General features: G+C 41.2%; 1 protein-coding gene and 1 long non-coding RNA gene across 2 annotated transcripts; both read right to left on the bottom strand.

Annotated features, from left to right (window-relative positions):
• Nucleotides 1–31597: 31597 nt before the first annotated feature.
• On the bottom strand, nucleotides 31598–119991 carry LOC145398803 (adhesion molecule nephrin-like; the record flags this gene model as incomplete). The annotated part of the gene is made up of 11 exons (XM_080271611.1): nucleotides 31598–31894; nucleotides 45097–45197; nucleotides 47428–47664; nucleotides 67747–68358; nucleotides 70532–70685; nucleotides 85912–86042; nucleotides 104991–105135; nucleotides 106142–106296; nucleotides 112454–112654; nucleotides 115568–115678; nucleotides 119883–119991. Coding segments are annotated over 11 exons (2253 nt in total), but the record flags the coding sequence as incomplete, so codon positions are not given.
• Nucleotides 119992–119995: 4 nt separating this feature from the next.
• Nucleotides 119996–142233, bottom strand: LOC145398622 (uncharacterized). The gene is made up of 3 exons (XR_013897164.1): nucleotides 142158–142233; nucleotides 125157–125274; nucleotides 119996–120073 (listed from the first exon to the last, which is right to left on the bottom strand). It is a non-coding gene; the product is annotated as an uncharacterized LOC145398622 (long non-coding RNA).
• Nucleotides 142234–144179: the final 1946 nt, after the last annotated feature.

The raw sequence follows: 144179 nt of genomic DNA, 5'->3' as shown, positions 1-144179 counted from the left end.
TGTAGTCTCCAGTCTTTCAAAGCAATGTAGAAAAGAGCAGATCTTTGACTTGGCTTTCTCTTTGTTCAGTTTTCTTGGGAAATGACAGAATTTTGTAGGTCCTAAGCCTGGTGATTCTCTTATTTTTTTTTTCATAAAATCCATATAACTTGGTGGTAGGTGAATGCACCTACAATCCACTCTCTCGGTGTAGTGGTGCCTTCAGATGATTCTGCAGTGAGCGACAAGCCAAATGGTTTTCTGTAACCCAGGACACGACTTTTATACTGTTGGTGGTAAACATGAATCCAAATAACGCCAAATGTCTTAGTGGGCTGAGGCTCTTCAGTCAGAAAGGACTCGTAACGATTATAAGATGTGCTTCGGATTTATTGTTCATATAATACCACTCAGAGACGAGTGAAACCGATCACCCTCGTCTTGAATGTAGGATTGAGTAGCCTAGCCTCGGGCCCATACTCTCCTGAAGAGGTAAAGAAGGGACTGAGTGATAGATTGTTCTCTAAAAGCCACAAAAGTACCATCTTTCTATTTATTTCGTCAAGGGAACAGTAACAGCGTCTATATTTATCCACAAATCCATGGACGGAAAAAAGAGCATAAACTGCGTGATGTGAAAGTCGCTGCCAAGTGTTTCCGCCCCGCCTCTCCTTTCCAATAATGCCATCTCGGCTCCTCTTAAGCATTCAAATGTGACGGAATGCTGAATTTTGTATTAGCAACGTTTCACTCAGAATAAAGCCGGTCTAGCGTCCCGAATTGCTCGGTGTGTGGATTGCGTAAAATAAATAGAGTTTGGCGGGCAGGAACAACATGGAGAGTCGGGCCTCAAACGCTGCACTATACCAAACATTGTTGCAACTTTATTTTGTCTTTTCTTGGGTCATGAAACATAGCCTGTATTTGCCATTTTTATACATTATTCAGCTTTAGTCACATCAGTACATGACTTCCATTGGGGTGTATTCTTGCTGCCTCCAGACGATTTTATTAAGCTTAGGGGAGCTCCTTGTTACTGAAAGGAGGTTAATGAATGTTACTGTATATTTTAACCCTCATGCTGAAAACAACAAAAATAAAATTTATAAAATGCATCATGGCAGTGAAGGTTTAAATATGTTCTTCCAATTTATATATGAATATTTCTCAACCTGGGTATATACAATATGACAGTCAGGAGTCAAAAGCTTCTAAATGTCAAACCTTTTTTTAAAAAGTTTGATTTTTCATTTTTCACATCCGGTAATGTGTACATGTGCATTTTAATCCCTTCGGTCCAATAATGTATTATTTATCATATGCGTCCTAACTTAGGCAGTAAATTCAGTTTTACTATTGTGAAAAATTTTATGTGATTAGGCTAGATATACGAGTAATCTCACATAATCCGTACATGAAGTGCCTTTCCCAGGCTGAATAACATCGCTTTCAAGTAACTAGAATAAACTTTAAAATATGTCACTGTACTGAAATATCAAAATACATTTTCCTCAGTCTCCTTGTATGCCTCAAGCGCTGCAACAAGCCAAACAGTGTTCTTATTTTGTATTTTCTTTAATGTTATTGTGTGTGTGTGTGTGTGTGTGTGTGTGTGTGTGTGTGTGTGTGTGTGTGTGTGTGTGTGTGTGTGTGTGAAACGTGCATCAGCACTTGTCGTTCAGTCATCAAACGATTAATAAAAAAAAAGAAAAATCAATCGAAGTGTTTTCAGCAACCTCAAGGCATCCATACGAACCAAAGAGATTAATGGTTTTTCTTCAAAAGTGCCGTTATCACCTTGTGTAAACAATTACTTTCCACACGAGCCTTCGAACCTAAACTTGGTGTGTCCTGCACAACCGTTACGATGCGGATAAATTTAATTAATGGTGACCTTAATGGCTTAAGTAAGCCTAATTATCTGTCACTGAGAATGACTATGCGTGACACGATGTAAAATGCGTCGTGACGGGCGGCATTTACTCTTTGTATTTCTGCTCCTGTGTGATGTGTACCGTACTCGATCAGCTTTATTTAAGGACGTCCCTCATGTGTTAGTGTCAGGAAGGGGTTTGTAATACAGTGCTCTGTTGGTGGTGTTCTGTTGCTCTGCTTGTGAAATGAGTATGTAGGTGTTTCTTCATTGTTAGAGTTGGGGTCTCTGGAGATGGGATGTTGTTGAAGAAGACCTGGAAATATCAGTGTGGTTTTTCGTGCCCAGTTGTGTTGTGAGGCTGTATAATGACAGGTGTTCTGTGTTACAACATGCTATCCCGGCGGATTCGATGCCTCTCAAACGAAAATATGCTCTAACATGACTTTTGTTTCAAAGCGTATGTGAGCCGTGAAAGTGGTTCTGGTGCAGCCAGAGATGATGTGTATAGTTTGCTATGTACTGTGGTGTGTATTAGATAGGATAGGGCCTATGGTGGGGAGGCATTGGACATCACTGATCAAATATATTACACGTAAAGTAGGGAAAGTGCGTCTTTTTGTTGCCAAAATCTGTCCCTTTGTGTGTCCTGTAGGCGTTGAGTCTCGTGGTGCAAGGTCTTTTGCTGCATTGTGTGTGATCCTTGAAGTTGAGAGCAGTGTCATAAATCACTCCAGGGATCATAGTGGACTTCGTGTGTGTTGGGGGGTGGGGTGCAGGTACATTGTTAAGTGTGTTGTTAGGGGAATAAGTATCAGTGTTCCCATTTGCTGGTAGTGACGATTGTGATGATGGATTTAGCATGAGCATTTGTCAACTGTTGTCTTTGATCTAATCCTGAAGTGTGTTGAAGTGTCTTGATGCAGCGTGCAGGTTGTCTGCGATGTGGTGTGTGGCTGCTGTGGTAATGTCATCTGCATATGAGGCAATGATTGTGGGAGGTTGGGGTGTGGGAATTTCATGCATGTGCAGCATGAAGTGTGTGGGTGAAGGAACTGTGCCATGTGGAATTAGGCTACCGGTACTTTAGAAAAGTTTCATGTTCATGATGACTTGTCCTGGAATGTACCATGTATTTTTCTACTAGATAAACTGTTGGCATGCAAGAATAGGTGTTGTTCCGCTTGTTTCTTATGCAGAGTTTGGTGACTGGTTTTTGCTGGGAGTTGGCATCAAAAGCTTCATTCATGTCTGTTCTCGTACGAGTAAGAAGCGTACACTGTCCGGGTCTTGCGGAGTCGACATCGTCAGATGCATGTTGTATGAGGTTGGTTAGTAAGGTGTTTGTGGAGTGGTGTTCTAAAGCCGTATTTTAAGAGGGCAAGGAGGACGTGAGGTTTGAATTTGTTAAGAATGTGCGTTCCATTACTTTTGTTGGTATGCTGAGTAGCCTACTATTGTGAGTCTTTACGAGGAAGGGTTCTTGTTCGGCTTAGGTAAAGTAATGATTTTTCAATGTTTCCAGATGTTGGGAATGCTATCATGCGCGTATGAGTTTAGAGTTGCTGATGCCTGTGAGTGCCTGAATGTCGTGTGGTCCTAGGTGTGTCAGATGAAAGTTGCTGACGCCACCTAGCCCTGTGCCTAGAGTTCAGTGTTTTCCTAAGGGCGCGTCCACTCGTGTACTCGAACATGTGTTGATAGAACAGCTGGCAAAATGTTTGGATACATGTAAGCAGCAGTATTTGGACAGATGTATGCAAAGATGTTACAGTGCAGCTTCAAACCTGCTGCCAGCAGAGGTGATGGGATAAATGTGTCCATACGAGGCACCTGAGGCTTCATCATGATGTTACCAACATGATATGGACGCTGCTGTTCCCAGCATGCTTGCATCTTGTTCGTCACTGTGTTGTCTACATGTTGCCAGCACTTGTTCCAGCACCCGTGTGGACGCGCACTAATAATATGTGTCTGTTCTGTATATTAGGGAGTTATGCTGTGGTCGAGTGGGAAGGACTTCTCATGAATATTTTTTTCTGACTCAGTGCGCGTTGGTGTAAGGTGACATGTTTGCTTAGTGGTCCACGAGTATGCTTGCTTTGTGTTAGGATATGCTGGGTTTTGGTAATGACGGAGCCATTGCTCCTGGAAGTGCTTGTTTGTGATTTAGTAATGCTGTTAAGTAGGTTAAGTGCTTTGTAGAGTCGAGAGGGGCCTGTGGGATGGTTGAGTGTTGTTATAAAAGCTTTCCAACTTTCTGTTTCCTTTGTGTTAAGTTTATTGTCAGTTTTTTCTTAATATCTGGAACCACCTGATGACGATGATGATGATGATGATGATGATGATGATGATGTGTGTGTGTGTGTGTGTAGGAGAGGGATGTTGTGTTTGAGTGTCACGTTGTTTGATGAGTCAAGTAATAATTGAAGTATAGCTGGGATTTCAGTGTCTTGTGTTGCCTCAGTGAATATGGTGTTTATCTGCATTAGGTATGAAGTTAAAATTCAGATTGCACCTGTTGATAATGACTATGGGTGTGTTGTTTATTGTGGTGAAATGATGTTCTGTTTCTTTAGCAAATATTTCCAGTCCCTGTTTTTGTAGTTTGGGTAAGTGATGTGTGATCGCTTTAGTCTGGAATTTGTTTCTGTTGTAATGATGATAGGGAGGTGATCTGAAGTGAGCTGGGGTTTCATCCACCAGAAAGAAGTGTATAAAGTGTGAGCGAACAGAATGTGATATCTTGGGAGAGCGGGGTGCTTGGCCTGGGATGTCAGTGCATTTTGAAGCGCCACTGAGAATGAACGTGATGTTGAACTGTGTTGGAGTGTCGAAGCGTCGGTGGTTGTCTTGTTTGTGTTTGTACAGAGCAATGTTTTCATCCTTGAATTTCTCAGCAGTGGCAGAATTCAGTTTTTGTGTCAGTGAGAAGAGCTGAGGGTTGCATTGCACTGGTACAGCATAGGAGGTGTCGGGAGGAATGCAGATGTTAAAAATGTAGATTTCTTATTTGTTGCCAGAATTCCCACTTTAGCTGTATTTCTAATGTGGTGTCATTCTGGTAGAGTGATTGTGTTGTCTATGTTGTCTTTGTAAAGTATGGATTTGTAAATGTAAGTGGTACTGTCTGTGTGGCTATGTGAATAGTGTCTGATTTCTGTAGCTTTGCATTTGTGTGTGAGCATTGTTTCTTGTAGGAGTGCAGTGTGTATGTTGTGCTTGTGAAGGAAGCCTTCAGTCTGTGGTGTTTTGGACCTGAGGCCGTCGACAACGAGTTGTAGTATTTTTGTACTGTGTTCGGGTCTGTGCACGTGTAGTGAGGGAGTCTGTTTAGTAAATGTTGTGTGTATGCGACAGGCCTCGTTCTAAGAGATGTTTAATCGACGTTTTGGTATAATACAAATCGACGTTCTATGTAATTACATCTGAAAATTATTTTGGCTGCCCTTACCAGACCTAAGCTATTAAACGTGTTAATTGACCTGATGGTATATTGCATACTGTCATTCTACATATATCTGAAAATCACTCACTGGCGTTCCCATTGCAATTGGTCGGGGTGCGGGAATCCGAAAGGAAACTTCACATTATGTGGCAACCTCACAGCTTTCAGACCCACCGTGACAAGGTGGCTACGAGGCCTCACTAGTATCCTATTAGAAATTTGTGTTGTCAGTGTTCAGTTTTTATTAATGCTATATCAGGTGCGCATTTTGGAGGTTAGTAACATGCTCTCATGATTCACCCTCCACAGTATAATGGTCTCATTCTCATACATATATATATATATATATATATATATATATATATATTGTTACATAGCCTATGATTTCATCATCCTTTGTGTAATTTTAACGCACAGTTGCTGCATGTTTGATCACGAGCGTGTTCTGCCTCAGTCCCCCCCTTCTACCGTTATAGTAGAGTAAGTCGACATTTCTGTTATTCAGTGCGGGATTGTCATCTCTTTGTCCCCATGGCTTCATTTGCGCGTCCTTATTACAAGTTTTATCAGGCTCTCCTGGCCCCTATATAATGAGCTCAGTCTCTGCATCATGGCCACTTAGATCTGCTCCTCATTTTGTTCACATCTCTGTCCTCCCCTGTACAGATATTATTATTATTGTGAGTGCTCAAGAAATCTCCAAACATCTAGCAGCTGTGTGTAATTTGAGTATAACTGTTGTATTTTTTCTTGTACTTTGTGGCGTAAGGTTAATTCTTAGGCCTGGTGAGGTTTTTGATTGATGTTGGGTTTTATGTCAGTCATTTTTGATAATAGTTTGTATCTGTAATAATTTATCTGGCATTCACTGAGTATTATCTGGTATCTCATTTTATCAGGGCTGACTTAGATAAATTTACTCTTGCTGATTTTGTGTTAATAGAGGCTATTGCAGTTAACCATATATTTAACCTGTTTATTTGCCATTACATTATCCTTATGAGTCCTGAATGTTTTGTTGTTAGTTTGTGCATTAAACTTTAACTTGTAATTTTACCTAACTCTTTTGTTTGAACCTGGAACTTTACGGGACAGTAGTGACTCTTAGCATTCTCACTTAAAGTGTACGTTATCTTTCTCTGTTCCGTAACATAAATTTGGCGACCTCGCCAGGATATTCAGGATATTATCATAAGGATATTGCTTGATATTTTGTGACTGTTACTTATTCATGATGTCTACTATTACTACACTTGATGAAGCCAGAGATTTTTTGTCAAATGTGCAAACAGTGTGTGATATAGAAAACAGAACAAAGAATGAACTTAAGATTGTTGCTCAACAATTGGGATTTGTTGTTCGCTCTCATCAGTCTAAAGATCAAATTGTTGCCATGATTAATGAAAGCTTGTTTAATGTAACTCCTCCAAATGAGCAAACGCAGATTGAATTAGCTAAGTTACAGCTAGCCCTGCAGGAGTCTCGTGTTAAGGAGGCTGAATTTCAAGCACGTGCTAAGGAGGCTGAGTCTCAGGCTAAGGAGGCGGAATCTCAGGTTCGGATTCAGGAGGCACAGATACAGGCTCAGGCACAAGTTGAACTTGCCAGGATTCAGGCAGACCATGAGTATCGCATGAAACAAGGTGGAACTGGATCATCTAGCTCTGATGATTTTGATGTGGCTAAAAATGTTAAACTTGTCCCTCCTTTTAATGAATCTGATTTAACAAAGTATTTTCAGTTGTTTGAGAGGGTAGCTACAGGTTTTAATTGGCCTAAGGAGTATTGGCCAGTACTCCTTCAAACTGTTCTCACCGGTAAAGCTCAAGTAACTTATGCATCTTTGCCTCAGGATCAATCTGATAATTATGATGTAGTTAAGAGCTTGATTCTTAAGGCCTATGAGCTTGTTCCTGAAGCCTATAGAGTAAAATTTAGGACAACTTACAAGCAAGATAAGCAATCCCATGTTGAGTATGCAAAAATCAAAGAAGATTTGTTAGAGCAGTGGTTAAATTCTAAGAATGTGGATTCTGATTTTGACAAATTTAAGCAGATGATTTTGCTGGAGGACTTCAAAAGGTGTATTAGTAAAGATGTAAGCCTATATCTTGATGAGAAAAGAATAGATAATTTGTCTGATGCTGCAGTTTTAGCTGATGAGTATGTTCTCACTCACAAGAGATATTCTAGAGAAAAAGGGAAAGCTGAGAGTAAGTACGTTGCCTCTACTCAGAGTACAGGTAACAGGAAAGAGAATAAGGATGATGTTTCTCAGGAAGTAAATACCAGCTTCACCTCTAGATTTCAGAAAAGTAAATGTACTTATTGTAGTAAGCTTGGTCATACTACGGAGAGATGTTTCAGGAGACAGCGTGATGTGAACAAAAAGGAGTCTTTAAATATTCAGTCAATTGGTCTAGTGTCCACTCTTGAGAGTTCCCAGAATTCTTTAACTGAGTTAACTGAACCTGCTTTGAGGGGTAACTTAAATTCTCATGATGGAGCTCCTCTTTTGAGCAGTAACGTGGGTGACACTCTCAAGAGTTCATGTGCTAATTTCCTGTCTGATGGTTTTGTCAGTCCTCTGGACAGTAATGACAGGAAATCAGTTAAAATATATCGTGATACAGGTGCTTGCCAATCCCTTATGCTGACCAGTGTTCTAGGCTCTAATGTTAATTCCTCTGATGAAACTGTTATCTTACAAGGTGTAGGGAATAATTACTTCTCTGTCCCTCTGTGCAGAGTGAATTTAGAGTCTGGATTTGTTAATGGTTCTGTTATGGTTGGGTTGGTTGAGACACTCCCAATGTTAGGTGTAACTTTCTTACTTGGAAATGATATTGGTGGAAGTCAAGTGTGTCCAGCTCCTCAGTTGTCTAGTGAGCCAGTGGCTGCGTCCCAGGATTGTGATGTCCCTGATGTGTTCCCTGCATGTGCTGTCACTAGGGCTAAGTCTAAAGTTACTGGTGATTTAGAGGATAATGATGATGATGATGTTATCCTAGCTGACACTTTTCTTGCTAATTTGGACCACTCACCAGATGAGGCAGTACCCCGTAGTGTTGATAATTTGTCTCGTCAAGAGTTGGTTGAGTTGCAGGTTGCTGACCCTGAGTTGAAAGGTCTAGCTAACTCTGCTTACAGTGAAGAAGAGTCAGCCGGTGCTTCTACTTGTTATCATGTAAAGTCAGGAGTACTTATGAGGAAGTGGAGACCCCCAACAGCATCAGCCGACTGTGAATGGGAGGTTGTACATCAAGTTGTCATCCCTCGTGTTTGTAGGCAGGATATCATTCGAGTGGCTCATGATTCCAGTTTGGCAGGACACCTTGGAGTGAGGAAGACTGTGGCACGCATTTTGAAACACTTCTACTGGCCAGGTATCTTCAGGGATGTTTCCTGGTATTGTAAGTCTTGTCACACCTGTCAAGTTGTGGGGAAGTGTAATCAGACCGAAAAGGTTGCACCTCTAGTTCCCATTCCTCCTTTTGAGGCGCCTTTCACCCGTGTGTTGGTGGATATTGTGGGCCCTCTTCCTAAGACTTCTTCAGGATTTTCTTATGTGTTGACCATGATTGATATGGCTACTCGTTATCCTGAAGCCATTCCACTTAGAAACATCTCAGCAAAGAACGTGGTTAAGGAAATGCTGGGGTTCTTCACAAAGATTGGTCTGCCCAAGGAGGTACAGTCAGACCGGGGAAGTAATTTCATGTCGAATGTTTTCAAGCAGTCTCTGAAAGAGTTGGGCATCACCCAGATCACGTCTTCAGCTTACCATCCCCAAACCCAAGGAGCGTTGGAGAGATATCATCAAACACTCAAATCGATGCTCAAGAAATACTGTTTGGAACATCAGAAAGACTGGGATAAAGGTCTTCCATTCGTTGTGTTTGCCGCAAGAGAATCTCCAAATGAATCACTGGGCTTCTCACCTTTTGAACTACTGTTTGGCCATGAAGTAAGAGGACCCCTTAAGTTACTGAAGGAATGCTGGCTGTCGGAGGAAGATGACGTCAACCTGCTGGAGTATGTGATGAAGTTCAAAGAACGGCTGTCCACTGCTTTACAGCTGGCGAGAGAGAATTTAGGAGCTGCTCAGGAGAAGATGAAGACTTGGTATGACAAGGAGTCCAGGTTACGCCACTTTCAGCCAGGAGATCAGGTTTTGATTCTGCTACCAGTTCATGGGCAACCTCTTCAAGCCAAGTTTAGTGGTCCATATTTCGTGGAGAAGAAACTCAGTGATGTCAACTATGTCATCGCCACACCAGATCGTAGAAAGAGCAAGCAACTATGTCACATCAACATGCCAAAGTTATATCACAGGCGGGACGAAAATAATCCAGTCTGCACTGTAGCTGTTCCACCCGAGTCTACAAGTGAAGTTCTCCCATGCAGCATGAGCCTGAGTGATAGTTTGGGGAAGAATCCTGATATCATGAATGATCTCCAGACTAAGCTTTCTCATCTACCTCCCAAGGAAATGCAGGAGTTTTCGGCATTACTGCAGGAGTACCCGCAAGTGTTCCGTGCCACTCCAGGAAGAACTACTGTGTTGATGCATGATGTCGAGGTTGGAGACGCAAAGCCAATTAAATTGCCTCCTTACCGTGTGAACCCAGTGAAAGTTCCTCTCATCCAGAAGGAGCTTGGCTACCTGTTGGACCACAAGATGATTGAGCCCTGTCAGAGCGAGTGGAGTTCTCCTGTCACTCTAGTCCCTAAGCCAGGTGGGTCACAGCGGCTTTGCATTGACTACAGACGTGTTAATCAGATAACTAAAACAGACACTTACCCTCTCCCTCGTGTGGAAGATTGCATAGACAAGATCGGAAAGGCTAGGTACATAAGTAAGTTTGATTTGTTAAAGGGATACTGGCAAGTACCTATGACTGAACGTGCTAGGGAGATCTCATTTTTTGTAACATTAGGAAAGACCTTTGCATGGTCTGTAATGCCATATACAGATTGTTTTAGAGTAATAAGAAATTTCCTTTGTAAATTTCTTTTTTCTTTGTGAGGAGGTGTTACATAGCCTATGATTTCATCATCCTTTGTGTAATTTTAACGCACAGTTGCTGCATGTTTGATCACGAGCGTGTTCTGCCTCAGTCCCCCCCTTCTACCGTTATAGTAGAGTAAGTCGACATTTCTGTTATTCAGTGCGGGATTGTCATCTCTTTGTCCCCATGGCTTCATTTGCGCGTCCTTATTACAAGTTTTATCAAGCTCTCCTGGCCCCTATATAATGAGCTCAGTCTCTGCATCATGGCCACTTAGATCTGCTCCTCATTTTGTTCACATCTCTGTCCTCCCCTGTACAGATATTATTATTATTGTGAGTGCTCAAGAAATCTCCAAACATCTAGCAGCTGTGTGTAATTTGAGTATAACTGTTGTATTTTTTCTTGTACTTTGTGGCGTAAGGTTAATTCTTAGGCCTGGTGAGGTTTTTGATTGATGTTGGGTTTTATGTCAGTCATTTTTGATAATAGTTTGTATCTGTAATAATTTATCTGGCATTCACTGAGTATTATCTGGTATCTCATTTTATCAGGGCTGACTTAGATAAATTTACTCTTGCTGATTTTGTGTTAATAGAGGCTATTGCAGTTAACCATATATTTAACCTGTTTATTTGCCATTACATTATCCTTATGAGTCCTGAATGTTTTGTTGTTAGTTTGTGCATTAAACTTTAACTTGTAATTTTACCTAACTCTTTTGTTTGAACCTGGAACTTTACGGGACAGTAGTGACTCTTAGCATTCTCACTTAAAGTGTACGTTATCTTTCTCTGTTCCGTAACAATATACACACACACACGTGTGTATGTGTGTGTGTGTGTGTGTGTGTGTGTGTGTGTGGTGAAGCGATCGTGAGGGGCTAATTGTAGCTACCCTAATTCTACAAGTACGTGCATGTACTGCCCTCTTTCCCATTCAGTCCTCTCCATAACTTTCCTCCTCTTCCATAACTCCCCTCCTCTTCCTCCTTCTCCTCTCCAAACTTCATCCTGAGTTTTGCCTTTGATGTTCCTCGATATGAACTCGACTTGTCATGTGTCTTGGATCGTATTTATCAAAGTTCTTAACACTGAAGGTCCTATAACTCAATCTACTGAATCGTATCATCTGGCATTAGCTGGAAGAAAATGCAAGTGTACTTGCAACCCTTAGAGTGTTAATGGCAACAATACTAATACGTTTAGGCTCCAATATTCAATCAGTAAAAAAAATAATAATAATGATAATATAAGCCAAAGTGGTAAACACGTCCTGGCCACAAAGAATAATTAGTACGACTTATCACTCAGTCTCTTTTGACTCACCGTACTGAGTTAAATAAAAACTGGTGCTTGTTATAAAAAAAAAATAGAGCTGTCCTGACCTTACAGTATATCTTTAAAATATTCAGAATAATCAAATCTTCATAGGAGTAAGCTGTAATATGGAATAGTTTTATCATTACTGAACTGTTATCGCATCACTACCACGACTTATTTGTAAATTCGATTAAGTTTACAATCAGACGATTTTATTTTACTTAGAAAACCTCTCTACTGGTTGTGGAGTCTAAGGTTTCATATAAACATTCCAGATGGAAAAGTCGTTCCTGTTCTGAATATCATTGTCATAGGATAACGAGGATAATATGAAAATATGTCCTTTTCCCTGACTGTAAAATGCGCGGTAACTCTGTGAGCAAAGATCAAACTATATCACGCGTTATTCAGTATTCACTCCTCCTTGCCTGTGTAGACGTGGTAGTTGTGTGATTAAAGAAAAGCAGAGCATGCATTTTTTACTTTGATGTTTGTACTCGTCTGGTTCTAAAGTGCATGGCAGCAGTATAAGTGAAGACAAAATAATAAGCCAACAATCTTATCCTCATCTCAGGAAAGTCTGTAAATATGGAACCAGCTGTTTACACCAGCGAAAGTTTTTCCATAAACGCGGGTGCATCAACTTGCCAGACAAAGAAAACTTTAGTAATTTGGTGACGAGTCTAACTTTCTCATCATAAAGTTGTCGTTCCCTTCTCAGATACCCTAAATATTATATGAGGTTTCGTGGTTCTTCCTGTCAAACGTACATAGACATTAATAACAGTATGTACTGCAGGTCTCTTTAATCATAGCTACAGTATAATCCACTAGCTTGCCTCCCTCTCCTCACGTTAGGGGAATCACAACACCCGTCTAGCAAATACATTCTCAATGCATTTCTTTCCAGCTTTCTAATGAATGAGTTGATGGGTACTCACAGTCCTTGTGTGCATCTGGTCAACTCTGGAACTCTCATCCTTAACCCGTTAGTGGCCAGAGTTCCTGTGTGAGGGATTCTGCTGGACGGATACTAAGCGTACCGCCCCCAGCCTATCAGCTCATAGTCGCGAAGCTCATATGTCCCCACCCAGGGGTTACCTTCTTTATTAAATTTTCAAAATGCCTCATTGTGTCCATTATAGGGGACACTGAGTGCCAATGGGTTAAAGAAGCTGATAGATTTGCCAGCGTTTAACCCATTAGTGGCCAGACTTCCTGTGCGAGGGATTCTGCTGGATGGGTACTAAGCATACCGCCCTCAGCCTATCGGCTTATAGTCGCGAAGCTCATAGTTCCCTACCGCTTGTTTCCCTTCTTTATAAATTTTGAAAATGCCTTGTTGTGTTCATTTCAGGGGACACTGGGAGCCATTGGGTTAATCTGCTGTACTTCTATCACTGCATATGACTTCCAGTCTGTATATATAACACAATTTGCCCAGGATCCTGAAATGAACTAATCCTGATTCTGACTCCCCTTTGTTATCTTTTCCTGGAAGGAGCAATTCTTTTTTCCATTAAGCTTACAACCTTTGGTTCTTTTTCCTCTTGTTTAAATGGAAACGTTATTAACATATCTTAAACATCGTTGCAACTTCATGATTCTTGCCTTTTCAACCAATTAGTTATCTAGTAAAGTATTAAGTTTATTAATTATGACTGTCTTTTTTACAGTCAGCAATATGACAGTTGATTTTCATTCGTCTCTCAGATACCCTAACCGTAAATATCAGGTTTATGGTTCTTCCTTTTCCAGACATTATGAACACATTCCCTTGCCAGACATTATGAACACATCAAACAATGCATTCTGCGTATACAGTATTTAAAAATATGCTCATTTCTGACATTCCCTGGGGTACCCTATACGATCTGTAGGCTATATATACTGTACTTGTATAATCTTTTTCAATTTAAGCCAATTAAAAGAAATATTGCGACCTCAGAGAGAGGGAGCTGTGTTAGGTAGTTATCTATGAATGTATCTTTGTATGTATGTATGTATTTATCTATCAATGTATGTATGTATGTATGTATGCATGTATGTGTGTATGTATGCATGTATCTATCTATCTGTCTAGATACCTATCGACAGTATTTATCTATCTGTCTATATCTATCTCTATCTATCTCTGTCTGTCTGTCTATCTATCTGTCTATCTATATCTGTCTGTCTGTCTGTCTATCTATCTATCTATCTATCTATCTATAAGATATTATTGTTATTATAATTACTTAAGCTTTAGTGTCAGCTTTCCTTAATCTCATTTGTGACACTCTCTGAATTTAAAAACGTTAATAAGTAATGGAATTTAACACCTGTCCCCAAAATTATCACTTTCAATAAAGTATGCCACGCACACTGTAGAACACGTCGCTTATTATCATTTCTGATTTTTATGTGATATCTGAATGCAGTTAACATGCCAGAATAATTTGATATCTACCACACCAACAGAGACGAGCAAATATAGTGCCTGTCCTCAACTGTGTAACATATTCACTCAGTACTCACTCAAGCACTTACAGAGTTAATTTACTTCCTTGATGAATGGAGTCCAGGCCTTATGTGGGTGAAGTTAGGAATATGAAATTTTGCTCAGTGGTAGACCTCCCTCCAGTGAAAGTTCCAGGCAAGGTGGGATCCCCGAGAGAAGCCTTCCCCTCCGGAGGTGGCGGCCCTGGGTGTCTCATCCCAAACTACTGAGCACAGCCAGTTTTTCTTATAAATACGAAATTTATCATACGGTAATGATAGAACTTCACTCGTACCAGGTTATAATCATAGTGGGACCAATGAGGGCCGCCCACCACCGGGGGGGGGGGGCCCTTGTGGTCTCGGCCAATGTTGTTATATGCAGCCAAAGATTTTAACTGAAGAACATGAAAATTGCCATTCTGCACGGCCATAGTTTTGAATTCAAGAACACGAAATTTTGCACATTGATAGGTATATAACCCAGCCACGCTTTAGGTGGGATGGGTCCCTGATGATCAACCTCGTCCCCCCACGGGAGGAGGGGGCGGCCGCGGGGGAGAGGGGGGCAGTGTTATAGTTTTTTACCTAAGAACATGACCTTTTGCAAGTATGGTATATCTTTACTGGGGTCACATTTTTGGCAGCATGAAACCCCCAAAGATCACCTCCTAGGTGGAGGTGTGGGAGACGGCCGTAGGGAGCCCCCAACATTTTCGTGCCCCCATTACCTGGGGACCCCGTTACTTAGGGGGCTCCGGTTACCTGGGGGTCCCCCAGTTACCTGGGAGGCCCACAGTTACCTGGGGAGCCCCAAGATACCTGGGGGTCCCCGTTACCTAAGGAAGGCCCCCATTTACCTGCTATGGGCCCCAGTTACCTGGTGGGGTCCCAGTTACCTGATTGGTGCCCAGTTACCTGGGAGGCCGGCAGTTTACCTGGGGGGATCCCACTTACCAGGGGGGTCCCCAGTTATCTGGGAGGCCCTCATTTTCCTGGGGGGGACCCCAGTTTACCCATGGAGCCCCCAGTTACCTGGGAGGCCCCCAGTTACCTTGGTGGTTCCCCGTTACTTGGGGCCCCCCGTTACCCGGGGAGTCTCCAGCAACCTGGGGGCCCCCGTAACCTGGGGGGTCCCCAGTTACCTGGTTGACCCTGGGTTACCTGAGTGGCCCCCAGTTACCTTGGGGGCCCTAGTTCTTGGGGGGCCCCCCATTTACCTGGGGGACACAGTTACCTCGGGAGGGGCCCAAGTTACCCGGGGATCGGATCCCCCAGTTACCTGGGGGGCCTCCAGTTTTCTGCAAGGGTCCTAAGTTATTTGATGGGGCCTCGTTTAGCTGATTGGCCCCCAGTTACGTGGGAAACCGCCTGTTGCCTAGGGAGTACCCTGTTACCTGGGGTGTCCCCATTTACCTTGGAGGCCCCAATTACGTAGGGGGCCCACAGTTACCTGGGATGCCCCCCTTTGGTAGCCAATAGTTTCCTGGGGGGACCCCCAGTTTACTTGGGCCCCTAGTTACCTGGGGGACCCAAGTTACCTGGGGGCCTCCCAGTTACCTGGGGGCCCTCCAGTTTCCTGGGGGCCTCACAGTTACCTGGTGGGTCCCTAGTTTCCTGCAGGTCTCCCAGTTACCTGGGGCCCCAGTTACGTTACGTCATTTACCCTCAGATACCAGGAGTGTCTCCAGTTATCTTTTGTGCCTCCAGCTACCTGGAGGTCCCCCAGTTACTGAGGAAGCCCCCAGTTACCTGGGGGGCCCCCAATTATCCGGGCGGTCTCCAGTTACCTGGGGGTCCACAGTTATCTTGGAGACCCCCTGATACCATGGAGGTCCCCAGTTCCCTTATGGGCCCCTTGTTACCAGGGGGGCCTCTGGTTCCCTGAGGGGCCCTAAGTTACCTGAGAGACCTCCAGTTACCATGGGTCCTCCAGTTATTTGCGGGGTTTCCACTTACCCAGAAGACCCTCGGTTGCAAAGGGATCCCCCAGTTATCTTGAAGGCCTCTGGTTACCAAGGGAGCCTCGGTTTCCCTGGGGCCTCCAGTTACCTGGAAGTCCCCCAGTTACAAGGGAGGGCCTTGGTTACCATGAGACTTCCTGGGTTTCCAGAGGGCTCCTTGGTTTTTCCGATTCCCCCCCGGTTTCCCGGGGGTGTCTGGTTATCCAGTTGTCCCTGGGTTTTACAAGGTTCCCTAGCTTACCTGGGAGGTCCCTTGTCACCCAAGGGACCCCTAGTTATCAAGGTGACCCCGGGTTAGTGCGCCAGCTCCCGGGTACCTGGATGGCCGTCACTTACCCTTGGGCCCCTGATTACCCTTAAGGGCCACTGGTTACCCTGGATCCCCTAAGTCATCTGGAGGGCTTCTATTTACCATTGTTGCCCCAGCTACTTGGGGGGACCCCAGTTTCCTGGAAGGCCTTTGGTTACTCGGGAGGCCCCAGGTGTCTTGGGGGGCCTAAAGTTATTAGGCTGGCACCCGGTTACCCACTGGGCTCCTTGGTTCGTAGGTAACTGGGGGCCAATCAGGTAACTGGGCCCCCCCAGGCAACTGAGGGGCCTCCCATGTAACTGGGGGCCACCCCAGGTAACTGTGGGCCCCCACGTAACTCGGGGCCACCCAGGTAACTGGGGGGCCCTCCCAGGTAACTGGGAGACTGAGTATCCAGGAGCCCCTTCGGTAACCCGGCAACCCCTGGGAAACCGGTAGTCCTGTCGGTGACCAGGGACCATCTGGGTAACCGGGGGTCCCCCAGGAAACAGGGGGCTCCCAGACTCTCCCGGGTCCCCAGGGTAAGTAGGGGCCTTCTGGGTATATTGTCATCATTCTTATCGTCATTCTTTAATTTGAATTCAATATCTCTTCTTGATTTCATTATTATCATTCCGATATTATAATGCAATGGCTAATATTCTTTTTGTTTAATATAATCGTTCTTCTGTTTGAGTATAATATATGATGTTCTTTTTTGTATCAACCTTTTTTTGTTTGTTTGTTTGTTTGTTTGTTTGAATAAAATATCGACTGTTCTTCTTGTTATTAGATTATTCATTTGAATACACATGATGCAGTTCTTGTTAATATTATCACCGTGAAAATGATATCTGCTGTTCATGCTGATGTTATCCACATTCTTAAATCGAAATACAACATCTGCAACACCAACACACCAAAAATTCCTTGATACATTGTTTTTCACACTACTAGAGACTCCGATCCGGACCAAAGAAGCACAGTGCATTTTCCTGCTCCTGTGGTCCCCTGGGAAATTCAGGGATGGGTTAACGACGAGCTTTTGTTTGCGCGGGTGAGAGGCTGCATGGTGATTACGCCAATGGACTGAACTGGGAACTACTCTAGGTTAAGATTTTTTTCTTTCTAGCGTAACGCAACTTCCTTTTAACGCTTTTATGGTCTGGACAACTTCAGTTCTCTTTTGGATCTACTGCCAGACGATTTCATACAGCTGCCAGAGTCGTAGGGGCTTGACTCAACACTATGGCCAAAAATCCTTTCATAGTCAGAACAGCTCTAGTAATCTGTTCCAGCTATCGATAGATGATTTATTCAACTGAGAGAATCATTACATATACAGTAATCACTCTAATATCCGGACGCCCAATAACCGAACATCCCCACTAACCGAACCTTATCGTCCTGGGATCAAACATTCCCAAAATGGTCCGAAAATCCAAAAAAATTGGAAAAAAAACCGATTTTTTGCCGTCCGTAATTTGAACTTGCCGCGCGCGCCGCGTGAGAGCATTGTTTTGGTTCGTCATTCCTCCGACGTCCGATAGAGCGCCGCTGCATCATCCCCACTTCCCGCCTGTCTCTCACCGCGACTGGACCTGCGCTGTTCGTCATGGCTGCCCACGTGCTCGCTTTTGTGGTGGTGCCGTACTTGCTGCAAGGCCTCCTGCTGCTCTCTGCCCTACTCTTAGTGTGTGTGATGATGGCCCCGCCTCCTGAGAAAAGGAAGAGAGTGGTGTTGACTCTGGAGAAGAAACGGGAGATATTGGAGAAGGTTGATGCGGGTTGGTCTTCCTCTGCGCATTCTCCGCGAGTTCAACATGGCCCGGTCGACTTTGATTGATATCAAGCGTTCCCGAGACAAGCTCATGCAGTACACGGCTGACTTCTCGTGAGAAGCAAACGCAACGTGGAGAGGAAGGTTATGTTTACTCCCAAGTATGCAGAGATCGACCGCTCCACGTTGATTTGATATCGACAGCAACGTGCAGCTTGTGTGATGGTACGTGGAACGGAGCTGAAGGCTGCTGCTGAGAAGTTTGCAAGGCTTCACGACGCCCTAGACTTCAAGGCATCCGAGGGTTGGCTCTTCGCGTTCAAGTTGCGACATGGCCTTACTAACCGTAAAGCACATGGCGAAGCATTGGACGCTAACGAAGATGGAGTGGACGAGTTTCGGCACAAGGTGAAAGGCTTGATCGACAGGGAGGGCCTCACTCTCGGTCAAGTCTATAACGCTGACGAAACTGGCCTATTCTATCGCTCGGTGCCAACGAACACTCTCGCCGATGAGACGGAGAAGCGTGTACCTGGCCGCAAGCTTTCTAAGGAACGGATATCTGCTTTGTGTTGTGCCAATGCTAACGGCATGCACCGGCTTAAGCCCGTTATTGTTGGCCGTGCAAAGCAGCCTCGGTGCCTTCGTGGGGTGATGGATGTCCTTCCTGTCGTATGGTACCATTCTTTGAAAGCATGGTTCACAGCTGTGATTTTCAAAGACTGGTTTCACCATCACTTCGTCAGGAGGTCATACATTACCAGACGAAGACACTGGGAATTCCTCGCGACCAGGTAAAGGCTCTCCTTCTCCTCGACAATGCACCTGCCCACCCGTGCGACAAGGACTTGGTTGCTGAGAATGGCCGTATTAGGTGCATGTTTCTGCCACCTAATACGACTGCTCTCATTCAACCAATGGACCAAGGAGTGATCGTGGCAACAAAGCGCCTGTACCGTCGGAAGTTCCTGGACGAGGTGATGGTGGTTCTCGAGGACGGAGGACGAGCGCAGGGAAGGACGTGACACTCGGGAGCAAGCGGACTTTGGAAAACCTTCGCCGCTACAACATCAAGTCTGCGCTGTACAACTGGGCTAGTGCATGGAAGGAAGTCCCTGTGAAAACTCTTGAAAATGGTTGGTCTCGTCTGCTTCTCGGAACAGATGTGGAGTACGATTTCCTAGGGTTTGACGTGGATGACTTCCATGCACGGCTACATGCGCACGGCGACGATGTTGATGTGGACGATGTTCGTGAGTGGTTGGACGACGACGAGGGCGATCCTGGGTATCAGACGTTGTCTGATATCGAGATCGCGTCTTCGGTTGCTGGTGTCAGTCCCGAACTTGAAGATTCCGACGACGAAGGCGATGATGATGCAGACTCCGCCCAGCAGGACACTACTCCAGCCATCCCCAAGCTGAGCGCACTCCGGGAACATCTAGAGTTCGTCCTAGACTACCTGGAACACCCGGACTGCGACAGGGAGATGGGGCCCTTGGGACTCGTGGAGGAAGTGCGTGCTTTAGCGCATCATCAATCGCCAGAATCGTCGGTCCTTGCGTCAGTCAACGATTGACAGTTTTTTCAGGCCCGTGACCCCCGCTGTGCCAAGCCCTGGTTCCACTCCGTTGCCTCCCCAAGACAGGCCCTCATGCTCCGAGCCACAGCCCAGCACATCAGCTACAGTGGAGTCACCGCTCGACGTGAGTTTGCGGCTGTCTTCAGAGTCTTCTGTAGTCGGTACGCCATCACCACTACCCACCGATGCACCCCTTGGACGCCTGCCAGTGATACTCTCGGGCTCTGACAGTGAATAAACAGCAAGAACTTCTCCACTAGACCACACGGGAATTTTGAGTGTTGTGCAGTGAAAAAAACGGTGTGTTGTGTTAAGGTTTTCAAGTTGGGAGAAAAGACTAAGTAGAAAAGAAATTTAACGTAACTAACCTTCTTTGTTTTGGCTTTGGAAACTTAAAAAAACTTGGGAAAAGTTAATGTGCAACACTTAAATTTAATGGAACATTATTTGGACTAAAGTGAACACTGTGAAAAGAACGGACTTCTGTGTGTTAGTGACTAAGTTCAGTGCAAGACTTCAGGAAGAGTGTAGTGCAAGTGCTTCAGGAAATCGTTCTTACTGTCAGAGTCCGAGAGGAGGCGGTTATTCATCGAGGTGGCCAGGGACTTGCTGTAAGTAGCCAAAATGTTTCATGTTGTACTATTTTCCATACTATATTTACCAGAATGTTTCATATTGTATTTTTTCCCATACTATACTTACCAGAAAGTGTCATACTGTACTTCTTTCCATACTAAACTTACCTCATGCATGTGCAGTAGGAATGGGTTTTTCAGAGTTCGGTTAGGTTCGGTTAGGTTAGGTTCGGTTAGAGTCCATAAGTACCAGAATGTTTATTAATGTATGAACATACTTCTAAACCCACATTTTATGTGTCTATTGCATTTATTTCAGTCATTTATGTGCCTTATTGGTGTGATTTGGGTGTTAAATAGGTGCTATGCATGTCCGGAGGGAGTTGTATAGGTGTTTCTCTGTGTTAGGGTCCGTAAGTACAAGTCCATAAGCTGGGGCCCAATATCCGGACAAAACCAATATCCGAACCTACCGATGGCTCTATTGATCCGGATATTGGAGTGATTACTGTATATATATATATATATATATATATATATATATATATATATATATATAATTATATAGTATGTAAGAGCTGCATTGTTTGTTTGTCCTTCAGTCACGCCCAAACCAAGGGCCAGAGACCCCCAGACCCATATACTGTGTATTCAGACACCAGATATATATAGAAGGAGATGACGATCCCAAGACTAAAATACATGCCTCCTCCTGTTCCTACGCCAGGCTTTTCCTCTTTCAGCGTCAGCTGACATCTTCGTCTTATTTTTGCAGCGCCAACACTTCCCCCCCCCTTCCCTTTTTGCCAATATCAAACCCCTCCACGTCCACCGTACGCCTCAACTTGTAATAGTATCTCTCTCAGCCTCCGATGCTGAAATGTACACGGTGGACCACCTCACAGGACCAATGAACGTGTCGTCTTTACATGTGTATGTATGTTACAGGGAATTTGCGTAACCAGCAGTTTCATGAAATCCCTAGGGAATTCGTGAAATGAATTTAAATTAGGATGTGTTAATTAAGGTTAGGTTAATTTAGGCTGCAGTTAGGCTAGGCTAGGTTAGTTACGTTAGGTTAGGTAAATGCTAAGTTATGTTAAACATTCATATAAATTAACTTAACCTAACTGACCTAGCCCAATCTAACCTATACTTAACCTAGATTATCCCAGCCTAAGCCTAAATTAACCTAATGTCTATTAACCCATCCTAATTTAAACTCATTTCACGAATTCCCCAGGAGATATCATGAAATCACTGGTTACACAAATTCCCAGTAACATATACACGGCAATGTATGTGTATTAATTATGACTGTGGTAGTAGCATACTTATATGTGTAATGTGTGTGTGTGTGTGTGTGTGTGTGTGTGTGTGTGTGTGTGTGTGTGTGTGTGTGTGTGTGTGTCTGCAGTGTGCATATCTGTTGTATTTATGTGCATGCTAAAACTGTAATACATACCGGAGCACCTCCCCCTTGTGCTAATGTGCATTAACTTTTTATGTGTGTGATTGTATGGATATGAGGTACATAAAAGCGATAGAGAGAGAGAGAGAGAGAGAGAGAGACTCCGTTCTCTGTATTCAGCATTAGGTTCCATAAATTGACCGACAAGGTTAGGGAGAGGATCCTTTAATGGAAGGAGTGGAAAGATACCCCCATAATAAACAATCAGTTGTCACCCGTATCCTACCGAGTCCACGCCCAGATTGTAACTTGGTTGGCACTGATAAAGGATATTTAGGTTTTCTTGAGATATCACATAGAGACATATGCTCCTTTGTTTCCTTCGAAAAATCACGTTTTCCGTTGACTGTCGTCTTACCGATTCGCTTTAAATGGTATGCACATTTTCCCAGATTTTCCATTTATATTTTACATAAAGCTCCAGGATAAGTGAAGTGAGACGGATGATAACGCATAAAAAGATGTCTGAAACTTCCTCAGAATTATTTGATGAACTATTTATCTCCTACTCTACTTTTTCTGTCCCATCGATTTTTTGTTGAATCTTGACTTTTTCAGTATAAACCAGGAAATATTTATTGTTTCACTAAGGGGTTTGTATCTCCTTTGTTTTGAGAAACAATGACAGCTTTCAAGGATAGAGACCCTTTTTACCCACTTCCATATGCAAGTATCCTGATGAGGCGTGGTCCATAGGTAGAGGACACATTGCTATGGAAATTGTTCTATCGGGATGTTCGCGCTGCTCAGTTTTGCTGTAAAATGTACGTTTTCGAGCTGATCGTGGTTTTATGCTTTTCTAGCTAGATTTTTGCCTGATGCGGTCTCACAACAATTTACAAAAAAAAAAAAAAAATGACTAAACCAAGACTTCACACAAATAAAAACATCTTCCTGTTCCAGTACCACATTCTTTCTTTTTCAGTGACTGCGTCTTCCTATGCCGTCCCACCCAATTGCTCCTCTAGTGCTGTTCTCCTCTTCCAGTACCAGCCTCTTCTTCTTCCAGCGCCAACTTCTTAATTTTCCAGCGCCAGCCACTTATTTTTCCAGTGTCAGGCTCTTCCATGTCCAGTACCAGCCTCGTTTTCTTCCAGTGCTAACGCCTTTCACCTCCGCTGCTGAAATATACACAATGGACCACCAAACCTGTGCAATGAATGACGGGTTGTTTTTGCATGTATGTGTGAAAGGTTCAAGTGTGTCTCTAAGTTGTGTATGTGGCTATAGTGTGTGTGTATGTGTGTGTGTAGTATATACCTTTGTAGTATCTGTATGGATTGTTTATATGTGCTTAGTATTTATGAGTGTGCAGTGTGTGCATCAGTGCGTAGTGCGAATGTGTAATTAGATGATGTGTACATATGTAGGCTACAGTTGGTCAAGTTTCCAGCTCTAACACTTATAATCCGCCGATGCTCGCTGTGCATGAGGTCTGAGCTTAGGTGTGTCAGAGGATGGATTCGACTGATTCATAACATATCAGCGGTTGCTGAAGACTGTTTTTACCTCTCCAATCTGATGTCTCTCGCAAGGTGAATAATAATCGTCTGAAAGTACCATGAATATGATATGTTACTGGGGAGGTCATGGAACTGACTTAAAATCCACAAAGTACAAAACGTATATTAATGATGATGAACATCAACACACTTTGTACATGCTATTTTAATTTACGGTTTCCAATGCGCAGTTGGAATTATGGGTAAACCAGAAGAAAAGAGTATGTAAATGTAGAGAGAACACTGACATACAAGTCACATCATAATCAATGAGGACCTGCGCGGTTTACCTGGGCTGTATGAGAAAAAAATAGTATATCAATTATATATTTATTTGGGAAAAAAGAGGAAACTGGAATAAATCATATTTTATTAACTTGGCTGTCAGAGGAAAGTATTACAGTATAAACCTTAAGATATAATTCATTTACTGCCTAGTTCAACTTAAATGCATCCTTTAGCAATCGCTTCATCCTGCAACATCTGTACATCCTCATAAAAACTAGAACTTGTTTACAAATACAATTAGCTTATCATATTTGCATTCCTAATTACAATGTGGTACTACAACCGGTATGTACACTATTATTAGCGTCATGCAAAATTAATATCATTTCTCACCTCTAAGATAACATATCTAATGTTAAAAATGCATAAACACAAATTAACATTCGTGAATCACTAGATATTCTAATCAGAATTTTTTGTAATATATAGATTATCCACACAGAGATAATGCTTTCTTTTTATTACCTTTAGAGAACTAATTTCAGACAGAAATGTTCGTTTTTATTAAGTTTTCAATCCCTTTGCATCAGTGAGAATATGGATTAGTAGATTTCACTTATTACAGTTACCTTTTCATACTGAAGAGAATTACACATGCAAAAATAAAAACTGACTATAACAATAATATTGTTTTCATTAATTTTGCATCGGAGAGATTACAATAATGATAACTTATTGTTATCAGTTTCCCTACTACCTTCGAATGAAATGCAAATGCCATAAGAAGCATGATGTTTGATTATTCATAACCTTTATCATCAGCAATATATACTGGTACATTTTTAGATTACTTTTATCAGACACTTTCCTTTCTATTAATAACCACTACTTTGGCATTACACATGACATTCTGTGTGAGGTATATTTCGCCATCCTCACCTGAACTTCAGTGCATGACTAGACATAATACAGAAAAGCAAAAATAAAATCTATGCTTTTAGTCGACATCACTTTCAGTGCTAATTTATTTTTTGTTTAGAGCAAGAGAAAGCAGCTAAAAATGAAATTGTGCAGCAGGTTAGCGCATGCGTGAAGAACAGGACTACCTGTGCATAGAATATCATTGGACACGAAGAAAGTAAAACCGTTTTTAGTTAGCCATGATTCCATACTTCTACCGTGACCACCCAGTATGAATTTCATAAAATGTAACTGTTCTTCAAAGAGAATAATAATAAAGTAGGTGACTATCGTATGACTCTTATGCCAGGATACAGGCTGCTTTGCCTACAGTCTTAGTAACAAAGTGACATTGTTTCAGTTATAAAAGAGACTTAACTATGATTTAGTGACATACATGAACATCATCGCATTTCTTCCCTTCAAATATTATACAGCTCTAAATAAGGATAAGGCACAGGTATGACACACAGCCATAATCATGTTACATCGAACCCATTCAGTGTTTCTTTCTTCAAACCCTGCAAAGTAAATAAAGAGGCCTCATGAGTGTTGGGCCTCAAGGAAAAGACTGTCAAGTGTCGTAGAAAAAGAGTTTACAGTACAAAGCTCATCATTTTAACCCTACTTAAATACACCAAATATTTAGAGCAAGTAAGTATAGGTCTCAGTATAGCTAAGGAACGGCTGGATAATTTCTTTACACATGGAAACATACAGCATAAATAGTTAATGCATAAAGGGAAGATGTTTGTAACGTTAATTCCAAGGTTCATTCGTCATAAAGAGATCACGATACAAAACACATTTCCTCCTTCCTGAACACAGCTTCTCATCGAGCAATTACACAGCTGAATAATTCTCCTGGCATGCGGAACCAGAAAGGAAGAAGTAGAAAAAAAAATTACTGTAAAAATGGAGGATGGGAGTAACGTTACTTCCAAGCCATGCTTCATTCGCTGTGTGTGTGTGTGTGTGTGTGTGTGCGTCCTCTGAACTGGTCCACTTTCATCCTCGGGTATTCTGCTAGTAAGGCAAAGTCGGGCTAATTACCATATATATTAACCACACGCTTGTAGGACGAATCATCAGGGCACTAGCGAAACGAGGTGAAGTGGGGGAGTGGAGCCATTTAAAACGAGGGTTGAAGTACTTTAAAGCGAGAGCCGAAATGGTCTGAAATAAGTCGAGGCAATTTGAAACGTACGGTCTGAAAAAGTCGTGGCAATTTGAAACGTACTGTCTGAAATAAGTCGAGGCAATTTGAAACGTGAGTCGAGGCAAATTTGAAACGAAGTGAAACGGATAGTTCAAGCACCTTGGAACAAACTGGAATGTACAGAAGAGGCAATTTAAGGCTCAGTAAATTTAAGAGTGGAAACAATATGAAACAGAGTGACATGGTGATAATATAAAACAACTGAAATGGTGAGTCGAAGTAGTATGAAACGAAGTGAATGGAAAATACAAGCAATATGTAGAGGAGTGAAATGGGGAGTAGAAGCAAAGACAGAAGAACAGTTCGATAGGCTGTACGACAATGAGTCAATGCAATCTTAAACGAAGTAAAATGGAAAGTCATTTGAAAGGACGAGTGGAAACAATACGAGACGAAATGAACTGGAGAATCGAGACAATATTACACGAGTCGAAAGAACATGAAGATATAAAATGTCGAGTCGAAACACTAGAGAGTCGAGGTAATTTCAGATAAAGAGACGTGGGGAATGGAAGCAATACGAAACAAGAGCCGAAGTCATTTGAGACGATGTAAAACTGGATTGAAACGACTGGAGACCAGAATATGAACACTCGCAATGGAGAGGTAACACAGTATGAAGAAGTAAAATGGAGAGTTTGAAAAATTTAAAATGAAGCAAGAAACAGTCTCGAAACAATATATAATATGACGAATGGGAAATGGGAAGCAATTTTTTACAAGCACTCCTGTGTTTCAGTGTGCCGTGGTGTAGCTCTAAGGACTTAGGCAGTCCGGCATTAGCCAATATTAATATCTCCATCTAGTTACCTATCTGTCAACCCACCTATCTATCTGTCTATATGTATGTATTTCTCTGTTTATATATATCATAATCATCATCCGGACCTCCTTTCCCACCCCAGGGCAGGGTGAGGAGTAGCAACGTCCAGACATCCCAAGCCCGCCCAATCAGACTGGCCACACTTCCACTCACTCATCACCCAAGCCCCCAGAATCCTTGCTCCATCTGATACGGCAAAAACTTTCACAACATTCTGCAGCCCCAGACAAACATATATATATATATATATATATATATATAATACCGTATTAATCTGAAAATTATTCATCGATAATACCGGTAGTGTAGCATTATTTCTGAATAAGACTAGTAAGAGAATAATTAATTATTTCCGGACCAGTTGGTTACTGGTAAAATGCATGACTATACAATCCTGGGATCTAATGCAAAAACACAATGAGTTGGTACATACACACAGAACGTGGTTATTAATATCATCATCAATCTTTGGAACAGCGCACCCTCCATGTGCAACCTTACCAGTTTTTGTTGTCTTAATCATTCTTCACTTATTTAACATAGCACCATATACACGATTATTTTCAAGTATTTTGATTCTACTTATTAACGACCATTTTCCCTCATCAAACTACTGTATGCTCACTCCTTTACTCACTTCACCTTATTACTGTCATACTTATTACCTGTAGCTTTTTCTGTCACAAGTAAATTACATCCATTTTTTTATGATACTAAAATTCCTGATAGTTTTGGTAACAAGTTAACATTACATGAAAATAGTTGGGTAAACTTTTACCTTGGCAGCATCACAAAAAGCGCTTTTCGAGGGAAGCAATTTTATTAACTGATCAGTTTTTAAAATTTCCATTTCTATTTTGATTACGATAATCGGTTTGCTATACTTAATCCGTAAATGTTTCGCCTAAATTCTTTCCACTTGACTTTGTTATGACCAAGTCCTGCTAATAGCCACTCGAGTCTAACCTAACGGAACCTAAGTTAACCTAACCAACACCCAAACTAGGGAGACTTGGACCTATGCTGGGTACACTTCAAACTACGTCAGGTTAAATTAGAATGGTCAGGTTAATTGAAAATAAGACTTCTTCGTCACCACGCACGAAAAAAGGGCGATCACTAAGGCAGTGGAACCCTTTGATAACCACGGCAACATCTGCAATATTGTAAGGGGAAAGAAATATCCGTTCAAGAGGGAGGCGAAGAGGCGAACCGGAGTCCCCACCCTCTATTATGCCTGGTCGAGATGAAGACCTACTGCTGTAAAAAAAATTAAAAAAAAAATCGTGTTCCTGCGTAAAATTATGACGCTGTCCCTTCTCGGGCTAGTCCCCACCCCGTGAAGGGCGACCATCGGATGTCTGACCCTGTGCGCAACGTGGCCATGGTGAATGTCGACCAGTATGCAAAATTTCGTGTTTCTGGGTTAAAAGTCATGATTGTGCATGAGAGTTTTGGCTAGAAAAACTAGGGGCCCCACTCCCTTCCCTGCGGGTGGCCTTTTGGGTACTCAGACTGCCCCCAAGAGCTACCAAAGTGAAAATTTTCACGTTTTTAGGTTTAAAAAATTATACTGTATATTTATTCACTGTCACACCTGGCCACCCCCCCCCCTTCCCATGCCAGTGGGTATAGTCATCAGGGCTCTCACCTTGCCTAAAAGGTGGCATGGGTAATTATTTACCTTTGTGCAAAATTACGTGTTCCTGGGCTAAAAATTATGGTCATGCATAATGGCTTGCCAGGAGCTCCAGAGGCCTTCCCTCCCCGTGATGGATGATCCTCAGTGGTTTCACAGTTCCAAAAATGTGGTCGAGGTGAACACATATCAATAAGTAAGAGTCATATTCTTCGGTTAAAAACTTTTTGCTTACTGACTTTTGCCGAGACCACTGGTAGCCACAGGATGGCTGCCCTCTGTGGTCCAACGATACTTATCACTTTGGTCAAGTGAAACTCTATCCATGTGCAAAAATTACTGTGTCAAGGTTAAAGCTGGCCGCGCCTAATGGTTTCTGGAAGGACATCCAGGGACCACTGTCGCCCGCTTGGAAGGTCTCGCGTGCATGAAACCTGGTCTTGGGCGAGGTCTACCATTGTGCAAAATTTCGTATTTATATCATTCTGTCCATAAGTAATGGAACGCTTTCTTGAAGAAAGTACACTAGCTCAGTGAGTGAGTAATATAGTTATAGACAAATATTATAATTGACCGCCACGGTAGGTGCGGCAAAAAGTAACGGGGAAATTAATTGGGGAAAACAGCAGCAGTAGGAAGTATTCTTGATAATGAAAGACATAATTAAAAGAATATGAAAAAATATATGAAGAAGATATTCTATAGAATAGCTTCTGGTTATGCCTCTAAATTAAAAATCTACCGCAACCAGAGCTCCTTCTGAAATCAGGTAGTTCTTCTCAGCATTATAAGATACAGGCAGTCCTCATTATGAGTCAGGGGTGTGTACAAGAATATAGAAACGTTTCATACATTTAGCACTGTGAACTGGAGGAAACTGGCATATCAGCTTCACAAGTTTCAGTGAAACTTTAATAGGCAAACTTTCTTTCCTGTATTGTAAAAAAGGCGACAAATAACGAGGACTTGTTGTATATGGTAGATTGATACGTTAATAATACAGCTGTGCTCGCTAATGCTACAAAGTCCATTGCCAGCTTCCACACAAAACATGACAGTATTTTCCTTACAGCTATTCAGATATATATAGATAACGTACATAACTATATACAAGACTAACATCACGAAGGAATATGAAAAATAAAAACGCGAGGAGATCTATCCACTAGACTTTCGGAGATTTCTAAAAACTTGTCCGTCCTTGCAAACAAGAAAATTTTAAAACATAGGTAATAATAAAATAATAATAATAATAATAATGATAATAATAATTTATTATTATTATTATTATTATTATTATTATGTGGGGGCACTCACCATCCACTCACTCAATGAAGTGCTGCTCTCGGGTGTCTGCCCTTTCCTCTCCTCCAGCCTTCTTTCCTTCCATCCTCTTCTGTCTTTCCTTCATTCTTTCCTCTTCCTTCTGCCTACGGGTGACTTTACACTCCCTCTTCTGTCTTTCTTTCCTTCATTCTTGCCTCTTCCTTCTGCCTGTGGGTGACTACAATGAATGACAAGCCAAATGGTTTCCTGTACACCAGGAAACCATTTGCTACGCTGGATGGTAACCATATAACCAAATTTTGGTGCCCAGTGGTTTAGTGGGTAATTACGGCGCTCCAGTCGGATTGAGCCGGTGAAGGTTTATATCCAAGGAGTGGTTGGGGTTTACTGCACACATAGGATAATGCCACTCAGGGATGAGTGAGGCTGGTCACTTTCATCTTAAGTGTCAGGGCCAAATTTGCCTAGCCCCGGGCTCCTACGCTCCTCATGGGGCAAAGTAGTACCGGATGATGGATGGATTATTATTGTCATTTGTTATTATTATTATTATTATTATTATTATTATTATTATTATTATATCATTATTATAGCAGTCCTTTTAAATTACTGAGTATACAGATGCCCAAGAATATCAGTATCACTTAATGAACTATTGGAAGAAAAAAAACTTTGATAAGGCTTCATGTTAATATACTAAGTATTTGCATATTTGCAAAACTCCTGCGTCTTATAATTAGTTGTCTTTAGTTGGTAACTTCCTCAAGGATTATATAAAATATCACTGCTATCCACAGACCAAAATCTTTATCTACACGAACATCTGAGTAAGACAAGAAGAGTGAGATATTACAAGTAATAAGGCTACGGTGTGTAATTCAATGGCTTTTCAGTTTCTCCATAGTTTACTCAGTACAGTACTAATGAACCTTAACCTAGAGAAACATAATTATAAATAATGTACAAAACTTAGCCAAATAATAGTCCTGCACTGCCACCATCAATTAACCACAAAGTGAATCCTAGCTGTTTGGTGAAATAATAACTGGAGATGGTAAGTATTGCTCTTTAATGTTTTTTCAACTTACGAAAATGGAGAATTATGATAGGTCATTGGTACTCAAATTCCCTGCCTACTGCCCCCCTTCCCCCCCCAAAAAAAAAAAGTACCCTTGGCCTTTTTCCAGTCTAAAGATTACTAACTCCTTTGACTTTCCGGTCTACAAGCAGTGACTCTTTATTGACTTCACCCTAACACACACGTTAAGAATCTGACATTCTTGCACTGAGGGCATGTCTGTCTTTGGCAGGTTTAAGCATCTTTGTGGTTACTTACTCTCCTTTATCGGACTTTCATTACTTTTCAGTGTGCTATACTTATCTATTTACCTATTCGTTTATCGCTGTTTACTTACTGATTTATCAAATTGCTTATTTTCAATTTCGTACACACTAACAATTTTCTGTTCTCCATTTTCATCGATTCTTTTTGCTTGCTGTTTCTACATAATGTTACAGTTTTTGTACATTTATCTTCACCTTTACTTGCATTCTTATTTCATCTGTGCAAAACTAATTTTTTCGTTTCATTAATTCCTGCACAGCCGATGCTGGAATTTTGTATTCCTCGTTTCTGTACATACTACATTTGCATGTTTGTGTACATACTATATTTGCTAACACATTAACTTCAAAACTAATTAATGAACATTAATTTGCCATTTGTATGCACTGACACTACACAAACTGACTTGTTCTTTTCCAATGTCCTGTTTACTACTCTTTGCATTTCTCTTTATACACATATCTCAGAATTATAGACCTACTTGCACTAATAATTCCGAGTGAGACTAAGACCCACATTTTCGTCAGCTTAGGAAGCTCTCTCGCACCTCCTGCGTCCTAATGTTTTTCTTTTATTGAAAATTTTATTCTTTCCTGTAATAGCTATGCAAACTATGCCTATCTTAAAATGGCGTATTTAATATGCAAGGGAAAAATATTATGTACTAAGCAAAACAGTGGCTATGGAGGCGTTAATAAACATCCTTTTCCGACAAGAATGCGGACCTTAGCGTGCCTTCCAAAGCGGCTGCATGCAAGAACCCGTCTTCACAACACTCTTAGACTTGGCTGGCTGGCTCCAGGCGTTGACAGAGAAGCTTCTCAGACACTGCTTTCTAGGGCGGCGTCCATAAGAGGTATTTCGTCAGGCTCCCTTTGCCCGGCTGAGTCTGCATCCGGCGCAATAGTTACATGTTTGCCCGCTTTGTTGGCTTGCTGTGCTTGTCTCTGCTGTGCGGCCGTGCGCGAGTGGTCGATGGTGGCGTAGATGGTGGCATCGTCTGGGGATCGGATGGTTCCATTGGCTCCGCTGCCCCCCGATTTCTTGTTGCCTTTCGGCCTGCTTTTGCCGTTGCTGAAGGTGAGTTCGGCGTATTCCACTTCGTCCTCGTTGGAACCCTAGAGTGTCAGTCAAGAGGTTAGTTGATCAAAGGAAATGGTGTGGAGAATGTACTTGTACTGTATGTGAGCTCAAAGGAAGGATGGAATATATATATATATATATATATATATATATATATATATATATATATATATATATATATACCGTATAGATAGATATAGATAGATTGATAGATAGATGGATAGATAGATAGATATATGGACTGTGTGTGTGTGTGTGTGTGTGTGTGTGTGTGTGTGTGTGTGTGTGTGTGTGTGTGTGTGTGTGTGTGTGCGCGCGCGCGCGCGACAAAATTTCGAAAAAATTCTTTCATCATTACTGTGAATGTTTAATACAAAAAAATGGAAAATTCCAAGGTGCAAGTAATTCATGTTTGTCTGAGTCATGAGTACTGTCTTTTCTTTGATATTTCCATTATATAAAATACTGAATATCAGTTATCATTAAACTCTAAAAATATACACAAAGCGACAGGGCACTGTTTGCTTGTTAGTTTTCTCCACATTTGGGTAATAAGACAAAGTTCATCTCTTATTTAATCTCTTATTTGCTAAATGTCTAATATGAACTAGTGTAATCTGAATGATGAACAACCGCAAATATATCCGAAAGAATATGCTCCATGTTCAGATCACATCACGAAGTGGTACCGTACATAAGATATTCTTAGATACTTGAAATATAATCTGGTTATTAAGAATAACGGATTTAAAGAAGAGCAGCAAACCTGGTAGTCATACGTTTGTGGGGAGACTTTTATATCATGGCTTTCTGTTATTATTGGAACTGATTTTCATTTTACCACTTTTTGTATATACAGCACATTCCATAAACTAGTATATATATAAATATATATATATATATATATATATATATATATATATATATATATATATATATATATATATATATATATATATATACACCTGTATACTAAAAAGTTATATAAAAGTGATTGCGGTAATTCATGCTTCCTTATTGTTAAGGATATACGCATATTCATGGATTATATGCTTCTTATTTAATCGCCTTATAGTGTACACAGTTTGACAACTCAGTGTTGCATTACTTAGCTTATACTATCACATTACGTAGCTTTATTTGGTTGTCAAATATTTCCTTGATAATATACATCGAAGGAAATAGTACTTTCACCATTATAAACTGTGGCAGAGATAGTCTACTAATGAGAACTGGTGCTAGGTGGGCGCACCCCTTTTCCCATCACTTAATGTTGTGCTGCCGTCATTTTCCTTCACGTCTGTCATTGTCGTTTTCTGTTTGTCCTCCTGTCTTCCTATTTCTCTCACGTTCTCTGTCACTATTTATTACTCTTTTTTTCCCACTTCAGGTAGCAGTACACTGAGTGACAAGCCAAATGGTTTCCTGTAATTCAGGAAACAATTTTACAACGCTGGGTGATAACCGTATAGCCAAATAACGGGGTGACGTGGAACATAATACGGTACCCCTATTAACTAGATGGAAAGGCGAAAGTGCAGCGTCCACCATGGAACCATACCTCCACACTAGTCCCGGCGCCTTGGTGGGGTAAGGAGCTGTCAGCTGCATGGGAACATTGGTCCACTGCACGGGACAGCCCTGCAGTGGAGGGTGCTTGCCTATGGTTGATGGGTCTGTTCGATCAGACAGACTGGGGCAGCACAAAAACAACAACAAGAACTTACGAAAACTCTGGATAAGGGGCATCTGTTGTTCAAGAAGGAGCTTAGTGATTGCAGTGAACATGTTAAATAAGTACACTCTTGAAATAGTTATTTGAATCCTTAAGATAAAGTGACCTGGAATTTGACTAAAAAAGGGCGGTGTAACAGTAATGGCGGTTATCTTCATTGTAGGGACAAACTTCCTGACATTCTTTGCTAAGGCCAGTCCGTCCTTAATAACCCTTTTAGGGACGCTGAAAATGATTTTACTTAGATTACCAGAAAACTGCTTTATTAAATTAAGTGATACTTCAATATGCGAAAGGGGAAAACTGTTTCCATTAACCTCCGAATGAACTAATATTTCTCGTGTAAATAAAATAACGTGAACTTCGTAGGAACAAATGCAGTGCTTTCACGGCAGCGAAAGGTCTAAGAAATTTTTATTTGTATTTATCAGTGGTTCCCAAACTGTTTCATTTTGTGACTCCCCCGGAATACATACGATAACATCCGAACCCCTCCCCCCCCCGCCCTCACTTAAAACGTCAACACCCGTGTCCCCCTCCCCATTCGGTATAGTGGCATATGTTGCTTCCACCTGCATCTTCATTTTGTAGGAGCAAACAACGCAACAATACTCAACTAAGTATGGTGATCATAGAATTACAATTAGAGTGAATTTGAAATAAAATGACCTGAAAACTTAGTGGTGCAACTGAAAAATGCAATTTTCATACCAATAAGGGTACTTAAGACGCAGGAAATGTACGTAGATCATCGTCCATGCAGAACCAATTATGTTTGTTTGTTTTTTTCAGTGTGATGCTTAACAGGCTTGAAAAGACTGTTTTGCAGAGAAAGGTACACAAGACTGTAAGAAACACTTAGACAGCCAATTTGCTGACATTGTGGTTGTGTCCCATTTTTACATTAAACCCCATCTAGCTCATCTTCACGAAAGTGTTTATGGCAAACGAATTGCTTCATCGTTTGAGGAACTGATTTTGTGTTGTCTCTAGGTATTCTCAGCACAAGATGGTTGACAGAGATTCCTCACAAATATTGCCTCTGGAAATTGATTACAAAATTTTATCACCACTGACTTCAGATACTTAAGATTATCCCCTCCCCCTCCCCCCCCCTTAAAAATGCACCATGGTCCCCGTATGGGAACCATTCGCCCACACCACATCATGGGAACGTTTGTGCTGCTGAGAATAATAAGACATGTACAAAAATACTAAATATGGAAGCTTCAGAGCCCTTTGGCTAATGCCCATGATGTGTTGTGGTGTGGGAAAGTGATTTGGTGTCGTGTGGTGTGGGAAAGTGATATGGTGTGGTGTGGTGTGGGAAGTTAGTGGCATGTTGTAGCTTTTCGTTAGGCAGCTAAAGTCTACGGGAGTGAAGTACATCACGTCCAAGAACTGCCAGTGAGAGACAGATGGACAGGCGCCTCCTAGAAATGCTGCTGCCTCTAAAGTTGTAATGTATCACTCTATCACACTAATCAAGCACCTGTTGCATTATGGCCTATGTTAGGCATGTAAGAGCTAATAACACTATCACACGGGATCTCTGACGACTACGGTATCTTCAACTAAGCAGTTGTAAATTGCACACTGCAGTGAACGTAATTATTAAGCTGTGTCAAGCCAATCGTCACTGATATATACCGGGCAACTTCCCGCTAAAATTCACAGTCATGCGTATAATTCATATTATATATATATATATATATATATATATATATATATATATATATATATATATATATATATATATATATATATATATATATGTATATATATATATTAGTAGTCATGAATATTCATTGATTTATTCAATCACGAAGGTTGCAATCGCTCATGTTGTAAACAGTGGTGTAAACAGCTGTAACTGATGAATTTATGAAATGTTCACAGCAACTAACAAGCAATTCATTGTTATTACTCGTCTCTGCAAATATGCAACACTGGTGCAAAAAGAATCTAATGGTACAGCTGATACGAGCAAATATTTACGTCTAATCCCAGGTGTACTTCCATTCTACTCTGCAAGTAAACAGTGTCAGTTGCCCTCATCTCTTGCACCCCGACAGTCTCGCCACGCACTCCACACCCCCTCACCCAGACTTATGCAGGGCCAGGATTTACAAACACACTTGTGATCAGATCCCTCACATACAGTTGCGGACATTAACATCGCTCCACAGTTTAGTCTGTTAGTTCTGAAAATCTTGCACAATACTGTAGGGAACAAAAACTGGTTTCCGAAGATTAGTGGTGTGATTAAAAAGTTTTAACAAAGGTCTCATCAGCTTGTGGCCAGTGATTTGTACCGTTTCTTGTCCTGCACCAGCCATTATTCTGATTTCCCCCATATATCACAAGATAACACGAAATAACACACAAGTGCAAGGGCAAGATTATGGCTAAGTGAAATACCTACCCCCCCCCCCTTCTTTTTTACAGCTCAAGAAGATGCCACATTCTCACAGATGACCAAAGGGGCATGATGTCATTTCTCCCTCCAGCTATCTGATCGTTGTCCACTAGATTCAATGTTCTTATTCTAATTCATAAACTGTCCATTAGATTCAACGTTTGCTTTCTAGTTCTTATCTTTCCATTAGATTCAACATTCTCTTTCTAGTTCATAGGAACCCATTAGATTCAATGTCCCTATACTACGGTAGTTCATAACAGCCCATTAGATTCAATGTTCTTTTTCCAGTTCATAATAACCCTTTAGATTCAAAGTTCTTTTTCTAGCCCATAACAGGCGATGGATCTTACAACCCAGAGACTAAAAGACAGAACTTGCAATGGAAGAGACCAATGTTAAGAAGACACAAAAGGCTCATCAATCAACAGTACAATCAAAGGTCACGTTGCTGATATTGCTTGACGTTGAAGGAACTGTACACATAGAATTTCTCCGGAGCAGCATTAGTGCAAGTGGAACTTTTTGTCTAAGAGTTTAGACATTGTTACATGAGGCAATGGGATGCAAATGGAACGAGAAATGGAACTGTGGGTAGCTGCTTCACTATGACCCTAAGCCCAACCACCTAGAGCTCGTTACCCAATAGTTTGGAAAAAATAAATAATAAATAATAATAATTCCAATTGTCCAACATCCACGTTATTCATCTGACTTACTTCCATAAAACTTCCGGATGTTCCTCGAACTGAATTTTGTGATGATCATTTTAACACAAAAGAATGTTTCCAACAATACTTTCATCAATGGCAGGAACGTTGGAACAAGCATGTGGGGATACCTTAAGTATGTGTCTAATGTTAGGAAAACTGAGTTTGCTAACCATTGTCATTTTTTTAATCACACCACACAGAATCACCAGGATCTGAAAGTCATTGCGCACTGGTTATTTTTGGGAATAAAGTGAATCAGCATTTATGTCTGCAACTGTACCTCTGATTTTTATTTGCAAGAGGAACAAGAGACTTTTGACGTTTCTGCACTCTTCTTCTTTGTACTTCCTGCAAAAACAAAAAACAGATCATGATAACACGCTACCCCGAACATTTTTGTCAGAATGAACAAGAGACGTGGGAGAATTCTGCACTCTCATTGTTTGTCCTGCAAAGGCAAATTACTGTATAGTTAACAGGGAGGTGATCGTATGTGTGTAAATCTCAATCCAGTCTGAGAGAAGGGTAAAAACAAGGGTAATGAAAAACTGAAAAAACATTTGAGGGATAAAGAGAACCGGGCAGTAGTCTTTTAGGCAGAGGACAGTGGGGAAGGAATGGGGGGTTGGGGGAGGGCAGAAGAGTGTTGCGTGCATTTTCGACAGTGGGTCGTATACTCATTCTTGGGAATACATAACACCACCACTTCTCCGCGAGCTATTTTTAACCCTCCAAATCTCTCCTCAGCTGAACGAAATATTCGTACTCTGGAGAAGGCTAGAATGAACGACAAAATACACCATATCGGGAGTTAAAGTGTATTACAGTTAAAGTACTGCTGGGGAAGAGACATTATGAAATCATCTAAGCCAGCGCTTGAAATAATTATCACCACCCACCCACTTCGCTATCTTGCTATGGGAGAGATTTTGAAGTAGAAGGGTTAAATAATTAAGTGCATTATATAACCATTTCCATATGAGAGGTCTTTCCTAGGAAGAATGAAGTTGTCTGGAGGTGGCAAGAATAAACTAACTTACACTCAGTTTTTATTTATTTATTTATTTATTTTATTTTAATTTATTTATTTATTTATTTATTTTTAGGCGAAGATGCGCCTGACAGGTTGGTGATGATTGGCTGAAAATAACATGTCCGAATAACATAGTTGTATTTCAGATAATTACCGGTAATTACTGGTAATTATCTGAAATACAACGATGTTATTCAGACTTGTTGCATTCAGCCAATCATCACCAACCTGTCAGGTGCATCTTCGCCTCGATTTATAAAAAAAAAAAAAAAACTTCGTAGTGCCTCATTGCAATGATGGCGTTTATGAATATAAAATTAACATAGCAGAGAATTTATATGTATAGTAAGTAAAATAAACCTACAACTAGGAAGTCGTATGAAGCCTCCCATTTCATCAAGAATACGACCCTGTTTCCTGCGGGCGTGAAAGAGTGGGCGGGGGAGGGGAGATGGGGCTTCAGGTAAAGAGGGAGGGAGGGGAGGGGCTTCAGGCAAAGTGGGTGGGATGAGAGGGGCATCAGGCTAAGAGGGAGGGATGAGGGGGGGCTCCAGGCAAAGAGGGAGGGATGAGGGGGCTTCAAACATGGAGGGGGGGTGGGAAGAGGCAGGAAGAACTTCAGGCACGGGAGGAATGGCATGCCAGTTAACAGTATGCGTGTTGCAACTTACGTGAGATTAGAGAGAATGCTGGAGGACGAGCGGAAATTAAGATACATTTTTGTTTTGTGGAAGGCAGGGAGCAGGTGGACAGTGGCTAGCAGGCATAGGAGCAACAAGACTGAAAGATAAATTGGGTGAATAAAGGAGGAATCCGAGGGAAAAGAAGCTCTGTATATATTTAGGAGAGTTGTGAATGCTGCAGATGTTTTAAGAGTTCACCACCACAAACAGGTACCTTTTTACACAATGTTAAATCACTAACAGCAAGCGCAGGAAACAGAAAAAATCAGAGAAAAATAAAATTTCGAACTTTGATGAAGCTGCAAGTGAGAAGAAGACAAATTTGATAAATACAGGAGAAACCTAAGAAAAACAATCCCAGAGAAATGAAGGTGCATATATATATGATTATATATAACTGTAGGAAGTAAATGCCTGGAAGAAAAATCTGGCGAATACAAGAGATGAGAAATCCAAGAGAAGTTAAGCTTTGTATTTAAGAGAATAGGTTGTTAATGCTGCAGAGTACACCAACCCAGGCAATTCAGTTTTTACAGAAAACTACATTAATTACAGTAAATTTTTGCATTCAGAAATACTGAAAATTCCTAAAACTAACACACAATAATATTAGCATACCACAAAATAAGAGACTGTACACAAGCCAAAAGGAAAATATCAAAAGAGAGTATTATATATATATATATATATATATATATATATATATATATATATATATATTATAAAACAGCATGTGAGGTGGTGTGTGGGGTGAAGAGAAGACGAAAGGGGGTGGAAGGAAGAGGCGAGACAAGCTGTGGCGCAAAAGAAGAAAGCATATAGTGAGTAGATGGGAAGTAGGGGTGTGGAGGAAGTTGAGAAGCGGAAGAGAGAGTTACATGCAGAGAGGAAGAGAGAGGTGAAATGATTTGTAAGAGAAAGTAAGAGGAGAGTGGATGAGAAATTTGGAAGGCATTTCAGTGCAAAGTGGAGGGAATGGAAGAAAATGTTCTGGAAGGATGTAAAGATAGTTAGACAGGGTGATAAAGTAGTTAGTCGAGGAGTGAATGATAAAATGGTAGATAGCTAGTGGAGAAGGGAGAAAAAGTGAGCAGATGGAGAGAACACTTTCAGGAACTGTTAAGCGTAGAGAACAAAAGTGATGAGAGGATAAGTGGCTATGGAATGTCTGAGAGAAGGTGGGAGGTGAGAAGAGAGGAAGAAATAGGAAAAATAGAAGTAATGGAAACAATGAAGTAAGTCAGAGTGAGGAAAGCCTCAGGAGTGATGGAGTATTTGGTGAAATGCTGAAGCATGAGGGAAAGATAATAGTAGAAAGGGTTTGGAAAATTTGCAGATTTCCCTGGGAGGAAGGTAGAGTCCCGGAGGATTGGTAGTCAGGTATAATTAATTATTCCACTGTACAAAGGAAAGGGGGAAAAAGAAGTGTGTGGTAATCATAGGGGCATTTGTCATCTTAGTAATAGGAAAAGTGTATGGTAGGATACTTATTGTCAGAGTTAGGGAAATAACAGAGGAATCTGTTCGTGAAGAACCGGGAGGTTTCAGGAAGGGAAGAGGTTGCGTAGATCAAATATTCATTCTTAGGTCTTTGGAGGAAAAGTTTCTAGAGAAGGGAAAGAAGTATGCGACCTTTATTGATTTGGAGAAAGCATATGACAGAGTGGATACTCAAGTAATGTGGAAAATATTAAGAATATATAGAGTTAATGGGAAGTTGTTGAATGTCATGAAGAGTATGCATGAGGGGGCTAAGATTGCATTGCGTGTGGATAGTGAAGTGAGTGAATATTTCTGTTTGAATGTTGGATTAAAACAGGGATGTGTCACGTCTCCATGGTTGTTTAATCTGTATATGGATGGGGTTATAAAAGGTAGAGCAGTGGATGTTGGAGCGGCTTTAATGAGAGAGGGCGACGTTTGGAAACTTCCTGTACTACTGTTTGCAGATGATACTGTATTGTTAAGTGAAGAGGAAGGGAAACATCATGACTTGGTGAATGAGTTTAGAAGTGTGTGTAAGAAACGGAATCTGAAGGAGAATGAAGGGAAAGTTAAGGTCTTCACTGGATGTACAGTGAAGTTGAATGATGAGTATATCGAAAATGTGAGTTCATTTAAGTACTTTGTGTGATGACTAAGGATGGAAGTTTGGATGGTAAAGTGCTTGAAAGGGTACAGCAAGGAAGAAACGTTGCTGGTTCTTTGAAAGCAGTGATAAGAAACATGGAACTGAGCATGTAAGTAAAAAAAAGTCGCTTCATGACAGTATTGTGGTACCAACTCTAACGTATGGAAATGAAGCTTGGAGCCTGTTGGAAGGACACAGGTCAATACACAATCATAAACTATCTGAATCCTGTTGACGACCATTCCAGCATACTCTTGATACTAACAGATGGTTTCATTAAAATTAGGGAATGCCTCTAGTACTGAAGTGGTTTAATGAGGGTATATCTACAGTAATTTCTGGAGTCGGAAAACCTAAGTTTGGCAAAATCGTCAGCAAATGAGAAAAATAGACGTGTACGAACACAACTGGTTATTAGCACCAGAGAACGGGCAAATATCTTCTCTAGTTGTATGCGTTGTGCCTGAAGTTGGAGGTGATTATAGGTAAGACTGCAATGCTGAGGCACTAAGCGAGGACCCATTAAACTGACGAGGCAGTAACGAGAACACCGAGGCTGCTAACGCTCCAATAAAACCAGGACATGCTAGGAGCGTTGCCAGTACATGCAGACGATTAGATACAAGGCAAAACCTATGTTGTGCAACCTTAACACTCACCTGGCGCAATTTTGTGTATTACGGGGACGGCTTAGTCTGCTAATGTGGAAGCTGTTTCCCGAAATTATCAACCATGCAATAAATGGACATAAAACGCAAACCCTCAAACATGAAAAGGGTTACTGCATGTAAAAATTTATGCAGGGTAGTCAACTAGACATCGGTAAACTTTTCTGAGCCGTTCTGGTAACACATGAAATTATTCCAGCTAAGATGAAAGAGGACACAAATTATGAACCACGCTGTATGCACAGACACGCATTTTTTTTTTTTTTAACTCTTTCGCTGCGGATTTTCTCTTAGGTATTTTGTTCAGGCTGACATCATAAGATTTATTTTTTTAACAAAAAGATCCCGCTAGTCAAAGAGTGCGTCTGGTACATATACGAGTACAGTAGGATTTAAAGTGCATATTTAGGCTAACACTAAATTAGTTTTTATTCATGAGAAATCCTACCAAACACAGGGGTAAATCTGGGTCGCGAAAGAGAAGGGAAGCCTCATTTTTTCTCCTTACTTACTGAAACATATGACATTAAATAAATGAAGTTAGAGTTCTCTGCCTCAGTTGCTAACTGCGCTATGTAATATAGAACGCGGGCTGTTTCCTATCCTCATACGTGTCTTAGAATAAGCTCTCATAAATTAAGAACTTTCCTGAATTGAAAAAAAATCGTCTGGCAGTACCAAGATTAGGGAATTAAAAATCTTTACCAGATTAAAGGTTAATATTTTTTCTACGGGTGCGACAAAGGTGAAACTTCCAGCCTTCTTATACAAACAGAAAGCGTTGGTGTATGATAGTCTGAGCATGACTAAGGAAACGGTTGTGAATATCAGACTGTGGATGGTCTGTACGCACATTACAGAGCACAATTCGCAGTGAGTTAGGGAAATAATAAACTTTTTACCTTCATGATGGGTTATACAAAATTAATGACTCAAAAATTGGGTCTTACCACCACCTCCGTTCTCTAAATTATAATAATACGGCGCTCATTTCCTTCAACCCGACCCTGAAGGTTGTGTTAAATGAAGTTTTACTTGCGCAAGTTTTAGCATAATCAATGAAGTGTTGATGAATATGAACTGCTCAGGAAGTTGGCCCAACAAGTTTGTAAAAGTTTAATTGGAAGATTAAAAATGAACTAAGTTGGGGGAAGAGTCGATGGAGCTTGGGGGACGGGGAGAATGAGGAGGGGGAGATGGAAAATCGGGGTGGATGGGGGATGGATTGAATGTGGAGCCGGGAGGGGGGAAATAGGAAAGTGGGGTGGATGAGAAGGGGAAGGGGAAGTGGGGTGGATGAGAAGGGTAAGGGGAAGTGGGGTGGATGAGAAGGGGGGGGAATGGGGGCTGGAAGAGTGGGGGAATGGGAGCGTGGGTGAAGAGGAGAGTGAGGAGTCAGTAGAAATAGGGTAATGGGAGGAGAGAAAGGGAAGTGAATATGGGAAAATGGGGAAAGAGTAAGATAAGGGAGTGTGAATACTGAGAGGAATGGGGAGAGATGGAGCTGAGGGAGATGGAGGGTAGATGGGCTGGAAGGAAAGCGAATGTAACGGGATAGGGAATGTGGAAGAGAGGTGGAAGTGAAGGTTGATGTGGGTGTTAGGAGATGAGGAGTGAGGCTTCGGGCAGAGAGACGAGGAAAGAGGAAGATGGGGAAAAAGGGAAACAAGAAGAGATGGGGGAATGGGAGGATGGGAAGTGAGGGAATGTGGGTCATGAAGAGTTCACAGAGGAGGAGAGATGGGAAGTAATGGGGGAGTCGGGAGAGAGATAAGGCAGTGATGGCGAAGTGAGGGCTGGGGAGAGGTGAAAAGCGTTGTGAGGAGGGGAACTGAGGGGAGAAAGGAGTGAATGGGGATGTGGGAAATTTGGTAATGAAGGGTGCTAAAGGAAAGGGGGAGATAGGATGCTAGGTTGTGTTGGGGGGAAATGGGGGAGGAGGATAGAGGATGGGAGGGAGGGGAGTTTGGGGGAGGGGGACAGAGAGTACGAGGGGGGGGGGAGATCGGGGTGTTGGTGAATGGGGGATGGGGCAGTGAGAAAAGATGGGAGTAGGGGGAATGTTGTAACCCAAGTAATGTGCCACCTACTGTACCACACAGATTTACCTTCAACTGTATGTGATATTTTAAAAAGGTTATATTCAGAAAGTAATGATTAATCCAGCATGCGATACAGAGAGTGTGATTTAACATGCTAAAGTAGATCATACACCAAACCTCAGCATACAAGAGAAAGGAGAAGTCACCTAAGAAACAGTAAAGAATTTAAGAGGAATCTTGGATAAAACAGTAGTAAGACAACAGTATACCCTGCAAAAAAGTCAGAGATAATAGTTAGCGAACGTGCTTAATGATGCAAAAGAGGACATGGTGCAGGCAAACTATATGATACACAGCAGTCGCTAAAGGAGGGGAATGAGATGGAAAGGAAAGATCGATAGACAATAAAGGAAAGATCTATAGGAAATAAAGGAAAATACTTATATGGTGTTAAGATTATCAGCTTGCCCTGACTCGCCTGTTTCAGAATAAAATCATCTTATGCCACTCAGAATACCAGAGTTTGCGAACATGAAAGACCTAAATTAGGCAGAATGCTTTCATCTCTAGTGACTCGCCCTGAACTGAGTAAGATTATCTAGTGTAGTCAAAATGAAACAGTGGAATTAATGTGAACATGAGAGAGAGAGAAAGAGAGAGAGAGAGAGTGTGTGTGTGTGTGTGTGTGTGTGTGTGTGTGTGTGTGTGTGTGTGTGTGTGTGTGTGTGTGTGTGCGTGCGTGCGTGCGGGCGGGCGGGCGCGCGGGCGCCAAGTACAGGTATATGAAGACCTAACCCTTGACAATGACTGGAACGCTTGTAGGACAATATTCCGGCTAATTTTAGATGATTTTATTCCACCGACAGAGTGTGGGTAAGGGAAAGGGGGAACAAATGAGGGAGAGGGAGGTGCGAGTGAGGGGTAGTGAGAGAGTGAGGGGGAGTCAGTGCTAGTGACGAAGAGGGGTTGTGAGTTGGGTGCGAGTTAGGGAGAGTGTGAGGGAGAGTGAGCTAGAGTGTATTACATGTGGTGCATAAGAATGGTGAGTATAGAGAGATACAGGCAACCTTTGATTTCTTTCCATAGCCAGGGCAGAGATAAGAAAGCAAGGCAAAGGAAATTCTTACGACCTGGATTGAAAGTAAACATTTGACAGAGGGACAAGAACGGGGGTAAGAGATACTGGTTCATTAACCCATCATTACAGCCATCCTTCAACCATATCATTAATTCATCCACGAGCTAATTCAACTACCCATCAACTTAGTAATCCAAGTATATGCCTGTCCATCCATCCATCCATCCTCCAACTCACAGATACACTCATCTCGTAACCTAATGATGTGCTAACCTTTTCACTCTTCCACCAACCAGTTTACTGAATTATCCACCAAGCACGCTTTTAAACCAAAAATTCATTCACCCAGCGACTCACCTACATATCTATCCATCCACTCACCCACAAAGACATCTGCCTTCACATCAACTCACCCATCTACCGATCCATCAAATCACAGATCCAACCATCCACCGATACATTCACGAAACTACCATCTACATACCCCCCAACACCGCCTCCGGTAAGCCACCAAGCCATCCATTCATCCAACCGCACCCTAAAGCATAAATCAATCCATCCACCCACTCATTCCCAAATCCACCCAATCATATATCCACCCACACATCCACCAAACCAGAGACCCATCCATCTATCCAGCTACTCACCACACCCGAAACCCATCCTTCCTTCCGTCAACACATCTGGTCCCCTACCCACCTTCACATTCCTCCAAATCCCTACACAGCCACTCACCTCTGACTTCTTAGCAGCCACCTCGCTATCGTAAGGCACCTCGTAGATGTTGACATGCTTCAGCTTCTGCGGGATGCCGTCCACGTCCTCGTAGGCAGAGTCTGGTGCACATGAGAAACGTGAGTCTTCATCTTTTAAACGGAAAAGTTAATGGTGCTGAAAGGTCTCCTCACACTGGGGTCAGAATCGGAGTCGTTTTTTCTTTGGCTTGGTACATTTCGTAAAATTTCTCCAGCGGTTATTGTGCATGTTACACCTGCAAATTCTTTTCTGTTCTATTATCTATTTAAAGGAGATTGGAAAAACGGGTTGATGATAAATTTTGTATCGGCATTGTTTCCATTAGTAAAGTAAATCGCTGAAGAAAAGGTGCTATAACATTTTTTTCCCCAGCCAACGAGAATATGGTCCATATTGTGAAGTGAACTGTTCGGTCGTGTAGCTCGGGGCAATGGTGGAGCAACGCGGCGTTTCACTGGGCTACGTTCTGGACATTCCGTGTCTCTCAGCCGCATCACTTGGCATCGAGAAACGGAATGCTAGGAATGTGATCCAGTGAAATAGCGTATTCTGTTTTTTTCCCAGCCGGATATTTTGAGTCAGGATATGGACAGTCATGTTGCTGGCATGAAACTTCGTAACACCTCTACCGTCGCGTATAATTTTTTGCATAATACTCCATAATATTTTCTTATATGAAATTTCTGTGTTGTTAATATCGGCATAATTTTTATCAGTAATATATATGACGAATATTAAGGTGTAAAATGCAGGGCAAAACGCTAAGAGGCGGTTTGAAATTTCCACATTAAAAAAATATATATATACGACTCGTTTCCCGTTCCGATCTCAGTGTCCAGAGACCCGAGCTCCCTTCAATGCTGGGACTTCTTTTATTTATTGTACTCTTGCTAGAACCATACTATATCATGCAGGCTACGGTTCACCATCCGAACTGGATGGACTAGGTATAGCCTTCAGAACTCCTTCAGTACCATCACAGCATAAGGTTAGTAACTTAGGGAGTGACTTACAATAGGGAGAGATGGATATAACTATCATTAACTCCATAAACTGGAGAAATTTCTTCCAGAGCTGAATCAAATCGACTGGTGTAAACAAGAATACAGTAAAACAAAACATCATCATACTGAATGAGTTGATATAATTAAGCGACGTAATCAAGGTAGCATATGAGAGTTCTGAACACGTCTTTTGTAATGTATTTAACATATTACTGTATACTCTGTTTATCCTCTTGTATGTTAATCAGGCAATCTATACTGTTACTAGGAATACACAGGTAACATAAAAGGGGATATCAAAGTGTACTATGGAATATAAACCAGTAAGAAAACGGTGTTACGAAATCAATGCCACGGAGAATATTGCACTAAGTACTCCAATTTTTGTTTTCTGGACATACTTATGTATTAACCTTCTCAGTAAGATTACTTGACTTTATTTATTTATTTATTTATTTTTGTTGCTACCTCCTTCTAATTCTATGAAGCTTAGAAAAGGACTATCAAAGTGAAACGGCTGAAAAATGCTCCCTCTAATCACTTCCTCAAACCAGAAGTTCAAGAAAATAGCCTAGTGAGAGAAATGATAATAATGATAATAATAATAGTAATTATTATTATTAATATTATATATTTTTATTATTATTATTATTATTATTATTATTATTATTGTAATAGATGTCCTCCGTACTGGTTTAATCTACTAAACAGAGCTGAAAATTGTGAATTCCAATGCTGAACACAGGAGCATTTGGATTTTCTACATTAAACATAGCTGAGTATTATAATTGTCTACCTTAAACACAGATTACCATAACAACCTTCTACACAGAACATTGATGAGTACAAGGATATTCTACTCTGAACACAGCAAAGTATTAGGATCTTAGGTACCAAACTGAGTATTAGAATGTTTTACACCGAACACAACTATGAATTAGGAATATCGACAATGGACATGGCTTTGAATTAGGATATTCTACACTGAACAGCGACGAGTATTAGGCTCTACACTAAACTCAGCTGAACATAATGATCGCCTGTGCTGTACTGTACAGTATATAGTTTTTTCCTTTGTGATGTCCGGTCGTGGCTTCAGCATCACTTACAGCACCATTACCAGAGACACACACCAACTCACGACCTCCAGACACAATTACACCAGCCCACAACCACTAAACACATGCCACACCAGCTCACGACCCCTAAACACACACACACACACACACACACACACACACACACACACACACACACACAAATCCTGGATCCCTATGGTGTGTGCGTGGTGACAAGAGCAACTCACCAGCGCGACAGAGAATAACATCAGGGCCGTCCTCACCGTCCTTGGCTGTGTTCAGGGGCGTGTGCGGGGGCTTCTTGGAGTCGTGTCCCTGTCCCTGTTGCATCCTCTCCCTCCTGGCATCCCCTCGCAGCTTCATGACCACCACCACCACGATCGCCACCAGAACCAGGGCTCCTATCACGCCGATCAGGACGCCAAGGATAGGGGTGATGGGGAAGAGAATGTGGTTGTCTGGTGGGGATGTGAAGAGCCAAATTAGGGTAGATTAGTCTAGGATAGGTGTGAATCATCATCCTCATTATCATCTCATCATCATCATCCTGGCTATAACTCCAACCTGAGAGTAATGTGAAAGTAGACATAAAAGGGGAAGCAAGAGACATCAGAAACTCGCCTTGTCCTCTGGCTGTGTGAATGCACTTCATTGCAGGTGCACATATGAGTAGCAAATATGTATATATCTATTCATTAAGCAATTTCGTTCGGCCCATTTTCGCCTGAACAAATAATATGCCAAAATGTTGCTGGAAATATGTCAGTTTAATAATTATACAGAAGTGCATATCCAAAATATTTTCGCCTAGACAACTTTACTTAATGGTGCTCATGTCGTCAGTGATTCTACTTAAATGCAGTGCTGGCGATAAAGTGCACACTAGGTAAAGTTTATGTGATCTTTTTACATATATATGCACTGGAAATAGGGATGTTATAAAATACACAACTGATGCACATCGATATACTCGAAATACTAGTTAGCGCCACCAAAAACTCAACAGCAATAGACACAAAGACCACAACATGCAGCAACAACGACAAATCGTCAGGAGAGAGCAAGAATAATACAGAGCGTCCTCGGTCTGAAGAGGTGAACACCAAGACAATAAAAAACTGAAAGCGACATCGTAACGCTAACTCTCGAGGAAATGCTGATTAACCACCTTCAAACACAAACTTTCCAACCCTGCCTGTTAGCAATCTCTGGACTGATCAAAACTTCGTCAGATGTTGGCCTAAATAAAAGAGTGAAGTGCATTAACCCCAGAGATTTAGACTAACCATCTTCCTCTTTACAACGAATGCATTTCACTCCAAGGAAAACAAAAACAGCAAAAAACGAAACATACTTCATGAGACATTCAGTTCTTCAGCTGTATTTTACAGGAGTTTATTTGTACTGTACATTCCCCTCACGTAAGTAATATAAAATGTATACTGATGCGGGTTGCTCAGTATTATATTTCTTCACAAAGGTTAAATATTATGATAATATACCTAGGCAATGAAACAAAAAATGCCGACCGGGAAAACGCTCTCTCTCTCTCTCTCTCTCTCTCTCTCTCTCTCTCTCTCTCTCTCTCTCTCTCTCTCTCTCTCTCTCTCTTTAGGTAATCAGGTTGACGTCAAAATACTTGCTTTACAGAGGCTAACATTATTCAAAGGGACGAATGACACATGCATACTAAAATTATATAAAATCACAACTTACCAAATCAGAATGACTGCCCGTCTATCAGTAATGTAAGCAGTGGTTTGATGTTTTTAATAATAATAATAATAATAATAATAATAAGTAAAAAAATTGTCGAGCAGCTGTTGGTGTGCTTCGGCCCAATGGAATGCGCTGTGAAATTATACTGTGTCTTCTTCACAACACATTTCCAATTGGTTGAAGGCTGTCTCCTAAGGAAAAATATCGTAGGAATACTCTACCCTTTTTACACTAACTTGGCCTAAAACTGCCGTCTCTAAATCTTGAATGTTTAACTGTAGTAATTGATAAACTCTAGAATATGATGCTAGCCACAGAGAAAAATTATGGGCAGGATTTAAAGCTGTAGATTAATATTTTTCTGTCATTGGGCTACGTGGAATAAGCTGTAAAAGAACGAAATCTGGGCCAAGTTGAAATAAAAATCGTAGGGTATACTAATAGGAATAGCTCTTTTACGTCGGTTACCAAATGTTCTCAGTAACATGAATTTCACTAAAAAAATATTTGTAATAAGAGTAAGCAAATGTGTAAATATTCTAGATTTGGAACTCAAGGAAGCAAAAGAATCGTAAGAGGACAGTAATGGACAATTGAAATGCTGACTGAGATACGGTACACACTACAAAGGTGGCACCCCTCTTTATACATGGCAGTCTGCGGAACAGCTCTACCCCACAGGTATTAAGAAGGGTGGTTTTGTGTTGATCGCTTTGCAGGTTAGGTGACGTAAAAAGTTTCTTAGACTACTCGTCATAAAATGAATGACTGATTTTTACTTGGCATCTATTCATAATTCTCCTGCTTTTATACTTTTGTGTTCCTTTTGCTGGATCTTCCTCACCCGATGCAGACGTTAAGAGGGTTAAAATAATGATGATGATGATGATGATGGTGATGATGGAATGCCTGTCTGTTGATCGGGTTGAGATGATGATCATGATAATGATGATGATAATGATGATGATGTACTGTAGATGATGATGAGGCTTGGAATGCTTGTCAGCTGATTGGGTTTAGATGATGATGGTGATGTTGCTAAGAATGCCTGTCTGTTTGTCGAGCTAAGGTGATGATGATGATGATTAGGATGACGATCATAATGATGATAATGGTACCAGCAATGTATTGTCTGTTGAACTTCTGCAAGTGTCAGTCGAGAAATGAATAAACCCCTCTGCTCAATCCATCCCCCTCACCACCCAGCCCATCGCCCTCCCTCATATGACAATTGCCTTAAGCGAGTATTGCAGGCTTTTACCAGAATTGTATCAGCCTGACGCACGGTGTAATTGATTGACTGCTGATGGTCTTTGATGAACTGTGTCTGTTTCTATCAGATACGAGCACGTAAGAGTCAAAATACGATGAACTGAGATTATATACTCGCTAATGTGATGACTTTTTTATCAGCTGATGCTCGGAATTTCTAGACGATTTCATTCAAGTTTAGAATGCCTTTCTTAATGAAGGGATGAATGAAGGCCATATCTATCTATCTCTGCTTCGAAAGGTCTCTAGAATGCGTGAACGACAGTCTTTAAAAGCAGCAAGAATACAGTAAGAGAAACATCCCTGGGTATCGGATTTTTCGTTGGTACACATAGACTTGGCTTAGAATTAAATTAAAGGCAACAGTATTAAAACAGAGTGGCATCCCTCATCGCAGAGTGGAGTAAGCAACGGTACAGAAAATTTGGAAGTCCTGTGTTTATCATCACATAATAAATGCAGGTGATAGGCGGTGGCGATCATCATCCACTCACTTTATATAGTGCTACCTACTTCATCCTTCGCCTTTATTACTTTTTCTGTGTTTTCCCTCTCTCTATCTATTTCATCCATCATTCCTGCCACTTTTTATTACTCCTTTCTCCTTTTCATGTGGTTCTACATTGAATGACAAGCTATAAAGTTTCGTTTAAGCCGGGAACCATTTACAACGCAGGGTGGTAACCATAATACCAACCTATACGTGTTCCCTACGTGTCAGCAAGTGGGTTGGCGGAGGGTTAATGCCCTCTTCCCGTAGAACAACTAACTCAAAGACAAATGACCACCCCTAACTGGATTATGAAGTCTGGCAATAGATAGATAGACTTCCAGAATCATTGTCAAATCTTGGGGCCTGTACACATTTTCGCCCTCTATTTTAACAATACAAACCTGAAAATTAAGAGCGAGGGCAGTGGAAATGGATTTTTTTGGGCCCAATCAATACTACGATGTTTTTATATTTATCCCTGCTAATCCCAGACGATCTATAATTCAGCTTAGGTTCGCCATCGATTAGTGTATGATTTGTTTAAAGCTACATCAAACCCACTCCAGTCCGAGAAATGTCTGCAAGCGTGAATAAAATCGGTCACAGATAACAGGAATTAAATAAAACCATATCCTCTTTCTGAAATACCTAAGGAATGTGTCTGAGTTGAGAAAAGTGGATACGACAGGAAACAAATCAATGGCCGATACTGAGTAAAGAATTCTATTAATTAAAAGAACCACAAACAGTATTACAGATGGCTTAGTTTTATCGAGAGACTGAATATAAACAGGGTGATAAAAAGAGTATGTGGAAGTGAGCTTGACAGTGAGCGGAGACGTGGTAGGCCAAAAAGAAAGTGGATGGCTGTGATAGATGAGTGCTTGAGATAGCGAGGACCGGAAGCTGAGTAAACGAAAGAACTGTAAAGCGATCGAAATGGATGAATGATGACTGTATGGTGAAGCTCATACGGGCTGGAACCCAATTGATTAAATTTGTAGCTGACGAAAAAATTCCTTTCTATAAGTGCATGTGAAACATATATATGAAAAACAATATATGGTCAGATGGATTTGCCACGATATCGAAGGCATGAATGATATGTGAATGTGTGGCCCATTTCGCCGGGCATGCCGTTTCATAGTTCTCTGCTGTGATATGTCTCATTTCGTGTCTCAAACCCATCTCATCCCATCTCCTGCAGGTCCTGCCAGGTGTACAAAACTGTTTACCTGATACCTAGAAATTATATATGGCGTCCGGAGTTCGAGGGGCAACCTCGCCAAACATTGAAATTTCTGTTCTCACTTGCCGGGGTAAATTTGACCCATTTTCTATGAATTGGTGTGTAAAGGCAGGCGAAACTCACCCTTATCACATGCATTCTGAGGGTCTGAAGTCCCGGGGTTGTCTATTAGGTTGTGCTTGTGGAAGGTAAAGGGACGATAGTTTTGGTCAGGCCACTAGCAAATAGGACGCTGCAACTGAAACTCCCGTGTTAACACCCTGCCGCTCAGCCAATCATCACCCGCGTAGCAGCACCTGTAGTCAGTGTCCCTGCCACTGTCACGTGTGTTTGAAGGATTACTGACGTTGTGCTGTATTTTGCCATATTATACGATTTATACGCATCAACATGTCTTCTAATGACACTCAAAGTGAAGTACAGTTACGAAAGTTAACTAGGAAGAGGCAGAGGAACCCTGAGAACTGGAAACAAGCTGTAGCTAAGAAGAAAAGTAACAGTGGTGAGGCTTACTTCAGTCGCCATAGGAATCAACAGGTTCGTGCAAGACGCTTTGGTTCTCCCTGCCAGTGTCACGATAAGTGTTTCACTAGTATTGGTGGTGATAATGTGCAGGAAATTTTGGATAATTTCTGGGCATTAGGTGACCATTATGCTCAGACAGCATACACTATTGGCCGTGTGTCTGTTGGTGCTGTGAAATGGTCCCGTGTGGCTGGTGATGACCAGAAAAGCAGAATAAAAGGGAGCATGACTTACACAGTGATCGTGAAGGATGAGGATTTAGAAGTGTGTCGTGTGGCATTCATTGAAATGCATGATATTTCAGAAAAACATGTTCGTAATGCTTTGAAAAAGGTATCAGATACTGGTACAATTGACTCTGACATGCGAGGTAAACATGCGCCCCCGAATAAAGTGTCTGATGAGAGGAAGGAGAGAGTGCGGGAGTACATCAGAGGTCTGCTGACTGTGACGAGCCATTACTCACGAGCGAAAAGTCCGTACCGCCAATATCTTCCTCCTGGGTCGTCGAAAAAGGAAACTGTAGTGCTGATGTTGTCTCACAAGATTGTTTTGAACGTGTGTTCCGTAATGATTTCAATATCGGATTTGAACCCCCAACTTCAGATACTTGCAACTAAATCATGCACACACACCCGCTTGCACTGGCGCCTTACTCTGCACTCTGAAGACGTAAGTGTTCCTAATAATTAAATTTATATATTTTTTGTGTATGAACTACTTCCATTTTATACTGGGAATACAGTACCAATACATGCATTTTGTATCCATTAAATAATAGCACAGTTTTTGCATAATAAATAATTTCAAAAATTCATTAAAAATTAGTTTTTTAGCTTTGATGGAAATAGTTCATACCATAGTTTTAGTTGACACTGAAATTTAGAAAAATTACCAAACTTTGATTTTTCCTTTATTTGTGTGCCATTTGAAAATGGAGGGTAGATTTTTATGCAACAAAAAATCGTTTATCAACAAAACTTGATTATTTTTATATATTTTTTTGAAATATACAAGGAAAGACGAGTACATTGAGTATAAACATGTACACAATACCACAAAAAAAAAAAAAAAATGCGGAACCATTAGATAAGCTTTGAATTGAAATTTCTCGAAACTATACAGTAGTTTGGTGATGTCGCCCCTCTGCTTCCGGACACCTCATATATATACAGTACAATATATATATATATATATATATATCGCATCCTTTCGTTTCTCATCCCATGTACGTACTATCGCGCTTTCTGTACAGTATGTGGATGGTATCTTATCCAACCTGTCGTATGTGCTCTCAACTGCATCACATTGTGTGGTTGGTAGCCTCTCATCATTCATCATCATCCCGACTCTCCAACATAAGAAGGGGTGTGGTTATATTTGGAAGCGAGTTAAGAATAGAGAGTGGGAGCATTATCAACAATATTCTAACTGTTTAAATCCAACAGCAAATGCCTCAGGGTAAGATCGGGATAAAAAATGCCACATACTGTAATATTTCACCTCTCTTACTTTTTACTTTCTTCTACGGCCTAATATTCATAAGCTGAACGAGGCTTACTTTTTTTTTTCTCTGCTAACATGATTCTCTCTCTCTCTCTCTCTCTCTCTCTCTCTCTCTCTCTATCTCTCTCTGTCATGGTGCTTTAAAAGAGGAAAATGACTGACATATCGTACATTAAAAGTGCACACAGTGTAGACTAATTTATGTCCGGGGCTGTATTCTAATACGATGCGTCAGAGGGTAAATCGACGGACATCCCCTGTCTAAGAAATGGACTTGGTATAGACGAATTTTTGCCCCTGACTGTACTCTTATATTGTGTATCAGAGAGGAAAACGACTGACATGCCCTACGTGAGAAATGGACGCAATATACGAGAATTTTTGTACATGACTGATGCACCAAAGAGGGAAACGAAGAACGTGTCCCAAGTTGGAAATAGAAGCAGCGTCGACGAATTCTTATCCCTGACTGTATAGTTTCCCTCGCCGACACACACCGAATCGCTGGACTGTTCTGTGCGAGGCAATCTGGCGCCGCGAGTAAAGCCTCTGGGTGAAGAATGACCAATTTGTTCGAGCTTCATGTATGCAAATCTGATCAAAGTTTGAAGAACGACTTTACTTTTCATGAATAGTGAAGGAGCGGGAGTGTAAGCGGCCCGGTCCGTGGACTTAACTCATTCTCTACGATGACATATTTTTATATTTTATTCTTACCGTTACCAGATGACATTATTCACTTAAGGAAAGGACGTTTATTATGAATTAGTTAATAATTGCTTTATATAAACCAATCCAGTTGAGAAGCCTATAAAAATATGCATACAATAGTTTAGTGACAGCAGGAACACAAAAACACGTTATGGCACTAAAGGAAATAAATTGTTCTCTATGAAAACGCATATTTTTACCACAATTACTTTCAGAAGATTTAATTCAGCTTAGGGGGGAAAATCAGCTTGTAAAGAGGTAAAGGAGCTTTCAGACCACACAACTACAAACGGTTTCTCAAGCCATTAGTAAAATCTTCGACGGGTAGCAAAAATATGAAACAAAATGCATCGTTTAAGTGAAATGGCTAAATACTTCCCCACGATGAATTATTCTGGCATTTTATTAATCCTATCTAACAGGTGTCCGTAAAACCCATCTGGAAATAATAAACAGTGCACAGATGCTGACGCCTGTGAAATGGAGCCAGGAATCCGGGGGCTTGAAGGATATGTGGATGGTTGTGTGGCCCATTTTTCGCGGTAAAATATTCTTGATAGTTCTCCAGTTGTTTTACGTTTCCGTTTCTTGTGTTTGGATCCTGCCTTACCCCATCCTTAGTTGGGTGAGAGGGTCGGGATGATGATGATGATGATGATGATGATGATGATGATGATGGTAGTGGTGGTGATTTTTGCTAACTCCTGACGACTTTATGTAATTTCGGACAAACCCCTAGTACATGATGGGTTAACGTACGTTATCTCAAACCACTTATAATCGAAAAGACTCTCCTAAGCTGACTTAAATCGAAATAGTACGAAAGAAAGAAATTACGTCATCTTGTTGGAGGAAACATTAATTCTCCGGAGTGCTCCGAAGGTGGGTTCTTTATCACGTACACACACGCAAACACACCCGCATACACACGCGCACACACACACACACACACACACACACACACACACACACACACACACACACACACACACACACACACACACACACACACATTTTTCTCTCTCTCTCTCTCTCTCTCTCTCTCTCTCTCTCTCTCTCTCTCTCTCTCTCTCTCTCTCTCTCACACACACACGCACACACACACACACACACACACACACACACACACACACACACACACACACACACACACACACACACACACACACACACACAAAACCAACCAGATGTCGGATTCCCTAGAGCACTGTCTTCACTTTCAAACGCATCTGAATCAAAAGTATGCATAAACCTAGTACCGTATCATCATTAATCACCATCATGAACACTTCCGCTGCTGAAATTCACGTTTTTATCGTTCTATATTTTCATGCTTTGTGCAGTCGTTCTTTATTCTGTTTCAACCTTTAAATACGACGATGTATCTTTTTGTTATTCGATTTTATTGGTTTGGGGGGAAGATTTTCATGCTGCAAGAATTATACATAGACTTCATTTTTCCTTTCACATAAATGACGTAGCTTTGATTTAATTCTCGGTTTCATTCAGATCTGACAGACTTTTAACGCCGGAGAACTTAAACGTAGCTCTGAATAAGCCAATAAGTATGAAGCGTATTTCGTATGTAAAAATAAAAATCTCCCTTAAATACAACCTGCTGGATATATGATGACCAACCAAAATAACTAATTAAAAGAAATCTATTATCATCACCTATATCATTTCCTCACCAAAGAATGGGGTGAGGTCGGGTCCAGAAAGAAAGAAAAACATGAAAGAATGAGAACTATCAACAGTATACCCAATGAAATGGATCAGACACGCATTCACACATCATTCTAGCCCTGGAATCCTGACTTCACCTCATAGACATAATCCTTTGCAAATATAGTATCTGGTATTTTTCTTTACAAATTAACTTCATATGCACCGACCAAATAAAGTAAATCGGTCGACTATCAGTAATAATAATTTTTTGCAAACACATGGTATGTGTTTTTTCGAATTAAACTCATACAACTAAATAAATTCTCTGTAGATTTTATAGCCTCATCATCTTCCATATCTCACTTCCATACACACTCCATTTGCTAGATCTATCCACTTTTTTTTCTTTTGCTTATCACGCCTCTTGCCACCTTCAGGCTCACTCACGAATGCTCTTTTCGCAATACTGTCTGTATCCATTCCATATGATCATGCTGACAAAGCCCACTTGCATTTACCCTGTCATGAGCAGACTACTTTCTTCCAAAACTTTCGCGATTCGCAGTGTTAAAAATCCTATCGCAATACCAACTCCTCACCCTTTCCTAAACAGATCCACTTTTGTTTTTCCCATTCTTGACTTTTCACACTCATGCCATACCATTTTCACAATTGGAACTAACACACTGAGCAGTCCTCAAGACTTCACACTTGAACCTCTATTTTAGTATCAAGACAATAACATCAGTCACCTTCATTCCCAGAGCCACTCTGCTTTCCACTTCCTTTGCCCATTTGTCTCTGTGCTAAAAAAAAATACACCCAAGCCTCCCTGTCCGTAACTCTTCTGTCGGTCCCCATTTTTTCATTTTTATTTTTCGGGACCCCATAATTTGGACCCCTGTGTCTGACGTGAATCTGATTATGCCGGAAGGTTTGCTAATGGAATTCCGAGTTGATCTGAATATCTTCCCTTCCCCCCGCACCAAATCACTCTGTGATTGCGTCATCCCTAAGCCTCTTAAAGCATGATCTCGTCCATTACCCAACCAACGGGATCTGGATGAGTGTGGGAACGAGGGACTATAACCTCCTTTGTCCTAATATTTCCAATGAGAAAGAAGAGGACGAAGAATGTAGATCTGTTCTTCACTATGAGATATAAATAATGTTGTATGCTGCCTTCATGGAGCTGGGGAATGCATGCGATACGGTAAACGTACAAGTAATGTTGATGGTGGCGAGAAGAGAGTACATGTGAAAGTTTTGAAAACTCTTAAGAATATGTCCGAGGGTGCAAGGGTGGCAATGTGTGCGGAATTTGAACTTGGCCGGTCTTCTGTATTTTAACAATTAAAGCATGACCGTGTTATGGCTCCATGGTCAATCAGTTAATCATTCAGTTAATTAATCAGGTAATACATTTATATCTATCTATCTATCTGTCTGTCTATCTGCCTATCTATCTATCTATCTTTGCGACAACTTTCTCTAAGTTAAATGTATCACTCTGAAAGTTGCAGGAAGAAATTAAAATATACGGTACGTTCTCACAGGAAATAGACAAATAACAGAGACGATTAATATATGCACTACTTCTTTGACATAATCAAAATCTATAGTGTGGCTATATCTATGCAATGGCTGCGCTCAGAATTATAGTCCGGTTACCGCCAGACAAGTAATTCAGATAGGCTAAGCGATTCGCCAGGAAACGACGGAGTCAATAATTTTAATGTTTTTCTTTGTTTCTATCAAACGTGTACCTCATTCATTTGCGTTATCTCTCTCTCTCTCTCTCTCTCTCTCTCTCTCTCTCTCTCTCTCTCTCTCTCTCTCTCTCTCTCTCTCTCTCATTTAAAATCAAAATTTACAAGTAGAAATAAACATACTGGTAGAAGGTATGGATTGCAATATGTATATATATATATATATATATATATATATATGTTTAGTAGCTTGTGGCCAGCTTTAAATATTATGATCATTAATGTGTTCTTTCTTAACTGTGTACTGCTGCAAAGAAATTATAGAATGTAAATTTACTGATACGACTTTTTTTGCGAAGAAGAGAAAGATGAGAATAATATGTAGATACCTAGAGAGAGAGAGAGAGGATGAGTGAGAAAAAAAGAAAAGAAAGTGAGCCAGTGAGTCAGAAGTGTGCAGGTATATCAGTGTTTCGCAGGCCCGGCTCCAGGAGGGGCTCCCAAGATCAACAATCAAGATTGAGTTTCCCGAGAAAAATTATGTACCTTCCTGGGGCGGTGCGAGAGAGGGGCGGCAGGGAGCGTCTGATTAAAGTTGCAGATGGAAAGATGAAAAGACGAGTGGCGGAGAGGACAAGCGGGAAGAGGGAAAATGAGGAGAAAGAGGTAAATATGAAGAAGAAAGTGTGAAAATCGGAGAAAAAAAGGAAGGAGTGATGGAAAGAAGACTGACATTGTGTTAGGGAGTTGAAGATGGAAAGATGAAAAAATGAGTGGCGGGGAGGGCGTGAGGGAGGAGGAAAGATGAGGAGAAAGTGGTGAAGTATGGAGAAGAAAGTGTGAGACATGAGAAAAAAACGAGGATCGGCGGGAAAAATTGTGTCAGAATGCTAAAGAAAGTCGCGATTAAAGTGGCAGATGGAAAGATGGGTGATGGGGAGGGTGTGAGGAAAGAGAGGATGAGGAAAATGATAGTAATGAAGGACAAATTGTGGAAAACGTAAAATTGTCAAAGCACGGCAGGGAAGAAGGTGAGAGTGAAGCAAATGAGGAAGGGAGAGTGGAAACTATGAAAGGAAGCTGAGGGAGAGATAGTGTTACGGAGATTGTAAGAGACAGTGAAAAGATAAAAAATGGGAAAGGAATGGAAGGAAGAGAAGGGGAGGGTGAAAGAAAGATGAAGAGAGAGGTGGCAGGGAGTGACGTAATTAAAGTGGCAAATTGAAAGACGAAAAGATGGGTGGTAGGGAGGGTGAGGAAGAGAGGAAAATGAATGAAAGGGGAAGGAAAGAGTTAGGAGGACGAATAATGGACCTTGGTGGATGGAATGAGAAGGACGGCAGGGTGCGTCGTGATTAGAGATTGAAAAATGAGAAAATGAGTGGCGGGGAGGATACAAGAGAGGAGTGGAAGATGATAGGAAAGGGGTGAAAATGGAGAATAGTGAGTGAGATATGAGAGAAAAACGAGGAAAAGATGGAGGAAAATTTGTCAGAATTTTAGAAAGAGTTGCGATTAAAGTTGCAGGTGGAAAGATGAAAAATGAGTGGCAGGGAGGGTGTGAGATACGAGGGAAAGATGGCGGGAAAATGAGGAAAGTGTATGAGTGAAGTGAAGGAGGACCGAGAAGTGAAAGGAAGTGAATTAAAGATGGAGATTGGTGGCAGGCAGGGTTGAGGGAAGGCGGAAAAATGAAAGGAAAGTGGGCAGTGATGAAGAAGCGGAGGAGAAAAATATGGAGGGATGTAGAAGAGGGTTGCAGGAGGAGAGGGAAAGAGTGTATGGAGGGATGTGGAGGAAAGATGAAGGAAAAGGAGGTGGCAGGGAGGATCGTGATTAAAACTGCAGATGGAAAGATGAGTTACGGGTAGGGCGTGAGGAAAAAGGGAAGATGATCCGAAAGAAATAAGAATGGAGAAGAAAGCGCGAGAAATGAGGGAAAAATCGAATGATGGAAAGGAGGCTGACACAGTACTAGGAGGTTGAAGATGGAAAGATGAAAAGATGAGTGGCGAGGAGGGTATGAAGGAAGAGTGAAAGATGAAGGGAAAAAGAGAAAATTGTAGTAATGAAGGGAAGAAAAAAGGGAGAGTGTAAGGTACAAAGGAAAGGAAAGATGAAGAGAAAAAGAGGCGGCATGTAGAACCGTGATTAAAGTTGTATATTTTAAGATGGAAAGATGAAAGAAAAAGAGGGTGTGAGAGAAGAGGGAAAGATGAAACGAAAATGGCGAGAAAAGATTGTGAAAAACGCAAAGACGAATAATGGTTGGGTAGAGGGTAAATAAAGAAAAGTGAGGAAGAGAGAGCGCAAGGTACGAATTGAAAGAGAAGGAAAAATGAAAACAAGTAGAAAGAGAGAGTGAAAGAAGATGCCAAGATGAATGATAGAAAGAGAATTGGAAGGAGGAGAAGACGAGGGAATGATTGGGCGAGGGACGACAGGAAGACTGTTGTAAGTTGCTCATGGAAAAATGAAAAGATGAGTGATAGACAGGGCGTGAAGGAGGAAATGAGAGATGAAAAGAAGATGGAAAGGGGGTAAGAACGAAGGGAAGGAGGAAGGGACAATGTAAAGAAGGGTACGAAGGAACGATGAAGAGAAAATGAGCAGGAGGGAGAGTCGAGATTATAGTCGAAGATGGGCAGATGAATAGTTGTGCAACGGAAATATTGTGAAGGGAGAGGGAAGGATGACGGGAAGAATGAAGGATGAGGAAATTTGAGTGTAAGGGAACTAGCGAAACAGTAAGAGGTGGAAAATAAAATAAAACCAGGAAGGATGGCAGAATTTGGGCAATTAGCGAATGGAGAAGGAAAGGCAGAAAGAGGTATGGCAAGAAGGGTGTAAGGGAAGAAGGAGACATGATGGGGAAAGAGAAAGAAAGAGTCGGGGGAAGGAATGAGAGACGAAGAGAGAGAGAGAGAGAGAGAGAGAGAGAGGACACTTGAAAATAAGGCGATAAGCTCCATTCAGACAGATGAAAAGGCAAGTGGCGGGGTGGGTGTGAACGACGAGGTAAAGATAAAAAGGAGAAGGAAATAATAAGGAGAGTGAATAAAGGACAGTGAAAGATGAAGAGAGCGAAAGAGAGCCTTTGGAACCGACGTGATTAAAATTGCAAATGGAAAGATGAAAAGATGAGTGGCAGGGTGTGTGTGAGGGAAGAGGGAAGAATGACGAGAAGAATGTAGGGGAGGAGGTGAGAGTGTAGAGGAACGGGAGAAAATGTGAAAATATGGGAATAATAATAATAATAACTGCGGGAAAGGAGGAAGGGTGTTGATAATTGATGATGGGAGAAGGAAAGTTGCTTAACAGGGAGAGTATGAGAGAAGTGGGAAGGATGAAGGAAATGAGAAGGAAGGGAGGTAAGAAGGCATGGTAACAGAAGATGAAAGATGTAAAACAGGATGGTATCAGGGAAATGACGTAATTAAAGCTACTGATAATAAAAACGTAAAGACGAGTAGTTGGGAGGGTGTTAGCAAAGCGGGAAAGATGAAGGGAAAACAGGAGCAGACGAAAGAGAAAGACTATGAAACGATGGGAAGAAGGTAGACATGGAGAACAGAGCATAGGAAATGAAAAACGAAAAAAAGTTAAAAAAGAAAAAAAAACTAAGTTGCAGGGATTAAATGAAAGACAAGGGAAAGATGAGAAAAGGATACAGTTGGAGAAAGGGATGAAGAGAGGGTATTAAAGTACAAGGAATGACAAATGATGAGAAAATGCAGCGAAGGTAGAAAGGACGGTAGATTAAGGAAAACCGAGTGAAAAATGGGAGGATGGGAGGTGACAAAGACGAAGGAAAAATGAAGAAGGAAAGGAAGCTAGAGGGGGAGTCGTGATGAAAGCTGCAGGTGGAAAAATGAAAAGATGATTGGCGAGGAGGGTGTGAGGAAGGACGGAAAGGTGAAGGGAAGAATAAAGCAAATGGAGAGGAGAAGTGTACTGTATATGAAAGTGAGTAAATTGGAAAGATGAGAATGTTAATGGCAGAAAGGCTTGGAGATTTTAACAAAGAACGAAATATAAATGAAAGATGGAAAGAGGCTCGGTAGAGAGGGTGTGAGGGAAGAGGAAAATGAAGAGAAAATGGAATGAGAAGTAGATGGAAAAGAGTGAATAACGATTGATGGAAAGGTAAAACGTGTGCGATTCCAAAGAAGGGCGAAAGAAAAACTAAAGACAATTAAGAAGGAAGGAAGGGTGTGATGAAAGACGGGAAGACGGAGAGAAAATGGGAAGAGAGTAAGAATGGCAGCGTATGAGAGGTGAGATAAAGCTGAAGGAAAGATGAAGAAAAAACGCTGGAAAAGGTGATGGAAAGGTGAAAAGAAGAGGGGCAGACAGGGTGCAACTAAAAAGGAAAATATAATGATGAATGAACGAAAAAAAAAAATGTGATGATAGAGAGACGGAGAGACAGGAAAAGACGAACGGGCGGTAGGGAGTGACAGGAGTGAAGCTGAAGATAGCAAGATGAAGAGATGATGGGCAGAATGGGAGAGGGATATAATGAAGAAGAGTGGGAAAAGGAGAAAGAGAGAGTATAAAGAGCTAAGAGAAGGGAAAATGATGATACAGAGAGCGCCAGAGAGAGTCGTGATTACAGTTGGAGATGGAAAGATGAAATATGGGTGACAGAGAGGGAGTAATAGAAAAGAGGAGGATGGAGAGAAGATGGCTAGATGAAAAGAGAGGAAATGAGGGAAGGCAGGGCTGTGAAACATAAGGAATGAGAAGGTTGCCAGATGGAAACAGTGAGGAGAGATGTGATAGAAGAGACAACGATGCAATTAAGATACGAGAGAAGAATGAACGATGCAGGAAAGATGTGAGGGAGAAGAGAACGATGCAGGGAATAATGTAACGAGGTTAGGAAGAGAAAACAAGGTGTAAATAATGAGAGAAAGATGAAGGGAAGATGAAAAAATTGGTGTCAGGAAAAGACGTGAAAGGGGCGCCAGGAAAAGACATGCATAAGGTTTCAAATGAAGAGATGGAAAGATATGTAAGAGGGAGGATGTGCGGGAAAAGAGAAAACTGTGGCGAAAAAAAAAAAAAGAAGAAGAAGAAGGGGGGAGATTATATGAAACTTTGGAGGAAAATGGAAAGTCAGTAAAAGAAGTGAGTGTGTGACGGAAGAAGGAAAGATGAAGAGAACGTGGGACGAGAAGGAGTTTTAAAAGGAAGGGGGGAACATATAAAAAGATGAAGCAAAAAAAAAAAGAATCGAGGATGAAGGGCGCTAGAGAGAATCTTGATCAAAGGTGGAGATGGAAAGACGAGTGGCAAGGAGGGTGTGAGGGAAAAAGGAAGACGAAGAGAAGATGAGATGAAGGAAGAAGGACAAATAGCCTAATGGACAGAGAATGATGAAGAGATGAGAGGTTGGGTGTAAAGAACGAGTGAGATGTAAATGAAAAGTTGAGAAGATGGGTGCCTAGGAGGGTAAGAGGGAAGAAAGGAAGATAAAGATAAGATGGGATGGAGGGAGAGAGACGAATACTGGAGAGTGTAAAACAAAGTGATGACAGCGGGAGAATAAGGAACAAGTTTAAAAGCCATGGAAAGAGGAAAAAATGAGTTAGAAACGAAATGGATATGGAAGGATGAAAAGATGAGTGATAAGAGGGAGTTAAGGTAGCAAGGAAGATGAAGGGGACGAGAGGGAAAGATGGATGGAAGAAGTGAGGAAAGGACGGTTGAATGAGAGAAAGAATGGAGAAAGGAAAAGTAGTGAGGAAAAGAAGGCGTGTGGGAAGAGACTAAGGAGTGGGAAAGATGTGAAGAAGGCAAGAAGAGAGAAGAAGAGGATATGAGGAGGAGAAAAGGTGAGGATGGAAAGAGGATTTGGAAGGGAGAACGTGAGAATCGAGAGTAAGAAGAAGGAATGACGGAAGCTGGACTTGACAAACAAGAAGGTCCAAAGATGAAATGGCAGGAATAAAGAAACGACGAAATGGAGAAGGAAGGAAAAAAAGGAAGGAAGGAAGGAAGGAAGGAAGGTCATGGAAAAGATGTGAATGACTGAAGGAAGCACGGAAACATGGAAGGAAGGAAGGTTATGGATAAGGAAGGAGGGAAGGAGAAAATGATGCAGGGTAATGAAAAAGAAGGAAGGAGGGAAGGAATGTCATGAAAATGAAAGAAAGGAAGGAAGGAAGGAAAGAAAATCGTTGGAAGATACGAAATGAAGAGAGCTCATGCGGAAGAAAATAAGGGAGGCAGGTTACTGAGAACGAGAGCGGGAAGGGAGGTTATGGAGAAGGAAGGACGGAAGGTTGTGGAGAAGCAGGGAATGAAGATCATGGAGAAGGATGGAAGGAAAGTCATTGAAAGATACGAAGTGAAGAGAGCTCATGCGGAAGAAAAGATGGATGGCAGGTTACTGAGAACGAGGGAGGGAAGGGAAGTCATGGAGAAGGAAGAAAGGAGGGTCACAGAGACGCAAGGAAGGAAGATCATGCAGAAGGAAGGATGGAAGGTCATGGAGAAGGGAGGAAGGAAAGAAGGTCATGGAGAAGGGAGGAAGGAAAGAAGGTCATGGAGAAGGAAGGAAATAAAACATGCAGGAAGGAAGGAATCCGGCAAAAGCCGAAAGTCGAGGGGTAGATAGAAAACGAATATGTAGGCAGGCAAAAAGGAAGGGAGAGAGTGATGGACAAATAACAGACGAAGAAGAAACACGGAGGGAGAAAGGGAAGCACGTGGGAGTGAGAAATGAATAAAAGGAAGGAACGGGGACAGGCTTATATGAAGGGAAGGTCAGAGAGAACGGAAAAATAAAAAAAAAATAAAAAAGGAAAGACGGAGGACGAGGAGGTCAACAGGGAAGGAAAAAGAAAACTAGGAAAAAAGATAAACTGATTGGCAGACTGGATGGATGGAAGTGACAACATGAAACAGGAATAACAGACGATGGGAGACGAAAACAAAACAATTCGCTGGACGGTAGTAAGGGCATGAGGAACGAATGGAGTTAAGGTGAAAATTGTAAAGAAAGCTGGTAAGAATGAAGAAGAGGCGTGAAAGAAGTAAGGTAACTAAGGAAGAAAGGAAATGGTATAAAACTGACGAGAAGACTGACTAGCATGAAAGGAAAGGCGTGAAAAAAGGAAGCCAGTAGAGGTAGATAGGTATAAAAACGAGGAAGGAATAGAACGGAAGAAGAAACGAGGAGGAAGAAAAGAAGAAATTGGACGTAAGAGATTGCAGGAAGTCAGTGAGTATGAAGTAAAGGTGAAATCGAATAAAATGGCGGTGTGAAAAGGGTGTATAGGTATAAAAACATGCAAGCAGGAGGGAGGTGTATGAAAGAAAGGAAACCAAGGAAGAGAAGGACAATGGCTATTAAAAGATGACAAAGAAAATGAAAATTAAGAAGGAGGGAGTGGATGAAGAAAATGCGAAAATTAAAGAGGAAGTTAGACAATGAAAGACGACACGAAAAACTAAGAATTACTAATATAATGGGCATAAGAGATGAAAGAAGAAGAGTTACAAAAATATCAGCGACTAATTAGCAAACACATGAGAGAAAAATGGACAGGGAGGAAGAGATAGAAAGTTCCTATAAAGAGATGATAAATACTTACATATACGAAGGAAACATGTGACGGAGGAGAGGAAGGATGATTATGAGAGGGGGGATTGGTACAGAAAGTTGGGGATGAAACCAAGAAATACAGGGAAAATGAGCAGGAGATGAAACAAAGACGAAAAATTGAAGAATAAGTGTAAAGGATGCAAGGAGAAAGAAGACACCATGGGGAGGAGAAGTTAAATAGGTTAAAGAATTGAGAGAGTACATTCCGGGGGAAACTTTTGCGGGCAGGTACAGTGGTGGCATTCCTGGAGACGAGAAATGAGTTTGTGGATAGCGTGGAGAGACAGACACGCGAAATGAACGGGAGGCAGCATGGGAAATTAAACTACTGAGACATCCTTGTACGAACAGGAGACGGCACGAGACTCCAGGGAAGGTACACTGAGCCACTTCAGCCGCGGACGTGGTTTTTATTTCATTCTTACCAGTACTGATTTTATTCACTTCTCCAAGAAATAATGAGACTGATGATGGTTGTACAGTATCTAACCTTCCAGATCGACAAGTTACTCCTGTGGCAAAGAAGATAGTTTGGAGATAGCAAGAAAAAATAAAAAGACATTCTCTAATTAAAACACCCCACAGCCACTCACAACTTTGAGACGGCATCACACAGCTTAAAACACTGACAACCCTTTTCTTATTTGTTGCTGCCAAGATGGTAATATTCATAGCCAGGGCCAACTTACAGTACCTCGACTCTCAAAAAATACACAGACGTTTTTATATATAGCCAACAACACAAATGAAAGAGCAAAAATCATAGTACAAAAAAGTAACAAAGCAAACATCTTAGTCAGTGCCCACTGGAAATGCCTCGAGCGCTGAGAAAATACACAAACATGTTGGGATGTGACCATATTCTTCAGTCATAAAGTAAGTGCTCGATAAAATTCGCAACTATAACACATCTGACCACTCGAAATGCCTCGCAAGCTGATAAAATTCATATATACTTCGAGATCTGGCCACTAACACATGCTAGCGACATAGCTGTATTCTAATAACAAAAAAGTAGGTACCACAGTAACCTCATAAACGGGAAGCAAACGCCCGATAAAAATTCACAGCCAAAACAATAAACACCCACTCGAAATGCCTCGCAACACTGAGAAAACACCCAGACGTCTTGAAAGTGGCCAGCAACACAAATGTTCCTGTCGAAATACTGCCGACCATCGTTGTTTGGGAACTTGAGGAGGAAGAGAGAGAGAAGAGAGTGGACTTCCTTCATTCGTTTTCGGGCCAAGGGAAGTCTGACAAGTCGATCATTTATTCACTTCTCCGGGGAAAGTTCTCAAAGGATGTGCAAGACGGGGAGAGAGTTGGTTGTCTGAGCAAAGGGAAGGAAGGAGGGAGGCTGTTCATGTTTTCCCAGAGAGTATAGGGTTAAAAAAAATGCAGCTGGTTAGGCTTGTGAGATAAAGCCAGGATTCCAAAGGCCTGAATGGTGAGTGAATGAATGTTTGGCCCATTTCCCTGGTTTTATCTCCCTCAAGCGTATTTCTCTTTCCTTGTTTTCGGGACCCTGCCTCATCCTATCCCCAGGTGGGAAAAGGAGGTCAGGATGGTAATGTGGCAGAGGGTTAATGTTCCTTGTATTCTTGCAGTTACATGCTTTTAATAGAAGATGTATTCCTTATCAGCAGCATTATATTTCAAAGAAGGTAAGAATATACAGGCATTCATGCACATTTCCCCAGTCATACTTTACTATAAACGTCAAGCAGAGTTAAAATTACAACTATTATAACTTTTATATGCAACTTACGACGCATGAATGACAGTCTTTTTATCCCTTTCAGCTTATCTGGATGCATTAAGTAATTCAACTCAGACTATTACAAAACTTGTCTGTTGAACTGAGGGGAGGTCTAGTAGTCAGAAGGTTGAAAGCTTTCCCGATTATCCCTCTGGACTGCTAGAAAGTTCCTTAGTTAAATATCATGGTCTGAATTTAGCGTGATGAAATAACAAAGTACGTTCATGTCAGCATATGGGCGAATACTAACTTTGTAATCTGAGATGGATGCAAATCAGCTTCATATTTTAGATGGATGCAAAATTTTCCTTTAAACTTACGTGGTGGCGATTCCGGAGAGGGGAGCATCGTAAACCCGTGAATCTGACGTTCCGTGCTCCTCCCCTTCTCGTTCTCAGAGTAAATACCCAGAATATACGAGGACCCAGGATTCAGCCCGCCCACGGTAAACGTCGGGTCCAGTACCTCCGTCAGGTTGTGCAGCATCTTCTTCTCCTTGTTGAGGCCCAGATTCTCATACACCAACACTACGAAGCGCTGTTTGAGGCCTCCGTCGTATCCTGGCGTACATTTGGCAAAGAGTGTGTCGGTGGTCTGGTTAGTCACGGTGCAGTTCTCCAAGGGGTCCGGCTTCCCGGCAGGTACCACTTTGAAGTGGCAAGGCTGCGTAGTGTTGCCGAGCTTATTCTCAGCATAGCACAAGACCAGGCCGTAGTCCTGCTGGCGCTCAACGGCGTAGTTCAGGACTGAAGTTTGGTCTTGGGTGGTGTAGTGCTCGGTTGAGATGGGAATGAGACTCCCAGTGGTGTTGGTGTACCAGTGGAAGAAGATTTGTGCTGGAGATGACTTCATGTGGCAGGTGAGGTTGACGCGGTCTTGCATTCCGGCGCCCAGTGAAACGGTGGTGGGGCTGGAGCAGAGGGGCAGGTCTGGAAAAGTACGAATAATTAGTTCTACACAGCACACAGTGGACTGGACTCTCCATTTTCTGACCACTATTCCACACCGTTTTTTTTTTCTTCATATATTAGTGTTCTTTATTTCATCAGATTCTGCGTACAGTGATGGGTACAGTTATGAACATTAATATAATTTTTTCCGTTACAATAAATAACGAGATAGAGAACAATGACTTTGGAAATCCAGTGATGCAATATTGAATTTCCAGTAAAGTTTTAAAATATTATGCCAGAGATTCATAAATGCTTGACTAAAAGTGGATCATTACTATTGTCTCCACCTGCATCTGCATACCGCCTGTCACTGTACTCAGAATCTCACAAACACCAAACTCTCATTTACAACTACAAGAAGTACAGCACGGAAATTTGGCCCAGATGTGGTAAGTTCAGACTGCTATGTGGGGACGTCTATTTAAACTTATGCTTGCTACCAACAGAGGATTTAATTAAACCTGGGAGGGATTCATGGGGCCGTTAGGTATGACCTTCATTAATCGTGTCAGTATAGGAGGTCTCCCCTAAGCCGAATAAGATAGTCTAGAAGTAGGAAATATCTAAGGAAGACGCCATCCCATTCAGTGAGTTAGCTACATCAAACCGAGTAGCCCCTTTTATATTTTATTTTTGTTTCCGCCAGATGATTATATTAGGTTTAGGGGAGACCTGTTGTACTGAAGGCGTCAATAAAAGCTATCTAACCCCTACAGTTTATGGTCTGTACTAAACTGACTGTAATAATTTGCAAGTAGCAAGAATAAAGTATTAATGATGCTCTCGGGTTGAAAGCAATCTTATAATTACCTTACGAAAAAATTCACAGTTCACCCTGCCCTATTTTGGGAAAGGAGATCCGGATGATGATGATGACTACCTTACCCCACTGTTACTTAGCACACCGTATTACCAGTCAGCACTACCTGTACTAGCGACTCCCTAGACTACCGGTACTTCTAGACCTCGGATATGTGTATTGGTATCAATTTCACTAAACAGTTCACTATTAACAGACAGATATCAGAATTCCATATGTTATCTAACTCATATAAAAAATCGTTACTCACAACATCCACACCAACATGCAATACTATCCACTCAAAACACAGAACTAATAAAAGCCCATCGAAAAGTGTTCAGAAATTAACACAAATACCCATTGTCTACACTCACACAAAGTCAAGCACGCACAAGTACCAAATATCTTCTGCTGAGAGAATTTAGGTAGACATTACTCTGTGGGCTTATATATTACTTTTTATCAATTAGTGTGATCAGTGGGGTATGAAGCTATAACCTGCAAAAACTCATAGTCATGTTGTCAGTTGTTTTACGACGCTTCTCCTTTCACACCCTAAAATTGTGGATCAACGACTCTATAAATAATAAGTGTACTTCAGAGTGGCTGGGTATTACCTTTAATCAGAAATTCAACTTTGAGACAAAATTTACGATCACTCACTTCATACATATCTCTGAAGGCTGGCCTCGTACGGAAATGTAGAAAAAGCCATTCAAAAAATGCTGTTGTTTAGTTTTTTTTTTAATTCGTTAATTTTGTTCTTCTTTGAGTACTGATCGCCCGTCTGAGTCTCTGCTGCCAACTTTAGGCTTTCGGATCGTGTTTTCAATGATTTGGCTTCTTTTGCCTGATCTCAGTCGGCATCTTGAACGTCGTCGTTTTGTTGAATCACTAACTTTAATTCGTATGATATTTCTTAATGCCATCCTTTGCTGTTTACATTTCCGCTACTTTTTTCAGCGAGCCTGTGTAAGCAGATACCGGTACTTATTTATTTTAACAATGAGGCCATCTCTCGTGTTATAAATATTACAGTATTCTGAGGGCTTTATTCCGTCAATCTATACCCTTCATGGATACAGAGGGTGCCCAGGGGCTTAAAACTGGGGTCCATGCATTTTATTCGGTCAGTATTTGCTCCTTGGTTATCTGTGCCCCCACTAGTACCCTCTGGTGTTTATTGTATACTGTATACTATTTATAGTCTCGTCCAAAAAAAATTCCCACCATCCAGCACTCATACCACTAATATTTACCCTCTGACACCCACATCACATCCGCACCACTGTCAACACCCCCCCACAACACCCGCAGTGCCCACAAGAAATACCCACAAATACCCACACATAACATCCAGCATGACGGGTTGGCTCCTCCCCGACCCATGCTTGTTGGTGGCGATGCAGGAGTAGATCCCGTTGTGGTGTCTCTGGACGTTGCGGATCCTCAGGCGGTTCTTGTAGGTGCTGTAGCCCGCCGATTTACGGAGCTTTAGGCCCTGTGAGGTTGATGTACACACAGTTAGATAGACCACACAGACTTTACTGTTCCAATAAGGTTACGAGTCTTATTGTAAGTGACTTTCAAGGTTTTGCAACATGCTTTACGATATTTGTTTTCTTCTCATTACACATTAGAAGCATCGTGTATGGCATTCATAAATTTTTGCTGATATTGAAACGGTAAAAAATAACATACAACAGAAAGTCAAGATGGAAAAGTCACAACAACTCAAACAAAAGATGCCAGCAAGCCTTCAAAGCCACTTATAATGTGATACAATCTCCAGATCCACTTACAACACCATCCGGGGGCTGGATTCACTAACATGTTCGTAAGCTGAGGCACCTAATTTAAATTCGGTAACACAGATTACGCACTATTAAGGCACCATAACGCACACCGTAGTTTGGTATTCACTAGTTTTCAACAGTGCCTCACCCTGTTCGTAAATTGTGTCCACCTCAGCTCTACAGCACCAGCCGATTTCCCTTCAACCAGTGGCAGAGGCTCTTCCATGTGAACTTTTGGCACGATCAACCAGTAACGAAGCTTTCTTTCTAATCAGCTGTCTGGATCCCTAATGAAAGCACATACGTCCGTCTTCCATTATAAGGAAAACACAATCATGTCTTTTTCATTTAGCAAAGGAGAACATGGAGAGAGATAGAAATACTCAAGTCCCACAGACGCTGCCAAGTAACGACCTCTTAACTTTTCCAGTGACAAACTAATAAACTGCCAAGACTCTGAAGGTAATAGTTTTTCTGCTAACAAACGTACTCTAACTCTTTTTGGTGCTTTGTTGAGAATATAAGTTCCATCAGTGTCACGAGTGGCACTTGAAATAAACTTATTTTACTGAATCCTTGCACATCGTTGCTATCTCTTGTACTGTTCTATGATTTTCAATTTTCTTACAGCTATTTAACACAGCACAGAAATCGCTAATATTACTCTTCTAAAAGAAGATTGGTTTAAACCTCTGGAATCAACAACACTTTGAAATGAATCACAGGCACAAAATCTTAAAAGTTATTTAACCTGAGTGTGCGTAGGGATAGCTTCAGACTTCCATGCTGGATGATCAATTAGGGGAAGGAGTTCCTCACACAGGCTAATTATTTCTTGGCGAAATGACCTATAAAATCTTAATAAATGTTCATCTGACCAAGTGGGAGGGTCTAAAAGGTCTATAAATCGTCTTTCTTAATGTAAACGCCAGCGAGTTAAATATACAACCACAAGTTCAATTACAATGTACTTCCCACGGCAAATGAGCGGAATTACATCCAACTAATTTACACTGAAATGATTATGATAACCATTTACTTTATGCAGATCCAAGTATTTCCTCTTGCAATAATATCCGTCGGCATTTTTTATGTACTTAGTAAGGTACACGAGGGAGCGAGGGTTTCTCCAGCTCCTAGCTCCACCCATTATCGAATCAACATTAAAATGAGGTAACTTAAACAACCATGATGGTACGGTAACTGCACCTAAGAAAACCTAACCTTGCCTAACCAGTGCTGACCTCACCTAGTTAGGCTATACGGTAGATGCGATATCGAAAGAGATTAAGAGTCAGGCAATTTTCCCTCCCCACTTCTTATTAATTGCGACAGTTGTTTATAAAAGAGAAATTGCTTAGAACTTCACGAAGTAAGTGATGAGCATATTATTTTCAGTGCCACATAGATAGGTGTAAATTCAAAATAATAACCTTCAAACAGTCACTGCATATCAGCTTGAGCGGCCCGAAGAAGACTTTTTTGCTCCTATCTCATTTAATTACCTATTCCTTTTATTTTATCAGTGACTGGATGTTCTCAGAACTTTTTATTGCACAGAAAAAGATTATGGCCTTAATCCCTATGAGACATTCCTTCCTGGAAATTCACCCACTATACTCTCCTCCTCTGTGCAGGATAAAGACACCTCTCTCTCTCTCTCTCTCTCTCTCTCTCTCTCTCTCTCTCTCTCACACAACTAAATATCCCTTCCATGTTTCTCTCTTACTCATAGTTTCTCTTTCCTGTTTACATTTCCTTCTCTCTTCCTTCCCTTTTTTACCTTCTTCCGCCCCCTCCCTCTCCCCCCTCTCTCTTCCTTCAACTCTTATTTTTTTACTTGTCTCCTTAAAATTAGTTTTTTTTTTTCTGTTTCTTTAATTCTATTTAATTCTCCTTGTTTCATATATATTTCTCTCTCTCTCTCTCTCTCTCTCTCTCTCTCTCTCTCTCTCTCTCTCTCTCTCTCTCTCTCCCAATTACAGCCTTACAGATCTCAGCTCTTTCCGGCTCGCTATTGGTGGAATAATGAGCGTCTCATTATAGTCAGGGACAGTGTGAGGCATCTTTCGAGAGAGAGAGAGAGAGAGAGAGAGACAGAGAGAGAGAATACGTAATGAAAGAGAGTGTAGGAAACAGTGTAGAAAATAAATCATGTTGCGTTAATTGTGAAGAATTAATTATATAAGTGAAGAAAATCAAACAGTCGCTTCGTACGTAAGAATTGTCTTGCCCGAATTAACTTTCTCATGGTGGTGACAACTCTACGCTTCTATTCCACTTTGCCTCAGACGATTATGTACGGCTGAGAGAGAAAGCCATAATAGTCTGAGAGTTTTGCACTGTCACAATCACCCCTTCATTTTTCTGTGTTTTTCTCTTTTTTTCTACATTTCTTCTCTCTGCGTGTCCATTTATCTTAACTACGACCCACCTCTCTCTCTCTCTCTCTCTCTCTCTCTCTCTCTCTCTCCAGCAAGAAAGGGACTAATATTTCTCGCAGGAAGAGCTAATTGGAGGTGGTCAAATCCTCTTTCTTTTGCCAGGATGAAGTTGGAGCAGGGGAGTGGATATTTCTCCCAGCGAGACGGATGACGCTAAGATTTGAACGGAAATGTTTATCCTGTTTATAGATAAGAATAAAAAGGAGGAAAGGCAGAGGTGAGGTGCTGATGCAGCGAGGCTGACTGGGAACTGAGAAATGAAACTTAGATACGAAGAAAAGAAAGAAAGAAGAAAGAGTGCCTTGTTGGTCCCAAATTATCGAACTGTGGTTTTGATGGATTTATTTTTTTTCTTGCATGGCTACAAGAATATAGAGTGGAAAGGTCAGGGTTCATACACTGTCGCAAGGAGGCTGATTGGGAATAGAAAACAAAGCCTGAGATTAATGTATGTCATGACCCAAAATACTAACAAGAAATGATGGAGATGAGAAGGTTTACTGAGATGGAATATACAGGGTGTACATAAATTGTTTAATCGAATTCGTTTTCTCTAAAAATGTAAAAAAATACTTGCTCTTACAATTATCTTTCTTCTACGAAAGAAATGACCAATATTTTATAAGAAAGAAACAAAAGCATATTAAACAAAGTCGCCTATTAGGGATGTGAGAAAATGTATCATATAAATATTGCATCATGCTTACCAGCGGCACGCATGTCTACCATTCTATGCGTGTCTACTATTCTACAGTGGCGTGTAATGGGCAGAAATGGAAACGACACCAGTACAATTTCAACAAAATTATTAAAGAGATTAATCACACAAGTGGCATGTTTTATCTCTAACGAAGATACTTTATCGTTAAATAGGAAATTCTATTAAGAAAATCTTCACCTCTTTGTAATTACCAACGCCTTTACCTACTGGCTTATAGTTTGAAAGCTCACTGGTCCAATATTAAGGTTCTTCATCATTATTTTTTTTTTTAATTACCCCAGAACCGTACGAATTCCTACCAAAAGACGTAAGGAGTTAGTGTTAGATGTCACGTTTATGTTTAAAGACCGCTGACCCTGACAGTATACGTAGGTCCTGTCATCAGATGGAAGTGCTTCAGATATCGCGATCCTGAGCCATTTTATTATGCAATCCCTTACCTAGAGGTTTCCACGCAGGACGTCATCCCCGTGTATTCTGCGTCCTAGATCTTGCCACTTTTTACTGTAGATTCATACCTGTGATACTCCTTAGTCAGTCATCTTCCTTCTTCCTATTAACATGTCCAGACTATCTGAATCTTGCAGTTTGCATCATGCGATAATTATCTTTTTAGCTATTTCAAACTTGCAGCAAACTGTCCTCAGTTCTGGGACTCAGTGAGATTCTACGCATCCATCTCAGTATTCTCATTTCTGTGTTCTTACCTAAATATAGCAACTTTTATTACAGGCCAGTTTTACTGCAGTACCGTACAACATAATACCTGTGACACGTTTTGTGCAGAGTGCCCTTAGCACGAAAGGAAAATCCATTCTTCACTAGGAAAAGGTAACAATTCCTTCAACTCCACTTCTCGTTCTTGCAACAAGCTCCTCCTACCGTACTCAGCATGTTCAACAAATAACAAAATATAGGCTATACCTCTTTATATTCCAGGTGGCTTTCTCTTCAGTCAGTATTTTCTCTTCAGTTGCCCACATCCCAGATATCCCTATATAACGCATTTTGAACATCTTCTTGTCCCGCAGTCTACCTACAATATGACACCACCTATTACAAGTTGTTCACAGGACTGAATTCATACCATCTCCCTAGTTAAACGCACACAGTAGAGGACCCCACGTTCTGCTCCACGACATTACCTTCCTCACATTTACTGACCATGACCTTTATTTTACCACTATCAACTTTCCATTCTTCTACTTTCAATCCATCACTTACCTCTCAAACTTTTCCATGCATCCATCTACAAGCAGACTAAATCAATAGTATACAGTTGCGCTGATGGCACGACTCTACAGTGATTCAAGTGCCAGACTGAATAGCAACTGACTCAGTCACAAACTCTAATTTTTATCAGCTCTGACAGAGAATTCCTTTCATAACTGTTCTTTTTTTTACAGACGTAGCTGTCCCTTAGTACAATATTATCACTAACCTGACTAAGCATTTCACCCTCTGAACTCTATTAAATGCCTCCTCCAAATCCACGAAACGTAGTACAGCTTCCAGTTCGTCCAGTGGCATTACTCTTGCTATTGTTAGATAATGAATACCGTGTCAGTCGTGCTTCATGGGGCCATAACCCACATTGTATCATTTATATCCACTTTTTTATTAAGTTCTTACTGACCCATTCAATAACTCTCATTACCGGTATCTGATCTAACAGTTCCTAACTTCTTTAAATGCCTTTCATCACTGTTTTATCTTTACATACATCCACAATCATACTCTCTAGCTAGTCTTCAGAAACTGCTTCTTCGTTTTCAGCTACTTTTGGCACCTTTGTTAAAATTTTTACACCTCAGTTACCAACAAGTTTGAACACCTCGGCCTCAATTTCCAATATTCCAGCCACTTGCTCATCACCATTCTTCCGACTGTGCATCTAACAATTTCCTCTTTAGTCTCAGATGGTGGGCCTTGCACTCGTTCAGCAAAGACCCTTCCATTCCGAATCAGATTACTCATTCAACAAACCCTAGTATTGTTAATGCCATGTTCTTTTTAAATTCCCGTTCACAACAGATAACAGTCTAACGTCATATCAGACCAGTTGCCCACCGATCGCTTCCGGATTATTCTGTACCATTCGATTTGCGGGCTAGAATAATTGCCTCTCAGAACCAATTAACTTGCAAATTCTGATCAGTATCTTTGGCTATGTCATCAATTAATCAGTCCGAATACGTGTTTTTATACCCGTTTCTGTGTACCACCAGACGATTCTATTATATTTAGGGCAGACCTCTTCAAATGAAAGCAATCTTTAATTCCTTCACTTCAAAGAATCTTTCCCAGGCCAAGAAAAATTTGTCAGTTGGTAGCTTTTGGGGGAAGTCATGTACTGAATCCCCGTAAGGGGTACTGGATATATATCCTCTTCAGTTCTAACAATCTCTCCTAAATGATTTTTATCGCTGAAGGTAGCTTGAATATGACAAAAAACGCATTACCGTTGTGAAGGAGTAACTTGTGCAGTTGCAGGCCAGGGACGTCATCTGCATTTTATTCAAACGTTCCTTTTTTTTTTCTTCTTCTTTTTTTCTTTTTTCTACAGGATTGTTTTCGAACTAGCTAGGTTACATGTAGCGTTCATTAGCACCTTTACTTGGGGAAATTTCTATTAACATGAATAAAATCAGCTAGTGGTGGCCTGATTATAATGAAAATAACGCCGCCAAATTGAAGTGGCAAACTCTCATAGTCACGTCTTCTCTTTCATTTATTCCATCGTTGGTTTGTTTTTATATGACGGAGCTGGACCACACGCTAAACTTGAATATCGAGTCGTACCTGCGTGAAATTCGGTGAACCCTGGTTATGAAGTAGGAATGAATTGCGTAGTCATTAGTCAAATATCAACACAGTTGAATAAGACGGTACGGGTCTTTACCAGGTTAGAAAAAGTGCGCTGTAGTTAATGAGAGTAAAGCTGGAGTCGAACGCCATGAGGCGCTTGGCCTTTGAGCTTGTGGTGGTTTTTTCAACTACTGTCGTAGAATACATGGTCACTACACCGTCCAGGTTACCTTAGTAATTTCATTTAGGTGTTACTTTAGGTAAACTCATTTTACTTGTTAACCCTGAATGGATGGATGGAAACCTGAATCGACTGGCACCAGCTGCTCGCACCAAAACTCGAACCCTGAAGCAATCAGGCCGGCAGCTTCGTAGTTTGCAATGCTAACCACTCGGCCACCGCGGCAGTGTTAATGGCGGATGATTTTAGTAAGCCTGGTGAATTACAGAAGTTTTATATATTGTTACGAGTGGCCCACTCCGAGTTGGTATAACTTTAGTCTCTCACCAACCAATACTTTCAAACTAAAGGATTCAAACATAGCCTCCATTAACCTGTTTAGTATGAGAGGCCTGGCATAAGCTGAATATGTATATACACCCCATTACAAAAGTGGTTGAAAATAAAATCACATCGTGTGGAAAGGGTAAAGGTGACTTCCTAGCACCTCTTCCATGCCAACTTATTTCTGCATATGATACACTAATTCTTTCTTGTATATAATCTATGCCGATTTAAGCCATTTCTTGGTAGCACTTCTCTCACATTATATTCCAGCAACGCCAGAAGACTACCATATAACTATCCGGGAAAAAGTAACAGGAGGCACAGTGTTAAACTTTTGGCCAAAAATACACTACCACCCTTAATATCAGCGGGGGTCGGGGGTGGTGGAAAGAGGGGCTCAGTTGTGCAGTGCCGCCCCCTGATAGACAAAACGCGGGTAAATAGCAAAACTAAGCCGAGTTGATGGATTAAAATAGGAGGCGGGTTGACAGGTTGGCGTGCGCGTCCCACACACCTTGATAACCTGCCGACACGGATCCTCTCTTACCACAAACAGACCGCGAATTTGGCTTCAGAATCCCTTCAAAAGTCTTCTCCAAAATTTTCTACATGGAAAGAAAGAAACGCCGTTATCTCTAATGGTTATATGTTCAATTAGTGTACAGTTTTTGTCATTGTAACCCTCCAACATCTTGTCCCCCACACAATAAAATGATTAAAAGCAGAAAATATACATCACACTTACTATTAATTATTGTTTCAAATGTGACTCCAAGCATGATTATAAAGTCAGCAGAGCTCGAGCTCATACTTGTTCCCCCTGTTATTCTCAACACATTTTCATATGTGTTATTATATTTACCATTCAGTACAAGCCCTAACACTCTTGGGTATGATTGCACTCAAGGGCAAACAGGAATGAGTAGAATATGACAAGTACGCTTGGGAAATGCAGGGTGAAATTGTTATGCATGAATTTTATCTTTGCTTCTCTTTCGTATGAAGATACATTTTAAAAATTTGTCAAAGTCCTGATTGAGACCCTAGACTCGGTACACATGCATTACGAGATTAAATACAATTACTGTCAGTCTATGAGAATGTCGTTTTACGTGACTGCCTACATTCGAACTCTGTCGGTTCTTCCAATTGCATACAGACTGAGACACACTAAAACAAAATCGGTACAACACCACTCTCACAAGCATCACTTTTCCTGTAGACACCCCTCTTCAAGTCCCACGTCGTCAGTACGGAGAAGGGTTTATTCCAGTTATCCCATGGGGGTTTGGTCCAACAGTAGACCAAATACAGGCTGATAATGATGCAGGAACAGTTATATGGGTCCTGTTACCCCCAACAGAGTGCTGTTCAAAGATATTCTTCTGTCAACCCTAGATGTAATGGATCTTAACGTCAAGAAAATGCAAATCTTATCTTGAAATTTTATCATAGTACCACTCCAAAAACCTTTTCCCTGTGACTATATATGAAGTGGATCTTACGGCCATCTGGGTGCTAATTTAAGCCTGACACCCTTCTAAAAATCTCCTCCCAATATCTGTTGATGGAACAGATAGTACTACCGACAGTGTCAATGTATTTTTGCACCTCTCCAAAAAAAATTTCCCACCAGCTCTAAATGGAATGGATCCTACTGTCAGCACTGTGTAACTTTTATCGTAATATCCCTACAAAACTCTTCTCCAAACAAGACTATGCGTTCCACACCTTGATTACCTGCAAACACCGAGCTTCTCAGTCACCGCCGATGGAGTGCGAGTTTTATAATCCACCATTTATAATTTCGAAAAATTCTAAACAGGAGAGTCAAGAAAAATCGTAGTCTCTGTTTACATATACAATCAAGATGTAATACTTAATATGTTAGAATTCATTGCTTTCCACTACTAATACATCAAAATTTTTCTTTTCATCCTATTCCCCCAGATTTCCACAAATTTTCAACAGTTTTTTTTCTGTCTGCCATTGCCATCCTCCTCTCTTTTCTCATTCCTCTCTCTCTCTCTCTCTCTCTCTCTCTCTCTCTCTCTTTCTCTCTCTCTCTCTCTCTCTCTCTCTCTCTCTCTGATTCCATCCACCTTTCTGTAATATTCCTTTCTCCGTTTCATCCATTCTTCCTACCTCTCTTCTTCCAGTTCCCCCTTCCCTTTATTTCATCATTTTATCTCCCTATACTCGTTCTTTTTCCCTATCCTCAGCCACACTACCGACGTCACTCCTTCCCATCTTTCATTCTTGTATCCCCCAATGTCGTCCATCAATCCTCTCGCTCTTCATATCATCTTTACTTCTTCCCATCTTCATCTCTTCTTCCTTTCGTCACTCCTTACCATTTCCCATCTTCACTTCTTCTTCCTTCCGTACTGATATTTCCCACATGCATTTCTCCATAAGTTAATCCATTTGTCATTATTTCCCATATCTTGTATATCCCCTTCTGTTCCTCTATTTTCCCTTCCCTCACTCCCTTCTTGTTATGTCCTACCATCATCTCTCCAACTTCCCTCTCTGTCTCTCTCCATTCCTCTCTTTATCTTCTCTGTTCCCCCGATTTTCATCTCCAAAACATCCTCACCCACACCTCTACATCTCCCATCCTCATCACTTCATGCGTTTCCCCTCTCCTTCATATTTCCTTTTCTCATTTCTCCTTACGTCCTCACTCGTTCCCATTTCCCTTTCATAATTCTCCTCTGTTTCATCCATAAATATTTCTTCTTTCTTTCCCGTCTCCTGTTTCCCCCAGCTCTTTCCGATCTTTCATCCTTTATTTCTCTTATACTCTACCTACTTTATCTTGACCTAAAATTGCCTTCTCTTCATCCTGAATGCTGATGTATGACAAGAAATTAACTCAAGGATATGAAGCTACTTACGAGAAGTGTTCTGGAAATGATGTATAGTTGTAGTACTGCCTTCTTCTCATTAAGCTACGGGAAATAAGCTGTAAAGTGACGAGACCTCCATCAATTTAACTCTCTTATGATTGGAACAACTCTGTCATTCCATTTCAGCTAACGCCAGATCACTTATTGAATTTAGTGTGAGTATAGGAGACTGGGTGTGTTAATATTAGTACCGGTACCATTGACTCTCCAAACGTCGGGACAAATGTAGTAGCCTATCCAGTAACCAGCTAATCCTCTATCCGCTGCCAGACATATCAACCCCATCAATACGATGCTGTTTCACTGACTTGTTACTCCACCTCCATGCCATTTTATTCAGTTGAGAAGGGTACTCTATCTGAAAAAGGGTTAATGGAAACTAAATCTAACCCATTCTGTCTGAAGAGTTTCCCCTGAGCTGAGTAAAAGCGTCTGGGGATAGCGAGAGTAAAATGAAAAGACGTCATCGGATTGAAGGAGCATATCTTAGAAGGGAACGCTGGAAATGAATGGCCTCCACGTTTCTTGAAGGTATTAAGATGGACGAAGTAGACCATCCTCACTAACTACCTATCAACCCGCCAAGACGATTTTATTCAGCTGAGTGAGTCACAGGAGCTTGAGACAGTAAAAGTGGACTTACTGTACCATCATTTCTCCCTCCTATCCCAACTCTAACCCACACGATTTCATTCAACTGGGGGAGTCATGGGTGCCTGAGAAATGAGATGAGCATACTATAGTCTACACCATCCTTACTTCCTCCTCTCCATCTCGCCAAGACGATTTTGTGCAGCTGAGAGAGCCGTAGGAGCCTGGGAGTATTAAGGTGAACATGCTATAATCTGTACGATCCTCACTCCATTTGTTCACAACGCCAAGACGATTCAACCTAGTTAGCTACAGTAGCCTGAGAGCGTCAGGTGAACACAATATGAGGCGTCCAGAGGTTGAGGGGCAACCTCGCCAAACATTGAAATTTCTGTTCTCACTTGCCGGGGTAAATTTGACCCATTTTCTATGAATTGGTGTGTAAAGGCAGGCCAAACTCACCCTTATCACATGCATTCTGAGGGTCTGAAGTCCCGGGGTTGTCTATCAGGACTTGTGCTTCTGGAAGGTAAAGGGACGATATTTTGGTCCGGCCACTAGCCAATAGGACGCTGCAACTGAAACTCCCGTGTTTACACCCTGCCGCTCAGCCAATCAGCACCCGCGTAGCATCGCCTGTAGTCAGTCTACCTGCCACTCTCACGTGTGTTGGAAGGATTACTGATGTTGTGCTGTATTTTGTCATATTATACGATTTATACGCATCAACATGTCTTCTAGTGACACTCAAAGTGAAGTGCAGTTACCAAAGGTAACTAGGAAGAGGCAGAGGAACCCTGAGAACTGGAAACAAGCTGTAGCTAAGAAGAAAAGAAACAGTGGTGAGTCTTACTTTAGTCGCCATAGGAATCAACAGGTTCGTGCAAGACGCGTTGGATCTCCCTGCCAGTGCCATGATAAGTGTTTCACCCGTATTGGTGGTGATAATGTGCAGGAAATTTTGGATAATTTCAGGGCATTGGGTGACCATTATGCTCAGACAGCATACATTGTTGGCCGTGTGTCTGTTGGTGCTGTGAAACGGTCCCGTGTGGCTGGTGATGACCAGGAAAGCAGAATAAAACGGAGCATGATTTACACAGTGATGGTGAAGGTTAAGGATTTAAAAGTGTCATGTGGCATTTATTAAAATGCATGATACTTCAGAAAAACGTGTTCGTAATTCTTTGAAAAAGATATCAGATACTGGTACAATTGACTCTGACATGCGAGGTAAACATGCGCCCCCGAATAAAGTGTCTGGTGAGAGGAAGGAGAGAGTGCGGGAGTACATCAGAGGTCTGCCGACTGTGACGAGCCATTACTCACGAGCGAAAAGTCCGCACCGCCAGTATCTTCCTCCTGGGCTTAGTATTCACGAGTTGTACAAGGCTTATAAGGAGGTACTTGAAAAAGAAAATTGTAGTGCTGATGTCGTCTCACAAGATTATTTTGAACGTGTTCCGTAATGAGTTCAATATCGGATTTGAACCACCAAGTTCAGATACTTGCAACTAAATCATACACACACACCCGCTTGCACTGGCGCCATACTCTGCACTCTGAAGACGTAAGTGTTCCTAATAATTAAATTTATATATTTTTTGTGTAGGAACTACTTCCATTTTATGCTGGAAATACAGTACCGATACATGCATTTTGTGTCCATTAAATAATAGCACAGTTTTTGCATAATAAATAATTTCAAAAATTCATAAAAAATATGTTTTTTAGCTTTGATGGAAATAGTTCATACCATAGTTTTGGTTTACACTGAAGTTTAGAAAAATTACCAAACTTTGATTTTTCTTTATTTGTGCCATTTTGAAATGGAGGGTAGAATTTTATGCAACAAAAAATCGTTTATATTTGAAATCTACAAGGAAAGACGAGTACATTGAGTATAAACATGTACACAATACTACCACAAAAAAAAAAAAAAAAAATGCGGAACCATTAAATAAGCTTTGAATTGAAATTTCTCGAAACTGTAGTTTGGGGATGTCGCCCCTCCTTTTCTGGACACCTCATATGATGTATAGCATCCTTACTTCCTCGTATCCCAGCCTTAGCCCAGACGATTTTATTCGGGTGGGTGAGTCACAGGAGCCTGAATGTGTTTACTTGAACAAAGTATAGTTCATACCATCCTTGCCCCTTCTTATCCCAGCACTAACTCAGCCAGTTTCTTTCAGCTAAGGGAGGGTCGTAATCTGTATGATGCGGCAGGTTTCGCAGCACTGCTTTCTTAGCGAATTTTTTTGCTTAATATACCTTATCATATTACTATTCATACCATCTTAATACCGACATAGTTTGCAATAACATACAAGAGGATAGTATGGTGTAATGTGTATAATAAATCGCTGAGGAGGAAGTATCAAGAAATATTCAGAGCCACTTGAAAAATGATAGTTATAGGAATCTGTGTGGTAAGGTGGACGAAACTATACCCAGACGATTTTATTCAGTTGCGTGAGTCTTAGGTGGCTGGGAACTAAGGCAAACAAACTTATACCATCCTCAGTCCCTTCTATTCCAACCTTAACACAGGCGATTTTATTAAGCTAAGAGAGTCGTAGGGGCTGAGCGCTAGGGCAGACTAAGGTATACCATCCTCAACCCCTCCAGTCCTAATTCTAACTCAGACGATTTATTCAGTTTAGTGAGTCAGGAGTGCCTCAGAGCTAAGACAGACGGCTCTATACTTACATCAGTTCCTCCTATCCCAGAAGCTCAGACGATATTATTCAGCCGAGTGAGTCATGGCGACCTGGTAACTAAGGCGGACGAAACCATACATACCTCAGTCCCTCCTACCCAGTCCAGGACCAGACGATTTTATTCAGCCGGGTGAGTCGTGGGGACCCGGTGGCTAAGATGGACGAAACTATATATATATCTAAATCTCAGTACGGTACTTCACATCCGCCGCAGATAGATCCTCCCAACCCCCTCCCACGCAAGGACTGTGTGTCTATCATCCCTGCTCCCACGTCCCTGGCTCTGCGGAACACCTAATCTGGGAGTTGGGATTCAGTCGGCGTCGTCTCTGTGAAGTCGCCCTCCCGTTACCAACCCTTTATTGCCAACTATCGCGGTATTGGCAGGGGAGGCGGGGTGGGGGGTCACTGTTTCTGGGTACACACACTCGCACGCATACGCATCTACGTACATGTATATGCATTTCTCTCTCTCTCTCTCTCTCTCTCTCTCTCACATTTTCCCTACCTTTCTTCATTATACGTCTCCTCATGTTCCTCCCTTGCTTTTCCTTCTCTTCCTTTGCCTCCTCCTATCTACCTCTGTCTTCTGCCTCCTTCTGACCCCTCTCCCCTCCTTATCTTTCTTCTCTTTCCTCCTCCCTGTCTTTCTGTAGCATCCTTCTCTCTCTCTCTCTCTCTCTCTCTCTCTCTCTCTCCTTCCCGCTTATTTCCAATTCTGCATTCTCTCCCCGTCTCTCTCTCTCTCTCTCTCTCTCTCCCTCTCTCTCTCTCTCTCTCTCTCTCTCTCTCTCTCTCTCTCCCCGCTTCCTCTTCTTTACTCCTTTTCCATCTTCATCCTTTCTCCCTCCCGCTTCTCCCCTTCTCTCTCCTTACCCCCACATCACACAACTTGCACAGAGGGAGTTGGTTGAATGGGCTGGGGTAGAGGAGTTACTGTTACTGGGTACTTGCTTTGCCTTTAGTTACTTCCCTTCCCCCTCTTCACTATCATGTTTCTCCTCTCTCTCTCTCTCTCTCTCTCTCTCTCTCTCCCATCGTACTCCGTTCCCATCGCTCTTTACACTTTACCTCTTGTCTCCCTTCTGTTTCTAGTATAAACCCTCTCTCCGCCCTTCTCCCTTCATAATCATTTCTTTAAAACAAACATATTTTTAAGTTTAATGTTTTATAATATGTTTTCCTTATGATCATGACGCAGTGATAGTTCTTATATAATATCTCCTTTTGACTATTACTAAAACCCTATTATCCTTACGTAGTGCCAAACATGCCACCAGAGCATTGGGTCTATCCGCTCTTACATCTATTGAACAACTTTAGCTTAGTCCTCCTTGTGGGAAAGTTAAAAGGATAAACAAATGCCATTATACTTCAGTCTGTTTTCAGTGTAGCTAACAGATACTAAGCTAAGCCTTCCCCTTTTACTAATCTCGTGTGTCAAGGGTAAACGTGCCGGAAAAGTGGAACCTGTCTTGTTTATATAACCCTTCAACCCGTGTACGCCATTTTTATAGTATTCTTGATGCTACCAGAAAATTTCATTCAACTTAAGAGACTCCTTTCCTTCTCAAAATATTATTCAGGCTTTAAGTAACCCTTCCAGCTCAATAGTGTACCCAGTGCTTAATACTACCGTCTCGTATTGGCATGAATAAAATGAAAAGAGCATAGCAGACAATAAGAAGGCGGTCGTTGCTGCAATACACAAACTGGGAGGGGGTGCAGTATATAAACCATGTTACTTATCGGATACTGGCGAGAGATGCAAATATTAATCACCTTGTATATGAAAACTTACAAGAGGTAGAGTGTATGGAGTACCGTACGTATATCGAAAATTGACAAGGGGACACACTGTATGGACCTAGGTATGGACCATCCTATACGTAGAAAGCTGGCATGGGGGCGCAGTATATGGTAACCGTGAATACCAATCTCATATCGCCCCCTTCGGATCGTAGTGGCCCCAGGCTAGGCTAGTGTAGTCCAGAACATTTCTGGCCAGAAGACTGACCTACACCCCCGGTACCTTTTATATGATTAAATCAAAATATTTGGCTACATCTGGGACCGTAATGCATAGGCCACAGAGAGCTGTATCATTAGACTACAAGGCGTCAATATAAGAATCTCCTTATATTTTGAGAACTGGGAAGGGGTGAAATATACCGTATGTTCATCTTACTGTATAAAGAAAGAAAAATGTAATTAGATCTCTTACCTTATGAAACCAGGCGACAGTCTCGGCGGCGGGGTTGGCTTCGACGTTGCAGTGGAAGCTGACGTTGATGCCTTCCCTCACATCCAGGGGCAGGGGTGGCGCTAACCTTTTCAGACTCACCATCGGCGCGTCTGTGGTGTGGGGGTGGGCAATGGGGAAGATTGTGGTGGTGATGATGAGGGAAGATTTTTTGGTGGTGATGGTGGTGGGGGAAGAAAATGTTGTGGTGATGGTGGTGATGAAAAGACTGTGGTGGCAGGGATGTTGAGGCAAGAAAGGGGTGACGATCGTGGAAGACAGAGGTAGTGTAGTTGGTAGTGGAAGAGATGGACCGAGATGATGGGAACGGTAGAGAATGTGATGATTGTGAAGGTAGAGGCTGTGATTACGATGATGGCATAAGGAATTCATGCTTAGAGTAGTAGGTAGAGAGTTATTGTGATGATGATTGTGGATGAGTTAGACCGTTGTTGTGGTAGTGGTGGAAGAGAGAGAGGTTATGGTGATTGGAAAGGTTGTGATGGCAATAATAGAGGTGATGGTTGTAGTGGTGATAGCGTTGGAGGAGACAGACCACGTGATGACGGTGATGGAAAGGAAAATTTGTTGTTGATGGTGGAAAATGATTTTGATGGCGATGGTGATGAAAGGGGATTATGGTGCTAATGTGGTGAACGAGTAGAACTGTGGAATTGGTGATGGTGATACTGAGATACTTGTATTTTGGTAGCATGGTGGAAGAGAGGAACTTCGATGGTAGTGATGGTGCCAGAGGGGTATTCTATGATACCGATAATCTGTGGTGAAGATTGTAGTGGTGATGGGAGAACGGTAGTGATAATGGATGAAAAAAAATGTAGTCGTGGCAGTGGAATAATGTATTTATGCATCTATATCTATCTATCTGTCTATAGCCCGACGCCCTAATCCCGCAAAGGGTGGCCGCAGACAAAACGCCTCCAAGTCACTCTGTCACCCACCATTTGACTCCCCTCCCCCCAACTCACCCCCCCCTCCCTCATATACCTCTCAACTCCATCCCTCCACCTCATCCTCGGTCTACCCCTCCCTCTCCCTCCCTCCACCTCACCTACATACACCCTCTTAGTCAGTCTTTCATTCTCCATTCTCTCCACATGTCCAAACCACCTCAGTGTATTTCTCCTAATCTTTTCAACCACATCCACATCTACCCCACAACGTTCCTTCACTTCTTCATTCGTCAACCTGTCCCTCTACGTCACTCCACATGCTCCTCTCAAGCAACTCATTTCCACTGCTCTCACTCTTGACTTGTTCCCCTCTTGCAAGGTCCACGCCTCGCTTCCATACGTCAGGGTAGGGATCACAATACCATCATGCAGTGATTTCTTAACTTCTATACTCACCTCCCTATTTCTCATCACTGCTTTCAGTGTACCAACAACCTTTCTTCCCTGCTGTACCCTTTCACGTACATCATCCCCCAAGGTTCCATCCTTACTCATCACACTACCCAAGTACTTGAATGCATTCACATTCTCCATATCCTCACCATCCAACCTCACTGCACACTCTGTGACTTCATTCCTCTCAAACACCATAACTTTACTTTTGTTTACATTAACTTTCAGCTTCCTCCTCCTACACACTGTCCCAAATTCATTCACCAAACCTTGCAACTCCCATTCATCTTCACTCAACAATACTGTATCATCAGCAAACAGCAACACCGGAAGCTTCCAAATCTCACCCTCATTCATTAGGGCCACCCCCACATCCACTGCCCTACCTTGCACCTCCTTTACGACCCCATCCATATATATATTAAACAGCCATGGAGACATCACACACCCCTGTTTCAGTCCCACATTGAGATCAAAGAACTCACTCAGCTCACCATCCACTCGCACCGTAGCCCTAGCTCCCTCATACATACTCTTCACAGCACTCAACAATTTCCCCTCCACTCCATATATTCTTAATACCTTCCACATACCTTGCCTATCTATTCTGTCATAAGCTTTCTCCAAGTCCATGAAGGCAGCATACACTTTCCTTCCCTTCTCTAGATACTTCTCCACTAAACATCTTAGAACAAATATCTGATCTACACACCCTTTTCCCTTCCTAAATCTCCCTTGTTCTTCTCCAACTAGCTCCTCTGTCATATGCCTAACCCTATCAATGAGTATTCTACCATATATTTTACCAGTCACACTAAGAAGGCAAATACCCCTATGGTTACCATATACTTCTCTCTCCCCTTTTCCTTTGTACAGAGGAACAGTTATACCTGATTTCCAGTCCTCTGGAACCCTTCCCTCTTCCCAAGCCAATCTACACAACTTCCATATCCACTCTACAACAATCTCACCCCCATACCTAAGCATTTCACCACACACTCCATCAATTCCTGGGGCCTCTCCCAGCTTAATCTTCTTCATCGCTTCCACTACTTCCGACCTACTGATCTCTTCCTCCCTCCTCTCATCTCTTCTTCTCCCAGCCATTCCCCAACCACTTATACTCACACTGCTCTCACTCTCTACATTCAACAAATCCTCAAAGTGCTCCTTCCATCTCCTTAATTTCTCTCTCTTCTCCACCAACAATCTATTATTCCTATCTTTCACTCCCCTACTATTTCCCCTTTCACACTGCCTTACTATCTATCTATAATTATATATATATATATATATATATATATATATATATATATATATATATATATATATATATAGGTGATGGTGGTAGTAAAGAAGGACTGTTATGGTAATAGAGATGGCAGCGAATGAAAAAGATTATTACGAGGAGGTGGGTAGGAGTATTATGGTTGCGATGGTTGTGGAAGAAAGGGAATATACTGTAGATATGATAGTGATGATGATAGAATAGGTGATATTGGTATGTGATCGTAATGTTGGAGGCGAGACAAGCATATCTGAATTATGAGTGTCAAAGACTGAGAAATTAATTAATGGAAAAACACTGGGCTCACATGGGTCACCGGGAAAGAAATCTCCTTCGAGAATCCATTTTGGTATAACAGAAAATTCTAACTGAACTCTTTTGCTCTCGTTAGCAACCATTTTCCTATATTTTTGTCAAATAGATAAAATTGATGAAGTTAAAAAAAACAATGAACAGGTGGCATTAACATCAACCAGACACACTGGGTGTATAAGCAGGCAATGTTGACGGAGCCAGGCCATTGCATATTAACCAGTGATAAATCTCGTTAGTACCCGTCAACAATCTGGGTAACTCCGTAATTCTTTAAAACTGTCCTCTTACTGATTCCGTTCAATCTTTCTCTCTTCACCGCACGACTGCATTTCTTACCCTTTGTTATCGTTATTTGAATGATCATTGCTTTTCTGAACTATGAGCTTTCATCTCTCCCCCATTTCGGAGGGTTCGAGGTACCCGCCTGTCATCGCACTCTCACCGCTCTAACTGCCTAATGCAAGAGTTCATCGGTTCTCGAAGGTCTTCCACTCGTCACCTCTGGAACTGTCTTCCCCAGTTTATGTTTCACGCTACCTCTGCACTTCCGATCTTTTAAACGCAATTGTGTCCAGGCGTCTGAGTATGAACGTATCTTTATTTTCTAATGTTTAATTTTTTCATGGTAAGGGCAATTTTTTTACAGGTTTCCAGCCTTTAATTCTTTACTGCATGAAAAACTTAAATAGAACAGGCGATAAACAGTACTTTAATGTCAACTTAAAATGACACTGAAAAAAAAAAGAAAAAAAATTAACTGAGTGTCCTGGGCGCAAAGCTGGTAATACTGACAGTATCGGTGTGGCCTTGGTAATTACTGGGAGGTTACTGTATATTTGCCGGAGATAATGCTTGTTAATTAATACTCGGGAAGCGCCTGGTATTTGGATAGTGTGCACCATTATCTTTCGCTTAGTTAAGCCACTTTTAATTAAGGAAAAATAATGAACACAACGTCTATTACAGTTTCCACCGGCCTATGCGTTGGCCTATCCCCTCAGAACTTATAATGACAACTTTTTTTTACCTTTGCCTTTCCTTGTAGTGGAGTGACCTGAAGCAGTCTACATGACCACAGACGGATGAAAAAAAGAAAAGAAAAAGAAAGAAAGAAAGCTTATGCCGATATTGACACTGTGGAGTATTGATGATATTAAGGAGTGTTGATGATGATACTCGAGGTGTTCATGATAAGTTTCAAGATTTGCTGGAGTTATAGTATTGGTGACCGTGTTAGGAAATGTTGTTAGAAAGACGGGGGATTTAATGATACTGGCAAACGTTGGGCGATGAATTCAGATTAATGATGACATAAGGAGGCGGCGATGATGACGAGAGTTGATGATGGCGATATAACGAGTATTGATGCGTCATAGCAGTTGGAGTGGCTGTGCAGAAACTGATTATTATAATGTTGAAGAAAATGGCAGAGAAAACTGATAAAAGATAAGAATATTTTAATATCACTGGAGACTGATGATGACAAGATTAGACGAATTGATGATGAAACTGGACAGCTTTGATGGCAACAAGACAGAAAATATTGATGAGAGTGATGACAAAAAGAATAAGTTGCACTGATGAGGGCGAAATTAAAGATCGTTGATGACAAAGAGAGTTTGTGTAGAGATTTAAATATTATTGGAGAACTCGTGTGTGTGTCATAAAGGGCAATTAATAATACCACCTGAAAGGGAACAGTGATTAATGGTTTTCTTAAGGTTAGAGGCAAATTAATTTAATCTTAGTTCGTGTGCTTCAAACTTATACTGGGAAGGAAAAGGTATGCACCCATTTATAGACAAAGATATATAGAAATTCTTTGGTTATGATATACGATTAGTCTGCATCCCATATTACACAGTGCAGTCAGCAAAGAAACAGAGAAGCCGGACATGCTCTGTTTTCTTCACGTGCTGCAGAAATAATAATAAAAAACTGAGTGCCTCCTTACCCACCCAGATAAAACTTTTATTTCCTTCAGTCTGATGACGTATTTTTAGTCTATCCTTGCTCCCACCGGACGATTTTATTCAGCTTAGGAAAGACCTATTAGTGAAAATGTTAATGAAAACATAATATAACCTCCATTATTAGGAAAGTCAATCTATAAGTGAATAAAATCTTTTGGAGACAGCGAGGACAAAATACATACTGTATATCAGCGGACTGAAGTCCATAAACATACAACCCTTAGTATCGTACTCACACGCCATACAGGTGAACAAACCAGGTGTATGTATTTTAACAGGAGAGTTAATTGGACGGGTAGGTATGCAGTATTTTATATGGGTTTGTTGACACTAACCCCTTCAGTATGATGACGTCGCTCATTCTTGCTGCCATAACTGAAGATATGTGACGTCACTGAACTGAAGAGGTTAAGAGGTACGGTGGAAAGCGAAAGGCGGTATTCAGAACTCGGCGGGGAGGATAGACCAGAGAGTAGCTATTAGGCAGGACTGAAGGGTTACACAGACAAAGCGAAGTCGAACGCCGAGAAAATAGGAGTTCAGTATTTACACAGGTTCGGTGGACAGAAATGCCAGGGAACGTCAAGGGGGACGGTGGTTAAACAGGACACAGCGAAAAGCCAAAGAGACATATTCAGACAGGGGATGCAGGGAAAGCAAGGGGAGCCTAGAGTTAAACATTTGGACAGGAACAACAAATAAGGAAACCAGAGATGGACGATTTGGAAAGCCAAGCCAGCAAATGTTTTGAGCACTTTCCAAATAAAACCGGACACAAAATTTTATTCTGTTTGAAGCCTTAGCAAAGGAAAGCTTGTGGCAGGTATATGACTAAACAAAACTCATCAGAAGGCAACACAGATGGCAGTTTCACAGGATAAAAGGAAAGGAGAAGCTGGAAACACTATTTGCAAAGAGGACTGGCATACTGGAAAGCCGGGAGACAGACTCAGATAGTACGGTGGGAAGGAAGGCCACGGAGACAATGTTTAGACAAAGCACAGCGGACACTGGTATCGGGATTTGGGCAGGATATTTTGTAAGGAAAACCAGATGAATTATATGTGAACTGGACCATCAACACAAAAAGCATACTTTCTGCTCGCCCTCTTATGATATCCCGGCTGAAAGGAAATCGTTGTCAGGGTCTCGCACCAATGACAGACCTGTTGTAAGTGGTTCGAAGCTTTTCTAGACTGCATGGGTAATAGTGTTATGGCGAACTGTTCCTCATGTAATCAAGCAGATCCTCAAACCACCTCTTTAACACAGAACAAAAGGTCTTCGATGTGAAACCCTGGCTACAATTTCCGTTCAACCAATAGTAAGAGTAATGGGATAGTAGAAATTAAAGCTTATGACTGTACATCCGAAGCATCAGACACGGACATACAAAAGCTCCAGAACATTTTAGGCATCGAACACTCTGGCCTGCATAAGCATCACAAGCATCATATTAGACACCCCTTCCCCCATTCGAACTTCGTCAGCATAGGAAAGGATAAAACTTAGTTCCTCACTCTGTCTCAGAAGGGACTATCCTACAGTGGACTTAGCATGGACTAACACAAACACCAACACGCAAGGACACAGACACACAAATTCCGCTGAGACCTGGTAGTTATTCTGTAGTTGAAATTAGCTGTGTGGAGAGAGCTAAAATAAAACGCGGTAGTATTACTCAACAAGGGCATCAAAAGAATGTAGAAAACAGATCTGAAGGTCGATACTTCGCAAAACTGACCAGCCCATGAAATAAACAACCATCCCCCCCCCCACACACACAACGACCTTGGCATGACTTTAAGCATTTATATGCTTAGCATTCTCTCTCTCTCTCTCTCTCTCTCTCTCTCTCTCTCTCTCTCTCTCTCTCTCTCTCTCTCTCTCTCTCTCTCTCTCAACCCGTAAAGCCATCACTCACGTATTACTCCTGCCCGCCTCCCAACTATTAAGGCATCTAGCGGTACGTATTGCCAGGGAAGGAGAATTGCTTTGCCAATATTGGGAGGCACAGGACATAACGCTTCCTGACTCGTATATTGGGCACTCCCCGGCGACTGAGAGTGTTGTGGAGAGACGGAGGGATGGGGGGGACAGGGATAGGGGTGTTTGGTTACCTGGGAGAGAGCGTGGAGGAGAAAAGGAGGAAGCGGGAGGAAAACGAATGTGAGAGAGATTGAGGGAGAAATTAGTGAGAGAGACTGACGGATAAAGATGTGAAAGAGAAGGGGGTGGCAGAGGAATGTTGTGGTGAGGCAGGTGGGGGGGGGGTCACTTGGGGTTGGGGGCGTGTGGATACATGGGAGAGCGCGTGGAGTGGAAAGGAGAGGAATTGAGATAAGAAGAGAGTAAGCAATTCTAGGAGAAGAAGTGACAGAGAAATGCTGTGAATAGGAGGAAGGGGGAGGTTGGGTGGCGGTGAAAGAAGTGTTGTAACCTAGGAGAAAGCGTGGAGAGGAATAGGAGATGGAGAGAAAAGGGGACTGAGCGAAACAGAGAGAAAACTAAGGACAAGGCATGATGAAGGAATGTTGTGGAGATGTAGGAGAGGTGGGGAGCGTGGTTACCTGGGTGACAACGTGGACTGGAGAGAAGAGAGTGAAACATATAAGGGTGTGACGAAGAGGAAAGGGGCAATGGAGCAATGAGTGACCCGTGGAGGTTAGGGGGTGAGGTGGGGTTGAGGGAGATTGTGGTCACGTGGAAGACAGCGTGGAGGGGAAAGAAGAGCACTGGAGGTAAGGAGAGGGTGAAGGATTGGATTAAGGATTGATAACAAAAAGGATGCAATAGAGGACAGTGAGGGCTGCTCGGTGATTGAGGGAAAATGATAAAGGATGGGAGAGTAAGCTGGGCGTGAAGGAAGAGCAGAAGGTGAGAGACAGAATACGGAAGGGGAAATGAAAGAGACTAAAGAAGAGATACAGGAATGTGGTAGAGAGAAAAGAGAGATACAGGAGTGCTTTGACAGGTTGGTAGTAAAGAGTAATTATCAGGGGGATGGGAAGAGAAGAAAGGAGGAAAAAAGAGGGAAGGACTTGGGAGTCAGGGGGATGGAATAGGAAACTAGAGAGAGGAGAGGCGCCTGCGGAGGGGGACTGGGAAGAACATGGTTACCTGAGAGAGAGCGGAGAGGAAACACAAGTGAATAAAAGAGTTGGACAAGGGAAGATATTGAGGAAAGATAACAGAGGACTCAAAGATGAGAGAAGGAAACGAGAGGAACGCAGGAGGGAAAGGGAGAGGGAGATGACAGACAAGAAATAGAAAAAAGAAAAGAGATAAGGGAAGGAAGAGAAGATGAAGATGATGGAGGAGAAGAGGGTGAGAGAGAGTAGGATGGGAAAGGGATCAACAAATAACGGAAGGAATAAAAAAGACTGCTAACAAACTAACTAGTTAGGAGAGAGAGAGAGAGAGAAATCGTTGCAATGAAAACAGATTGTGGAACTAGTTTTAGAGGAAACAGAACTGAATTTAAAGATATGGGTTCAGATAAAAATAAAACCTTAGCAATATGAAACAAACTCATAAAAAATTAAGAAAGCAAATTCATGGATTTAGAAAAGGATGAAAGAGGATGAACAGAAATTAAAAGATAATGAAGACAACGACGTAGGACAAAGTGGAAAAGATTTGGAGTACAGTGACACAGGAAGTAAGGTTGGGGATAGAAAAGAAATTTATATAGGACAGAAGTGAAAACAGTGATGGCCAACGAGAAGTAATTACGAGACGAAAGAAGATTCAGAGAGAAAAAAAGAGTCAAGAAACGTTCAACATGATTACACATCCGTAATGGAAAGGTAATGAGGATACACTAAAAATTAGAGTACGGAGAATCAGAAAAAAAAAAAAATGTGAGCAGAATGAGACTAAATGAGCTAATGAGTAAGAAAACATATATACGTGTAAAAGAATCAAATATTTAAAAATTCATATAGACTTGTGATGAAAGGATATTAGTGAAAATGAATAAGAATATAGGTAAACAAAATGAAAACACAAGACGAAAGCCGGACGAACAGAAATAAGTAAAAAACAACAATAAAAGAAATAACTTGAGAAACGTGCGAGATTAATACAGATCTGTGCTGGAAGGATATTAGGGTCGAGCAATAAAGAAAGAGTGCCGGGAGGAAGGAAAGAAGATGAGGAAGAATGAGGAGGAGGAGGAGGAGGTGGAGGAGGAAAGTAAAAAGAAGTATAGAAAGAGGAAGAATACTAGAGGAAGGAGGGGAGAAGTAAGCAAAGGTAATATGGCGAGAAATGGAAGAAGAAGGAACACGAAGAGGAGAAGAAGAACGGGATGGAGGAAGGAGAGGAAAAGAATAAACTAATGCATCAAACAGGGACGTTATTGGTATTGTTGTGCGCCGCTTTGTGTGTTTGTTTATTTGTGTGTGTGTGTGTGTGTGTGTGTGTGTGTGTGTGTGTGTGTGTGTGTGTGCGTGCGTGCGCGTGTGCGTGCGTGCGTACGTGTGTGTGTGTTTTGCTTTCACACACACACACACACACACACACACACACACACACACACACACATGACTGATACATATTTCTCTAGTGTTAATGCACATATTCTCTCTCTCTCTCTCTCTCTCTCTCTCTCTCTCTCTCTCTCTCTCTCTCTCTCTCTCTCTCTCTCTCGACCATGAATCAAAGCCGCCTGGAAAGTGATATACAGTATAATGGTAATATTTAGGAAGCAGTTAAGTATTTTCCGATATATTTCGCCAAGATCCACGAGCAGTGAGCTTTTGTCAGGATGAAGTATTACGTGTGTGAGTGTGTGTGTGTGTATTTTGAGGTATGAAGAATGTGTATGTGTGTTTTTCGAGCAGAGGTAGGAGATAGACACGTGTGTGTGTGTGTGTGTGTGTGTGTGTGTGTGTGTTAACGCTCCCTTGCTGTGCTCCGTAAATTACAAAAAACTATTCTATTCACTACGATGGTATCTCGTTCATTATGCGCTTGCTGATGCCGGGCAATTTTATTCACACTTGGAGAGAGAGAGAGAAAGAGAGAGAGAGGTGAAGTGTTGGGGTACACCATAATTCAACAACGTCTGACTGTGAATGGTTAAATCCCTTGAATCCGTGGACGCCACTACAAATTAATTCTTGCTTTCTCCAGAGGATTATATTCAGATATGGTGGCTGATTCAGAGGAGAGATTGAGACAGTTGGTAGAGGAGCTTGGAAGGGTGTGTGAAAGGAGGAAATTGAAAGTAAATGAGAATAAGAGTAAAGTGATGAAGTGTACGAGGTTGGTAGATGGTAGGGGGATGAATATAGTTTTGAATGGCGAGTTGCTTGAGGAGGTAGAGTATTTTAAATATCTAGGGTCACATGTTGCTGTGGATGGAAGAATAGATGCAGAAGTGAAGTTTAGCATAAATGAAATAGGAAAGGTGCTGGGAGGAATGAAAAAAGTGTTTAGATGTCGTTCGCTTAGAATGGATGTAAAGAGAAGGCTGTATGAGGGTGTTGTGGTACCGACTGCATTATATGGGGCTGAAACATGGAATATGGGTGTAGCAGAGAGGAAAAGTTTGAATGTAATGGAGATGATGCGTCTGAGGAGTATGTGTGTAGTGATGCGTATGGATCGAGTGCGAAATGATGAAGTGCGAAGGAGAACTGGAGTTGTTCGGGAGATGGCTGGTAGAGTTGAGCAGAGGGTGTTGCGATGGTTTGGGCATATGGAGAGAATGGATTATGAGCGATTGGTGAAAAAGATAACTAGATCTGATGTGAGAGGTGTAAGGCTGAGAGGAAGACCACGCATAGGATGGATGGACAGTGTGAAGAGAGCGCTGGATGCGAGAGGGATGTCTGTTGAGCAAGGAAGAGTGGCTGTGCGTGACAGATATAAATGGAGAGAAATTGTGAATGAATAAGTGATGACGCAGCCCTGAGGGGATATTCTCCCGCATTTGGTCTGATCAGCTAGTCAGGTTATTTGCGGGTAAGGGGATGAGTCTGTTATGATGTGGCAGGGGTAAACCAGCTCTGCTGTCGGGCCCTGCAGCGGATGTCACTGATTGCATTGCGCAGTTGACCCTTGTGCGGTGTGGTGCGGTGAGGATCTGTCCGTTCTCCCGTTGGGGCTAAGATGCGAATGAATGTGTTTGAATGGATGAGTAAATGGGGAGTGTGTCGTCCTGTCTCGGCTACCTCCCTTTCCTTGGGGGAAGCAGCCTAGGTATATAGATAGATAGATAGATGTAGACTTCCAGTGGAGGTGTTAGATAATGCCTTCGTTAACCCCTTCACAAAGAGCATGGTCACCTAAGCTGAATATAATAGTCTGATGATGTAAACAAGAAAATGTAACAAAGTCCTTGGGCGGAACAGACTGACATTGGTGCTGGCTGGTACATTAGATAAGAGACTGAATGAACTTGCTCTACCAGTCTTTGCACAGTTTATATCCCCCATGTCCCTAGTCTTTCAGCTGAACAATAAGGGATCTGGTAACAACATTGACTGTTTCTAGGGGAAGAATGGAACTCAGCACAAAACTGATTGCTGTATTGCTAAGTGTACTGTACAGGGAACAAGCTTTATCCCAGAATCTATCAGGCTAAAGGATGGAACAAGACTCTAACATTGCAGAGCTGCGAGCGGTTCTTATCGTCATACAAAAAGCCAAGAAAAAAACAAACTAAAATAATACACGGTGGTACAGAAAGGCATCCCTGGACACGGAGCATACCTTCCGCCCATCAAAACAGCCACATTGTTACTGCTGGTCTGAATCAATAGCGGTGGTGTTGCGTGCTTTGCCGATTGTTCCCAGGCATAACGAGGACAACAGGAGAAGCCTGGGATATGTAAGAGCGGTAGGCATTGTTACAGAAAGGGAACGTGATCATGGTTTAGACCACATAATTCTCTCTCTCTCTCTCTCTCTGAATCCACTTACTGAGCACGTAAACGTACTGTGCACGGTGGAGTTTATGCAGAAATGTTTACTAAATGTAGAAGCTGTGCACCCTTGGTTACGAAAGAAGTTACCAAACTGTTCACTCCATGGTTAAATGACAATATCCACCCAGCTATTAGGATCAAGCATGACGATCAAATATCGCGTTGCTGCAGCAATATAAACCCCAAAAAATATTTAAATTTGTAAAAACTCATTAACAAAAAAAACTTAACGTCATCATAATCAGTTCAGTAAGTTGCTCTGAGGAGGATCATCAGGAATATTGTTCTTGACAGTAAATTAATGTAATACTTATTACTCTGAATTCATGGGAAAGAACAAGAATTTAAAACATTTTGTACAAACATTGACAAGAGTACCTGTGAAAGATTACAACACACTCTCTTTTCTAACATTCATTCAGTACTTCATGTTCAAGCCTATGGGATAATGAATAATTCAGGCCTGAGCCTGTGGGCACTAATACATTAATTTAAAATCTTAGTAAAGCAAGCTTTTCTGGCTCCGAGGGACAATCACTTCGTTTTATCAAAGACACGCTTTATGTCATCGCATTTTATCTAACATGTATTATTAACATCCGTATAACAACTGGCATATTCCCTTCGGCAAGGAAGCACAGGTTGTCTGTTCGTCAGTAATTGTCGATCTATTTCGCTCCTTCCAACACTATCCAGTACACGGGAATAGATAACTGCTAATCGGCTTTTAAGCTTAGAATCACAGACACCTGTCACACAGCGCAACATTCGATCCATACTTTTCACCGAAACCGTGCTCTCTTTTAAAACTGATGACATGTATAGTAACACAGTTGATATGAAGCTACTTATATTAACGCTGTTTGATCGCTACAAAGCTACTGACAGTGTCAATCCCAAAATCCTATTACGTGAATGTACTAATAAAAAATGTACCCCCTTTGGTATAATAGCTACAACTGTGCCAGGAATCAATCTGACCGAGTAAATTTATAACAAAATATCTGTGCAGCAGAGTATAGCTTACGGGGTTCCTCGAGGTTCCCTTGATGGTCCAGTTTACTTATGAAGCGAACATCAGGGTATTTGAAAGGCTGTTTATTAGTACATAGCCCAATGATGTAAAGTTCCTTCACTCTGGAAGTACTGATAATCTAGAATATATCATTAGTAAACTGAAGTTACTCTTGACAAAGCTAACCAACATTGTCTCAGTAGTAGTTTAATAGGAAACGTCAACAAGGCATCCTTTTTCTCGGAATAGGCAACTACTGTTACATGTACCCATTGGCACACTTTCACATTTCCGATAGCAATAATATTATCCCATGTAGTTATGTTGATAGTTTAGGTCATTATACTGATAATTATATGCATTTTATTGCACATTTTGTGTACTAATCTCGCTCTTATTTTTCTTGTTCAACTTCATTGTAATTTCTGGTTTCCTGTTGAATTGTTTTGCAGCATTTAGATGTACTAAAATATAATTCATGGATTAATAGCTACCTTATTATATACCAGCAGATTAAAACATGAATCTCTCTCTCTCTCTCTCTCTCTCTCACAGCAAAGTTTACGCTTGCTAATCACAGAGGCTTAAGTCTTTGTTGGCAGGGGAGGGGGGGTTGTCGGGGAAAGAGAGAGAGAGAGAGAGAGAGAGAGGGAGGTCATGTCAAAGGAAAGATGAGATGAGGGAGGGAAAAGATGGGGGCAGAGTAGAGAAAATCTGTCTGTCTGTCTGTCTGTCTGTCTGTCTGTCTCTCTAATGGTAAGAGGGGTGGAAGATTTTTTTTTTTTTTTTTTTTTCCGAAAAAGTTGGAAGTTTAGCAGGGGTGATGGTTTGAAGGATGGGTAAGACAGATACACAAAAAAGGGAGAGGGGATGGACTAAAAGGCAGGGTCGGGATAGTCTGTCGGGGTGAAGAAAGTATGGAAGAGGTTATGTTTTGGTTAGAGAAGTGTACCCGTAAAAGGAGATGGCTGGTCTGTATGAATGAGGATGTAAAATGCAGGTTGGAGTAGAGGATAATTATAGTGGGGGTGGAAGTTGGTAGGAAAAGTCAGAGTTGGTAGAGGGGTTAGTTAGTGTTGGCAGAGGGGGTGCTTGGCGTAAGATACGAAAGATGGTGATTGGGGTGGGTAGAGAGGGTTAGTAATAGGGAGAGAGGGGAAGATGCCACAATGGGTAGGGAGGGGAGTGGCTGGAGTAGGTGGGGATGAAGAAGTGGTAGAAGTAGGCAGTGGCATATTTGGAGAAGGTACGAAAGGAAGGTTTGGAGTACTTAGGGAACAGGGATGGTTGGCGTGGTATGGGTGGAGATGGATGGAGTAGTTAAGTAGGGGACTGGTTGGAGTGGTTAGCGAAGGGGTGGCTTGGGTGGGTGAGTGAGGGGCATGTGTGTTGCGGGTTGAGAGGGGCAACTGCGTGGGTAGGGGAAGGGTTTCAAGTTGTAAAGGATGTTTTGAAAAGAAGCTAAAACTCTTCATTATGGTTTCTTAAAGCGATTCCTCCTTATTTCAGCTTCACGGTCACGGAAAGAACCCGAGTCCGCAAAAAGCCCGAACGAAGGAGGAGTCAATACAAACGGCTTCATGTGAGGCCTTTGGGACTATCTGATTAGGCTGATGGGATGGTTGTGATTTTGTGCGATATATGAGACTGTGCTAGCTTTGTATTTTTAATAGGTGTGTGTGTGTGTGTGTGTGTGTGTGTGTTTCTTCATTTATGACTTTTTTTTACAGGTGTGCGACTCTGACAGGTGTATGATTCTTATTGACAGTTGTTTATAGAATTAGGCTGTGCTGCTATGGATTTGTGTGTGTGTGTGTGTGTGTGTGTGTGTGTGTGTGTGTGTGTGTGTGTGTGTGTGTGTGTGTGTGTGTGTGTGTGTGTGTGCGTGCGCGCGCGCGCGCGTGCTAGCACATAATTTCTAATTATATTAATAATATACCGAATATAATTTGCAGTTCAGCTTTCTTATTAAATATTTCAAATACATTTTTTCTCGAACGACCTGTTATAGAGGCAACTTGGTGGAACAAGAATAAACTTACTCGTCTAAAGATATTAGTGATTAAATGATTTGTTGTTCACTAAAGCATTTACATTACGGGATTCAAGGATTAGCTGTATTACATCTAATTCAGTACTATCTGTCTATGTGCTATCTACCTAGCTATCTATCAGCTACCTTCCTACCTATCCCTCTATCTGTCCCTCTATCCACCTATCTATCTATAGCCAGACGTCATAATTTCGGATGGGGTGGATACGACCAAATCGCCTGCAAGTCAGTCTGTCCTGCACCATTAGGCGTTCCCCTCCAATCCACACCACTCTCATTCATATACTTCTCCAGTCCCTCCTACCACTTCATCCTCGGTCTTCCTCTTCCCATCTCTCCTTCCACTTCACTCACATTCACTTTCTTAGCAAGTCTCGTACTCTCTTCTTCGCTCCACATGGCCAAATCATCTCAGGGCAGTCCTCCTAACAATGCTTTGCACATCCATTTCGGCGTAACTTCCAGAACTTCCTTGTTTGTCCGTCTGTCCACGTAACTCCTCACGCTTCTCTAAGGTAACTTATTTTTACTCCCTTCACGCATGTCATAATAGCTCGTGATAATCAGTTACTCAGATGATTAACAATTTTGCTGCAAGTGTCCTTTATAACTCTGTCTTGTGAAATTTCCAAGTTAATATAAGCTTTCACGTCAAAATATTCCAAGCCACATGCCAAATATACTCTCGAATGTTTTCAGCAAGTTTTAAGAGTGCAGTACAAGCTTTCTCACCAAACCTTTTTAGTGACAGCCTACTGTAAGGTTCACATCATCTGCTGTTCATCTGCTGTTAACTTACCCCGTCAAACAGTTTAGTAATAAGGTTAATGGGATTCGGCTGTAAGTTTCCTCTTTTGGTTAAATAAAAAAAAATACTTTGATAAAGGTTAGATTTATCAGTGTTATATTAAAATAAAGAAAAAAAAGTTGCTTCTTATATATGGTTCATTCAACACAATTCCTTCAATACGATGACGCCCTTTCTCATTTTGTTCTTTGCCATCTGTCGACAATTTTATTCCATTGGGATGCCCGTGGAAAAAATATCGCCTGGAGCTAGCAAGAAAAATACACAAGGTGGCCCAAAAAATCGCTCTCCACTTGAAACTCTCCTTGGTATCCAGTGTGTACGGAGACGGCTCATTCTGCTGATGTGGTCGTAGGTGTGGGAGTGGGAAATGAATATATGATGCAGGATTTACACCAGTTAACTCTGATTGGGCCGTCCAAGCAATACACGAGAAATCTCCCAACGGAGTGGAAGAAGACTGTTAAATATGGGTCACCCTGTATAAGAGACGTCATCGGTTTGAAGGTGTTAAAACTCTTTTTGCTAAACTTTTAAATGGCAAGTGTACAAGAACGCCGGAAGCAAAGCAAACACAAAGAAAAATAAGCAAAGAAAGCGTGAACTTCAATGGCGCAGGGAGAGAGAAAATTCCCGAGACTCAGGGAACGAGAGGCAGTTCAGTGGGCGAAAACAAGAGTACAACGAAGAAAAAAAGAGGGGGCAAACACAACCAAAAATACCGGAGAACCCAAACAAAAATACAGAAGCAGAACCCAAACACAAAAATGCAGCAACAAAGATGTCCCAACACAGGTAGCAGCCGAGACCCCAGCGAGCGGAGGGTCGAAGCTGAAACAACAAAAGACGGACGGAACCGTGACCAGTATCTCGTTGGGTAGGAGATTTCGTGGCACCTTTTCCTGAGCGATCTAATACTTTCACAGATTATACTGATGCGAAAAATGTTGATATTAATCCGTTCAATACCATGACGTACTTCCATAAGCAAAATTCGCCGATACTTCTCCCCGCCGTGGTAAGGAAAGGTGTTACATGAGCTACTTTTATATGTCAGCAATATGAAGCACAGACCGAGGGTGTACAGAATGGAAGGATACTCTTAGACTGGCGAAAGAAAGGGAAATATGGTGGCAGGACACAGTGATGGTGAAAGACAATCGGCGATCTTTGCTCAGGGCTTTGCTTTCTACTTCTTGTTACTATCAGGCGATTAAGTCATGAGAGCTCAGATGCAGTAGTGAAATTCTTGACTGCCTGAGTTATCTCTCGAAAATCCATCATCAGACTAATTGGGCTAGAAAATAAATACCATAAAGTAAATAATAAATTGAAATATGCCATGTAAATCGCTGAGGAAGAGGTGTTACAAGATTTCCAAATCAAACGAGAATGCGACTCACAATATCACCCAAAAAAAAAAATAATAATAATAATAATAATAATAATACGGGAAAAAATCGCACCCAAAACTGCTATGCAATCCAAGCAAAAGAAACACGGAACAAATATTTATATATAATCAAGGGCGTTATAAACAGAGCTGATAATCAAAAGAACACATGGAAGCTTAACACAGTGCGAAACAGATGGACGAAATTATCAGTAGTTATGAACACAGGAAAATATTTATTAAGGAAGCGGAAACATATTGTACCAAATTGATAAATACTCCTGAAAGCTAAAATCAAAAGCGATATAAATACAGAAAATATTCACAACCTAGATTAAGATATTATACAGACTCAAAATACCTGTCTTTTCAGGCCACTCATACGTATATAAATGAAAGCTGAAAAGATAAGCATCACAGAGAAAAGCTACGTCTTCAACAACGTTAGCATAAAACTTTTTGATAGGGACAATTTATTTAGTCTGTTGAAGAAAATCATTCAGAAGATATCCATCACCTGTTGCTTTAGTAAAGAAAAAAAAACTTACCGAGGTGAAATGAATAAAAATTCCTGTAAGCCCCTAAAATATATATGCAGAACCTTGAGGTCAAACGAAAAAAATATCAATAACCGCGTCAGTGGGGGAAAAGGAGAAAATCCATTTTTTTTTAAAGTTGCCAAAACTCTGCTGATCCATTCTTAAAATTACGTACATATCCATCGCTAAATGTTTGCCGGAAAAGTGTACGAATGTTAAAAATGTCATAACTTAGATGATGTTTACTTCTGACAGCATAATATCGAGGAAAAACAAGAACCCGATACCAAAACTGTAGATGAATGTTCGAGTGACAGAAAATACATTCAACGACAAAGTTCTAATTTAAACATCGAAAACTAAAAGCATGCATTAGAGTGAGAATACCAAACAAAATAACACAACAGATGGTTTAAAAAGTGCATCTATAACTAAAACTATTAAAGTTTCTGCAGTAAATATAAGTGCGAACGGTGTTGACAACAATTAAACAGGTCATCTTGAAGAACTGTCTCAAAATGCAAGGGAAATGAACAGTGTCTACAACTAGTTTTTAAAAGCTGCATCTAGAACAGCTGCAAAAAAGTGTGATGAATGTAAACATTATCGATACCTGTTACAAAATACAGTGCGTCCATCTAGATTTTGAGAAAATTTCTATAAATATGGTACCTATAGTCAGGGACTTTATTTCGACTAAAATTCCACTTCTACTTTTCACTCTCTTCTGGTGGCTTCCATTCCAAGTGGCAGATCCAGATTTTTTTTTTTTTTTTTGGGGGGGGGATACTGCCCTGCAGTGGACTGATTCAGGCTGATGATGATAAGAGTGATGATGACAGTGTTGATATTTACCTACTTATAGTGTACAGTATGTTGTTGTTGTTATTAGGGTTTATAATTATAATAATTTTTCACATTTTCATTATTACCATTTTTATTTTTATTATTATTTTATTATTATTATTAGTAGTAGTAGTATTATCATCATCATTTTTATTATTACTATCATTATTATTATCATTATTATTTTTATTATTATTATTATTATTATTAGTAGTAGTAGTAGTAGTAGTAGTAGTAGTAGTACTGTTGTTGTTGTTGTTGTAGTTATTGCTTTTGTTCTTTCTTAGGGGGATAATGCCCATGTGTCCCCTCCCCCTCCCCTCCCGTGATAACGTCGTTGAGTCATCCTCAGCACAGAGTAGCTTAATATTTTTCTCTGATATGATACATGAGGAGGGAAAATAACTGACATATACAGTATTGTGAAGCAGATGCACTGGAATAATAGACGAATTTTTCTCCCTGACCTTAAAACTACAAGTGCGAGCACACTTAACAAAATGGTCAAAAGAAATGGTCAACTCACATTCGACGTTCAGGGTCCAGATGTCTTTAATGGGGCTGTGATTGATCTTTGGGGACAAGGCTTGACAGATCAGCTTCTTTCCCGAGTCAGTGGTCTCTGGCACAAAGGTAAGTCGGCTCACACTCTTGTTGTTGCTGGTCTCCGTCTGCATGGGGAGCAAGTGAATCACAGTGAGAGTAAGCTTGGATAGGAGCGAGTAATAGCATTAAAGAGGGGGGAGAGGGACATGGAATAGAATAAAAACACTGGTTATACTCGATTTTTTTTCCAGCTGATGATCCACTTTCGTGAATGTGGCACCTGCGCACTCCTGCCGCGTGATTGGTTGGAGTGAATGTGTCCGAATTCGCCGGTTAAACGTAACAAACATTTTAATAACGGCTTCAGTTTCATACCTGAAGTATCATATTTACAAAAAACAATTGTACCATATATTCCAATTCTCATAAATGCGCTTTTGCATTGTCTTTGTACTATACAAACAGACATGAAACGAGTATGTATCTGTGCGTCACCCAAACTGACAATGAATTTGAGGAAGTTGAATTTTAATTGAAATATTTATTGTTGCGAAAGGTGCACACATTATACATATAACGAGAGAGAGAGAGAGAGAGAGAGAGAGAGAGAGAGATCCAAGCATCAAAACCTAACATGTATGAGGGAGATGATATCCCCAGTAATCAGTATAACCCATGAAGTCCCAAGGAGATCAATCAAATTTCATCTAAGTAATTATATGCTAGGAAACATCACCAGCAAGCTATACAATGCCTCCTGCTGAAAACAGGCGTATCAGCGTCGAGTAGAATCATCGGGAATATTGCAATAGCCATGGTCTTCGGTGTCAGAATGCCTGGCGCTAAGGTTGCATCGATACTTTCTGGAACAAGTGTACATACAGCCACGTTTACGAGAAGGGATATATATCTGTTCGTTTTATACAGTATACTGTAGTATCTACGGCCGATGAAATGTGGAACCGCTTCACTTACCGTCTGATGCACTGATCTTCAATACACCAGAGAGTAAGGGGAACGGTTCCACATTTCATCAGCAGTGAAAACTATGGTAAACAAAACAAGGCGATGTGTATCCTTTTCTGAACGAAACTATACGTAAGAAAATGCAGACGTGGCAATGTCACTCACCGTAATCAAGGAGTCATTCTCGAAAGTTTCTCCGTCTAATGACCAGGTGAGAACAGCAGGTGGGCGTCCTCCTGTGCTAAGGCAGGTGATCTCGTTCTCCTTGCCCGCCACTAAGGGTTCCCGGGGGCCCACTACCTCCACGGACAAGGGCTTCACTGTAGGGGTGGTAGCAAGGGTGACTGTGGTCAGACTTGTGGTAGCAATGGTGGTAGTTGTAGTAGGAATGGTGTTAGTGGGGAAGAGTTGTGGTGGCAATGGTGGTAACTGTGGTAGAAATGGTGTTTGTGAGGGAAATGCAGGAGGAATGATGGTTCTTGTGATAGGAATGGTGTTTGTAGGAGGAAACAGAGGAGAAATGATGGTAGTTGGGGTAAAAATGATGTTAGAAGGAATAATTGTGGATGGAATGATGGTTGTTTTGGATACAGTTTTATTTAAGACATGTGGGAGGAATGATGATAGTTGTGGTAGAAAATGCGGTTAATATAGATGGGATAATGGTAAGAATTTTGGTTTTGAAAAGAATAAATGAATGATTTTGGTAATGTGAAAGTGTTGGTAGGAATTGTGGTAGTGGTGAGATGTGTCATGGGAATAGTGGTAGCTGTATAGTAGGAACTAGCAGGGTTTTTGAAGTGGTAGGAATGATAGTGGTGGTAATATATATGGTGGAAATGAAGGATGTGGTGAAGGCTGTAGAAGAAATGGTAGTAGTGGTTGTGTGGTTCTGATGAAAGAAAGATAGTGAGAAGGGTATTTTGAAACACACACACACACACACACACACACACACACACACACACACACACACACACACACACACACACACACACACAGTCTCTCTCTCTCTCAAGAAAACAATTTTATACCAAGTCCAGAAAAAAAAAATAGAGAAATTTACCACGAAATAACATTAATAACTAGAAAGTTGTCAGAGAGCGCATACCTCCGCCAATGCAACAATCATTAAAAAAGGATCCCGATCCGGATCCGTGGATATAGGATACGGATCCGGATCCGCCCCCCAAATTTAATCAATTCCCTCTTGGTCTATGGCCAACCTTTCCACAAAATTTCATTGAAAATCATTGAGAGCTTTGAGGGATATTGTGCAGGATACTCCGGATCCGGATCCAGCCAAAAATTTAATAATTTCTTCCTTGTCCCATGGTCCACCCTTTCACCAAATTTCATCAAAATATGTTCATATCTTTTTTAGTAATCCCGGATCCGGATCCGTGGATCTACAGTAGGATCCGGATCCGTGGATATAGGATCCGGATCAGCCCCGAAATTTATCCAGTTTTTTCTTGGTCCATGACCCATCTTTCCACAAAATTTCATTGAAAATCATTGCGAGCTTTGAGAGATATTGTGCTGGATACTCAGGATCCGAATCCGGCCAAAAATTTAATCATTTTTTCTTTGGCCCATGGCCCATCCATCCACAAAATTTCAAAGAAATCCATTCATTACTTTTTGAGTAATCCTGCTGACAGACAGGCGAACAAACAAATTAACCAAAGCTGGATAAAACATAACCTCCTTAGTTGAATTAATAAATACAGAGAATATTACCATGGAATACCATTGATTACGTTCTCTCTTGGGTTTGACAGAGAAGTAACAGGGCAATCACAGCAGTGAACAAAAATGGAATATGCATTTTAAAAAGTGTTGCAGAAACAGTAGACAAAGTAAGATTGACACTCATGCATATTCCCGGTGCAGTCGCGAGAGTGGATGAGCCTCGCCGAAATAAAAGTGAAAATGACAGATGGAATTGCCTTTGAAAAATGCCTCTACTCGATCCATCAGCAAATTTATCAGTGCCGTCGGTAACGTCGAGCTGAACGAAGGTGGAAGTGGAGGAGAGAATGAAAGAGCTGGAGTCTGTGTAGGATGAAGGAACAAATGAGAGATCAGGAAGAAGGGCAATTATAAATGTAACTGCTGATAGAAAAGAACATAATTTTATCAGAGATGTCCGGAACGTCGAGCAGAACGAAGGTGTTAGTCAAAGTACATATATGAGGCGTCCGGAGGTAGAGGGGCAACCTCGCCAAACATTGGAATTTTTGTTCTCACTTGCCGGGGTAAATTTGACCCATTTTCTATGAATTGGTTTGCAAAGGCAGGCGAAACTCACCCTTATCACATGCATTCTGAGGGACTGAAGTCCCGGAGTTGTCTGGGTAGAGGCTGGCTATCAGGTTATGCTTCTGGAGGTCCGGCCACTAGCCAATAGGACGCTGCAACTGAAACTCCCGTGTTTACACCCTGCCGCTCAGCCAATCAGCACCCGCTGATTGGCTTCGCCTGTAGTCAGTCTGCCAGCCACTCTTACGTGTGTTCGAAGGATTACTGATGTGCTGTATTTTGCCATATTATACGTTTTATACGCATCAACATGTCTTCTAGTGAAACTCAAAGTGAAGTGCAGTTACCAAAGGTAACTAGGAAGAGGCAGAGGAACCTTGAGAACTGGAAACAAGCTGTAGCTAAGAAGAAAAGAAATAGTGGTGAGGCTTGTGTCGCCATAGGAAGCAACAGGTTTGTGCAAGACGCGTTGGTTCTCCCTGCCAGTGTCATGATAAGTGTTTCACTTGTATTGCTGGTGATAATGTGCAGGAAATTTTTGATAATTTCTGGGCATTGGGTGACCATTATGCTCAGACAGCATACATTGTTGGCCGTGTTCCTGTTGTTGCTGTGAAACGGTCCCGTGTGGCTGGTAATGACCAGGAAAGCAGAATAAAACGGAGCGTGATTTACACAGTGATGGTGAAAGGTGAGGACTGAAAAGTGTGTCGTGTGACATTCATTAAAATGCATGATATTTTAGAAAAACGTGTTCGTAATGCTTTGAAAAAGGTATCAGATACAGGTACAATAGACTCTGACATGCGAGGTAAACATTGCGCCCCCGAATAAAGTGTCTGATGAGAGGAAGGAGAGAGTGTGGGAGTACATCGGAGGTCAGCCGACTGTGAGGAGCCATTGCACAAGAGCGAAGAGTCCGCATCGCCAATATCTTCCTCCTGGGCTTAGTATTTACGAGTTGAACAAGGCGGTACTCGAAAAAGAAAACTGTAGTGCTGATGTTGCCTCACAAGATTATTTTGAAAGTGTGTTCCGTAATGAGTTCAATATCGGATTTGAACCACCAAGTTCAGATACTTGCAACTAAATCATACACACACACCCGCTTGCACCGGCGCCTTACTCTGCACGCTGAAGACGTAAGTGTTCCTAATAATTAGATTTATGTATTTGTTTGTTTATGTACTACTTCCATTTTATACTGGAAATACCGTACCGATACATACATTTTGTATCCAATAAATAATAGCACAGTTTTTGCATAATAAATATTTTCAAAAATTCATTAAAAATTCGTTTTTCAGCTTTGAAGGAAATAGTTCATACCATAGATTTGGTTTACACTGAAGTTTAGAAAAATTACCAAACTTTGATTTTTCCATTATTTGTGTGCCGTTTAAAAATGGAGGGTAGAATATTATTCAACAAAAAATCGTTTAAATCAACAAAGCTTTATTATTTTTACATTTTATTTGAAATCTACAAGGAAAGATGAGTACATTGAGTATAAACAGATACACAATACCACCAAAAAAAATTGCGGAACCATTAGGTAAACTTCGAACAAAAATTTCTCGAAACTGTGGTTTGGTGATGTCTACCCTCTACAGTACTTCCGGGCACCTCATATATATGGACATTGATCGTGAACCATTCACTTCGATGTCCATTTATCATACACATGCCTCACTACCATCCTTAAAACTCTTGACGGCACCTAGCAGCTTACCATCTACACCGTACATGTGCAAAACCTTCCACAATCCTTCTCTGTCCACTTTGTCGTATGCTTTTTCCAGATTCGTAAAAGCCATAAACACCTTATAGTCCTTCTCACAAGCCTTCACCTCTGTCTGCCTCACTGCAAATATTTGATCCACAGATCCTTTGCCACTCCTAACGCCACCCTGCTCATCACTCCCTAGGACTTCTGATGTCTCTTTTACTTTCCCTGTAATAATTCCCTACAACACTCAGAAAACGTATGCCACGATAATTCTTGTACTCACTTTGCTCACATTTATTTTTGTACAGGGGTACAATCACAGCCATTTTCCACTCTGCTGGCACATATTCACTCATCCATGCCTTCTTACATATCTCCAACATGCACTTCATTGCGCTCTCTCCACTGCATTTAATTATCTTTTCATACACCTCATGAACCCCAGCTGCTTTTGCATTTTTCAGCAGTTTTACAGCGTTTTTCACCTGTGCGAGTGTCGCATTTCCTATCACTGCATTCCTTCTCTGCACACCCCCAAAACCAGTCATGTTCACAGCTGCTCTACTCTTTTCCCATTCATCAGGCTTTCAAAATATTTCTTCCATCTGGTCCTTACTTCATCCCTATGGGTTAATTCTCTACCACCTGGGTCCTTCACACTTTCACATTTCTTTTCGCTGTCACTTCTCCATTTCCGTACCTCTTTTCAGAATAAATTCCAATTTCCAGAGTAATTTGCATTCATGTTTCATCCTAGATCATCATTTACCTCCTTCTTTTTCCTCTTCACCAGTCTCTTTACGTACTTCTTGCTCTTAATATATTCAGTTATTTCCATTGAACCCCTGTTCTGTAACCATTCTAGCCACTTCTTCCTCTATTCCTCCACTGCTGTCTTGACTTCTTCATCCCACCATGCCGTGCCTTTCTTCTTTGTTGTTACTCTTGCCACACCACAAGCAGCTCTAGCATTCCTAACTAAGCAGTCCCTGTACACATTCCACAGGCTGTCCAGACCCATTTAATTCCAATTCACTGATTCCAACTCCTCATCTACTTTGGTCCTGTATTCATCTGCCATTTTTTTTTTTTTATCCCCAGCTTCTCGTCATTCAGTCTTTCTCCCTGACTGCTCCTCTCTCTGCTGGTCCACCTCACTCCTCTCAGCTTGATTTTGCGTACCACAGTCATATGATCTGACAGACCTCCACATCGTCCTCTAAGGGCCTTCAGATCAGCAACCATTTCCAGCATCGACCTCTCTACGAGCACGTAATCAATCTGGATCCTTTCAGCACGATCCCCGTTCCCTCTATACCATGTATATTTATGTGTATCTTTATGCTTGAATACGAGTTACAAATGCATAACCTCCATTCCTGACATATCCTTCAGTCACTTCCGAATATCATTTTCTCCTCGTACTCCCGTTACAACCCCTTAGGTCATCCTCAGGACCAGTGCCTACTCATCCAATCATATCGCCCATTACGATCACTTTGTAGCTCCTGGGCATTTCTCCTACTGCTTCATCCAGCTCATCCCAAAACTTGTTGTTCTCTCACTCCTGTCATCACACGGTGCATACGCTACAATAACTCTCACTTTCACCTTCTCATACTTGAACTTGACATACTTACATCTCGAGCTGACACATTTGTAATCTCTCATTCCACTCTACCACACTTCACTGATCAACAAAGCAACTCCTTCCTTGCATCTTCCTCGCCCATTCATGCCCGATCTTACACATTTCACATCTTCCAACTCCTTCACTTCACATCCTTTCATCTTTGTTTCACACCATGCCATCACGGCATATCTCGCACTCTTGAGCACATTCGCCATTTTCACCTTCTTGCTCTCCTCATTCACATCTCTCACATTCCACATGGCCATGAGAATCTGTCCATTTGGTTGGGTCCCTGGGCAGGTATTGGGCCCTCCGAGGCTTTCCGAAATGTCTGCCATGATTATGTGACTTTGGATAGGGGAATCTGGGGGACACTTAACGCGGCCAAAAACCCCGGTTACATGGTTACCACCCACCCTATATCCATATATATATTTATATATATATTTATATATATATAAATATATATATATGTATACATATAGATAGATACATCGTTACCACCTACCTTATATATATATATATAGATAGATAGATAGGGATATACAATATGTAGGCTATATTTCATATCTATATATGTATGAATATTCAAGTGAAGAGGGCCTCACCAGCATTGAGGATATGACTGTCACTTCTTTCTAGCATCTCTCATGGTTAATGTTTTAATATTCGTATACTTATTTGTGTGACCTCCTTTGGTCTGTTGTGGGCAGTTAAAATGCAAAGCAACTTAAAAAATAGCTTAAAAAAAGAATCTTAGCGAACATAAACTTAAAGAAAGAACTCATTGTTGTCATACAAGATTAATGGTACTCCTACGACAATTGAGTAGTTTAAAATATTTACTTACGGTTGATATCAAGGGCAACTCCTTTATTAAGAGGCGTGACGAGGGGAGAATTAATAGCCTGGCAATTGTAGATGACGTTGAAGAGCTCCCGAGTGAGAGGACCCAGGTGTAGGATGTTCAGTACCTCGTTGTCTCGTCTCTCCACAACACCCCTCAGCTTGGCCCCTCCCATCCACCATGTCACTTGCGGACTTGGTTCACCTGGGTGCAAAAGCAGTGACATTAGGGTTTGGTGTGTGTGTGTGTGTGTGTGTGTGTGTGTGTGTGTGTGTGTGTGTGTGTGTGTGTGCGTGTGTGTGTGAGAGAGAGAGAGAGAGAGAGAGAGAGAGAGAGAGAGAGAGTAGTGGTAAGAGAAGGGTAGCTGTAAGGTTAGGGTGGGAAATGTTAGGGTTGTCGTAATGTTAGATTAGGTAACACGAACACTTGTAAGATCTGTGCAGTTGTATGGTGAGTGCATTCGTGAGATCAATGCAGTAAGAAGGTTACGGCAGTCGTATGGTTAGCGATGTTTTAAGGTTATGGATGTCGTAAGGTTAAGGAATTCGCGAAGTTAGGACAGTCGTCAGGATATGGGTGTTCTATGGTTAAGGCAGTCGTATGGTTAGGGAAGTCGTAAGGTTGGATGCAATCGTATGGTTAGGAAAGTTTAAAGGCTAAGGCGGTAGTAAGATTAGGGCAGTCGTAAGGTTAAGGCAGTAATAAGATTATGACAGTTCTTAAGTTAGGGCAGTTGTAAGGTTAGGTTTGTCATATTGTCAGAAGAACTACAAGGTTATGGTAATTATAAGGTTAAGTTAGTCGGTAGTTACAAGGTTAGGGCAGGCGTAAGATAAGACCAGTTATTAGGCTGGAGCAGTTGTAAAGTTAGGATAAATAAGATAAGGTACTCAAAATTAGTGTAGGTAAGGTTAGGGTAGATGTAGGGGGCTTGATATTCATACATAGCCTACACAACATTCATACGGATGTAATAGTCATGAAGACGGAATATTGACTTAGATATAGAAACGGTAGATTACACACACACACACACACACACACACACACACACACACACACACACACACACACACACACACACACACACACACACACACACACACCGAACACTGTTTGCTATTCACGGTGTAACTTGTAAGTATATTTCAGGTATACATGCTCATGTTACTAAGCACTGTGCCATTGGCTATTTAGTATATCTGATCCAGTCTAAGACGACCGTCATTTAGGCCTAATCTCCTTAATGTGTTGTGTAATATATCGCATTGTACAATATATTTCAGTAATATTTAGGAATTGTCTGTCTGTTTGGCTATTCATCTAGCTCTTTATCTGCTAGCTATATACCTACCAATCAGTCTGTCTGTCTGTTTGTCTATATATCAATCATTCAGACGCCTTAATAACGAAAGGATGGCCGAAACAAATCACTTCTGTGTCACTCTGTCCTTCACCATCAGGCTGCCCTTCCTGTAACTTGCACCATCGTTAATATACCTCTCAACGCCATCCCTATGACTATCCTCGGATTCTCCTTCCTCACTCTCTCTCCATCTCACCCGCATATACTCTTCTGTTCAATTTGTCATTCTCTATTCTCTCTACGTGGCTATTCATCTATGGGTATTGCTCGACCGTTTTTTTTTTTTTTTTTTTTTTTTTTTTTTTTTTTAAGGGGGAGGGGAGAAGATGACAGGGGAAAAAATATATACACCAGACTGCATGTGTCCTCCATTCGTAAAAAATATGTAACAGCTGCATTTGAACTGCTGTAGGTTAGAGTTTGGGTAACTAATCTGGGGGAGCGAGTTCCACAGAGAAATAGTTCGGGGAATAAAGGAATTCTGATTGGCGGAAGTTCTGCAATATGGCAGTGTAAGAGTCAAGTCATGAGCTTTAGTAGATGCCCGTGTAACACGGGGGAAGGCATGGAGAGGTAACACAATGGATGCAACTTCTGAACATTTGCCACAAAAGTATCTGTAAAATAACGCAAGGGAAGCAACCTATTTCTTGCAGGGATGGTAGTTCATTGCTAATTGCAAGGTCATAAATTATTCTTATAATTTTGTTCTTAATTTTGTCCAGTCGTTTTAATGCAACTTCTCCACATCCGCTTCACAAGGGTTGGCAATATTTGAGATGATGGTGCACATGACTCTTGTAAATTACAGCTAACTGTTCGCCATTCAAGAAGTTACTGACTCTGTACAGTAATCCAAGTTTCCCTGAGGAGGTTTCAGTAAGTGATCCAACGTGTGAGGCCCAACTATGGGTATTTTTAAGCGAAACACTGAGAATTTCAATACTTTAAAAAAACAGGAATATTGGTTTCATTGAAAGTAATATAGGAATCGGGCCATATCTGTCGATTGGTTAATTGGATACAGCCGATTTTCCTAGCATTAGCCTACATGAGGCCGTGTTATTTTGTTCCCATTCGGTGACTTAGATACACCTTTAAGTCTTGATTTATAGAGATTGTTGTGCTGAGTTGGGTGTTATAGGTATCACACTTTATGAATGGATGATTAAGTGTGAAGGAACTTTGATGCATCGACTCACTGGATATGATTGAAAGGGATTATAGGTGACAGATAAGAGGTCATTAATATGCATGAGAAACAGGATCAGGGCCAGGATTGATTCTTGTGTCATGCCAGCATTAACTGATAAATGTAGTTATAATGCAGTTACTATGCTCGTAGCCCGTTCATGTTAACAAGGTGGAGATTTTCGTCCTGTTGTAACCTATTTCTCGTTACTCAGGAGCAAAGTAAGACTTCTACGTGACTTACACCACCGTTTAATTTTAGTAATGTTTTATAGGTAAGCATTCAAGCTGTAGAGAAGGCAACATGACGCCACTGTAGTTCATTAATATGAAGGAAGCAGAGCTTTTTTGTCCTTTTGGAGCTCCTGTAGTTCAGTGACAAAGTAATGACAGTACTGTGGCTTAACATTCCTTCCACAGAATTCCTTCGTGGCCAGCATCATATTCTAGTATAAATCTCTTGCTACATCTCAGCATTCAAGAAGGAGAGATGACAATTTTACGTCTAGTTACAGTGAACATAGTAGTCAAACTCTAAGGGCTGGAAATTGAGCACTCACCTCCCACCACGCGGCAGGTAAGGGTAATGTTGCTTCCCTCGTCGTATGGTCCCACAGTTGTCTCAACCTGAGTCCCATTTTCTTCCAGGATTGTTGGGGAGCCGGGGGGTACTAAAGTAGAAAGAGTTTTGATTAATAATAAAAATAAAAATAATAATAATAATGAAATAAATATTATTAATATTATTAATAGTATAATTATTATTATTATTAATATAATTTTTTTTATCATCACCATTATTATTATTATTATTATTATTATTATTTTAATATTAGCTATTATTAAGCTTCGCCATATAAATGGCGAAGCTTCTTGTTTTCGTCAGTTTTATTATTTTTCTTTGCACTTTTTTTTTTTTCTTCGATCTTGGTGATATTGCACATGAAGCCTCGGGTAACCTAAGACCTTGTGCCAGATAAATATGACCTTGACCTATTTTTGAAGGTGATATACATCTGTTTATTCTGAAAGTTGCGTATTTGAAATTGAAACATCACAGAAACTAATTAAGATACAGCTGTTTGGTTGAAAATTCATTGATAAAAAGCTTTTCTGAATAATTCTGGCTTAATATCATACCATTTAGCCTAGTGGAAAGTACCGAATTCAAATCTGCTCAGCATTTTTCTTTGCAACAAGTTTTAGAGAAAATCGCAAAATCTATAAAGCTGTAACTATCCAGATAGGCTATATGCCTGTGGTCCCTCTTATGATCTGAAAGGAATATGATTACAGTTAAGCATACAGTTAACCAGTTATTGAGACAGACGTAAAATGTACGCAAGCGTTCTTCGACACCTCTGTCGTCAGATCTTGTTGGTTGCACAAGAAGTTACCTTAAAATCTTCAGATCTTGTTTATGATAAATTTGCCTTAAATACCATATAGCGAAACTTTATTATTGTGCATTCATAGTAAGTATAGGTAGGTAGTTAATATTATACATAACAACTTTAGTCCACTTATTATGAATTTACTTGTTCAGTAAAGAAAAATCATATGAGTTAAAAGTAAAAATTCTAAATTAATAAAAAAGAAAACAACTCAAGAGCTAAACGTTCTCTTGTCTTCAAAGCGTAAAGTACGGAAGAAGCGATATACATGCAGCAGCGAAGATGAAATTTCGAGGGGGGGTACGGCTAGTGAACCGGGTGGGGAGAGAGAGAGAGAGAGAGAGAGAGAGAGGTGGGGGGTAGAGCTAACAGGAAAGTGGTAAGACAAGTACCATTGGAATGGATTGGTGAATGAGAAGGAACTGAGATGCTGGGCTCATTTTAGTAGGCACGGAAGGCTTTGTTGCGCCGATTCCTTACCGATGTATTCTTCATAGCACACCTTAATATTTATTTCATCATTTTTTACCTTCCAATCTATGCCAAACAACTCAGCCCTGTGCCTCCTTCCTCGTCTGCCCCTGCCGTCTCAAGTCTTCATTTATACCACCCAATCACCTCCTTTTCTAGCCATCCTCTTCCTTCTTCCTTGTACCTCCATTGCCGTTGCTCTTGTCCCCACATAATCCTCATCCCATTTCGTCATGTGCCTATTCCAAATCCATATTATCAACATTCATTTGTATTGTTACGGTACTCTTATAACTGCTTGTGCTTCTGTCTTCCTGCGTTTCGGCCTCTCTGTGATTTCGTCTGTCTGTCCTTCTGTCATTCTGTGTTTCTGTTTTTATTGTGGTTTTTGCCTATATGTGTTTCTGCCTGTCTGTTCTTCTTCCTTTCTGAATTTCTGCCTCTCTATGTTTCCATCTGTCTGCGCTTCTGCCTGTCTGTGTTTTTGCCTGTCTGTGTTTCTGTCTGCCTGTGTTTCTGTCTGTCTGTGTTTCTGCCTGTCTGTTTCTCTCAGTCTGTGTTTCTGTCTACTTGTGCTTCTGTCTACCTGTGTTTCTGTCTACCTGTGTTTCTGTCTGTCTGTGTTTCTCTCAGTCTGTGTTTTTGTCTGTGCGTTTCTGCCTGCCTGTGTTTTTGTCTGCCTGTGTTTCTGCCTGCCTGTGTTTCTGCCTGCCTGTGTTTCTGTCTGCCTGTGTTTCTGTCTGCCTATGATTCTACCTGCCTATGTTTCTGCCTGCTTGTGTTTCTGCCTGCCTGTGTTTCTGCCTGCCTGTGTTTCTGCCTGCCTGTGTTTCTGCCTGCCTGTGTTTCTGTCTCCTTGTGTATCTGCCTGCCTATGTTTCTGCCTGCCTATGTTTCTGCCTGCCTATTTTTCTGCCTGCCTGTGTTTCTGCCTGCCTATTTTACTGCCTGCCTGTGTTTCTGCCTGCCTATGTTTCTGCCTGCCTATTTTTCTGCCTGCCTGTGTTTCTACCTGCCTATTTTACTGCCTGCCTGTGTTTCTGCCTGCCTGTGTTTTGCCTTTATTAGCATGGTTCATAATATTACCAGCATTATGCAAGAGGATACTGAAGTGAAGTGTTCAGAATAAATCGCTAAGTAAGATGAGCTACGAACCACTAATAACGTACAAAAGGACACTGAGTTGTAGTGTGTAAATCGCTACGAAAGAGGAGCTACGAGTCATCAGTAACATAAAGTCGATACTGCACAGTAGCGTGGAATAAATAGCCTAGGAAGAGTAACTACGAAGCATCAATAGAGAAAAAAAAAAAGATAGTGTAGTGAGGAACAAATCGCTTAGGAAGAGAAGATACGAAACATCAGTAAAATAAGAGGATAGGAAAGTGTGATGTTCAGATTAAATCGCTAAGAAACAGGAACTACAAAGGATCATCAGACAGTTTATGGAAATGTGGTGTGCGGAAGAAACTGCTGAAGAGGAGAAGATGTGGCCATCAATAATACAAAAGAGAATGCTGAAATGTGATGTGTGGAATAAATCGCTTAAAAAGAGGAGCTACGAAATACCAATAACATTCAAGAGGATAATGAAGTGCAAAGTTCGGATTAAATCGGTATGAAAGAGGTGCTACGAAACATCAATAACATTCAAGTGGATACTGATGTGCAGTGAATAAAATAAATCGGTATGAAAGAAGAGCTACGAAACATCAATACCATTCAACTGGATACTAAACTGAAGTGTGGGAAATAAGTCCCTATAGAAGAGGAGGTAGAAAGCACGAAAAATATTAAAGTGAATACTGAAACGTACGGTAACGTTGAATGAATCGCTATGGAAGAGGAGCTACGAAGCCTCACTATCATAGGAAGGCTAAGGCTGTGTACAGTAATGAGTGGAATAATTCGCTATGAAAGAGGAGCTGCTAAGAGTCAACAACAAACAAGGAGACGCTGAAGTGTACGGTTGGGAACAAATCGCGAGGGAAGAGGAGTTACGAAGGCTTAATAACCTACAAAGGAAAAAGCTGTGTACTGTGTGGAATAATTCGCAAAGAAACAAGTTTCGAAGCATCAGCAACAAACAAGAGGATTCTGAATTGCAATCCAGGAAATAAATCACTATGGAACAGGAGTACGAAGGCTTAATAACATAGAAAGTATAAAGTTGTGTGGTGTACAGAATAATTCGCTAAGAAATAGGAGATTCGAAGCATCAACAACAAACAAGAGAATACTGAGGTGCAAGGTAGGGAAAAATCGCTACGAAAGAGGAGATGCCACGAAGCCACCTATATCAAGAGGATACTGGGGTGCAAGGAACGGAATAAATCGGTAAGGAAGAGGGGCTACGAGGCATCAGTAAACATACATGAGATCAGAGAACGGGATAAAGGAAGACTAATTACAAAACATCAATTAGGAACCAGAGGATTCCGAAGAACAATGAATTTTTCTTCTATGTTAATATTTATGTTTATAAGCACCATGAAAATCTGTGGTAAAAAAACTATCATTTTATCTGTTTGTCTATCCATTGTCTGTCAGTCTATCTATCTATCTCTACGGAATAAATCGGTAAGGAAGAGGAGCTATTACGAATCCTCCTACTACTTAGAATATAAACGATGTCACTGTACAAATGACATGGGGCGATTTGCTCGTGCGGTCAGGATGCTTATTAACACCTCTTCCATACCGGTTTATTCTGTTCCTTTACTAAATTCTTCTGTGTTATTCATGCAATCAGTGTCGATATTAAGATGTAAGGGACCAGAAAGAGGATAATGGGTAGTGTGGAAAATAAATCGTTAAAGAAGAGGAGAAGATATTAATAGTTAGTCTGGAAAATAAATCGTCAAGGAAAAGAAAATATTAATGGGTAGCTGAGAAAATAGATCGCTAAGGAAGAGGAGAGGATATTAATGTTTAGTCTGGAAAGTAAATCGCTAAGGAAGATGTGCTACGGAGCCTCCTAAGCAGACGACAACACTGGCCATGAACCAACCAATGACGGTGAGATTGGAGTGGCGGTGAAGGGAAGAGCCATCCTTGTAGTCAGCTCGGCACAGGAACATACCACTGTCCTCCCACCTCACCGTCTCCAGCAGCAGATGCGGCGTGCCCTGGTCGTGGATGAAGTGGGATCGTACTCCTAGGTCGTTCAGTCCCGTCGACATGTTGCTCTGAATGCTTTTGCTGTGGGGGTAAAGAGGAAGAGATGTTAAGTGAAAGTGAGTTCGCGTGTGTGTGTGTGTGTGTGTGTGTGTGTGTGTGTGTGTGTGTGTGTGTGTGTGTGTGTGTGTGAGAGAGAGAGAGTGAGAGAGAACAGGAAGAAGTACATGAAGAGCACCGAAGAGTTCGAAAGAGGGGAAGGGAGAGAAAGATGGAATAACCACACGAAAAGTAAGAAGAAAAAAGTGAGAGGCAGGACAGACCAAGGAGAGAGACAGCCCCCGTGATGGAACACTTTATGGCGGGATGTGACTCGACCAGCCACCCGGAACATTGATCTTCCACTGACTCCAGCCACACCAGTAAAAGTCCCCGTCCGCTGAAGAGATGTGGCCAGGAAATGGGGGACGCGGTGCTGGGAAATGCGCAGTGAGGGATGGTAAAAAGGTTTCGAGCTCCGAATTCACAGAAATAGATTGTGGACCATTAATTTCTACTAAGACTCCTAATCCATAAAGAGGGTCGACGAGCCACTGATTTCTGTGAATTTCGATATTCACTATAGAATATACCCAGTGAGGGATAGTAAAATATCCTGATAATCAGTGCCTTAAATTTAGGAAATGAAATTGAAACCATAATTTCTAGTGATTTCACTCCATTTTTTTTTTTTTTTACACAAGCCACACATGTGCATATTCATGTCTGTTGGAGAGATAGGCTCAGGAAATTAGAGCTTACCGTATTAGGAAATGCTAGTAAGGAAATTGAGAAAAGTATATATCTGAGGCTCCGATTCCATGATGGTATACTACAAATCTTTAATACCCAAGAGTTTCAGTGCACGATTAACATTTGTGACTATGCACGGAATATATGGAAGCAAAAAGTTCTAAGTTGTTTAAAGACACTGATAACATATTGCCCATTAATGTCTTCCAAGTTAAAAAAAAAAAAAAAAAAAAAGTAGAAACTCTATGAATCTTTAATTTTCATGAAGAAAGATTATGAAACCTTAGTTTCCATTTGTTTTAACTCAGCTAAATATATGCTGGGAGGAAATGGGAAGACAGGTGCTAATAAAATGCACATTAAGGGATTATGCAACACTCAGAGACTTCGACTTTGACAAAGGCTCAATGACTTAAAATAGAATGGCTGAGAGGCTTTGACTTAATGAATGGATCAGAGACTTCGACCTAATGAAAGGTTCAGAGAACTTGACTTCATGTACGCTTCATAAAGTGCGACTCCGATATCATGATTTGTGCTGAATTTGACTTCAATCATTGAAGAGATGTGGGAGGGAAAAAGGAGGATATTGTGCCGAGATATGGACATTGAATGTGAAGTAGTAAAATGTCTCTAAACACATCTGCAGCTCCGAGTGTATGAAACAAGACTGCAAGCCCTTGACTTCTAAAGGTTCCGACTCCGGCTACACCAATAAAAGTTCACGTCCACTGAGGAGGTATTCCTAGGAAAGAGAATGACGTGGTGGTAGAAAAAGCACGGTGAGTAGTATTAATATGTCACTGTACCGTATATTCATTAAGTACTCTGAGTTCATGAAGCCACATTGCGAATTCTTGATGTCTGTTTCATCTGACATCTGCTAAACGGATGTGGGTAAGCAACTGGATGATGTGGTGCTCAGATTCAAGGGCAGTGAACGAGAGTAAAAGGCTCCAAGACTGGGTTCATACAACTAGAGTGAGAACCCTAATTTTTCAATGGCTCCGACGCATGAAGAATATATGCATATATGTGGTGAAGATGTGGGAAGGCCCTGTGCTAGGAAACGGACAATGATAGTAAAATGTCTTTATACTCATCAGAGGTTCTGGAGTCCTGAAATATGATAGTGAACAGATTCCTGCTGGTTTTGTCATCTGCTAAGGAGATGTGGGGTGGAAATGAGAAGACTCGGTGCTGGAAAAATATGCAGCAAGAGACAGTAAAAAGGATTCGAGATTTCGAATTCATGAAATGGGACTGCTAACTCTTCAATGCTGCCTGTTTTACTCCTACCATGCCATTAAAAATTCCATATCCTAATCCAAAGTTCCATATTCATGAAAGAAAACTGTTAATTTTCATTTCTTTTGGCTTCAGCTACACTTAAGCTAATATCCCCGTCTGATGAAGACATGTTTGAGAAAAATGGGACTGCAAGATGCTAGGAATTTCACAATGAACAACAGAAGAAAAAAATCCTTACTCAGTGAGGGTATTAAGCCAAGAATATGAGCCACTGATCTACACTTGTTTTTATTCCAGCCAGACAAGTAAAATACATACCCGGTACAGTATATGGTTAGGAGATGCCAGGAAGAAAAGAAAGGGCACAGTGCTAGGAGATTCACCATGAGTTAAAAAAAAAAAAAATCCTTATGCTGACAGAAGGCTTCGAACCAGGTTCCGTACATTTGAGCTCTACTACTTAGGCTCTAAAAATATGAAGCAACATCTCTGAAACCCTTTATATCTACTGGGTTGATTAGCAGTGAGGATTGTGCAATCGTGATCAAAAGACCAAGTATTAATATGAAGGTCCGAAATCTAATAACTGCGCATTTACAGATGATGGAGATTCCCTTAACTCGTCTGGAACACTCATTTCTGGGAAGTGTTTAGTGAAGGAATTACACCGACGGACATGTAAAGCTCTCTACTCGTATACTATCCTTGACACGGAGCCCATGAGGCGAGGCTCTAAGCTCAACCCATGACTTTTAAACTGGTTAGGTTTAACGGTGAAAAATCTGTAGTCACACTCAAAATTCCCGGTGGTGATCCGCAGCTACAGTGTCATGAAAGCAATCCATTTCTTTGTGCCGGTGAGGTTAATACGATCTCATTCTGTCGTGGCAAAGTTTCGAGAGAGGATACCGACATTACTGACCGTGACTACTCCAAACCACTATGGCTAGGTTCATAATATAAAATCGCTTGGCCACAGCTTACACTTTTCCACACTTACCCTATTCATATTCCCTCACTCTAACTCCAGCATCGGTAACTGCGGTCCATTCTAAACTATAATTATAGATACTGGCGCTGGAATTACAGCTAGGGAGTCTGAACCAGTGTGGAAGGGTCTTTTATGCCATTCTCCTAAATTAATTTCAAACATATTATAAATTCCTTCCTCCACCTAACCTTCCCAGATCCCTTCCTTCATCTAGCCTTCCTTGTTGTCCCCCTATACTTCTTAACTTTCCTTTCACCTTGGCAGTGATAGGTACAGTAGACACCAAAAATGCTCTTCAACCTTCCATGCATGATATAAGCCTATGATCTGGTAACACTGTATAACAAAGAGTTGACGGAAGTCCTTTTAATAATGATATAAATATTACCAATTTCTGACCACCGTGATACACAATTCTTACATGTAATAGACTATACTGCTTTTACTATCAATTGACCCACTTTTTTTTTTCAAGTTTTGCAGCTTTTTTCACGTTGATCAATGGCAGGAAATGATAATGTTGTGGCTCTGCATCCTTTACATGGTACTTCTTTGAGACTAGGATGATATCCCAACGTTTATCTGTTATTGCAGATTAGCATTCAATATGGAGAGATGGCAGTTTTAAGCTAGGTTAAAGTATAACAGGGACAAACCAGCAGGGCTGGATCAAAGTTTGACTTAACAATATCGACAGTTTATCCAGTTCAAAATTTACGAACGGAACGAACTACCGTACGTCAATATTGAGAACTATCAGTCAGAGATCAAGGTCATCAGGCAAGGTCATAGTTTGACTCGTGTGTCTGTGTTTGAATAAAATAACTAAAATAATTTTGCTTTGATTTATACCAAACTTGATGGGATTGTTGGGGATTATCCACTGAACTGAAGTTTTTGAGAACAATAAGTCAAAGGTCAGTGTCACGTGGCAAGGTAAACTTAATTTGTTTTGATTTAGTTTAGACCAAACTTTGTGGAAGGGTTGAGGTCAAGATAGGAACAAAAGGGGTAAATTCTGAGAACAATCTGTCAAAGGCTGAGGTCACTGGAAATGGTCAAAAAATCGGTCAGATTGTTTGTTCGAACAAAAGAACTATGACACTTTTGATTTAATATGAGCCAAATTTGATGACGGGGTTAAGTGTCAACCAAGTGTTTGGTTTATGTTTTTCAAGAGCAATGTGTCAAAGATGAAAGTCACATGGCAAGGTAAACTTAAACCATTTGTATCCTACTAAGGCCTGACTCTTTGGAAGGTTTCAGGTTAAGGCGGGAATAAAGGAATCTGATTTTGAAAACAATAAATTAAATGTCAAGGTCGCAAGAAAAGGTCGGGATCAAAGTTACAAGGCAGAGTCAACTTAAACAGTTTCGATATTATTTAGACTAAACTTTGTGGGAAATTCATGGTTGTTTTTGTTATTAAGTAACCCTGGTCTATTTGGCTGAGTAGATGCATCAATTGCAGGAAAGCAGCCGCCCCTGCAGGGACGTCCTGTGCTGTGATTGATGTTCTTTTGCTCTGGCGTGGGGAAATATGTAAAGTTTGGTTCTCGGATGGACAAAGCAATAGCGTTTCTCCACCCAGTTAACAGGGACACCATAGCAGGCTCCACATCGCCTCGTTATATAGTTACGGTATATGTTTACCACACAGCGTTGTAAGTGGTTTCCTGGGTTACAAGAAACCATTAGGTTTGTAACTTAGTGAAGAGCCACCTGAAGTGGAAAGAAGAGTAATAAAAGTGACAGGAAGGGGGGGGGGAGAAATGGGAAGAAAGGAGGGCAGGCAGATAAAGAATGATAAAAGGCGAAGGAAGAAGCAGATAACATTACGTCAAGTGAATGATGGTCGCCACCACCAACCACTAAGGATTATGGTAATGCGAGGAAGCAGGGAATCAATTCTGAGAGTAATCATCCGATGCTCAAGGTCACAGGGAATAGTCCAATGTTCGGCCCTTAAACCAGTTGGGGAGGGGGTAGTGCACTCTCTTAGTGTTCCTCCTTGTTTCTTACTATCTACACTCAATTTTATCCCGCTGCTGTGAATTGGAGAAGTTACATATTGTCATCATTAGGCTTAATAAAACTGTCTTGTAGTGGCATTAATTGTCGGAATTGACTTACACGTAGAATATTTGGCTTGATCCATCCTTGTACCAGAGGACGTAGCGCAGTCCATCCAAGGATACGTTACACATCAGCTTTACCGTGTCACCCTCCACAGCCTCCACTTGATCCACTTCTGAAATGAGAAAAGTATATTGTAAGTTGTGCTGCTAAATAATGTACAGGTGGACAGTAAATAGCACTCACTTAGAAACTCCCTTGGCATTCGTTTGTGTTGCGGGGACGGCTCAGTGGGGAAATGTCGGCGCTGTTTTGGCATTTATACTAGCAAATGATGTATGTAGGGTAGATACTGATTTCACTGACTAAGTCGTCCCCGCAACACAAGAAAAATAATCCGCAGAGTGAAAGTGGAGCATTATATATGGGCCACCATCTTTATCTATTTCAGACTCGCCACAAAACTTTTCAGCAGGATTTCCATTGTCCCAGCCTGTTCGTGAGTAAAGCTGAAATAGGGAAATGAAAGTAAATTGACGGTCGCTTGTTGCAGTCTGGAAGGAATGTTTGGTTGATTTCCTTCTCAGTCACAAATGCATCTCTACCAGACACCTTCATTCCGGAGGGAGGTGGCCACAAACTTGTATTCAGTTGCTTTAAATGTATGAGATTATTTATTTATTTGTTTTTTAACATTCTGAAGCAGTATATGAAACGTCTGAAAACACTGTCCAGTAACTTTCCATGAATGTGTATGATTGATGTTTTTATCATTACAACAAAAAGATTTTTTTTTTTTTCCAGAACATGTGGAATACACTATCTCTTCAGAAATATTTGCTTGCGGGAAAAAAAAAAAAAAAAAAAGGCGTACAGCAACAACACTCACTGTGAAGATGTCGTTCACTATGTTGATAACATCTTTTGGTGCGAGTGTACACCACTATATTCCACGGTCTTGTGTAGAAATTCGCCAAGTGAACGTTGTGTTTTTTACACTTTCTCTTTCGTCTTCATGTAGTGTGGGAGTTATAAGAAAAAATATTCATTTTATCGTATACAAAAACGTATTTTCTATATTATTCTCGGTAACCCCAGTCAATATCTTTTAGCCCAGGAGAGGTTTCATACCACAAAGGTCAGAAATAATTTTACAAACGTTCATAGTACAATAACTCTCTGTTGTTTTTACTGACTACTGCCAACTCAGTTTATTCAGCTTGCGAAGGCAGAAGAAGAAAGTTTACAATTTATGGTTCTTGACTGCACGAAGGTCAGAATGGAAGAAAATTTTTACTAAGTTTCAACTGAATATGACCAGCAACGTTGATGTTACCTCCAATCACTGGGGGACAGAGTGAAGAAGTCAGTGTTATATACAGACTAAAGGATATGCGTATCGCAGTATCTTTTTCCATACAATATTACTGAGGAAAACGTCAAATCAGCTTCGTATGTAGCAGCGTATATTTAATACGAAATAATTAAATAAATTACTGTGCGCCTATCTGAAAAAAGAACATCAAAAGGGGAAACATTAAAATTATTTGGTTACACAAAATCTTGGCTCAGCAGAGGGCAAGAAACCCATCTGATCGAGTGAGATTTGTCTGGCTGTCGGCCGAGCCACCATCACGATTTAAGATAAGTGTTTTTAATCTTGGTGAAAGGTGCGCGCATTTCGGGTAGTGCAGGTGGTGAACGCTGAGTCAGCTCTTCCCTTCACTTGCACTCAATCTCATCCCCCGTGCTCCTCACCCCAACTCAACCTGTCTACCCTCTCAATCCCTCCTGAACTTTATTTCACCCCCTCAACTCGTCATCCATAGTCAACCTCTACTCGCCTCAACCTTTCCTTACTCTTTCTCCAAGCCCTACCTAGGTCCCTAGTTACCTTTCAGTCTCCCTCACATCGATCCCTACCCTCATTTTCGTATAGTTTCCCTCTCCTTCCTTTCCTTTATTCAGTCTTGCCTTCCCTACCATCTCTTCTCACCACTCCTCACCCCTCTCCTTTCACCCTCATGCCTCTTCAACGCCCGCCTGCCTCGCCATCCGCATCCTCGTATAGTTTTCATTTCCTATTCGTTCTTATATTTTATTAGTGCATACTGAGGAAGCACTTTCCTTGCACTCATTCTCAGCTTCCTTCTCCTCTCCTTAACCCCTGCTCCGTCTCCTCCCCTTCCCCCTTTCTGTCCACTGCCCTACCTCCCTCTTTACCCCCTTCCCTCCAACTCCTACCCACTTCTCTTACCTCCCACCCACTCGCCTGGAGCTTAACCCCACACCCACTCTCCGTCCAACCATGCTATCTCTTCTCCTTTCTCCCACCTCTCTTCCCTAACCTTTCGCTACTTCCCCACCCTCAGATTTTCATACCGGTCTGTTCTCTCTCTCTCTCTCTCTCTCTCTCTCTCTCTCTCTGTACTACTGTTTTCCATCTCATAAATTTCATCTTCTTCCAACTCTTTTACCTATTTATTTTTACTCTTCAACCTTCTCACAGCGAAAGAGCGACATCGTATCTTTTTCGGTAAGCAACAGGCGCTTATACTGTGCTCAGAGGAAACGTGTGGCAAAGAAAAAGACTCACAATTATTGTTTAGCCAGCATAAAAAACTGTTTAAAATATTCTACCTCACAAATGCTAACTTTACTAAGCTCACTGATACAAATCACAGTCAAAAAATTAACTATCTACCCAAGTACCATAAAGTGTAATAATTCACAGACCTGCTATTGCTTCGTTTCCTCTTATACCTTGTTTCACTGTTCACTTTTCTTCCTCCTTTCATCTTACCTCCCCTCTCCTGTTCCTTCCGTCCTCACAATTCCTTTCTCCGTCATCCTCCTGTTTTATCACTTTTTCCCAATCTTTCTCTCTCTCTCTCCCTCCTCCGGCTTTATCTCCCCCTTCCTGTCTTCTCTCCTCCCTCGACTTCCTCTTCCTTTCCCAATCCTCCGGCCAAAACATTTTCCTCCTTTTCAGTTCTCTCTTCCCTACTCTTTCTGTGCTTTTTTCTGCTCTGTGTGTGTGTGTGTGTGTGTGTGTGTGTACTTTATTATTGTTCTTATGTAATATTAAGTTCATAATTAGCACCGTGCATTTTGCGTCATAAAGTTTGTACTCTCTCTCTCTCTCTCTCTCTCTCTCTCTCTCTCTCTCTCTCCAGCCGTCCGTGACCCAACACAAGAGCGGTGCGACAGACTTTTTCCAGACACCCACACCCAAAAGCGCATCTCGGAGTTCCAGTGACGATTTATCCAGATGCTGTAAATTCTAAAGCCTGGGATTTTGTGTGATTTATTATTTTAGGTTCCTCTGTCCTTATTGTATGTTAGAAGGATTTACTTCGTCACTGAGAAATTTATTGTTCTGTCTATCTCTGCTTGTTTCTCTCTCTCTCTCTCTCTCTCTCTCTCTCCTCAGCATAAGATTCCAGACAGTTCCAAGCACTTTCTGTAGCAGTCCAACACCTCCTTCATTTTACATAATAACAAGTTAGACTGTACCCGAAGCCACACATGTATTACTTTTCTCACATCGTCAGTACAGCCCTCTATCATATACGGACTACTGAAGGAGACCGAAGATGTGGACGCCGCGTGGTACAAGATCCAGACAGTGAGGTGGAAGTGGCAGATTTTCAAGCCTGGGGTTCCGATTTGTCTCCACTGTTGAGTTTGCTGCAGAGGCGAGCTTTAGCGTAGCGCAGAACAATTTGTGCCAGCAGTCATCCTGTTTTAAAATGAAGGTTTCAGTTTGTTTGAAAGCATAACACTGTTAGTTCTTCTGTTAACAGTTTATGTTCTTGATATTGCTCCAAAATAGGCTCCGTCGTATCCTAGCAAAGGTTAACAAGGCTTTCTTACTTCTTGTGTGCGATGAACAAGTTTCGTCGAACTCAGTCCCCCTCCCCCCACACACACACACAAACACACACGTTTATATCTTCCATTCATAACCTCTCTTCTAACCCATGTAGCTATTACTTCCATGCTGTCGAAACATTCTAACGAGATTTTATCATTTTTACGTGAAGAGACCTATTCACGACACGTTCTGCAAGGAATGTGCACTTAGGAAGTGAAGAGTCCATGTTGCCACAGTCCCCTCTTGAGCCAACTGATGTATACCGCGCTGTGATTGAAATTCTGATCTGTCAAAAAACCACTTGTGCTAGCTGCCTAATTTATATATTGCCATTACTTTCATATATACACTTTTAGCTGTTAACCCTTTGACAGTAGCGTCTTGTCCTACTTTCTTAGAGCTAGCATCAGACTATTACATTCAGCTGAGACTGAGTTATAGAGGACTGAGAGTATTCGTTTGCAGTCAGATAAAACATGTGCCTTCTGTCACTCAACTTTGCTTTCTTTTTTTTTATTATTTCATTTATTTCCCTGTAAATTTTAAGACCAGAAATTTTGGTTGATTTATATCCTGGTTTCTCAGTGAACTTAAGACCATTTTGTTACGGTACCTCAATTCTACATGACATAAGTGATTGAACACTGAACGCTCTTTTTTTTTTTTTTTTTTTTTTTTTTTTTTTTGCGTGTATAAGGAAAATAAATACGGTATGTTCTGCAGCTCATTCCCTGTGAAGAATTATCAGACCAGTGACGTAAAAGATGTTTTCAAAATAATTTCTAGAATATTTTATTACAGGAAACTGCGACAACGTGGGTGTTCCTTTGTGTGTGTGTGTGTGTGTGTGTCTGTGTGTGCTCAAAAGTGTTTCACTTTACTTACAGATCTATTCATTTTGCCTTTTACAAATGAAATATATATATATATATATATATATATATATATATATATATATATATATATATATATATATATATATATATATATATATATATATATATATATGCATGTACATATATATAAAGCTTTCATTAAGTCATCACTCCATTTTTCTCCCTCCATTTTGTCTTTACGTTTAATACAAAAAATATGAATAAATGAATAAATAGAAGTTATCTCGGGATTAGAGCCTGAAGAAACTTCCTTTGCAAGTAAAAATCAATATTCGAACATCTAGATGGCTACCCACGTTCCGCTTAAAAGAGTAGAGATCATTCGCAGCGGAAAAGACAAGCTGAAGCTGGAAATTCTAGAGTTTATTTAGTGAATACATGAAAGCCAGAGAGTATCGGCTGACTTTTGCATTTGAGAGCTGGACAATACAGTAAATGGGTGTGTGTGTCCAGGTGGGAGGGTGTTGGGTACTCTTCGTAATGGGTGTGGGATGTGGGATGCATGCAGCGGGTGCCTAAGAACAGTGACCAGAAGAACACAAATGACTAGAATTTTAATGGGTCATTCGATATTATCTGCAGAGCAAAAATTATCCATCAGTATACCCCTGCACGTTTCGCTCCATGTGAATCGTCTAAATGTCATTTTGTGCTCCACATTCAGACTGCCCTCTTTCCAACACATACTGTAGCTAAAACACTAAAGAACAAAAATCAGAATTAAACTTTTTCATCTGCTCACTGAATACATGTACTCGTGTGTATATATATATATATATATATATATATATATATATATATATATATATATATATATATATATATATATATATATATATATATATTCTTCCTTTGCTATATCCCCGAGTAAGAAAAAAAATCTCTCAGAATTAAACTTTTTTCATTTGCTCGCTCCATCCTCTTTGTTCCATTTTCATTTTCTTTTTCTTTTAGCCGTAGCTGTTATATTTTCCAGAGAGTGAGAGAAAATTAATTTGTTGCACCGGCCTGCCATCAATTAGTGTAAAAGCAGCTTCACACGTTACCATTTTCTGTCATCTTCTGCTCCAGCTTCAGTTTTCCTGCTTTTGTTACGAGGGTTAGCTTTATTTTCACATTTTTTAATAACTGATCCCTACTACTGTGAAGCTCTGGTATACCTACAGTGTTGTTATATTTAAGAATAATAATAGGATAATGATTTGGTTTTTAGGTCTGCTTGTTTTCAGGTTACATATTGTAGATTGTTATGGTGTGTTTCAAAGTACAAAATGAATTTCCCCAAAGAGGCAGAACTCTAAAAAAATTTATCGCCCGCTTCTAGCAAGGCGAGGTGATAGTTTTCGTTGGCATGTGTCTGTGTGTGTATCTGTTGCCAAAATATCTCGAAAAGTTGAGGGCGAATTTTCACCAAACCTTCAGGAGATAGGAACTATGTGGATGAGCAGAAGCCTCTTACTTTTGGTGAGGATTTGTTCAAAGACGACCGAATGCCAGCCGTCATATATTTTTTCATGTACAGTAGATTGGCTTTTTGTGAAACGTGGTGACTGAAATCCGTAGAGTTTTGCGAATCTTTATCGCCTGCTTTTAGCAAGGCAAGGCGATATAGTTTTTGTCGGTGTGTGTGTGTGTGTGTGTGTGTGTGTGTGTGTGTGTGTGTGTGTGTGTGTGTGTGTCTATTGCCAAACTATCTCGTCTTCAAATTTGGTTTGTAGGTAGCATGTACCTCAGCCGACAACACATTTTGGCGGGCAGTTAGCACTAGACCCCTGAAATGTTTTTGTTTCTTTTCTTAATAATGTTATCCTAATCGCTATTCTGATTTAATTATAAGTAATACTATATTTCTTGGATAATTTACCGGTAATTTGATACATTCTTTTAGAAGAATAAAATGGGGAATTTTTGGTTTTATAAGCTTGGCTCATATGCTAGGAGTTAATAGTGAAATGGTAGGGGAAAAAAGTTCTGTTTCTCCGTAGCAATATATCTAATTCCATTTTCTCTCACTCTTTGTATGGAATTGCTTCACTGTTTATTTAACTGTTACCACGTCAGGACGATGACGTCTGTTTCATGTTCGTCTTCCCATCTCCTGATATTTACCTTTGAGGAGGCCTTTCATAGTGGTATTTAATGGAAACTGATTCTAACCTATTCACTGCGAGAAAGGGAGACAGTGATGGTGGTGATGATGGTGGTGAAGTTCAGCTGTGTGGTTCTATTCGCTGTTGTCTTGTAACTTAATGCAGAACAGTCATTGCAATTTTGATTATAGGTAAACAACTCTTATTAGATTTGCACTACCGGTACTTTCATTCTTTATATTCGACACCTCTCTGTTTGATCTCTCTCTCTCTCTCTCTCTCTCTCTCTCTCTCTCTCTCTCTCTCTCTCTCTCTCTCCAGCAAATACCGCACCAACCCTCCAATTTCCCTTCCAATCCCTCTAACTTTCCTTCCCAGCCTATACTACCCCAACCCTCTCACACTTCCTTCCCTGCTTTGTCCACCTCTCCAACTCTTCTATCCCTCCCATTTCATTTCCCATCCGTCGAGCACTCCCTTCCATTCCTATCCCAACCTTCCCACTCCTCCTTCCCTGCTGTGTCCATCCCTCCAACTCCCTTTGCCATCCTTTAAGTCTCCCCTCCCACTCGTTCCCTTCCCTTTCCTCTTCTCACCCCCCCCCCACCGTGTTTTGTGTGGGGCCCATCACTCCCTTGGAACTGCCCTCGAGAGCCTTGTCCCTCCTGCTGCCACAGTGACCCTCGAATTTAGCTGAGATTCAGGCTGGGTGGAAGGAGGCGGAGGAGAGAGAGAGAGAGAGAGAGAGAGAAGGGTGGCTGGAGAAGGAGTTGGAAGAATAGAAGGGAGAGGGGTGACAGAAGACGATTGGAGGGGTGAGAGGGGGCGATGGAGGGATGAACTAGAAAGAGTGATAGTGGAGTGGGAGGTGGAGGCGTTGGAAGGGTGGTAGAAAGTTATGGATGAGTTACAGGGGTAATGGGGAGTGTTGGAGAGGTAGGAAGGGGCAAATGAATGGTGGAAGAGGACGCTGAAAGGAATGAAAGGGAAGATTGGGGACTGGAGAATAACCACCGTAAATGAAGGGATGTTGGGTGGAAGAGATAGAGAGAGAGGCAGAGAGGTGAGAAGTAGACAGAGAAAGGAAGCTGAAATGTGAGAGATGGAGGAGCAGAAGGGGAATAAGGAGGAATGGAGGGGCGAGAAAGGAGATGGAGTAGGGAGAGGGGAAGAAGGAGGAAAGGTGGAGGAGTGGAAGGAGGACATGGAGGGAAGGAAAGGGCGAAAGGAGGAAGATGATGTGTGTGTGTGTGTGTGTGTGTGTGTGTGTGTGTGTGTGTGTGTGTGTGTGTGTGTAAAAGGGGGGGTGAGTGTGTGGGTGGTAGTGGTGGTGGTGGTGGTGATTTTAGCTCCTTGGAAACGCTTTCTCGGGAGAACGGAAGAAATAAAGGCAAGAGCGGGTAGCAGGGATTTCTTTAAAGGTCCTTGTCCAGTCAGATTTTTACTAGATATTAACCATGGAATTTTTCTTAACCTTTTATTCTTGCTATGTCAAGGCGCTTTTCTTCAATTTAAGATGGACTTTTCAAAGATTTTGTTCTCGCAGTGAGAGGCTTGAAGTATTTTCTCTAACTTTCCGTAATCTTAGAAAGGGGGTGAACACAAACAAATCGCCTCTATGTTTTTCTGTCCTTTGTTCTTAGGCTGGCCTCAACTCTCTCCAGCACACATCCCCTCACTCATTATCCTTCCACCCAATCCCGCCACGTCGTCCTTGGTCTCCTTCTCTCTCCTACGAATTTTACATAGAATAACACGCGACGATATTGTTCAGACGTGGAAAATGTTACAAAAGTCAAAGTTATTAAAGGAAGCGAAATACTGATGAATAAGTGTAATACGATATTTATTTGCTTTTTAAAATTCATTATTTTTATTCATACATTTCCCCATAAATCTGTTTTCATTTAAATTTTGGTGAGTTTTCTCCAAAAATTTGTTTTCGGATAGATACCGGTATTAATAAATTTTCTTCTTAGGTTATAGGTAGGTTTATTGTAATTTTCCCCCATAAATTTGTTTACATATAAGTTTTACTGAGATTTCTTCATATATTTCTGTACATATTGATTTTGTTGTTTTTCCCCCCTGCAACTTCCTTTACACTTATATTTCAGTGACTACTCGTATAAGCAGTGTGGTGTGGCTCTAGGACTTATACTCTCACAGGGTTACACCACTTGAATACGACGACTAGTTTTTAATCGATAACATTAGCCGAAAGGAAATGCAGAGAAGGTAATTCGTGGCTTAATGGTTAATGCCTTTATGGAGGTTGTGTTCATTCAGTGTACTGGGTAATATCTTGGGGATCTAAGTTCATTTTCAAGGCATTGTGTTCTGCTTTTCAGTAATATCCCTCACCAGTTTTACGACCCTACTGACGTGCGTTCCGTTCCTACCATCACAACCACCACCGTCACCACTATCACCACCACCGATAACACTATCACCACCACCGTCATCACACTCACTGTCACCACCACTCTAATTCCCCTTTTATTGCTAACGTTTTATTGCGTTATCGTGGCTTTATGATGGTTACCATGATCATTTATTTGGTTCCTTGTGATAAATTTTAAGTGTTCGTTCAAAGCCCTTCTGTTTCTTTGCTTCTCTTGGTATATTTTGCTTTTTTTTGGAGCTTTGTGACAATTGCAGTGAAATTTTTAGTGTTCCTTGTAATGCAGATATGAGTGATCTTTCCAATTAAATTTTAGTGTTCCTTGCAGTGAAAGTATATTTAGTCCTCTCAATGAACTGTTTAATGTTCCTTGCAATGGTATTTTTTACTTTCTTGCAGTGAAATACTAGTGTTGTCTGCCATAAGTTTTTAATATTCCTGGCAGTAAAATTTTAGCGCTTTCTGCGCAACAGTTCTATTGCCTCTGTCTGTCTACTGCAGATTATACTGCTTTTTCATGGCTCTCTGTTCCAGTTACTTACACAAACTAACACTACTGCGTATTTGCCCGATTTTCAGTCATATCCTTCACCATTTTAATGACCTCCATAATGGGAGTCCTCAACATCACCACCATCATTATCAGTACCATCACCATCAACACCACCACCCCATCATCGCAATCATCATGAACACCACCAGCATCATTACCACCATTATCAACACCACCACCATCATTACCACCACCATCATCGCCATCACTCTCATCATCATCACCACCACCACCACCACCACCCCAAAGCCTTTGTGTACATACCGTAGACTTTATAGCTTCATGGAACCTTTTTGATCCTCCCAGTGAAAATTTAGTACTCTTCAATAAAGCTTTTAGTGCTTTGGCAATATGCTTTCAGCTTCAGTCCCTCATTGTGTTTAGAAATATATATTCATGACTGTCTGTTTCAGTGGAACTTTAGCACCGGTATATTATTATTATTTTTATTTTTATTATTATTATTATTATTATTATTATTATTTTCATTATTACTACTATTACTACTACTACTAGTAATAATAATAATAAATTACTACAACTATTGTTATTATTACCATTATTCTGCTTCGTTTCAAGACCAATGTACTGTATATGGCATTCTTTGCAGCAACCTCACCAGCCCAGGACAGTAAATGAAAACAAAAACTCTGCAGTAAAGACAGTTCTGTTTGCTCCTATACACTAACAAACACCACCGAACAGTATATCCCCCGCTCTCCAGTCATAACTTACAGTAGTTTTACGGCGTCCATGAAGGGGGTTCCAGTCACACCCACCACCTCCACCACAGCAGCATTCACCACTTTCACCACCACTACCTTCACCATCACCACCACCATCACACACACACACCAAAAATACTAGCACCACCACCACTATCACCACCATCATCAAAAAAACATAACCAGCACCACTGTCACCACCATCACAACAAAAACAGAAAACACTACCATCGTCACTATCACCAACATCACAGTAAAGACAGAAAACACTATCACCACCACCACAACAACAACCAGTACCATCAATGCAACCACCACCACCACCACCACTCCAAACTCCTTCTGTGTAGTTGCCATAGAATATTTTTATTGAGTTGATAATGGCATCTGTCTCCCTTTATTTTTGTATCCTACTTTGTCGTGAGAAACGAAGTGGGAATATGATGTAGTGAAGCTTATTTAATTCCTTGCGATGAAGTTACAATTGTTCTTTGCAATGAAACTGTAGATGTGTAGTCTTGACAAATATTACCCAGATTCTCTCTCTCTCTCTCTCTCTCTCCTTTGTGCACCCAACATCATTGCATATCCCTTCGTTTCCCAGTCACATCCCTCCCCAGTTTTACAGCCTCCATGACTGGCATTCCCACCGTCTGCCATCACCACTCCAATCTTCACTACCCCGATGTCGAAGCTCGCTAATTCTTTGTTATTGGTCTGAAGTAATTCTCCTCCCTAGTATATTTCGCTATCTCTTAAGGGATCAAAAGTTGTGTGGATGATGGGATTCATTATACAGTAATACTAATGATGACCACATATACGACGGTGATAGTATTAGTAGTAGTGGTAGTAATAATAATAATAAAGCTATGACTCTCTCTCTCTCTCTCTCTGAATCAGTATAAACAATAGAATGTATACAGTAATTAGTCTTGAAGAATGGAAACCTCGAGCCTCTTAATGTTTGGCATAAGTGAAACCCAGTTTCCTCTGATTAACCTGTTACACATCTGTTTTATCAGTAGTGAACATCTTGGTAACTTCTTTTACCTGGATAAGGAAATGAAAAACCGTGGGAAGCTTTCTAAAACTGCATAGGCAACATTAACTGCTGACGATATGTCGTAATTATATGTCCTATTAGTATGCAAATAGCAAAAAATTAAATCACAGTTAGTGCATAATGGCTGACTGGATATGAGGCCAATGAAACTCAGTTCTCATTTCACAGGAAAATATGTTTACCAGCCTGCTGCATATTCAGATCATGAAACAAATTTGCATTTGGCATTGTTAATTGTAGGTCATGCAAAAATACCATAAAATATTTAACAAGTCTGATAAAAATTCCAACCGGTAGCTTCCTGTGAATGAAGGGCTTTCATTGTCATGGTAACAGCCACTCTCCATACCGCTTCCCTCACGGACTAAGGGCCTGAGGCTAGACTGCCGTAGTCCAATACATTTATCACATTTTCATGGTCGAGACAACTTTCGTTTTTTGTATCAGCTAACACCATATGAATTAATTCGCTTGAAAATGAGTCAAAGGAAATTAATAGTGTCAATACTGTCACCATTAACCATCTAATGACTGAGAACCGCTTTAATAGTCTGTTCTCGCTTATGAAAGACTCCTTCATTTAGCTGAGACAGTTGTAAGAGCCCGAGGATTATAAACATATAACCACTAACTTAAGTACCTTAGAGCTTTTACGGTCACCTCAAGCCCACCAAACAGATTTTCGCAACATACATTGATTCAGCCATGTTCTTCAATGTTATGTGCCAAAAAATCAGCCCAGTCAATGCAGCAGTTTTCAAGTATAAGACAGTTTGGTGCTATTAGATCCTTCCATGTCCCATTCAATCCAGCAGATCAAATGACGTAAATACAGATCATTTCAGGTCGTGCATATGGAAGTGTGTACCCAAAACAGCCATGTAGGTGCAGTGGATGAGATATCGATTTATGTCTTTAAGGAGTGGGTTAGATAGGCTGGGATAGTGATGGGTAGTAGGCCACGATAGGGAAAGTATACCATGTGAATCCTGGTACTGTAGGTCAGCTGGTACTCGAAGTAGTGGACATGAGTAGATGGAATGTGCTGAATTGGTGTTGGTGGGTTGTGTGGTATATAGATGTGAAGCTTACGTTGTGGAGACTGGTGTTATACATGTATATGCCATGTGTCAGAGGTGGTGGAGCAGATGTGTGTGGAATCAACGGAAAAGTGAGGGTGGGATGGACTAAGATAAGTTGGGTGTTGGAATTGGGAAAGGCAAGTTCAGTGATTGTAGGAGCGTCTTGTACGACCTGGGTTGGCGACGGGAGTTTATACCTTTAAGTCACAGAAGATGGATATGGGGAGGAAGCAAAACGGCGGGGTGGTTGAAGAGGAGTAGAGGTGATACAGTAGAATGATCGTGGACAGTAGAGCAGGATAGAGGTAAGAAACCCTGTGAGGTTGGTATGTTCTGTTCTGTTGCGATTTGCTTCCTCAGTGAGGAGGACACGGGCAAACATATAGCCCGTCAGGGAAAATGCACTTGGCTAGTGCAAGCTAGAAATCAGTGGGGAGGCGGGTAGGTAGAAACTACCTCCAAGAGAACGTTGGCGAGAGCCTTGGGTGGTCGTTGGTGATTGGTACGTTCGGGTCTAGGTTTAATTCAGAGCTTTGGCCAAGAAGGGGAAGAGGAGGAGGAGCAACTACAATGACAGAAAAGCTCGGGAGCCCAGTGCTAATCGCCCGCCAGAATATGCTGTTGCCCAAGTCCAAGATTTTGGCCACATCTTGATACGTTGATACCCTGAAGGTTTCATGTTGATAGCTCAAGCTGTTCATGAGATATAATGGTGCTAAAGGCGGGCGTTAAAAAGTAGTTGACCTTTGGAAGCCATTTTGATGACCTTGACCTTGACCCCGAGTGTCCATTTCCGAACTCGGACATGATTTTGGCCATATCTTGATACCCTGAAGGTTTCATGTTGATAACTCAAGCCGTTCATGAGATATATTGGGAACACACACACACACACACACACACACACACACACACACACACACACACACACACACACACACACACACACACACACACACACACACACACACACACACACACACACACACACAAAGGCAGGCAAATACATTGAAACATTACACTGTTGTTTTGTACCTTTTTTCATAATATACGTAAAATACGAAGCTATTGTGCTGACAGTATCAGATCCCAACTTTTCTATGCACAGTGACAATACACACCGCGTCAGCACCATCATCAGCAAAAGTTTGCCAATAATCCCCCGACAGCATTTCATATTTCTCATTCCTACCCGAACGTCAGAGTATCCTACCATCTCATACTACTTTTTCTGTGTGCTATTATATAAAAAAATAAAACAGTTAAAAAGCATGTGACACCTTCCATCGTCGGAGCTGATTGCTAAGGGTAGGTGAACTTCTGATCGTGAGAGAACATCGTAATAGTCACAAGATCCAGATTCACTCGATGCCTGTAATATTTGATGGCTCAAGCTCTTACAATACGATGACGTAAGTTATATTCTTGATACCTTCAGACGATGTTATTTAGCTTGGTGTGACATGCCGAATAAGAAGAGGTAGATACAGTTTTAATCAACTCCTTCAGTGCTTGAATAGAATGAAGTCGTTGAAGAAAACTGTCGGGTGGTGGTGACGTGTATATATAAATAAAAAATAAATAAGTACATAATAGATACATATGCAAGTGACGTGGATAAAACTCTTTCTGTAGGACGATTAAATTTTTTGGTTTCCTCTTGCCGTCCTCGACCAATTTCACTTAACGTAGAAGAGACCTCTAGTAGTGCCATAGTAATTTAAGTGTTCATTTCGGTGCCGGAGATGGACGCCTTCGCTTGGTGGCACTGATATGGCCGTGTGGTGGAGCTGCCCAGCTATACAAACGTTCTTCATTCCCTTCCCTATCCCAGGAAAGGAGGCTGGTGGACTGTGGAAAATGAGCAACGTCTCCCTACAGTCCACAGGCTTCACTGTCACATGAGCCTGGGATAGCAGCTGCTACTACTACTACTATCACTACAACAGCAGCAACAACTACAACTTCTACTACTGTACTGTCACCACCACCACGACTATTACTGCTACTATTTCTAATACTACTACTACTGTACTATCACCACCATCACCACTAAGATTACTGCTACTACTACTACTATTGTACTATCACCACCACCACTACTACTACTATACTGCTAAACTACTACTATTGCTACTACTATCACCACCACCACCACCACCACCATGAACACTACAACTACTACTAATACTAATTCTACTGTACTACTACGACTTATAATAATAATAGTAATAATAGCTCCTCATTTCAATGTGTCACCTTAACTGAATGAACTGTAGGAGCAGGAGTATAATAAACCAGACATCATCACACGGACAGTTTTGAGAACTTAAGCGGCCCGCAATTTACTCTGTGCTTATTTTTTTTTTATCTTCTCTCTCTCTCTCTCTCTCTCTCACACACACACACACACACACACACACACACACACACACACACACACACACACACACACACACACACACACACACAGCTGGCGCCTGACAGGTCCCTCATGAAAAATAAGACAGAGAAAGTGAAAGGAAAAAAAAGAGTGTGAGCGCTCAACGTGGCATAGTCAAAGAAGAAAAAAAAAAGAGTGGGTGGGGAGTGGGTGGGGGGGAATCTTTTGGATTAAGTGGGGATGCTTATGACATTTGCTGATGTATGTACTGGTTAAACATCCAAAGGTCGGGACAATTCTAGCATTTTATTCCAACTAAAGCCAGATAACCTGATTCTGCTGAGTGAGTAACTGATCCTCAGTGTTTATACGTGAATGTTTATACTGTTACCATTAAGCTCATCAATCTCGAGACTCCTTTGATACTGTATTCCCGCTAAATTCACTTCTAATTATATTCTTATGTTTATATTCTTGTTGCCGCAAGATGATGATAGTGATGATGATTACGATGATGATGGTGGTTGTTATTATTGTTCTTTGAAACAGTGTAATTATTATTATTATTATTATTATTATTATTATTATTATTATATCATATTATTATGGCTTTGGCGAAACATCTTACAGTAGAGGTTAGTATATATATTGACCTAAAATTATAACATCCTGTGACTAACTCAGCTTACGTTACCTTTGTTGATGTTATTGTTATTACTATTATTATTCTCATTATTAATAATAATAATAATAATAATAATAATATTATTATTATTATTATTATTATTACCATTGTTTTAGCATAGCTTGGGCTGAACCTCTTATAGTAAAAGGCTTAAAAATTACCAGTATATCAAATACACTTTAATCCGGGGCGGCTGCGCGCGCGCACGCACACACACACACACACACACACACACACACACACACACACACACACACACACACACACACACACACACACACACACACACACACACACATACATACACACACACACACACACACACACACACACACACACACACACACACACACACACACACACACACACACACACACACACACACACACATACATACATACACACACACACACACACACACACACACACACACACACACACACACACACACACACACACACACACACACATACATACATACACACACACACACACACACACACACACACACACACACACACACACACACACACAAGCGGTGCAAACAGCACGGGAGGAATCAAGAAGAAAAATTTGTTAAAAGCCAACCTGAGTGTAGAAAAAAGTCAACATAAAGAAGAAGAACTTGTTATTAGCTTCTTAAATCCTGTAATGTATATTGGTTCGTATTTTATTATTATTACTAGACTGTTTTAATCAGCTTAAGAGAAAATTACTGATCGGGGAGAGATACGTAATAGCTTTAAAAATCCCCTTCACTACTGCAGATCTTTCCAAAGTTGAGAATAATCGTCTGAAAGTAGCAAGCATAAACTCAATATTGCATCCTATGACTGAAGGGATTAAAGGCTTAAAATAATCAAAAGAATCAAATGACACAGAAATCAAGAACAGCACAGCAGAGAGAGAGAGAGAGAAAGAGAGAGAGAGAGAGAGAGAGAGAGAGAGAGAGAGAGAGAGAGAGAATCACAGCAAAGAACCCACAAAAAGTAAAGATAAGGGACGACAAAAAGAACGGAGATTGCAGCTGTGTGAAGGCCTTGAGTTACATAGAGAAAAATATAACAAAGAGCGAGAGTATCATTGTAAGAATAACACAGTATGAATTTTAGAGCAAGCACATTATATCCTGGGAGAGAGAGAGAGAGAGAGAGAGAGAGAACGTTATAGCAAGACCACCACAGCAAGAGCAACAGCAAACATCTCACAGCAAGTAAAGACAAAGGGACAGCAAAAAACGAGCCGAGATTGCAGCATCTTGGCGGACTAGGGTTACCGAGAGATAAATCCCACGCACCAGCTCGTAAAAACAGGAGCGTCTTGGCCCGATGACAGTCCTCCTCTATTACTACTCCCAGGGTGTTTGTCTTTCTGCTCGCCCCTCTCCTCTAGGCCTCATTGGTCGCCTGGCTCTGATGGCTACCTTGTAAGAGTTCTGTTCCGGAAGAGATTTTGCCGTGTGTGAGTGTGTGTTTCGTCAGGTTTTACTTTTAACATCACTCATTCTTTAGTGGAATACAAGTCATGATAATGATGATGATGTTGATGATGGTGGTAGAGTTGGTGGTGTTATGATGATGAAGATGATGATGATGAAGTTTCCCTATAAACTGTTTGATTTTATGGTCAGTGCCTACTGTATGATATCGATTAAATAATATAGGCTATCTACACAAAAGTGGTCGCAACTCTCAAACCACAAAGAATTTGTCACTATATCTGATTTTAAAACAATGGCTCGTAACATTGAAATCATTTTGCACCCAGTTCTTTCATGTCTTTCTGGGCATAAATCATAAGAGAACGAAATTCAGGTCACAGCTCTCTTTAATAGTTATCATAAGAGCAATCTTCATGTCTCTCTCAGTATAAAAGAAAGGAGTAGGAATTCTAAGTACATCTCCAATCTGTACCATAAGTGCCACCAGGCTGCTTGCGACACGTGTCAAGACTTCGGGGTGCCACATTCATACGCCACTGCAAGAAAAGTGTCTGGGGGGGGGGGAGTATACATAAATAGTTTTAATAAGTATTCCCCCAAACCAAAACTCATTTACTGTCACTGTTATCATGCATCATTTTGCTTGGACATACAGACACAGGTATCTTCCCAAAGTTTGATGAATACACAGCGGAAAAATCGTACCTTCAAAAACACGCATGCATAGTGATGGGAGTTTCTTTGCATTCCGCCAGTTCTACAGTACTTTCGGACGGAACTAGGGAGATGGTTGTTTTCTTTGAGTGCACTTCACAACAATATTCGATCTACTTTGGCTGTGAGGTATCTGGTAGCTCTACTGGAGAAGAAAAACGTAAAAAAAAATGCAATTTAGTATAACTTAAGCTAAGGAATGTTTATGAATATGACTCCTGGAGGACCCAGCACCCGGCTTAGCCCTTATGGTCGCCTTTTATGACTTACGGGGAGTATGTGGGTAATGCTGTCTCTCTCTCTCTCTCTCTCTCTCTCTCTCTCTCTCTCTCTCTCTCTCTCTCTCATCCCGAGGTACTACGTACATAAATCTCAGAGAAACATACAGTGGGGAAAAGATGTTGACCTTATATCTCCCCTCGTCTCCTTCTCGCTCTCTTCTGCAAACTAATATTCCCAAGGCAAGGGAAGTACGCTACGTCTCTATGTCCATAAATGGTACTGTCTGATTCGATGCGTCAAGGAGGAAAGAGACGCACATAGCAGTTGGAAGCAGAGGCAGTGGATTAACAGGCAAACATTTATCCCTGCCTGTACATCTCCCTCAAAGCCAAGCCGCGCCCCACACCTAATGATAACCATGTGTCTGACACCAGCCCACCCGCACTACCGTGTGACAGGACCTCTCACATGCCCGCTTTTTCTGCCACCCACCAATGAATTATGGGCTTGAGAGAGGCTGGAGTATATTGCTTCAGCTAGAGTTCTTTCACCTTATACCCTTAAATCCTGTAACATTTGCCTTAGTCTATTCTTGGTAATTTCAGCCGCCTTTACTCAGCTGGGGGTAGACTTTTCCTTTTCTGAAATGGAGTGTTTAGACATAGGCCCGTTTCCTAGTCGGCTAAGGAGGCTCCCTAGCATCTGTACATTAATGATTTATTTTCTAAACTACCCACTCACTTCCTCTTTCGTTGCTTCTCATATCTTTATAATGTCAATACAGACGGCATGAATAACACACAAGGATACAGCAACGGAGCAAAATAAAAAACAAACTGGTAAGGAAGATGTGTTAATAAGCATCCCAGCCACATGAGAATACTGCCAATAGCCTTCATCAAGCCCTTCACTATAAGATGCCTCCCCTAATTTGAATATAAT

The sequence above is a fragment of the Coenobita brevimanus genome, chromosome 46 (genome assembly GCF_032717465.1).
Source record: "Coenobita brevimanus isolate Jiangsu-jjx chromosome 46, ASM3271746v2, whole genome shotgun sequence".
Classification (NCBI taxonomy): domain Eukaryota; kingdom Metazoa; phylum Arthropoda; class Malacostraca; order Decapoda; family Coenobitidae; genus Coenobita; species Coenobita brevimanus.
This window is presented reverse-complemented; position numbering and strand designations above follow the sequence as displayed.